The 144,179-nt window shown below is 37.2% G+C and overlaps 8 protein-coding genes and 1 non-coding gene across 12 annotated transcripts; 7 read left to right on the top strand and 2 right to left on the bottom strand.

Annotated features, from left to right (window-relative positions):
• The first annotated feature begins 32,999 nt into the window (after nucleotides 1-32,999).
• Nucleotides 33,000-33,081, top strand: Trnas-gcu (transfer RNA serine (anticodon GCU)). The gene has a single exon. It is a non-coding gene; the product is annotated as a tRNA-Ser (tRNA).
• Nucleotides 33,082-35,622: 2,541 nt separating this feature from the next.
• Nucleotides 35,623-43,141, top strand: LOC140246266 (uncharacterized). Its single transcript, XM_072325731.1, has 6 exons — nucleotides 35,623-35,761; nucleotides 37,660-38,023; nucleotides 38,486-38,535; nucleotides 39,751-39,816; nucleotides 41,403-41,486; nucleotides 42,941-43,141. The coding sequence occupies exons 2-6, from the start codon at nucleotides 37,687-37,689 to the stop codon at nucleotides 42,992-42,994; spliced, it is 591 nt and encodes a 196-aa protein (XP_072181832.1). The 5' UTR covers nucleotides 35,623-35,761; nucleotides 37,660-37,686; the 3' UTR covers nucleotides 42,995-43,141.
• A 5,671-nt stretch (nucleotides 43,142-48,812) lies between these two features.
• On the bottom strand, nucleotides 48,813-56,024 carry LOC140233122 (uncharacterized). Its single transcript, XM_072313241.1, has 6 exons — nucleotides 55,874-56,024; nucleotides 53,556-53,640; nucleotides 51,103-51,260; nucleotides 50,508-50,568; nucleotides 49,950-50,011; nucleotides 48,813-49,465 (listed from the first exon to the last, which is right to left on the bottom strand). Exons 1-6 carry the CDS (start codon nucleotides 55,958-55,960, stop codon nucleotides 49,205-49,207), a joined length of 714 nt encoding a protein of 237 aa, XP_072169342.1. The 5' UTR covers nucleotides 55,961-56,024; the 3' UTR covers nucleotides 48,813-49,204.
• Nucleotides 56,025-56,370: 346 nt separating this feature from the next.
• Nucleotides 56,371-62,855, top strand: LOC140246276 (putative deoxyribonuclease TATDN3). Of its 3 annotated transcripts, none has more exons than XM_072325752.1 (9): nucleotides 56,372-56,640; nucleotides 57,312-57,344; nucleotides 58,077-58,196; nucleotides 59,146-59,247; nucleotides 59,782-59,891; nucleotides 60,176-60,231; nucleotides 61,136-61,248; nucleotides 61,841-61,918; nucleotides 62,291-62,855. In XM_072325752.1, exons 1-9 carry the CDS (start codon nucleotides 56,557-56,559, stop codon nucleotides 62,435-62,437), a joined length of 843 nt encoding a protein of 280 aa, XP_072181853.1. In that variant the 5' UTR covers nucleotides 56,372-56,556; the 3' UTR covers nucleotides 62,438-62,855. The 3 variants fall into 3 exon arrangements, with proteins under 3 accessions (XP_072181860.1, XP_072181853.1, XP_072181845.1); XM_072325744.1 differs by having other exon boundaries at nucleotides 56,373-56,640; nucleotides 61,838-61,918; XM_072325759.1 differs by lacking the exon at nucleotides 58,077-58,196 and having other exon boundaries at nucleotides 56,371-56,640; nucleotides 61,838-61,918.
• A 10,401-nt stretch (nucleotides 62,856-73,256) lies between these two features.
• Nucleotides 73,257-85,910, bottom strand: LOC140246300 (tubulinyl-Tyr carboxypeptidase 2-like). 2 transcript variants are annotated; one of them, XM_072325770.1, is made up of 9 exons: nucleotides 85,389-85,910; nucleotides 78,386-78,474; nucleotides 78,060-78,116; nucleotides 77,603-77,677; nucleotides 76,831-77,002; nucleotides 76,235-76,280; nucleotides 75,450-75,529; nucleotides 74,625-74,708; nucleotides 73,259-73,828 (listed from the first exon to the last, which is right to left on the bottom strand). In XM_072325770.1, exons 1-9 carry the CDS (start codon nucleotides 85,641-85,643, stop codon nucleotides 73,598-73,600), a joined length of 1,089 nt encoding a protein of 362 aa, XP_072181871.1. In that variant the 5' UTR covers nucleotides 85,644-85,910; the 3' UTR covers nucleotides 73,259-73,597. The 2 variants fall into 2 exon arrangements, with proteins under 2 accessions (XP_072181878.1, XP_072181871.1); XM_072325777.1 differs by lacking the exons at nucleotides 77,603-77,677; nucleotides 78,060-78,116 and having other exon boundaries at nucleotides 73,257-73,828.
• On the top strand, nucleotides 79,586-80,317 carry LOC140232323 (uncharacterized). Its single transcript, XM_072312456.1, has one exon. The coding sequence runs from the start codon at nucleotides 79,586-79,588 to the stop codon at nucleotides 80,315-80,317; it is 732 nt and encodes a 243-aa protein (XP_072168557.1).
• A 3,003-nt stretch (nucleotides 85,911-88,913) lies between the features above and the next one.
• On the top strand, nucleotides 88,914-113,591 carry LOC140233153 (CCAAT/enhancer-binding protein zeta-like). Its single transcript, XM_072313273.1, has 24 exons — nucleotides 88,914-89,039; nucleotides 91,361-91,491; nucleotides 91,797-92,205; nucleotides 94,106-94,214; nucleotides 94,502-94,758; nucleotides 96,744-96,869; nucleotides 97,404-97,493; nucleotides 97,902-97,986; nucleotides 98,718-98,802; nucleotides 99,662-99,758; nucleotides 100,366-100,450; nucleotides 100,973-101,084; nucleotides 101,602-101,743; nucleotides 102,708-102,839; nucleotides 103,700-103,853; nucleotides 104,272-104,357; nucleotides 104,922-105,075; nucleotides 107,382-107,514; nucleotides 108,074-108,285; nucleotides 108,880-108,937; nucleotides 109,587-109,783; nucleotides 110,312-110,424; nucleotides 111,564-111,642; nucleotides 112,524-113,591. The coding sequence occupies exons 1-24, from the start codon at nucleotides 88,974-88,976 to the stop codon at nucleotides 112,667-112,669; spliced, it is 3,258 nt and encodes a 1,085-aa protein (XP_072169374.1). The 5' UTR covers nucleotides 88,914-88,973; the 3' UTR covers nucleotides 112,670-113,591.
• An 11,265-nt stretch (nucleotides 113,592-124,856) lies between these two features.
• LOC140246313 (uncharacterized) lies at nucleotides 124,857-128,257 on the top strand. The gene is made up of 2 exons (XM_072325789.1): nucleotides 124,857-125,130; nucleotides 125,858-128,257. The coding sequence occupies exons 1-2, from the start codon at nucleotides 124,890-124,892 to the stop codon at nucleotides 126,025-126,027; spliced, it is 411 nt and encodes a 136-aa protein (XP_072181890.1). The 5' UTR covers nucleotides 124,857-124,889; the 3' UTR covers nucleotides 126,028-128,257.
• Nucleotides 128,258-131,879: 3,622 nt separating this feature from the next.
• Nucleotides 131,880-135,738, top strand: LOC140232758 (uncharacterized). Its single transcript, XM_072312875.1, has 3 exons — nucleotides 131,880-131,942; nucleotides 134,215-134,325; nucleotides 135,505-135,738. Exons 1-3 carry the CDS (start codon nucleotides 131,880-131,882, stop codon nucleotides 135,727-135,729), a joined length of 399 nt encoding a protein of 132 aa, XP_072168976.1. The 3' UTR covers nucleotides 135,730-135,738.
• The last annotated feature ends 8,441 nt before the right edge of the window (nucleotides 135,739-144,179 follow it).

Here is a 144,179-nt window from a genome sequence, read left to right on the forward strand (position 1 = left end):
TAGTTAACAAGCAGCGACTGATTTGCAAGCAAAAAGTTAATGGTATCCACTGATCAAAGATGTCACAAGGTGAAAATTAGCACGTTCTTGGCATACACCAATAAAATCTCGGCAACGTGACCAACCACTGTATATATTCTTTCAACAAGTAGAAGCACAGAAGAAGATATCTAATCCTCCATTTTCATCATTTCCAATATCACATCCTGGCAACATGTGTGTTCCGTGATTCCACCGAGTTTTCACTCCTTCAGCATTTGACAACAGAATCCACAGGGGTGGGACCAATACCACACATTGCTCTCTTCACACATGTGTCTCCAGAACTGTGCCGAATCTGTGCTAATTTGAAGACACTGAGAAGACTGCAGTGCACTCCAAGGTTTGAGTCACAGCTGACAAGGTAAATACACCACAAGTGAGAAACAAAGCTTGTACTACCCTGACCTTCTGTGGTTCCAGTGGGCGAAACAAATAGATTTTCAGCTGTATAGGGCTCTCAACCAATGCTGTCTCTCTCTCGCACTGCACACTGGCTGGCAAGCAACACATGGATCTAAAGAGGAGAGAGATCGTGGGGAGGGGAGCTAGAGCTGGCATTGAGTTGGCATATCACTCCATTCCAGCACCTTGCGAGCCCTTACGCGGCTGTCACCATTGGCTGGCTGCGGAGACAGGGCGTGCATAGCTAATGGCTTGCAAACAAACACAATCAAAACTTTACAAGCAGAAGCATTGTAGCACACTTGTCTCCATGATGAATATTTCTTCTCATTTCTCTTTTGTCTATTTAAGGCCTCTCATGCTGGTATCATTCCTTTTCTACTTTACCTTCACCTCCATTCCTAAAAAACATTCTCCTTCCTCCTTCTCTCCAAGTTTGCTTTTTACAATATTCTCTCCCCCTTCTCCCTCTCCACCACTCCTTCTTTCTCTCTCTTTCTCTCTCTCTCTCTCTTCTATCACTCCTCCTCTCATAATTATACAAGTGTGTAATGCTTTTTCTTCTCTCCTAATTTCATTCAGTAAACAAGAAAACAGTGCATCACAAAATGTGATCTTAATTATCAGAAAGCATTGCTCTGTAGGAGGAATGTCAAAACATGCAGCAAAAATCACTACTCTGTCATCTTTGCAACAATTAAATGCTTTGCTGCACTATATATCCTCTGATCAATAGAACCTACATAGAGGGAAACATATGTATGATGTTGAGATAATTAACCCATTGAGGACGAGTCCAGAGTATACTTGGGCAAGTGTCTATGGGAAATGCGTGCTGTAGCAAAATCAGCCCACCCTCACTGGGTTAATTGCCCATTGTTGCTGAACCAGTGCTTTTTTTTTTTAACTAGCTCACTGCAAATGGATCTTCTCTTCAGGGAAATAACTCCCATCCTTTTTTTCTAAATTCCTCTACATCTTTTAATTCTTGAAATATCTGGGATATTTTCTGGATCCCTATGCTCATCACTTACTTTTCTAATACTAATGTCACAATTGCATTCATGCAATGACTACAAACTGAATGATGTAACATGCTTAAAATTGTCAATTATCATTTCATGATACCAAGGTTCATTTTTGCTTCAAGACCTTTCTACAATGTGTGAATATTTGTTTCAACATGCATTAGGGCATACAAAAGATAAAGTTCTAGAAAAATTGTGTCAATCAAATTATACATTCTAACCAAAGTGTCATGCCATCATCCCCCTCCAAGTTCCTATACATTGCTGACAATCAAAATTTCGTTCAGTTCATCACACAGACTGAATATGCACAATGCTTTAATTACACAATTCAATGATTCCTATATCAACAGGATTACATAATTAGAACAAGAGCATAAACAATGACACGATTTATAAAGTGTCATTTGAGAGCTAAAAATAGATCTCAAAAGAGTAAGTATATTGTATGTGGTTGAGCTATTTACATTTCATTAACAGGGGCCCTGGGTTGGGGACGGCACACTACTCGCTAAGTGAGCCTGATAGCAATTAAAGGCTTCGGCTGCATTAGGGAGTTAACAAAGGCTGATTAGGGAAGTGAGATACCAAGATTACTGGGAATTATAACGGTCAACAGTTACTATCTCATCTTCCCTGTCAGACTACGCAAGTAAGGATTGTACAAACACCTACTCACTTTCCTGAAGAAATGTAACATTAGGCCCATTAACACACAAGGTCCAAATTATCGTTTTTTGCATCAGGAAGCAAAGATTAATCTTTAAAAACATATTTTCATGAACTGGCCTCTGACTGATGAATAGCTTGATCTCTTAGACAAAACTTTATCTGTTTCAGACAAATTATATCAACAAGAATTACTAAGTTTTTGCATCAGGCATGCAGCAAAAAACTCTTTTTAATGTTACTTTCAGGTGTATGTGAACAGCCTTTTGGCTGATGAATAACTTAATTTCTTAGAAAAAAATTTAATTGTTCAAAAGAGCTGTAGTAGCAGAGAAACAAAATGCATATAATAATCAATTTCCCCAAAGGCAAAAGACCTTCATTTCCATGTCAACAATGGTTTTGTATACCTGAGTCTGCCAGTGACTCACTGGACAAACATATCATTTCATTCAATTCAGAGCTAAAATGTGACATTCATGAGAACACAATGCCTTCCAGCATTTTAAAGAAATTTGAAACCATTCAAACCTGGAGTGTGCTCATTCATATTTCGACCTGGCGTCTGTGCATTACTGCATTCCTCTCAAGACATGTTGTCTGACAATACAGTATTTGCATTGTGAGATATATAAAGTGGTTTTTTTTTTTTTTTCTGAAGTGGTCTCAATATCCAGTTTTCTGCATTGCAGTTTCAACTCTCACAAGACAAAAGCATTCATTAAAACCCAAATCAATCTAAAAAAAATCAATCTTTAGAATACAAAAGTCACTGTTATACCTTTGTAGCATTTTAAGGCATTTTTCATTTAAAGCTCATTTACAGTTTGAGACAAATCAATCTATTTGAAAGAATAGTAGCCACATGTTGGCTATAACATTATGACATGAAAATTCACATCACAACAACTAGCACATGTTTACTGTATTTGAACTAAATGATGAAAATAATCAATGGACTGTGTGCCCAAAAGTACCAGCATGGTTTAGAAACATGAAGGGAACTATTAAGAATTAATTAACTAAGACTTAATTTTCATGTCGTAATACTAACAAAAATGTACAAGTCGATAATTTGCTTCATGCAACATCAAAAAGTGCAAATAGCTTTAGTAATGTTTATTTAACTATTCTCACTTAAATAAAAATTCCATACTGTGTCCAATCTGCTTTTATTATTCTGACTACATTATAACAAGAAAAATATGCAGAATTCTACTCCTTTTTACATCATCTGATTAGAATAACTTTTTGCTATTCCTATTGTTTGAATTTGTTCAATGCATTACAGCATATGGTCAACTTAAACACAAGATACTGTAAAACGAGGAATGTTTGCATGCATTTTAATTTCGCAAATTTCGCGAGCCAAGATTCGCGAAATGAGAATACACATGAAAGTTCTTGTCTACACTATACGCATTAAATGTTAGAGGCAACTTGCAAAAACTTCATGCTGCGAAAAAGGTCGTTGGCTCCAATTCACAAAAATTTCATGCCGCGAAAATATTGTGTTTTACAGTAGAGTGTCTCTCACTAGTTATGCAATTTATGATTTTGAGTTTATCTAGAAGAATGAATACACCTTGACAGCTCATACCTACAGAGTAATCTCTGATGCACCTGCCTCTTAAACTTAAATCCTATCCTCCCACACAGTATATGCATCTTGGCTGAATAGATTCAAATGACATTTTAAATCCTAACAAATGTAATGCAATAGGAGAAAGATTCAACATCTCACTTTATTAAGAGACAGATATCAAAACTGACAGAGAAGAGAAATGTCATCTGACAGTGTTTCAAAAGCCAACTTAATCCTAATGCTGTAAATCTGAGAGGTTTTGTAAGCTTGATATAGCTATGGTGGCCTCAAAAGAACCTGACAGGATAAAAATCTTTATAACGATAAGACAGTGTAAAATAGCAACATGTTGGAAGGAATAAAAATTGTCAAACATAAAAACAACATGGAATCATGATTTTGGTACCAGTACTGCATAACAGATTATGGCAATGTGAATAAACATAATCCAAGCAATCAACAATATCTAAAACTTTGTCAAAAAGCAAAATACATAAAATCAGAGGAGAATTAGAACAGAAAATAGCACGATAACACTTTGATCCTCTCCCCCCCCCCCCCCACCCACCCCTTCTCTGTGGAGGTAGTTGGGGTATACAAACACACTTTCAAATACTTGTAAGAACAGTAAGTTTATTTGTTATGAGGAAAAGATTTACTACATGTAGTTTCTCATTTTGGTTTTAATATCCCTCTCCAACCCACTTGACATCAATGGATCTGACTTACAGCATCCATCAATATGATGCTAAGGTTATTAAGTTTAGAGGAAATTCATTTATTATTGCACTGTCACGTTATTTGTGTGGAATGTCTTATCCAAAATACCTTGTTTTACTGTAACAGGATCAAGCTTTTCTATGTAACTTCACATGTATTCAACTAACATTAACGATATTTATCTGCATGTGACTTGTTGTTACCAGGGAGAAAGACAATATCCTGGTGATCTATAAAAATAATTGTCACAACATTGTAGATTATACCTCTATACAGCAGGTTACAAGATGGGATAAATGTACAAAAAATAGTTCCTATTTAATTTGCTGTCAGCTATTCCATCTCTAGTGGAAAAAGTTCTCATCTGAACATCGATTGTGTTTACTAGAGATCGATCTACATAAATGCCTCACAGAAAAACTCAAACAAGCTTCAAGGTTACCCTGCATCTACATCTGCAATGGCTATAAACATGAACTTGTAAAAAAGTATTTTCTTCTCTGATGTATTTTTTTCTGCCAAATGCTGGCATTAACTTAATGGGGGGGGGGGAATTAAGTGCAAGAAGCCAGAGATTTTAAGGTGTAACCAGTGCCTTGATGTTGTTATAGTGGAAAGATGAAGTTTTTAAAAACAGTTTTAATATTTGATCACAAATCATAAAAATCAATGACTATTAGCATTCTGCAACAATCCAATACAATAGTAACAAAATAAATGATGCACTATCAAACTCAGAAAATATTTAGATGACATTTGACCCATCATCACACCACATTCCCAGCATGCAAAGCACATACGGATATCCTTTTTTTCCACCACTGGCATCAATGTGGCAGACAGTTGAAACACAAACTGTGAAAGTAATCAAGTTCCTATTTTGGGTATTTGATGCAAGCCCTCTGATGCAGCTGCAAATTTTAAATGAATTTCCACATTAACATACAGGCTTGAAAAGAAGAACTGCAGGGTAGCTCTGCTTTGCTACATTAACCAGCCAAAGGCTGAGAAATATCCCAGGCTAGGCCAGCTGCTCTGATGTAAGCACAGATCGTTATTTTTACTTGGTTGCAAACATCCAAGGTGTTATCACACAAACATCTGTTACATCACTACATTTTAAACCTTAAACCTGTGAAATATCAATACCACAAACGGCCAAGAGTACAGGTCAGAATTGACCATGTGTGAGATGGTTTAGTAATCATGTTCATTTTTGGTTCCCAGACCAACTTTCAGACCTAAATTCTCTAACAAACAAACAAAATTTAAACAAATAACAATTAAAAAAAATAATAATAATAACACCTCCGAAGGCACATCTCTGTGCAAATATGCATCAAAATAAAATAGCTTTACATAGACTTTGATATCAGTTTTCAGTCCTTTATACTTCAAAGCAACCTATTCGGTAGATTCAGATGTATTTTGAAATGGGTGATTTTGCATAAATAAAGTTACAATGTGGCATTCATACAATCTCTAAGACATCCATCCATCTTTTGGCATTGAAATAACAAATCAAAATGAGGGAAATCACAATTTCAATATTGGTACACAGCAAGAGGCCGGAAACATTTTTAAACTGGTTCTGAATCTTTTTTTTTTTCTTTTTTTTTCAGCTTGTGTGAAGTAACTGCTTCAAAACATATTTTTAAGAACAAAACAATTCTTACCTACACCAAAATGTCAATTTCTGAAGAGGGGGTATTTCATTTCATTTCATTTTATTTCCACATATACAAAACAATACTTATTGAAGTTTAAATTCATTATGTAAGAATATTCATTATGGGGGCCCAATAGGCTTTTGGGGGAAAGACCCGCAGTATACATGTAAACGCACAACTTTCAAAACTTAAAATAGTTGTACAAAATATAAAAAATACAAATGGTACACAAACAACAAGGGGTAGAGAAGGAGAAGTTGCTATTTACAGAAAGTGCATCTGAAGTTATTTCTAAACTGCTGATTCAAGATGAACAAACACAAAGACCTGTCAACCAAACATTCTCTGTAATTTGATTAAGGCAAAAGAATTGTGTATCCCAACATGAGACATGGTAACCTAATAGATGAGGATGAGAGAAGAGAGTCATGGACCTGAGAGAATATTTCAGTAAGAGCAGGACTCAGCACTATGCATGCCTTCAGGCCTGTAAGGAATATCAACTGGGCGGAATTCGTGCTCAAGAAAAACATCTTATTTTTGTGACCGCGTTGCAACTTGCATCTCCATATTTCATTCAGACAAGAAGAGATGCATGCCCGTCTCCCTGACGTCAAAGGATGCAGAGGCAGGGTCAGCATTACTGTGCGTCTCCACGGTTTGAAGCCCACCCAGAAGAGCATGTACTCATTTTACACAAACAAGACTTCCCGTTCTCCACATCAAGTTTGGTGTCATTCACACAACCATTCACAAAAAAATCACATCACCTAGCACTCTACTACTTGTTCACAATTTTCCTGCACACTTTACCACAGGCAGACGGTTCGATATTTTCACACCCCACAGTGAAAGCATGAGAAGTGAGTGATTCCATGCTGTCATTGTTTCAATACTTTCATTCATTCCGACATGCATTCACAAGATAATGTGGCAACATGGGAAACATGCAGTGATAATCTCCTAACACCACGTGAATGACTGTTGTGTTGGATTTCCTTATGGATTATGGAGAGAGAGACAAAGTCCTAACTCTTGAGAAGATATCTCATGAGGCCTAGATGGATAATGACTGCAGCAAAAAGAGCACATTATCTAGTCTTTCATTTCAGACACTTAGGACATGGGGCCCCAGGAAGAACTGTTGCATTTTATCATCAGTACAGCTAAATTTGGGTAATCCTGTCTCATTCATGTTATGTGTATGTATGTGTATGTATCCTCTTTGTACCTTAGTTAATTGTTCTGACATGATTCAGAAATAAAACTGAATAACAACCAACTTTCCTTGTCAATAACAGCCAATTGTGAAGCACAACTTGTGATGCAGAAACATAAGAAATAAGAATATAATTTCACTGAATACATGACTAAACACCAAAGACAAATAGAGAACCTTTTCTAGGGTTGCAAACCCTTGCAGAACAAAAAACATACTGATGCACACTAGATAATGATAATTAATGACATATTTGCAGAAAACATCATATTCTGGTTTTAAAAGGGGAAAAATGTACACACCAAGCGTATGTGCTAAAAATGAAAGCATATTTTTCATAAATAGATTTCTCAATTTTGATGAACAGAAATTACATGTATGTTAATATGTACTACATTGTATAGTAATGTAAAAGAATACAGTTCCCAGCTCTCCTTTTCTCACAGGCAACTGAGGATTTAAACGGTTTCCATACACTACTGCACACAGCACTGACTGGTGCATGGGAGTGAGCCATTCAGGGGAAGAAGCCATATCAGCATCAAGCAAGTACAAATTTCTTAAACCCATTGAGGACGGACTGATTTTGCTACAACACACATTTCCCATAGACACCTGCTCGAGTATACTCGGGACCTGTCCTCAACGGGGTAAACAGCAAATTTTGCAGCAATACCGGTATTCTGAAGAGCATTCCATGATAAATTTCCCTAATTGCATTAGAGTTTAAATGATGAGATTAAAATAATCTCTTTACTTAATTACATCATTGCAGGTCAAACAATTACTGATAATTGCTGATAAATTTAACATGAAGGTAGTTCTGACAAGACCACAACCAACATCACACTTACCAGCACACGCATGAAAAACTATCCCAATGTAAACATCACTCTCGCTGTTTCATTAAAGTTCTCTCGATCCCGGATGAATCATTTTTGTTGTCAATATTATTACTTTGCTGCTACTGTTATCATCATAATTAAATCTTATCATTTTCAATACGCTTCTCACTGCTACCAAAATTAGCTACTTAATATGATTATTTGATAGATTAAATACATTACTTAACAGCAGAGAAAACATGATAATGTTCTTCCCACCATGTTCGTTTGATAATACAATGCACTTTTACTATGGGAGGCAATATTTCCTGTGAGTTGTTAGTTTAAGAATAGCAGTAGACTCAGGAAATAATGTGCCATCATAGTATCAGAACTACACCCCTCTTACAGGCTCTTCCTCTTATCACACACACGCATACACACACGCACACAACCTCCCTCTCTCTTAATTTGCAATTTTTCAAAACAAAATAACTTTTATGAAAATCTGTATTTCAAATCCCTATTCATCATTTGTATCCCTTTATTTCCATTTCCCTATTTCACTCCATCTCTCTTTATCACTATGTTCCTTTGAATCTTTATTCAGTAGCTGTGTATTCTAACATCTGCTGCTAAATTTCTCATCCTTTTTTCTTTTTTATTTCAACCTCCTCATCCCCCCCCTCTCTCTCTCTCTCTCTCTCTTTCTTTTCTATTCCTCATATACTCTTGCTTTTCTCATACTATTCTCTCTCTCATCAAAATTTGCTTTCCAAGTGTCATCAAGAATTGATGTGTAGTGATGATGCAGGTGTCACAGTCCATTAAACTGACCATCACAAAGTGCCCACAGAGGACTCTGGACATCCACACCTGCAAGCAATGGGTCAGTGAAAGACAGCTAATGAGTGAAAAAAGAGCAATTTACTGCAGGATTTGCAGTTGCTTTGTGAATGATTCACGAATCATGCATTATCAATCAGCTTAAAAATCAAGATCTTCTGCAGACAGGAATCTTTTTATTTTGCTAATGCTTCTTCTTCTTCTTGATACCCTTTTATCTGGCCAGTAGCAAAAGAATGTCCAATATGAAGAAGTACAGTGTCCATTGCTGCTATAGTGTGTGGGGAGAATTTTGGTTAGTCAAACCCAATGAGAAAGCCTGTATTTTTATCTTACAAGTTGTACTTTACAAGTCCCTGACTTTGGGCAGTGGCTGTTTATCTGCATCATGACAATTTAGACTGATCTTTCCAGTAAAACAAACAAACTCATTAGCCAAGATTCCTTAAAAATGGGCAGGAAGGGGGGGGGGGGGAAGAGCTTTGGGCAGACTTCAGTCAGACTCTGAGGTCCACATTTCAAACTGATGATTCCTACTGATCAATATACTCCTAATCATATCAACAATGATACATTTAAAATGTTTCAGTATATTTTTCATTCAACACCTTTAATGGTAGAAATAAATAGACATTTAATGAAACAAATTGCTCAACAAGACCCAAAAGGATATGCAGAAAAAAAAAAACACACACACAATATACCTGATATATATATAACTGCGTCAAAGGAAGCTTTCTTCACATTACGCTTTGTCTAAAATGTATATTTTTCCCTTTTCAATCCTACAACTGACATCTGAAAGACAATGTTGATGGTTTCCTCAACTGGAGGATAATTCTATCATCAAGGGACTGATTTTAAAAGCAGCTTTTCTTCCATGCCAGACTACCTTCATGTTTTTCTCATTATAAATATGGTACATCATCTCAAACACTGTATGTCGGGCATCATAAGAACATTTTCACATGCTCATGACTGAACGGATACTGCATTAGCAGTTGTTCGCGCATTAGAATCATCACAAATGTTTGATGTCACACATTTCACGTTGGAGCGCAACCGAAAATTTGATATCAATTTAATGCAGAATCCTTTCAACGTCAACAAAACAGAGAGGATGAGCAAACAGGATCTTCTGTGCCTCATTTCCTCTCATAAAACAGTGATAGTTTGGAGAGAAAAAAAAAATCACGCTCCTCATACAAATTGGGGGAACCTCATCACAATCTAGAATCAATCAGCTCCTACTGTACAAGTCAAGTCTCACATGTTCACAGATGCTCAAAATAGTGAAGACTAGAAACATAAAACAAAAGAAAAATGCTGGAAGGCTGAAATGTTTCCCCCCAAAAAATTACCTTAAAACCTCTTCTTGCAATCATACTTTCCATTATTAAATACTTTTCCTCGGCAATCTCCTTCTAATTGGATCACATAGAATTCCTAACTTACAATCATTTCTATTGACTGTAATTTTTTCACTTGCATCAAGTCATAGAAACTGTTATAAATCAATAGCCACTATATGTTTACTGTAAAATGCATTCTTGATATGCCACATTGACAACATTGATTAGATAGTGTACAATTTGAAGCTATTACTATGATCTGAAGACTGATGGAAACTGTTTTACAATGTTCTTAGTTCTGATAACAAGGGATACAGGACTGATTTGTACCTATGATGCAATGGGCTGTAAACCAAGCTCATGAAAACTGATGGATTTTTTTTTTATATATTCTATGCCATATTAAGGGTACAAATCTATGAATTTTTTTTTTTCCTCTAATCTAATGACACATGTTGAATTTGTGCAATTCTTCTGGTGGAACTTCTATGGGAACCAATAATAACTGGTACACTGTAGTTTGATAAAAGAAATACATCAGTAACTGTCAACGAAAAGGTTTGTAGGGTCACCATCTTGATAATATGTGCACAGTATAACAACATGGCTTCCTAATTTGATATCACACAAGTTGTACAGTGCACAACATGAAGATGCTTTGCATGAAAACTTGCTGACTTAGAAACTCTCCATATTCATCCCCAGGCTAGCAGTCTGACTGACATCATTATAATAATATCTGTGATTACATTAGTGAAACAACGCTATCCAGTACAAAACCATTCTGTCTCAACACAAAATAAAAAATAAAAAACAAAACCCATGGCAAAATAAAGAAAACAAGGTCCCTGCCATTTGTTTTCATGCTGTAAAGTATGATTTTTATTGATGATTGAACACAAGGATTGTCTCTAGACGATGCCATGAGACCTACTTGGCTTACACTTGTTACTCCCCTGTGATAGCTTGCCAAGCACAGCGCCCCTTTGCCAGGTCCTCATAGATACATTAAGGCTACACATAATCCTGCATTCAGCAAATCCTGCACTTCTTGCAAAGAACTTGCCGATCCAGTCCTCCCACACAGACACTGTCACAGGGCCTCCCTCTTATGTGCATTTCCCGATAATTCAAAATTCAACCTCTGTGACATAAAGAGTGTGCCTGAGTCACGCCACATTCTAGTAATGTCTGCATACAGCATCAGAGCATTGCACACACAAAGAGTAGTCCCTACAAACATAGTGAATAACTCATGAGAACATAAGCACACAGCAGCAACAAGTGCACTCATGAGGCGAAGATAATCCTTAGAGGGGTCAAATTCATAGTAGATAAAAAGCAGAAAGGAGAAATAACACATGGGTGTAGGGATGGTGAACAATGTGTAAATAAAGATATTGTTGATGAGTGATTACATTGTGATGTTGACTTGTATGTAGCTTTACTTTGAGCTGTGAAGTAAATAACAATTATATAACCGTGAAACAGATTTTTCTGCACTTATTACTACAATCATCTGATAACTGATTTTTTTTTTTATTACATTCATTATTTACAGCTCCAGGCAACTTGGATAGAATTTCACAAATGTTTTTAAAAAAAGGGGGAAAATGATTTATACTCATCCCAATGTGCGAGATCCAACTTCATTTTATGTTCTATCCATGTGATTCTTTAATACAACATGAATATAAAATTCTAGGTGTTGTGATGGAGTCTCAATACGACACAGACTAGCACTCAATCTAAAGAGGACTTTAGGGGGAAAAGCTCTTAGAGCTTGCTGCTCCGGTTTCAGCTGCATTTCATTTTTCATAACAAGTGCATCAGACAGTGTATTATCACTTCAGGGTTCTACACATGTTACAAGTACAGCATCATTAGATTCACCAGACAAAGCCTTGAGCATCATGGGCCTTTTGTTGAGCCAAAAACAAATGAGATATGGGCCACAATAGAGTCAACATTACCAATTAGTTTAATGACTCCAAATCTACTGAAGATATAGATCTCCTAAACTAGATCAGCCGGTCATCATTACTTTAGTTACCCCGGTACAACAATTATAGATATATCACAGCTGATTGGCTGTTATCTAGCTGTTGCCATAGTAACTGCCATAGAATTATAGGTTGCTGCAGTTTAGCAGTGTTTGATTCAGCCAGGCCTGGGTGGCATCAGCATGCCAACACATCAACTCAGCCTAGTCTTACCCACAGTCACTTAGACTAATACAAAATGATTTAACCAAATTACCAATAATAGCCATTTTGTGGCCCTACTCATATATCTTACAGGGTTATAATTTCACATGAATGCAGGTCTCAAAGTACTGTACACACCATATATTTTGCAAGTATAATATTTTGCAAATTTAGCAACTCTCGATTGTGGAAAAAGTATAAAACACATTTATTTTGTTTTACTGGAGGCAATATTTTTGTGAGTTGTCAATTTCATGAATATTGGTCAATCTGTAAATTTGCAAATTATATGAAAATGCCACAAAACATACCAAGCACACATTATATCAGACTGAATGAAATCAAAACTCAATTTTGCTATTAAAGGGGAAGTCCAAATAATTTTCATAATTTCACATCATGTATTACATAAATTGAAAACTCCATGTATAGAATTGTGGAATTTATTGTGGTCCTTGAGCAGAGGAACCAACTCTGATAAACCCAAAACAAATTAAACTGAACAAGGATGACATAGGAGGCTCACATATCTTAAAAATGTACTAATGTAATTCCATTACAATACCACTTGCTTCAAGTTCACCTATGTAGAATTAATGCATGCTTTCTTTTTTGTTTAGCTACCTTGAGCCCCCACTCATGAATTCTTATGATGAAGCTGTCATGTTATCATCCGTGGTCATTGCGATTTGTTATAAATTTTGAAAACATTTTTTTTTTTCTTCTTCCCAATCACTATAAATTCTGAAACTCTGTACTAAGTATAACCAATTTATGGTTGTTCAAATGTAAAAGTATGAAAATTATCTGGAGGTATTTTTAAGGTGTAAGGGTTTGTAAAGTAGACTATTAACCAGTTGGTGCACTGAAATCTGTTTGACTGTTTCCATTACAAAAAGTTACAATATCTTCACTGAAAGATGATTGCTATAGAGTTCAGTTGAAAACTACATTTGGATCACAAGATGGAGGTAAAATGTAGATAGGTCCACAAACAATGCAAGCTGGATGACAACGACCAAGAAGATGTATTATAATCCTTTCTTGAGCTCCTAGCTCAGGTGAGTTAAAATACACTGAATGAAACTATACATGCCTGTTAAAGACACACTTTTTTCTATCTCAAGTATCCACATCAAAAGTAAAGAATGTTTTGGTTGTATCTACTCATCACTGTCTGCTTGTTTACATGATTATTTTCTTCACATACAAGAATTCATGTTATATGATGTCCACTCATTTTCTTCACAAGCATCATGGACAGATATACGGTAATGTACTATACAGGGATTCCCAACATGATAACACCAAAAGCTGACTGCAATAGACATTATCCTCAACCTGGCTTATACGTTTATAAGCTTGTCCCTGATTAGGCCAGGCAGCTGGGAGATATTTCAGACTAGGGGCTTTATGGACACATAGCCATCACATAACCTGATCTCAAGGCTAAAGTCAGTCTTTTTTCCCTTCCCTGGATACCTGTCAAATTCAATAAAGGAATCCATCCATGGAGAGACTATCTCTCAAGTTCAGCAGCCATGTATGACTAGCCTGTGTAAGGCATTCATCATGTAGTGGGAACAATTGTTTCTCGAGACTGTTTGAATGTAGCCTAAATAGCAACATACTGGCATGTCGGTGCAGAGATCTAAGTCTTGAAGACAGGCTAGCCATCACTGTCACTGAAATGAAGTGAAACCTACATGTGGCTGGTGCATGCAATCATGTCAGGGACTGCCAAGAAAGCTCCCCCTCCTGAACCCGAGATAAACAGGAAAACTAATGAAAAGGGGCATAATATTATGGCACGTGCTGATCAGAACCATTTTCCCAGTGGTGTGTCGTGTCATTTTGAAGGCAAGATGGGACTTAAAGATGTCAAAATCTGTAACTATGACCAGCAGATCTAGTCCTCAGTCAGATTATGTACTCTAAAATAACAGGCTAAAAACTGTCAGTATCATAAAGTGCCCATGTACCATCAAGAAGAGTGAAAAGTTCATGTGTACTTTACAATTCATAACCAGCTCTTCCACTAAAGTCTCTTCTTTTTTTCTCTCTCTTTGCTCTTCCTCCTCTTTGCCTTTTTCTACCTGTCTTTCATTATACCTTCTCCTTTTCTTTCCTTTTCAAGTTGGTTGTTCTCCACATCAGGGGTGATATTCTGAAAATCTTCCTAAGTTTCTTCCTAAGTCAGAAAGTTAGGAAGTGCAGAGGAAAGACAGAATTGGTATTCTGAAATTTCTTCCTAGGAACTTCTTAATGCAAATTAGGCCATCCCTACTCCCACCCGCGTCCTTTCTTAAGCAAATATGAAATGCTGTATCATAAGTAACAAACCAATGACAATCGCATATTATTATGACGTAGGGCTAAAAACACATGTGCGCGGAATGTCCCCTTTCTCATGCCCATTTCGTGCATCAAAGTACACGTTGCGCGCAGTGAATGGCAAGCGCCTATCACAATGTTTTGCAGCTTGCTATACCCATCTTAACAACGTACTTAGGACAGGGGTGGGGCTTTCCTAAATTATATATTCCTAAAATTCTCTCCATTCTAGAATACCAACTTCTTCCTAAGTAAGAAATTTGTATATCTCATCCTCATTTGCATATCTTCCTAAGTTTCTTCCTAGGTTAAGGAAAAAGGTTAGGAAGACGCTTAGAAAGAAACTTTGGAAGATTTTCATAATACCACTTAGGAAAAAAATCCTGACTTCGGAAGAATTTCTTCCTAGGAAGGATTTCAGAATACCACCCCAGAAGAATAATCTTTTCCATTTTTTCCACTCATCTTCTCCCTATACCTTTCCCTCATGTTTTTTTCTCATGATATACACACAATTTGAAATATGCAAAAGTTTCTACTGGTGTCATTCCCTTGAAAATGATTGTGGTATGCATATTTTCACTATGTGACAGCTGGACAGAAATTTGTTCACATGCGACACAAATATTACATGATCAACATATCACTCTATGCATATCCCAGGGAGTACAAACTAAAAATGGAAATGGCTTTGTACAAAATAAAAGTGCACATACTGGCATGGGAAAGAGGTGAACCTAAATATATCACATCAAATATTGATTTCATGAAAAGTAAATATCAGAAATATTCTCACCTATTCATCACATGCCTTCTAGGAAAATGCTTTCCATAGCTGCCTTTCAGGTGTTTGGCTTTCAACAGCTTCCTGTCCTACAAATCTGAAGAGGAGAAAAATGTTGCATTAATAAAAAAAAGTCAATTCTATCTGTAATATTTGTAAATTCAAATGCAATGCCTCAGACAAAAAAAAAACCCAACTAAAAAGCTTTGTTAAATTAAAAATTGCTCTGTTTATTTACTTTCAGCCATATTTTTTTTTTAATCAAAGATTCTACCTCATATCGTGATTGAGCATTTCTCCAAAAATCACCAGAGATGCTCAAATTTTTGCAACTAAATGTAAAAGTGCATTTTTTTTAGGGAGAATGGAGTTTTAAGTTCATTCTTTATCAGTATATTTAGATGATAAATTGTTATGAAAGAACTGTAGAATCCACCTAAACAAGAACACATTAGAATGTCATACTCTAAGAGTCTTCATTTTGATCAAAATAGCAAGAAAGTTGTTCTACTATCACAGAAGAAAATCGCATGGGTCGTAGAGATCTTTGCGAAACAGAATACCTCATACTCTATACCAAAACCCCCAACAACTTGTGATCTTATTCCATGTTGTATAATGTGGGCATCCATTTTCTCCACACGATATACATTCATGTTGTGCACGATGTTCATGCATTCTGGCTGGGTGACAAGGTGAATCAAGCTTACATCAAATGCCATCCATCATCACCATATGAAGGAGGTGACTTGGTCGTCATGCAACGTGATCTCAGGCATCACTTCACTTCCTTTCCCTCCAAAGAGACCAGCAAACACACACACACACACACACACACACACACACACACACACGCACACACACACACACACAAGATTACAATAATGCAAGATTGGTGAGGGCTGTACATTATATAGATAATGACTGGCAGGGGAAGGAACGTACTGAATGTTCCACCCGAAGGGTTTGAAATGCTATTGAGGGACTTATAGCCTCCCGAAATAGCATTTCAAACCCTGAGGGTGGAACGTTTGGTACATGTTCCCGACAACAAAAGTCATCATCTGTTATATCATATGGATTAGTCAAATACTATCATCTGTTATGAGTTATCCTATCAATTGTGTGAAAAATATGATCGTTCAATCGTTTGGTATCGTTTGTCATTTGTTACGTGAAAATGTTTTCCCATGGGAGAACATTACAAAAATGTTCTGCCCATGGGCGAACATAACCAATGTGCCTCTATCATGTGACTGTGTTTAGTCAATCACTAACCAGTATTTGACTAACCCATTTAATATACATTAATGTACCTGTCCATGTCGACATGTGACCATGCACACTCAATGGCCTAAAATCCAAGTGTGACAAAGTAATGTGATATATATAGCATAGTACTGATGGAGGAGTTTGACAAGAATGTTGCCAATTTTCATTTTACTCTGAAAGTCATCCTTCATAAAACGTAAAATTAAATATTTAAAAGATTATCAAAGTGCACACCGTATAAACTGGCAAAAAAGAAGACAGATGCATTCGTAGTATACAAACACACACACACACACACACATCAAACTCAGCTCTATTATTTCTGCACACCTGTAGCATTACTTTCTTCCCCTTCATATCATTATGGTGAAAAATTGCTGGAATTATTTGATTCTATCAGAAAAAGTTAACCACTTGCTCTCCCTTGCAACTGAAACCTTCCTTGAATGGTCATTGGTGATCTATGAAGACCAGAGATGAATGGGCACATCAGTGAATGTGCTTTCAAAAAATCATGGAATCACAGGGGGGAATGGGGGAGGGGGCAGATACTGGAAGAAAATCCTCATTATTGGCTCCAGCATTCTTCTCCACCAATCCCTGGTATCCCAGAAAGTGCAGAGTCCCGGAATTTAAATCAGGGTGTTTCCGGCATTATTTTGTGGAGCTCCTCCCGCGGGGATCGTGTCTGCATTCCCAGGGGATGTGCTTCATAACAAAGCAAGCAGCTCCAATTCGGTGGGTGCAAATGAGGTGATAATTGTGGCCAAGGCGGACACTGCATATCTGTTTAATTTGATTGGGATTGCACGAGACGCCAGTGGCTTATTGCCAGGTGCACAGTGGGTCTTTACTTGAGATGCCTGCTTTCTCTCTGGAGGAATAGGGGGAGATAGAGAGAGAAATAAAAAGACTCTGGGAATAAGATGGATGAGGTTGACAGAGAAGGAAGGGAGAGAAAGGGAGAGAGGTATAGTGCATACTACAAGAATCCAGAGAGTTAAAGGCCATGAAGACATCTTTTCCCCACTTGCATTCACAGACCAGCAAGTCACTTGTTGCACAGGAAATGGAAAATAATGCAACACCTTTCTTCTTTTGACTGCTGATATCAAGTACTTTGTATCTTGTCAAAAAGGTAGCGAACAAAACTGTACATAAAGTACAAGAGTATAAGATTTAATTCAGCTCAGTATAATGTCCAACTTGATTTGGAAACAAAAACAAAAACTGAGCAGATACATTTTGTAGTTTGGCATATCTGTAAATTTGACCCTATCAACAAGGGCCCCAGGGCTGGAAATAAGCTGGAAATAAAGGATTGAGTTTTGTCATTCTGCCACGACTATCTCCTGGAGGAATCAAGTGCAGTGGGAGATTACCTAGATTTCATCCTCCCTGTGTTCCCATTCAATAGCAACTTAATATTGCACAATGAGCATTACCAAAGAACAAGGTGGGACAGAGCCATAACCTAGTTGTCCACTCACATGTTTGTATTCCTCTTCTGATGTTTGCCCCTTTTCCCCTTTGATATTTGATCCAGCTTTACCTCTTCAACTACCCCCGACAAGTGCGCTTGGCAGCAGGAGGCTGTCCAGGATTAATGATTCAATATTTGATCAGGCTTCAGCGGCTAAACAGACAAACAGACACACAAACACACTTGCCGGGGAGTAGAGAGAAAGCATCAATCATTCAGCCTTAAACAGAGTCATGCAAGGTGCGGGTAGAACACACCCAGATATGTTGAAAACTGCACTTAATAGCACGAACAGAAGTGTGACATCTAATTTGGTGATGCAATTGAAAAAAATATGCCTCATAATCTATCTTCATTAGTACTATCAACAATGGACATGGACTCGATCTACAGTAGATGATAAAATACAGAATCATGATCATAATATAGTTACGACATAAAATATGTACTTTGTGTATGTCAGTACAATGAGCATCACGTTATGTGAAATGCCAAATTTCCGTCATTGTGTGTACGACTTGTATGAGTACCATAAATTTTTGTAATAAACTACATTTTTACTAGTGATTATAATCCACGCACAGTTAAAGATATAGGCTAGTTTTGGTCAGGGGTCACATATCCTAAGGGGAAGGGGGGTCAGCCCCCCCCCCCCACAAACACACACTTTTCTGGTGTTAAAAAAGGGGGGGGGGGGAATCACCCCCTCCCCCCCCCCCCCGGAAAAACATTACATTAGTGGGATACCATTGACCCTTGAACGCCACAGCCACTACTCTTCACCCTAAAAAGAAAACAAAAAATGTTCTGCAACCCCGATACTGTTTGTTTTTTTTTATGATTTACCTAAAGAACTTGCACAGGTAAAACCACAGTCTAAGAAATGTGTCAGATTTCAACAAAACAGAGGGATGTTATGTTACATCAAAAGTTTTCATGCTACTGTAATAGAAAGTGAATACAGAATAATTAGCATGAATCAACTTGTAGTTCTTCTGTTCAAATGCATAGCCTTCAAAACGTTCTTTTATCACATGAATCCTGCCAAGTAATAAGTAACAGCCAGTTTTCATTTTTGTGTGAGATAGAAATTCCACTAAGGAGCATATCACAACAGGTCAGCTACTTGTTGCTTCAAATACGATTATCTGTACATTCACAGCCTCACATATGTAGTAAAAAGATTCACAAACAATGTCGAAACACCCTGCTCTGGTTCTATACAATTTTATTTTCATTCTGAAACCTTTTGGACTCTCTGGATCTCACAGAAGACCTGAAATTACCAAGTCATTTAGCATTTCCAAAGTAAACAGAAGCAGAAGGCAGGCCATCTTGAAATATCCATCACTTGCAGGCGGTAATCACACGATACCCCAGCATCTTGCTCCTCAAAGTGAAAGTAAACAGACTGGATAGGGCAATCGCTCATCCTGTGTTAAGGGATGAGTAAAAGTGAGACAAACATTAGGGAAAGACGCAGGCTCGGAGGACAAGAGGTGATCTGCTCCCTGAAGAAAAGGCTGAGTTGATACAGCATCACGACCTGCCAATCCAAGCCATTTTCTCAACTCAGGCAAATATCATCTCTGTATCAATTGGTTGTTATGTGATGTTCATGCTCACCAAATTTGATAAAGCTGCAATTCCATAATTTCAAACATTTGCAATTTTAGCATGTTTATTGAATAGTTATACCTGCTAATCAAAAAATGATCACTTTCTGGCAAAATTGAGACTCCCAGCATCAACTCAACCAATGAATTGCCAGAATGAGCATATCGTCTTCATTGCTGAAAGTCTGATTGTCAGTGACCAGAAAGGAGAAGCCAAGTGAAAGACAGACTGAAGTAGCTGCCTGCCATTCAGTGAGGTGCGACAGGAGACTCATTACCCCTCAGGGACTGGAGAGAGTTTAGTGGCTCCATACTGCAAGTGGATACCCCACTAAGGTGAAAGCATCTTGGAGATGCCTCTTCATCTCTAACTAGAAACAACCTGCTGGGATGCAGTTATCATCTTTCCCATGTTTGAAACACATTTCAATATAACAAATATCAAAATGCATTTGCAAAGGCCTTTCAGATCGCGTTTCTCGAGTTGTTGTGTTAATCATTTATCGCGATCGAGAGGGAGGCCTTGTCACTGCACACGGCTCCATTGACCAGTTTGAATCGAGGAGCGGAGATCGTGTAGTTTGCAGAGGTTGGCATGGGCAGGCATGAGCTAAAAACACATTTCAAAATGACTTCGCATTTATCATCTCTAAAGAAATGCGTTTATGGCTAAAATGCATTTGCCTTCACACTTTTTTAGGCATTGCAGAAATGCATTTCAAACCCCACAATCAAAACAGCTTTGTGTTTATCAACTGCCCAAAATTCCATGAAAGTTGTTTAAAAACATTAATTCATGCCAGAAGTGAGTTGATATACATGTATGCACTCATAGGCCCAATAGGCAAGAAATGCAAAAACCAGAAGAATCCATGGTATGAATATTGCCTTTTGTTTTGATTTATACTTAAGTACAATAAGGTCACATTAAAGGCAGATGACACAACACTTTTCAGTCTCAGGATTCAAAACTATCATATAAATTGCTATAATTTTCACTAAAAAATTGTATGTAACTAGTTTCACACTGAATAAAATTGATTCTAGATGAACATTTTCCTGATAAGAAAGTAGTTCTGCATTAAAAGCACTAAGACAGCAACAGATGCTGAATATGTGAACACAATCAACCGTATGACAAGAATGTCATGATTATGAAATGTCTGTAAATGATCTAACATGGCATGAAATGGGCACCTCAACAAGACATCTTGAAATCATCAAACCAGGATTGCTTTAAAGGAGAACTCTAGACCGGTTAAAAGTTAGTTTAAAAACAAAGAACAAAAGCTTATAAGTACAACATTGAAAATTCAATAAAAATCTGATAAACATTACAAAGTTATGAAATTGTAGTTTCACTCATTTTGCAAAGCAGTTCTCTAACAGTTGATATGAAAATACAAATGAGTGAGCCGATGATGTCATCACCTCACAATTTTCCACTGATCATGTATGAAAAAACTGAAAAAAAAATTGAAATGTTTCTGCTTTTAAATTGTTAAAGGGAAGAGCAATGTGGATTGAGTGAAAGCAGCAACATTGGTAGAACACATCAGTGAAAGTTTGAGAAAAACTGAGGACTGCTAGAGGTTATGACCCTATGCGTGGACATCAATACAAAGAAAATATAAAGGAAATTCAACAAAGAAATCACTTTTCTAGCATTATGAAAGAGCACTTGACTTACCACTTTCAGAAAGCAGCCTGGGGAATAATTGCTACCCTTAACATATGTCAGTATCAAGTTGATGGAATTTGTAATTTTCATGAAAAATGAATTTTTGTGGAATTTTCTTATATTTTCTTTACATTGTTGTCCACTAATACGTCATAACCTCCAGTAGTCTCCACATCCAGCGGTTCCAATACCAAAACTTTAAAAATTCATAACTTTTGCATCGATTGTCCGATTTTTTCAAACTTTCACTGACGTGTTCTACTAATGTTGCTGCTTTCACTCAATCCACATTCCTCTTTGGGTTTGCATTCACTTTAAACACAATGTCATACCTAGATGAATAAATTCATAATAATGATCAGCCATGATTCACGATTTCATCACTTCTTTAAAGTCATTTGAACATCTGTAAATCTGTTATACTGGGTTCAGAGATAAAGAATTTATTGATAATCTGGATAAGGAAAAAGATTTTTTTTTTTTTAATTCGTAACAAATCACAGTGAACAAAAATGATGATATAGCAGCTTCACAGCAGAATGCATGATTGGATGGTCATGGAAGCAAAACAAAAGATAAAAGCATGCATTAATTCTATACCTAGTAGGTAAGTTATGAATTTTTATGAAGTTTTTTAAACTTGTTAAGCAAGTGGCATTGTCACTGATTTACATTGCTTCATTACTGGAAGTGGATACATGTGTGCCTTCTATGTCATCGTCCTTGTTCAGTGTAATTCGTTCTGGGTTTTTCAGAGTATTGGCTTTTCTGCTGTAGGACCACAATAAATCCCACAAATTTATCCATGGCACTATCAATTTATGTACCACACAATGTAAAATTACATTAAACGTCTGGAATACCCCTTTAATCCTCATATGATTTCAATCAAATTTTCACTGTTGTCCTTACAAAACTTCCTCTTTCTTTCCAGGCTAACTTTTAACATTTAACATGAACATATAAAGGGATGAGACATTTCCATCAGACTAATTCTGCTAATGAAGGGGTGGACAAAAGAAAATACACTGAGACAGTTCTGAATTCCCCTACAAGGACGGTTAAAGGACACCACTATGGTTGTTGTTTCTGGTCTCAAACGTCATTCAGTCGCTTCGTTTGTATGACCCACATTCCAAAAGTCATATGGCCCACTAATCCTCCACCCCACCCCTCCTACCCCATCCTAGCAAGATTGATTATTTACTTCATCTGCTGCTCTCTTGCTCTCATAAAAAAGACAAGCTACATCGCAATTAGGTTAATGGGATCTCTAAGCATGACAGGTGCACACATAAAACATGTAAAGGATTGATTTGAAATCAGAGGGGTCATCATCAGGAAATAATAAGTGCTGCTAATGCATTAGATTTGGGATTAGTCTCTCTTTACTTGATGCTCACTTTTTTCGAGAAGCAAATGCAACAAAGATCACTGTAAATAGGAATATTTTCATTAGCAGCATGTCAGTGATGGGAAATTGTTTATCACATCCAGCAGGGAAAAAAAAAATAGGTTAGAAAGAAATGAATAATGAAGCCCTTAGATTTAAGTTCATAATGCATCAGAGATGAAGCTAATTTCATTCTGAATAAACACGAAATAATGACATTTTTCCTTTTTATCACTCACCTCCACATAACCCAGTTTTGTTTTGCTCTTGTTTTTGTTGTGTGTGTATAAAATCTGCACCACACATCCTTTTGTTAAGGCTACAAAGAATCTCTTCATGAAATTCAATCTAGCCCAAAATGTTATTTGCCTTGTTTCATCAAAATGCATATCCCTGGGTCACGAGTCTGACAAGGCTGTGGATATGAAGAATACACTATATACCACCATCATGAGGCCAATTGAAATTTCCCTAAATTTAATGAATTCATCTCATGCTTCAGCTAAATAAGCTCCAACAGAAGAACTAAAGGGTATAAACACACATACAAACAAATCAAATCTAGTGAGCTTGGGGTTGATGTTTGTTACCTTAATTTCGAACATGGGTAACTGCTGGCCAAATATTATCAGGTAATTCCCATTCGATGAACACTGATATCATCAATGTTTCTTGCTTATAGCTTCATATCAACAGATGGCTGATAGAAAAATGTACTGAAAGCCTGCACTTTGTGGGCGACAAGGATAGATATCTCATTAATTCTACAAGATATCACTCCAGAGAAAGCTTAATCTATTTGCATATTCAGACTCTACAAAAGGTGCAGTGAGACTGGCAAAGGATCGCAAAGTCTTTGCAATCTTTTGTCGTGCGGTCACACTGGTAGCCAAACTTGGATCAAGAAGTTTGGGTCATTGGTACGCGTGCGCAAGAAAGAAGAAAGAGCGCGCCGTCCGATGGCTACTGATTGTGACGTAACAATGCACATCTGTACATGACAATGGCCTTGCGCTACGGAGACACTGTCCAGAAACGGATCGAGAAGTTTGTCAGGGGTGAGGGAAGTATCCCTAGTTGGAGTGGGAAGTTTCGCAAGAAGTTTTGTGAGAAGTTTCGCGGGAAGTTTGCGGCCACACTGGCAAAACTTTGAGATCTTAAAGATCGCGAACTTAATCTTCTCCATCTTTTGCCAGTTTGACCGCGCCTAATAAAGATTTTTTTTTATCTCTCTTTGTCTGTCTCTCTCCCCTTATTTTCTCAGATCTGATTACAGATATAGTCTGTGGATGTACTTCTTCTTTATAAAGTCTTTTGGCCTCTCACTTATGCATAAGTTGCACTGAATAGAAATCACCTTGTGAAATTTGTAAACTTTGCATTTCTACTAAGGTCATACTCTGATGATGCGTGAAGAATTTGAAACCAACGTCATAGTTTCATCACAGTACCCAAGTACATTAAAGTTGATTGACAATTACATGCCAAGGTAAGAGAGAATGTACAAATACAATGTATGCAGGGGTAGTGTTAGTCAGTGTGTACAGTATACCAGTCACTTCACTTTGAATGTCACCTGTCAATTGTGCATGAAAGTCTGCACAGAGAGAGCCTTGTGTATGTTTATCCTCAATCCCTTCATGTTCCATTACATACATTGCTCATGATTGTTGCAAAAGTTGGTCCCTGTGGTTTACTCTGTGGTTACCTGAGCCAAGTTGAGGTTTGGGTGAACATAGAGACTTCCGATCTGTTGATCCCCCTGTTAGGATGGGAAAGACACTCACTGCTTATCTTATAACCAACAACTGTTTGTGACAGGTTGAGTCAGTGAACAGTATACGCAAACCAGTGAACTATCTACAGACTGTACATACACAGTTCATTCACAAATCTTCAAATATGACACATTTACCACCCAATGAGAAAGCTATGACAGAAGAGGCAATGTTTACATTTCATTTAAATAGAACAAATGCCACATTGGCTAGGTTAGTCCCAGAAAGTCATTGTTCACAACATCTCTTGACTGTTGTGAAAACAAATATCAGGTGGCTTACCATATTATTATATATACGGTAGTAATAAATATTGTTTTATTACTGACATACTAAGCTGAAATGCTGCAGTACAGGACAAAACCAGTGTGATATGATTTTGCACCTTAATATGCCAAAATCTTCAACTGAAGCACAGTTTATAGAAAGAAAGAATATCTGCTCCAGATATTAAGCCGTAAGTATGGTTAAACATGGCTGACTGGACAGTGAAGAGACTATCAAATTGAAAAGATCTTCTCTACCTAGTGTAATATATACTACATTATAATTTCATTTATTTTCCTTCTTCCTTCCTAATTAGATTTCCCCACTCTGTTCAAAAAGAAGACTTGATTCCCTTCACACACTTTGAAAACTGGTTTCAAAACAAAATGAGGTTAATTTTATAATGCAATAAATCATATGAAATAGACATATGGCATTATTATCATAGAGTAGTTAAACGTCCTTTACGCCTTGTTTTGTAAACATATTTATTCATATTTCTGTTATTTTTACATACATACATGTACATTATCACTTATATTTTTGTATTCATATATTGTAAATATGTTTGTACTCTCATACCCCGAGAGGGGGTCGATAGAGTCAATAAAATCTTACAATCTTACAATCTATCAACTTAACATCACAAATGGCCAACAGCGTGAGCATCATGAGGTGTAAGTTTCTTCAATTTGTCTCCATCTACAAATGAAATTTGTCAAGATTGCAACTGTTGATTTATGATTTCTAACAAACATGTCATGTAATCTTGCCTGTGTCAACAAGAGGAAAGAAGCACATTGTAGTGTGGTTGCAAGGCCAAAATAGATGATGATTTCGAATCAAACATGAAGGACATATATTTACAATAACTCATCAACAGAATGAATTACTGGATTACAAAATATCCTTTTCTCTTTTTCATGTGGTCATTTCAAATAATATTATCAGTTGTGACCATGGGATACAATGAGTCTTTAACTCTGAAAATATATTATTTTCAATATGTGGCCATGGCATATACTGTATGCGCCGAATATTTCGCAAGGTTTTCATTTTTGCGAATTTCGCGAGTTGGGTGCTATTCCTGAAATTAAAGACATGCGAAAATATTGACTCTGATCCTTGATGTGAATGTTACGTACGCGTGTACATTTCTCCGTTCAGTACACAACTCCACGATCGTGAATTCAACCGCTCGCGAAATATATGGCGTATACAGTATATGATCATGAAATATCCATTTACAAAAATCCTTTTTACATTAACTACCAAAGGAAATACAATGTATATTCTTTGTATTAACCCATGTCTATACATGATCTTTTTGTCATACATTCAGAAACATTTTTGCTATCCACACCTTTACAAATTCAATATTTCAGCATATGAGTGACTGTGAAGAGTATTGCTGGAAACTAGCAACACAAACAAGCTGACAATGCAAACAATACAAAGATTTTCACATTTTCATACTTGAAAGATCCATTATAATCCATGGGCTTGCCCCAGTGTTGTTTTGTTTTGTTTTTTTTTTCTCTTTCTGTTCTGCCATTGGTACACACTGTATACCTTGTATGAACCTAACACAATCACAGAGCAACAGCTGCGACATGCCAATAAGGAATGTATTCTAATTCACACTTACTCTATTTTTAGACGTGAAAAGCTGTCAAACAGGAATAAACAAAACTGCCACTGTCAATTATACTACTCACTAGCATCAAGTACTCCGGAAAATATTGATTCCTTAAGAAAATAAGTATAGACCTGTATATCAATGAATCTAATGATAATGATAAAAATAGGATGGTGATAATAGTATACATGTACACGTAATATTGATAAAATACTGGAAATGATAACAATAAGAACAATAGAAATAACACCAATAAGAGAAAGACAGAAAGAAAAAAAAATAATCTAAAAAATCATTACATAGGCAATGGTTATGACAGCAGACAAGAAAAAAATGAGTTGTCAAAAATTGTTATTTGATTAAATTAGATTTAATTGATAATATTCAAACTGGTTTTTCCCTCTACCTCAAACTCACAACAGATGAGCCATGAGCTAATATAAGATGATTCTTAGTCTAGATCCTGGACTCTCTTGATATCTTTACCACAGTTGCCAAACCTGTATGCGTCAAGCCGAGTGATGGCGCTATCATAAGAATCAGAGAAAAAAAAAGAGTCCAGATGGATTGCTCTCAGCTGACAAGGGTCAAAAGTTCACACACTTGAAATCAATGCATATACACTCCCTCAAAATTCTGAGGGAATGTTACAAGCACAGAGCAATCAGCCTGGACTCTTTTTCCTCCGGTTCTCTGGATAGCGCCATCACTTGACTTGACGTGTTCAAGCTTAGCAGCTTGAATAAAGATCTCATAAACAGAGTCCGTAATCTGGACTAGACAATTCTCAGAATGCACGAGCTCTTAAAAAACAAATAAAACATTTTAATCATGCACAGGTTGCCCCCTAGCTGGCTTCAGCTACACACAAAACTGATCTACCCTGCAGAGGTGGCTATGGCTGAAATTACTGGTGAGTGTGCTCCTGTAGCTGTAGAGTAGTCAGTATGAACACATCTGGGCTCTAGGCCAATGAACACTAGGATTCAAGGGAGATAAACTGTACAGCTTAACTCAGTCTGATCTCAGAAACTGCTAATATTGTTTAAATTCATGGGGAGCTAGAGCGTATTATATGTGCTTTCAAATATGATATGAATTTCTTCTCTGCTCTCAACAAATGTTTATGCAATAATGTCTCATCCTCGGAGAAAAAATAATCTTTATCCTATTTTTATCAACTATACAACATTGTGCTTAATCTTTTTGATCAGAGTAACTTTTAACTGGTCCAGAATTCCCTATTAAGCCAGGGGTAGAGACAATGGAACAGTGCTGAATCATGCATTTTCAATTTTCCACACCTTAGCAAGCCAGCCCCACTGATTTAAAAGCATGTTTTATACAATCCAAAGGGGAAAACACTATATCCAAGACAAGAGCCGAGTCCACAACATAGACATGATCTTAAAAAAAAAAAATAAATAATAATAATAATAATAATAATAATTATACAATGTTTGTATGTTTTCAGGTCATATCTCATCATGGATGGACACAGCACAAGCTTCCTATTGATCCCCTCAATACACAGCATGAGGACAGACACATGGCCACACTGTGAACCCAGTCAAGCCAAGGTTTGGGCACTATGGCGATAAGCAATAAAATGATAAGCATTGTAATGCCCTCATTTTGATATGTATCCACTGTTTCGCAAAGTTATTGTGAAATATGCACACTAAAAAAATATATATAAACATGATATTTTGAGAGACATTCACTTCACAAATATTCCAGAAGTATTCATGTTATTCTTTTTAGGCAAGCATAAAAAGCAGCACTACCATGTGTGTACTAAAAGCATACTCACGCCAGTCATGGAATGCTTTAGTATTTCTAGACAGTTCAATTTCTTACGGCTATAATTTCATGGTATATTTTTTAAACATACAATAGTAGCATAAGGGATAACAATGTGATTCTAAAGGATATTCATGAAGGGAAGAGAGGTAACAATGAGGGTAAAATGTCCACACATTCAGTGCAGTTAAAGTCTGTATTAACCAGCAGAATTTTCCCAGATTATCATTATGTTATCAGTAGCATATCAACAGGTTTATTTCTTTCAGCATTTATACCTCTATTCTAATTACACTTGCAAACATATCATTTATATGACCTAAAAGAATACACCAAATCAGTGCTTACATATCATCAATTTTTGTCATACAAATCTTGTCATTCAGCCTTGCAATTTTTGTGTGTGTGTGTGTGTGTTTGTGTGTGCGTGTGTGTGTAATTGCTTGTTCAGAGCAAATGAGCCTGCTGGCTACAAAGTTTTGCATACATTTGTATAAATCTCCCTCTGCCAACAGCTCATACAAATAAGCATCAATAGAGGGCGTGCTTTCTCCTCTGCCGTATGCACACATGGTTTGTACCTGTAGAGCCAGCCATCAATGGGCACCTTGTCTACAAAAGTAGTTGAACTGAATTAATTGAATTGAATTGAATAGAATTGAATTGAATTGAACTGAATTGACTATTACTGAATATAACTGAAAAGGTGTTTGATCAATATCCATCGCAGCCAGCAGGCTGAATTGCAGACATTGTACACAAAGGACCATTATACTAGTACCAAGGGTACTTAAAAAATATGCACAATATACTGTAAAAGTGGAAATTTTCGCGGTGTTGAAATTTTCGCGCATTTCGCACAACCAGAAGCTAGCGCGAACATAAAAGCACGGGAATATTTTTGCGTGCTATATGTTCCAATAGTTCATGTCTTGATTCTGCGGACTTAAAAACACGCAAAACTCTTCTTACCCAGCCAAGCGCAAAAAATTAGTCTTGCGAAAATCCACTTTTACAGTACAACATAGTAAGGGGGAAAAATACATAGAACAACAAAAAATCTTAACTAATATTGCACAATGAGATCAACCTACAATACAAAACAAACGCAAATATTGCAATTACAATTTCTAATATCACTATTCTCAATATTATGAATACTTTGAGTTTGTGTTATTTGTGTATGCTGGTCATTTATACTTATTAATGTAGGTGAAGTTATAAACATTCCTCAAATCAACACATTTCATATAGCATAAAATAATCAGTTTGATTCAGAAAATATTTTCTCACAATCTTCTCTTCTTAAACATTAACTCTCACATCAAAATACATTCAATCTATACACAACACATTACATCAAATCTCTTAATAAATATATACTATATTCATATTCATAAAAAAATAACATTTAAAGAGAATGCAAACCTGTAATGTTTCGGGAATATGTTAACGTTGTTGTATCGCTGTGTGTATATTACTATAGAGTACAGATAATTGGATACTCAGAGGCAATGGATAGAACTTCACTCAGTGGTAGTTGGGAGGATAAGTGAGACTTTATTGTTGAAACTGGGAGTATATACACAGTCTGCAGTAGGGGCTCATTTAACAAGTTTGTTTGGGTTTGTTTGCCAATCAAGTGGAGACAGTTAATCTGTGTGGTCAGCTTGGGAACGGAAAGAGGGGATTGCGTTATCAGTAGAAGTTAGTGAGGGGGGAAAGCTTGGTGGTTAATGTAAACATAGAATATGTTATTAGAAGATGGGGTGTAGGTTGTGGTCTGGTAGTATGAACATTACAAAACCCAAAGAGCAATGTGGATAGAGTGAAAGCAGTAACATTAGTAGAACACATCAGTGAAAGTTTGAGGAAAATCGGGCAATCTATGCAAAAGTTATGAATTCTTAAAGTTTTGGTGTTGGAACTGCTGGGTAAGGAGACTACTAGAGGCTATGACGTATGAGTGGACTGCAATATAAGGCAAATATAAACGGAATTCAATAAAAATTCGTTTTTCATGAAAATTACACATTCCATCAACTTGATACTGACATATGAAGGTAGCAATTATTCCCCCTGCTTTCTGAAAGTGGTTAGTCAAGTACTATTTCATTTTGCTACAAAAGTAAATTTTTGTGGAATTCCTTTTATATTTTCTTTATATTGTTGTCCACTCATACGTCATAACCTCTAGTAGTCTCCTCATCCAGCAGTTCCAACATCAAAACTTTAAAAATTCATAACTTTTGCACCAATTGTCCAATTTTCCTCAAACTTTCACCGATGTGTTCTACTAATGTTATTTTACTCAATCCACATTGCTCTTTGGGTTTGCGTTCCCTTTAAAATTTGCACATCTCTCTCTCTTCTAACTCCCATTCCACTTATACACACACTCTCTCGTATATCTACCAACAAATAACAAAATTATCTAATCAACACTTCTATTATATACCGGTAACTGCACATAAACTGCACAAAATTTTGATCTTAAATAATAAACAACACCAAAACACTGAAACATTACATCATGAAAATACTTTGAACCATTTCCCCTTGACTCCGTGGTCCAAAAACTGTGGTCCAAAAGTAGCTCTTCTGATGCAAATGGAAATCCAGAGTTTGAATCTACTGTAAAAGTGGATATTTTCGCATGACTAATTTTTCGCGCTCAGCCGGGTAAGGAGAGTTTCGCATGCTTTTAATTCTGTGGAATCAAGACATCAACTACCGGTACTGGAACATACGGTAGGCAAAAATATTTGCGTGCTTTTATTTTCGTGCTAGTTTCTGATTGCGCGAAATGTGCAAAAATTTCAACACCATGAAAATTTCCGCTTTTACAGTAATTGAATTCTGCTTGAGGAAAAGACAAATCCTCGAGTGTGTGAAGTAGACTGTCAGTATGCCTTGATATATTCACTACAATCACTCAAAGTTATTAAAATGCCTTGTTCTTTTGAATGAAAGAACTCTTATGAAAGAGATAACACTGTTTTAAGCTTGTTAGCAACAAGACAAAAATGATAAGGAAGGAAGGCTTATTCAAATGTCATGGAATAATTAAGACAGGTCTCTTCCTGCATTTCATAAAATTTGTCTTAAATTGTAATAGGGCCCTATTAGTTAATTAAATTATGTTACACTTCAAACAAAATACACGGTATCACAATTAGATGGTTCCAATCCTTACTACGTATATTTGTCTAGTTTGAAAAGAAAGATGTGTGAATGGAAACTTAGGGAGACACTTAGGAAGATTTTCAGAATACCACTTAGGAAAAAATTCTGACTTTGGAAGAAATTTCACAATACCACGTACCCCTGGCCCTGGACTCATTTTTATTGAAGAACCGGGAACCAAGCCCGTAGTCAGAGCATGCAGAAGGGAACACACTCCCCTAAATTTAAAAGAAGGCCCATGTCCTGCATGCTGATTTGAAATAAAGCCTAAAGGCTAACGCAAAGCTGACAAATCTTAATTGGGCATGTAGCTCTGGAACTTGACCATTTAACGTTAATTAGTTTTCGACTTCGCATCCATGGCTGTAGACAGAAAGATCCGTCTGTCCTGAGGACTCTTTTATATTTTGCCATTGACGCTGTCCTCCTCGAGGGGATCCGTGAAGCCAGACGCAGTCTCCGCGGAACATTCCCCGACGGACAGATACAGACCGATCTTTCGGTCAACCATGGCTGCTGCAGCTGAAGCCGCATGGGTGCGCCGATGCCGCATATAAGGGTGTTCATTGGACAAAGAATCAGACACGAAGCGAAGAAGTTACCAAAACGTTTTGGTAATAATAGAGCAGCTAGTGACAAAGCTAATCAAAGGCCTAGGATTAGGATAATAGGAAGAACCCTGTAAACTCACATTGCATGGCAAGTATGAAGTGAAGTATGCCGCCAGTTCCATGAAGAGTCCAAAGTGAAAACCAAAAGGTACCAGGGCAAGAGTCCTAACATGTATTCTGGCTGTGGTTGGCTCATCTCTACGACTCACGGCGCCGCCGCCGCCGCCGGAGATTTGCACTACCCTGGCCCGATGGCCTTTGGCTCTGCTGTGTATGTTGTGTATACGCGGTGGTGGTGTGGCCTATGCGTTGCGTGTGTATGAATGTAAACGGGTATGATGACGTCCTAACATAGAAATAAATATTTGGGACTATGAATGGGACGTCGTCTGCTGCCAACAAGAGAACTATTCTGACTCTCTTCTTTGTTGATTTTAAAAAACCATGAAATTCAAACAAATTATGTTTTACAACACCTGTCTCTATGATATAACAATCAAATTTAGTAAAAAATGAATGAATGATAGCTTTTGGTAGTTACCCAGAAATCTAGTGTATATAAGCAATAAGTTGACTTCTCGTGTATAGGACGAGGTGGCCGAGTGGTTAAGGCGATGGACTGCTAATCCATTGTGCTCTGCACGCGTGGGTTCGAATCCCATCCTCGTCGCATTTTTTTTTTTTTTTTTTCTCATTTGTCATTTTTAGGGTCATTTGAGCAAACAGTATACATATAAGAAATATGTCGTTGGTCAAACCAGGGAGGTGTTACAGAGATGGAGTGGCACCTCTTCGTAATTCATGCAAACACCGTCATGTTTGGGTTCAAGCAAGGAGGTATGAGAGAACATACAGTTTTACCTCCTTGGTTCAAGGCGTTACAATGGGATGTCTAGCATTCCACATGCACAGCACTGCTCTAGTTGCAAGACGAAGTTCGGAGACGAAGAATGCATTTCACCTTTCGTTGAATTACAAGCTTTATTTCACCATAAAATATTAAACGAAATACTCGACTTGATTTAGAATAGTTTCGGAAACTTCAAATTCAATATCATAAACATGTATTTCTAGTTTCTTCATAATGCGCAAATTGAAATGAAATGAAAATTAGGCCCTCTTAAAAACCTAATATTTTTCTATAATGCGCACATTTCCGCATATTAGTTTTCTATCTTTTAATCTGGGATATTTTGATCTTTCAAATAAAGTACTCCGCTAAAGCGTGTTCCAGCGTGCTGGCCACAATTATAGGATCTCTTTGTTTCACCTTGTTTTTGGATATCTCAGCCACTTCAAAACCGATTTTCATCAAATAAACTTTTGATACCCCTTAGAATTGCATGCTCTTTGACATCTCATAGAATGGTTTCTGAATATCTCGCAAAACGTTAAAAGCTAAATCCTCACCTCGACCAGAACTGTACACGACCTTTAAACTATTTGCTGTTAAAATTGTCAGTTTTACACTGCATTTTGATTCGCTGCTCCAATTCAAGGTACACAAATCCATTGTTGCCATCACATTGAAAGAGAGAGCAAATTGCAGTAGGGATAAGTATTTCTAGATGTGAGAGCGCTAGTCCCGATTATTGATGCTCTCTTTTGTCAAAGCACATGGGTAACACCCGTAGTTGAACGCATAACTTCTCGGCGGTGCCGCGCATGACTTCAAAGGAGAGCAGTAGTTGTCTTTCCTTCTCGAGCACCTCCCTGGTCAAACTCACTCATACAGTATGAAAACACATGATTCTAACAATAGGAGACACAGACTGAGCAGACTCTGTGCCATGATCCAAGACATTCAAGACCCGAAATGGCCTAGACGATTTGCATAGCCCAGATTTCTTCCAGCAATATACCTATTCCAGGACACGGGTCACATACTTCAGCTCAGAAAACTTCACACAAACTCAAAAACTACGACAGACGAACTTCTCTCATCGTGTAGTCAATCTCTGGGACAGCCTACTAGCTGAAGCCAACAGTATTAACTCCTTCAAATCAAATTTAGGGAAGGCATGGAAACATAAATTCAGCTGTTATGATCCAGATACTAAATTCCCATAATGCTCCTGCCCTACGCATGCGAATAGTAGTGTAAATAATACGTGCAGCAAGACTCAAGAGAATGCAGAGGGGAAAATAAGTTCCGTATATTTTATGCCCAACATCAATGTAAATCAAGGTAAAAAAATCAATCTTATATTATTCATGGAAATCTTTATGATACATAATGGTATGGAACCTTTCATTTATCACCATGCAGAGAAGATGGCTGGAAAGCCCATATTCAGCTTAACTGGCTAATATTCTAAAGGATCCAGCTGGATGTGACATTTGTGGAAGTTTGGCAAAGTCAAGTTCCATTACATGTATTAATTATCATTTACATTATTTTAATAATTATTATTAATATGAACTGCAAAAAAAAAATGCACTAGGCCTATAATGATAATCAAATACTAGTACACTGTATATATTTTCTTCATGTTACTCTATAGCTTTGCTTGGATGAAATTTGTATTTTGGTACCGCAGGTGTTACATTCACAGTTCTCCATTCATCTCGTTCATTACTTACAAGAGAGAGGAATTAAGGAGGATCAGAAAGGAGGAATAGAAAATGAAATAGAGATGAATAGACCAAAGAAAGATAGAGAATAATCCTGTAGGCCCTATAGGCCCTAGCGTACAGTATGCAGGCATATATCGTTGTCTTTTCTTTTCTTTTTTTTCCGTCAACTTGCGATTTTAAGTATAAACAAAACATCAAAGCAACCGCAAAATAGTGAGCTTAACTGGTGCTCATGATTATGAATATGATCATGAATCGTCAGCTTATCAAAGGAGGCAGATATTAACCAGAAGAAGGAGGAGGAGAAGAACCTATAGGAAGAAGAAGAAAGAAAGAAAACAAGAAAGAAAAAGGAAAGGATAAAAGAAAGAAAGAAAGGAAGGAAGGAAGGAAGGAAGGAAGGAAGGAAGGAAGAAAAGGAAGGAAGAAAGAAAGAAAGAAAGAAAGGAAAGCACATCGATAATTTTCGTGTATATGGAATGTACACCACCTGGCAGCTGCACTAAACTCACACTCATCATCATCCCGATCGCATCCCGATCATCATCGCATACAGTGGTATGCGAAACCAGGGACACCTCCCTGGCGAAACCGTACCGCGCATTATGTACGTGCTACAACTACCACATACCATGGAGCTACTAACTCCATGCACAAACCAAAGATTCCGTCCTCTCACGTACGCGATACTATGTAGTTGCTTTACACACGTAATCCGCATCAAGCAGAAAGCTACCTACGAAGAAGGGACTAAACAGAGGAAAAAGGTAGAGGTATGTATTGCTTCCTTTTTGTTTTAGTTATCGACTCTCCTTGATACATGTCCACTACAGTTCCATGACCCAACAACACCTGAAAATTGTGGTCAAGGCCAGGGCGAGTTGCAACTGTATCTATGTCAATGGGAATGCGTCGCTAGCGAATTTCGCTGTCTGTAGTCCCATCAAATCTTACTCGTGTTGCTGTGAGCCGGTTTGCGAGCTTGTCTTCTGTGTAGACAGTGAGCTAGGTAGGGTAATTATATCTGCTTCTTTCAGTGTGTGCACTGTTCAGTCTTCTTTGATTATGTGAACACATTTAGGAAAATAAGTCGAAAAGATGTCATGGCAGCAACTGTATTTTACCTGGCCTCACATCAGACATGGCGATCCCACTTTATGCACCACCAACCAAAATTTCTCCTTTCCTTCAATTTGCTTTCCTTCTGAAGTTTTAAGAAAAAAAAAAGATAGCTAAGACACGTTTTTATTTCCTGGGATGATTAACAGGCTGTTTCTTGTTTGCTTATTCAATAGTTTAGCTTGTCAGTCCAATTTATGTCAATTGTCCAGAAGGTCCATGGCACAAACCCAACTGTTCCCTGGCTTTTCACCCTCTTCCCCATGAAAAACAAAATCTTAGTTGATGACTGATCTTGTACTAGCAGTAAATGCCACTATTCATTAAAAACAGACACTCTAAAGGATCAGTTCGTACAAATTACATGTTCGTTATATGTGCAGTGTACAGTCAGGAATTTCTTACTTGCACAAAATGCCCAAAAGTACTATACCCACGAATTCCAATCCAAGCAGTCCCAGTTTGTAGCTTCCCACGAAAAGCTGCAACAGGGATTACTTCCTCAAGATTCAAGGTTCAAGTCTTTAACTCAGTAATTAAGCTTTTTTCACCCGTCAATAGGGGTACCCTGTTGGCCCCTACTAATTCTCAGACAGAATACTAAATAGGGTGCTCATGCTCCTTCTTATAACAAAGTCCTTTGGACTGGCACTTTTTAGCTCGTTGTTTCAAAATCTTATTATTAACTTACAAGTCAGCAAACAAAAACAAAAAAACATACAATGAAAACATTAAACAGTAAGATTTGTGCATGGGGGAAGTGCAAGTGGGAAATGCAATGTTTATAGACACCCTGTTGAAACCTAAAACTTGGTCCAATTCGACAAACATTTTGAGAGTGCAAAGAGAAAAAGTTGTATTCACATCAACATTGTAGAGAGCGCAATATCAAAACATACATTGTACACATGAAATTGAGCATGTTTACAATGTATCAAAAAAGGTTTCATGATCATAAAGATAGCAGTACAACATCAAAAATCATCTGAGTGTTGATTGGAAGGGATGCTTAGTGCTGATGTACTAGGAAATATATTGGGTGAAGGGAGGGAGGTTGAAACACATTTTCTTTAATTCAGATGATGCCCATAATTTACACGAATAGAGTGTGAAGTCACACTTTATGCCAGTGTAGGTGGATTTCAAGTCTGAATAGCTTTGTTGTGAGTATGCTGTGGAGGTTCATTTGCAGGAGACATGGCTATACTATGAAGCTGTTGAACATTTGATCTCGAACCAACTACATTTAAGCTTGCAAATTATTAGTTCTGTAATATGATTTATTAAGCAATCTAACTGAATGCATTTGTGATGTCTTTTTTTTCCCCTCATCCACTGTGCTTCAAAATTGCTTTGATACAACAAGAATTTTGCAACCGCTATGTTCATTGTATTTTGCCATAGACTGAAATGATTTGGGACCCTGTTTACTTTCTCACAGGAAGTAAAATGGGGAAGCATGACTAATATTCTTTCCACAATGGTGGCTAAAGTGCAACAGGGACTAATTCAACTTTCCATAATTTTGTGATTTTTTTTTCTTTGCTTTCAGAGAACCTCTTAAGGACATGAAATTATCATGAGCAGCAAGAAAAAGAAGCATCACAGGTCATCTTCATCTGACCATTCAACTGATAGCAGCAGTGATGATGACCATGATCGGAGAGACAGACACATAGAGAAAAGGAAATCCAGTCACTCACGAGACTCAAGTAGGCATAGGTCAAAGAATCGTAAAAGGCATAGATCCAGAAGCTCCAGTTCATCACCTTCTTCCTCTTCTCGTGAAAGGGAGGATGTAGCCAAGAGGAGACGTAAAAAGAAGAAAAAGACAAAACATTCATCTGACAGCAGCAGTAGTGATTCAACCTCAGGAACAAGTGATTCTGACAGTTCTACAAGTGACTCAAGTATAGGTATGATATGCGCACATAATACATGTGGTAGATTTCCATTTACTGAACATTAATACTTTTCCAACCTGTTACTTTCACTTGTCTCTTTTTTTCTTTCTTTTTTTTTGTTTGTGATCAGCCTTTTGAGGAATGTGACAGTGTGTGCAAGGCAACTATGCTTTTATGATAAGGACATAATTTAGGATGAGCCAAGTGAACAAAGTAAATCAGCAAACACACTGCAGGTCTTCTGTACCGAAGAAACATAATGCACAAGATGTATTTGGGTAATCCACTGTCCAAGGCTTGCACAAATGCTCTGTGTGTGGGTTGTAAGGGCACAGGTAAGATCTAATTACAGATGTAGTCTTAGATTAGAATAGATATTGAATTACACTATGAAAATTTCTGTGTAAGCATTACTCTTCATGTTTATGGTTATGGGAATTTTTAATTATTGCCTTTAATCTGTAACGTTTACAGAGAAGCAGAGGAAAAAGAAGAAACGAAAGCGGGAAAAGAAAAAAGAGAAGGTATGTGTCAAAATATAATTTGAAGCCTTTTTTTTTTCATTTTTGGTATTTGCTGAGCTGAGTTACTCCCTATTGCAAAATTTTCATTTTGGAATGCTTGTGTTGCTTTCCGTTGTTATTTACAGCATGTTTTGTGTGTGCACTTTGTTTTGGATTACAGGAACTGTGAATTTATGAACCAGGCAAAGAAACACACACATTTGCCTGTCACTTTTTTCCCCAATAATATTTATTCACTTTCATCCAAATTATACCCATGCAGCAATTCAATTTGGTATTCCCAGGCAAGGTACATTGTATCTTAAATAATTCCTTTAGTAACATTTCCACACTTGGTAATAGAAATGAACAAAGGTATATATTGAGACTCACATTCCATTTTTCATTGTTACAGATGAAATGGAAATAGTAAAGTAAATGAAATGGAAATAGTAAAATTATCACCACCCTTCCCCCCCCCCCAGAAAAAAAAAAAGTGGAAATATAGTCAACCTTGCCTTAGTTGAATCTATTCGGACTGAAGAAATAGCTTTGACTTAGAGAAGATTTGATTTAGGAGGGATTAAAATCACTAGAATATAAAGAGAAGAGGACTTGAAAAGGCCTTTGACTTATTAAGGCGATTATTCGACTTATGCGAGGTAGACTGTATATCGTATCTGAAATAAAACCCATCTCCAGACCAATTCTCCCTAACTACCTTTCCTAATGCTATTCCTATACAACTATCCAAAACATCAAACACCCGCAATATTCACATCTCCACTCCCCCTTTAAATCCAGTCCAATACCAAACAGACATCCTTCATTCCTCCCATCCCCTTTTATATTTCCCAAGTCCAAATATCCCCACCCTGTGCCCTAGCACATGCATAACCGCTTATCCTTCCCTTCCCTCCACAATTCACATCACAGAAATAACACACACACACACACACAGTATGCAGTTTACTGATTTTTGAAATGGCTTTTGGCAGTTCAGGGGCAAAAATGTGAGAAAAAAAAAATCCTTGTCGTTAGCATCTTCCACATGGGCCTTCTTGAACATTTACTGATAATTTGTGTAATATTTTATCAGCCTTCATATCCTTTCCAGTAAGAACTAGAGGTGTACACCTATTATCAGTGAATTTGTTATCAAGTGCTTTCTGTAGAATACAGGCATTGAATCAAAAGATATGAATGATGAAGGTATTTTGTTTCTCTCTTCACCAGAAACATAAGAAGACAAAGAAGAAGAAGGATAGCAAAAATGACAGTGGACCTGTTCGCTTATCACAGGTGTGTATGTGTAGATTTATGTCATGTTGCGACTAGATCATTTGGACTGAGATTTTCTTGATAATGAAGGATCTCAGCAAAAACCTACAAATATATACACATGCAGGACTTGATGTTTATTGCACTGCAGTAATGGCATTCTGAATGAAAATTCAAACCTCATTTTACCTTGTATTTAGTCATTTGATGGGAGTGCAGATTCTGTGTTACAAAAGTTACCTATATGAATTTAAATCTGGGACATGACAAACTATCAATGAGAGGTCATTACATCACCTTCACAGTGACAAACTATTTTGTCATATACCTGGTACTCTACAGAAACAAAAGTTCTACTGTGTTCCACACTGAATTACTCTAGACAAGTTAATGACAAGTGACAAGACTCATTTCTTGCAATCCTGGTCACTATGAATGAAAGGATCACTTGCTACTAACGAGTAGCATTTCTTTAGTCATGTATGTCGTCATCTCTTATGATAAATGAAAGAAGTAAATCATCATGTTATCATATTTTTAAATACCAGAATTAATGCAACTTGCATTGACAAAATACACAATTACATTAAAGCCCAAAGAAAGTTCTGGTACGCCTGCAAAAGTTGACAAATTTTGCTCCAAAATGTGAACGTGTGCCTAGGAAATGTGCGGAATAACACTGTAATAACAAGATATTCGATGGGTAACGACGAAAATGGGAAATATTAACCAAAAACGTTCAGTCTCAGAACTTACCCGAACGGGGTCAGGCTAGACTCGGACTCGGGGATAACTCGGTCTCGCTGTGCTTGGCGGCGGGATGAGTTGTATTGGTTGTCCCTCTGGATTGTACAGCGTTGTACTATGCATATGGGAGCGGCCTGTATAAACTACATTGTAGCGTTCTGGCTACTCGCAGTAAATGGTCCGAGTTGTTACAACGCGCGCATCAAAAACCTCTTTGGCGCGCATGCAAAATTAGTGTGCGCCTCAAGCACCTCTAAAAGCAATCAAAGACGCTTGATAAACAACAACAAAAACTTCAAAGACCGCGCGTCTCAGCAACTGAGGTGATGTGCGTATTTAGGCTTGAGGACCGCGCGCTGTCCATTTGTTTTGTACAGGATTAGCACGCACTTTCCTGTCTGCTCATCAAGGCCTTGTTTGGTACCCTTAGTATAGAGTACTGATGAACATGGCGATCACGAACTGTGTGTAAATTGTCTGAAATAGGGTCGAGTTTTCCCTGAGACCGAGTTAGTCTGGAGCCTTCTGGAATAAAAGTCGGTCTACCGACTTTTATTAATTTTCTCAAAATACTCCAAAACGACTCATCATTCCGGCATACCGCGTCAGCCAGGTAAGTTTCTTTGTAGACTCTTTCGATATATTGCAGGCAAATATGAAATGGTGTCAGACGGATTCTCAGGCCCTTACCAGAACTTAGTTTTCACTTTAACAGGATAGATGCCAAACTCTTATGATGTCACCAAGTTTCCACTTGCATTCAACCATATATGTGCATTCGAGGTGAATGTCATGTGTCGGTCTGATTTTAATATATTGACAGCGTTTTGCGCACTTACAAACTCTTGTTTTACCAATAGTACATGAAGCCAGAAACAGGCAGAAGTATAGTCTCCGGCCAGAAGATCAAGATGAAGGTGAAGAAGAGCAGTTCAGACAAGGCAGTAAGTTTTCATTTTAAAGGGGAGGTGCAGTTTGGTCAAGATGAGGCTTCAGCTTTCCAACATTTTTTGATGATGATTCTTGGAGGTAATAAGAAACCTCTTCTGAAAGAGCAAATAATTCCAAGAGAAATTCAATGTTTATTTGATGAAAATTGGTTTTGAAATGGCTTAGATATCCAAAACAAAGTGATCCTCAAAAAAGTTGGGACCCACCTTTCATTAGGATCGCTTTATTTTACTTTGTTTTTGGATTTCTCAGCCATTTAAAAATTGATTTTCATCAAATGAACTTTGAATTCCTAATAGAATTGTATGATCAGTGACATTTCATAAAGTGGTTTCTAAGTATCTCACCAAAAGTTAAAAGCTGAATCCTCACCCCAACCAGCACTACACCATCCCTTTAACCCAAAATGTTTACAAGTAACCATCTCAAGGCACAATCTCACAAGAATGAAAAACCTACCAGGTGTGTACAACAAAAACAGAAGCGTAGGAAGATAGGACCTATTGTCATCCCTGTGAAATCAGACTTGCATGGGTATTTCATGTGTGTAACAGAGAGAACATGTTTTCAATGCCAGCTGCACCATGTGTTCCAGTATACCTTACCCACTAAAAGGCCCAAGTATGACCTGTAGATATGTAGTCTTGAGAATTATACATTGTACAACTCCATAGGATCATATCATACCAGCAGTGATTCAGGACAATTCTTGAAAGTTTGGACCGTCAACTGTTCTGCAAGTTAGATGTAAAACTGACTGTGGAAGTGGCAATTGGCATATTCATGTGTTTGCAACATGCTGTACTGTAAATGACTTCTGGTAGCATGCTACATTACTTTCAAAATGATTGGGCAACTGGAGTCTATCATTAAGAATATTTGTACAATAGGACCTACGTATATCTGAATTAAATGCAGTACAATCAAATGAAACATATCTCCTATGGAAATGTTTGATGGCATTCCATTTAGTTTCTGCCTTTCCTTTCTTTGTGCCACATAGGGGCCTGTACTGTGAACCAGTTCAAAGAGCTGCGAGACAAATATATGTACATGTTTATTGTACAAAATAGATTACATGTGATAGATTGTGATGTTATAGTGGCCAATCAAAATCCCAGAATATTTGAGAATATGAAAGCTTTCACATTTTCGTCGTTTGCATCTCTCATCATAACCTTGACCATAAAAAAAAGGTAAAATAAATTAGGTCACAGATTTATGGGTACTGTCTTTTCTTTGTCCATACTGGTATTTTTGTATATATACACACAGTCATTATGATTTGAAACCACTGCCATGGTATCAGCACATAGTTAAAGAGTTGTGTGTCATGATGGATCATTGTGTGACCCATGACAATAAGCTTAATATTCCATGCTTCCTTGCCAGTTTCCCATAACTTTCATCTCAGCAGTCCCTCTTTTGTCTTTGTCTCTCTCTACAGCGGGACAAAAATCGAGAGCAGCTTCTCCACTTCCTCAATTCAACCAGGAATTAAACAGAGTTGTGTGTCTTGCGTTCCTGCCGAGATTATTTCTTTTTTACCCAAGTTTACTGATGACAGTGCCATCAAGACATGATCCGCTGATGATGATCAAAGTTTGTTGTTGGTTTTTGTTTTTGTTTTTTGTTTTTTTTGTTTTTTGTTTTGTTTTGTTTTGTTTTTTTTTGGGGGGGGGGGGGGGCGCGGGTCATTTCTCAGACTTGTGTAGGTCTAGATTTTGCCTGTGGCATGTAACGTTCTATATCATTCATTCGTCCCCAGCCAGCTAAATTTTAGCAGGAGTCGGTTCAGCTTAAAGTAAGTTTGATGGTACACAAGTTATAGTGAGCCATTGCATCTGTATTACAGGTGAATTGCAAATGAATCATAACGTTTGCTGCTGGCAGTTTTCAGTCTGAATTATAACATATCATTCCATATGATAAGACTGACAAAACTTTATATTTCCCCCTCTTATTTTCAAGATTTCTTGTGCAGATTTGTATTAGGATTTCCTTTACATGATAAATTCTGGTAAAAGTGAACAAATCAATTTTGCTCTATTTTAGGAGAGCAGAATCATGAATGCCTTAATGTGTTTATTACCATTGATACCAATAAGAGAGATGTACACTTCACACTCTACTTATTAATGTTAAATTACAGTAAAAGTGGAAGTTTCCGGCATTTCGCGCAAGCGTAAAGTAGCGTAAAAATAAAAGCATGCGAATAATATTTTTGCTTGCCTTATGTTCCGTAGTTGATATCTGGATTTCATGGAATTAAAAACCTGCGAAACTCTTCTTAACCATGCCAAGCGCAAAAAATTAGTCGTGCGAAAATATCCACTTTTACAGTAATCAGTGTGTGTTTATAAAAGAATTGTTTGGTCTTCCATGGTAATTTGCAATGAGCTGTAAATGCACAGATACAATGGAACCTCATTATAAAGAGATTGGATATAACAAAACCCTCTTTCAACAATGTGATTTTGTAGGTTCCAACTCTTGTTTTTGTACCCTTGTATAGTGAGAAACCTGATATAACAAGGTATGTGTAATTGTCATGGTTTTTAGATTCTCATTATAACAAGGTTCCCCTGTACAAAGTAGCTGCCAACTTCTCTCATCCATGCTAATTCAGTTAGCTCCCCCACGTTAAGATCACACAGGAGAAATTTGGTGTACAGAGACCCAATACAGCAGAATATAGTCAACTTTGCCGAAGTGGAATCCAAAGGGAACAGAGAAAATACTTCTGATTTAATGCATGAATTTTGATTTATACTAGAGAATTTACATGTTTATGTCCATCCAGAGTACAATTTTCCTTTGATTCAGCCAATTCTTCTTATACGAGGTTGACTTATGCAAGGTTGACTGTGCATACAGTTGTACCTGATATGAGATACTGTTCATTTGTCCAGATGGGGGGAAAAAAATCATGTTTTTAGTTGTTTTGGCTTCTCATGACTGAAATAACCTGCTCTTATGAAAATATTTGTGCAAAGTTTCCACTGTGGTTACTATACTTTATTACAGGCATACTCCACAGGTGGTAATAGTCACATGGATGAGGTATCTAATCCCCCTTCCTTTTTTTTTTTTTTAAATCATATCAGTACGCATATCTTAAGAATGAAAAGAGATGCGTTCTATACAATGTACAACCACTAGTTGATGCCTAACTTAAGAAATGTATGAGTTTCTGCACAGGTTTATTTCTGGTTTGTTTGTTGTTTTCCAGTGGTGTGTAAGATGTGCACAATTCATATGGTTTAAAGAGTAATGCATGTGATGATAGTTAGCAAATTAGGAGCATCATAGTTTTAGTTGTAGCTTGTGAGAGTTCTCATAGAAGCATTTTGTCCACTTTCAGCCAACATTGAGTAGAAATCCAGTGAGATTAAAGAAATGCATCTACCAGTGCATATAAAAGATAAAACTACACTATACACTGTATATGTATTTGCAAAGCAGTCCTGATGTGAAGTGTTGACTCAAAATTTTGACTTGCACTGAGTTGACTGGCGTGATGTCTATCTTAGTTTCTTTTCTCTTTCTCCACTCTGGTTGTAGATGCCAGGAAACTTATTGATGTTATTTTTAGACTTTGTACATTCAGTTTGACTCATTTTGTACATAAATGTCCAAAGTGTACCACTATATGTATGTACATTGACTTCAAGAATTTCAATAAAATATTCCAACAAATTTTTGTGAGAAACGAATTCATTCACACATGAATTTATTCTTCGATTATGATATGTTCCACAGAATGCAATAAAGGTAAACAATTTGTTACTCTCTGTGTACGCTGTTGTTTTTGCGAATTTGGAGGTCACACACATTTTCACAAGATGTTGTTTTTGCGAATTGACACAAAGGCCTTCATATAAAGCGCACTACTGCCTTAGCATATGGTGACATTTGTGCATGTTGCTAAATTTGTGGTCCAACCACGATTCACGAAATTTGCGAAAATTAAACCCTAGCGAAAATAACAGCTTATACAGTAGTCCACCTAACCACTGATTTAGTACAGAAGTCAATTACATACTCGAGGCTAGCAAAATGCTAAATGAGCTTGAGCATTATACAGTACAGTGTTCGTGCACGCACATTGTCCTATTGCGGAGAATGACATAACATGGACTGGTGTCCTCAAACAATGAGACCAGTCTGGTCAGTTTATCCGAAATTTCTGAGAAAGCAATCTAGTACATTTACATATCTATGGTACAAAGTACCTTAACCACAACATTACAGGCCATTCTCGGTTATCGGGCCATTACTTTTCTTGATCTCTGTACTTTACGAGCATGGAATGGTACTTGAATATCTTTGCAGTGTCAGAGCGAAACTTGGCTATAGTACAAAGCAATGATTCTCTTGCAAATACAGTGTATAGTTTATGAGGAAATGAGAAAGTCAGGACATAATCAATGTTGATCACTATGATACAAATCATGAATGTATATTCATACCAACCAAAATACTGTAGCTAGAGAGCACAAAGACCAAGAGGAAGGCATATTTCCACGCATATTCCATTTCATTTCCACATTATTTGAATTATGACACATGCAAGTACCATGTAAATCATAATGAATAATAAATCAACAGTGTCTTACATAGACCCCCAACACAACTAAGGCTTGAGCATATCTGACCAGGTAGAAGCCCATCTCCCTGGTCTCACTTATCCAGCCACATCACTTGTCCGAAAGAGCATCAGTCCCAACATGGTCAGATAAATGAGGTTGGATGTACAGGAAATTCAGCTATAACAAGCTTGCTTTCAACAAGGTACCACTTTTAACGAGGTGAATTCTGTGGTCATGATTTTCCATTTCTATTGACCGATTCGGGTTCGTTGAGGGCAGCAGACATTTTATGGCACTGGGCGCAGCCATGAGCTCAAATTGCAGTGTCTCAGCCGACCCCCCCCCCCCCTGCTCTCCCCCACCCCACAGGCAACATGTTTATCGCGCACTTGTAACAAAGGTTCGCGCACTAAGTAAGCATTCGCGCACTCAGTACGAGACGCCCATTGGCTAAAGCAACTATGCATCAGTTTTTCATTTTGCGCGCGTGCTAATGTAGGGAGAGGGGTGGGGAGTGGGAAGTGGGGGTCGGCTGAGACACCGCGTAATGGTGCTGCCCATGCCAAAAATACACATAGCGCGTCACAGAATCGGTCAATATATACCTGGTCTGTCTTTAGTACAGCACATTTACAATGAGCTATTGGTGGTTCTGGCAACCTTGTTATAACAGGGTTTCCATACAATTACATTGTTGCTCAAGGACTGTATAATATATTTTGAAGGCTCACACTGGTGACTTTTGTTGGGTACGTAGTGCAATAGCTTGAACTCAAAATTATGTTTTCATGCAACAAAGGTCAAAGTAATTTCTCAGAATAATATATATACATGTACCGGTAATACATGTACAGTGTATGTAGTTATGACTGCAGATTTTTTTTTTTAAAGAATGATTTTCTCCATAAATAGTTGTGTATGCCAATAAATGAACTGCACTATGTTATACACTGGCTACTCAGAATGCAGATGATACATACTGTAAATGTGGACATGTATTTTTTGCCATGTGGAAATTTTCAAACATTTCGTGCAACCAGAAACTATCGGGAAAACAGAAGCACAAAAATATTTTTGCTTGCTATATGTACCACTACTGATGCCTTGACTCGGTAGAATTAGAAACATGCAAAATTTATCCTACCCAGAAGAGCGCAAAATGTTACTCGCATGAAAATATCCACTATTACAGTATACCATGAAAATATACACACATGTACACATAAATGTGAATCACATTAATTTAACTTAGATAAAATGGAAGAATTTACAGGAATACCCAATGATGTTCACTGTCATGCAGTACAGCCAGTTGCTCCCAAATTAAAATCCATTACACAAGCATGACACAATCAGAACAGACATGAAATCACATGAAAGCATTTTATGCACATCATTTACATCATACTCAATGAACTGCACACGGTCTACATTTCATCCTGATGCACTTGATAAAGAAAGAAATGAATTACTTATATTTGTTTGGATATTTTTGTGATGTATATAATCTCACTTCAGGTCTTGCAGAGTGGCATGCAAACCTAGAGAAGTGGTTTGTTTCTCACACACACACATAAGAATATGTGTGAATGGTGCCATCTACTTGTTTGTCAATAGTGGCAATAGCAGTGTGGATCAATTGGGCATCTTGCATCATACAAGATCGAACAGACTTTGTTACTACTTAGAGACTGGTGGATATTTGTTCATGTCACAGTCACACCCTTGTAGCTTACAAGAACTTTGTGTGGAAGTTTCTGATATTTTCATTGACTTGAATGATCCTGAGAGAACTAGGAGCAGAGTTTACACATTTTATCCCAATAATCTTACAGCATACTGCATATGGCATATACTTTAGTATTTCTTACGTATACTGTATTTCATGAGTTGGGGCTAGTAAGACAATTTTGCAAGTGGTTGATTTAGCAATCAAGAACTACAGTTATGCAATGACAAATGAATTCATGCACTATCCCTTTGCAGAAAAAAAAAAGAAGAAGAAAAGTAAGTGATTTCCCACTTAAAGAGATCGTATACAGCATTTGTATAGGACAGAAAACATTTATTGTCAGAAGTTGTTAATTTTGGGAATATTAGTCAACTTGCAAAATTTGTAAAACTTGAAACACTACAATATATACCACATTTACAACATTTGTGTGTTGCAAAAAGGAAATAAAAAAGTTACAGCTGCTCCTTCAAAATGAAAACAGTAAATAACACATGGACACCTGTGGACAGATGAAAATGTCATGCAGCAATCCTCCCCAGTAAGCACATTCTGGTTACAACTGAATGTCTTTGTTGTCAAGTTTATATATTGATAATCATTTCCTTTAAATACTTTGCAATCCATCCAAGACACTTCACACAAAGACACAAATTATACCTGTTGCTGACCTGTACAATTGCATCTGCCCTGCTCTAGCAGTGCAATATTACATTCATGTTTTGATATAGCTATCTGCTACTATACACATTAACACTTGTATGTCATCACAAATGATTGGTATGTAGTACCGTATGTATAAGCCTACAAAGGATACAGTAGCGCATTGTTTTGGCTATTAATCTTAGTACTAAATTCAAAGAAAAATATGTGTGCAATGTAAATCATGTTGAACATCGATATACAACTAGTGCATGTACGATGTGGTCAGTCCATGTAAATAACTTCAAAGAGACGGAGAGAGTGTGTGTGTGTGTGTGTGTGTGTGTGTGTGTGTGTGTATGTATCTCAGTGTATCTTTCAGTCAAGCCTGCTCTCAATTTACCAATACATACCAGTACACGAATATACATGTCCAATGTAGCTCCATATATGCATGTAGCTTGTAGTGTGTACTACAGGGAAGAACAAGGGAGTAACAGCGGTGCCAGACTGGTATAAACACAAGAACTTTGCTCTAAGGTACCGGTTACCTCTGACTAGAGACAAACATTGGTTTGTAGCCATGCCTATCCTGTGTATAGAGATTTCTCCTATAATAAAGGGATGGTGGCTTGGCTAGTACACATATTCTCCACAGATCTAGGCCAAAGACAGGACTATAAAGATTAAGCGATGTAAGATCATGATACATATTTCTGTCAAATCTTCACAGATTCTATAGCAATCATTTTAACTTGTAGTTATTATTAATAGGGTGGTTTTGCACCTTGAGAGCCCGGAAAGCATATCTGGCCGAGGGTTTGATGAGAGGTGATGGTGTCTCATCTGCAAGCCTTCTACGCAGGGGAGTCATAGACACCGCCATCTTGCTTTCCTCCTCCAAGGGATGAGAGAGAACCTTGTAGACCCTGCTTCCATGCATGGAAGACTTCATCTCATGAGCCTCATGGAGACGGGATGCCTTGTCTTCAAGCAGCGGAAGGTCCTGTAACAAAGAGCAAAGAGAGGTTGGAGGAATACAGAATCAAGATTTCAATTCTCCATGATGATGGATTAGTTGATTGTACAATCTCATTTTGGCAGCTTCTCATTTGTAAGCACTCATAAAGTTTATTAAATTTCATCAACAGATGGCAGGTAGTGACCTGAAGCATTCATCAAAGTTTACCTCAGCCTACTTGTTTAGCAGTAACAAACAGAAATATTACTTGAATTTCTTTGATATTTCCGCCACGTTATATTGCATCTGGCATTCACTTAAAATCAAACACTCAATTTCGTTGAATGGACATTAGGACCAGGACTTGAAAGTTGTGCTACCTTTATCCAGCGATTGATCATTTCACTACAGAACTTCTATCTTCTTTTCAAAGATTGACTCATTATGAAGTGAGTGTTGGCAAAAGTTCAAATTAACTGTACACACTAGCCAGCATACATCTACAGAAAGAAGCTAATTATTATCTTACCCTTGATAACCTGGCAACTGCTTCGCCTGACTCTTCCAACAGTCTTGCATCGTTGCTTAGAACTGCACAGAAAACAGAAAGCAATTAGCATTTTGATTGACTCTGAAGTGTAACATAAGTGAACACATGGTGTGTAACATTTTTTGGATACTTTACAAAGTGTAGAAAAACTTGTAGTCACACGATACGGTGGATTACCCTGCATGTAGAACTTTCTTATGCCCTAAAAGTCATATGACAATACTAGTATACATATTCACAGTTTGAGTAAGTATTATGAAACTTTAATGAAAACTATCAAACTTTGCTGACTGGGATGTACATGTATAATGATATTTAAATGTATGGGGGGAGTTAGAGTTAGTTTTAATCCTTTTTAATTATAGAAACATAGTTAAACAATGCCTTTAAGTTTTGCCTGCATTGGCTCATTCTACATCTATAAATGGGTAAAATATATTTGGAGTCATGAGCATTACAGATAGTTCATGTGGGTAATTTGGAAGTGTAAGTATCACTGTGATTTTGAAAAACCTGTCAGTAGGATTATATAATTACCTTGACTTGGAAAACTGCTGGTATCAACTTCAAGCTCATTCATTACTGGTGTGTATTGTTCCTGCAGAAAGATAGATATTACCATATATGATGAGTTTAGCACAAGTCATGGTTACCATGAAAAGAAAAGTCACTAAATGGAAATATCAACTTCAGCAAATGAAATACCCAAATACCATGATTTTGCTTTACCACAAAAATTTAGTGAAGGGCTAGTACACCTTCAAGCAAGGTGCTGTTGAAACTATACAATGTCATTGACAATTTGTTTACCACATTAAGTACTGGTAGTTACAGACATCATCAACATTTGATACAGTATCTTTCAATTGAGACTAATTGCAGCCTAGATCAAGAGTTCTATTTCTTGGCCTCATTATTGCTCTCAAAATACTTTTAACTTAAGGAATATTTTTTCCTAGTACTGAAGAGCAATTCAATGTTCAATTATGTCATGTGCTGTTGCATAAAATGTCTTTTATTGCAACTTTGCTCCATAGAACTGAACAAAATATAATTAATCACTACTTTAGTCAACTGTCTGATTTGTCCATCAAATTTGAGAAGTAATTTTTTTCTTCTGCTTTTGGCTTACAGCTGAATGTCTCAAGTGCTCCATCCTTTTGGTGATTTCTTGAGTGATCTTTGGGGGCATCTCCCTTCTCTTTGCTGTTGTTTCCACTAGGAGCTCATCCAGTCTGAGTGCTTTAGCATCCACATCCTTCCTCAGTTCCACATCAACTGGCTCATAATCTAAAACAATGCAAAACAAACACATTATAAACAAATCATTTCGTGCACTTTTACAACTGTGCACGTGATTATGGATAATGGGATATATGAGGTTCATATGCTAATTTTGTAGAAGATAGCCATAGATTTAAGGTTGTTAACGCAATTTTTTATTGGACAACCTTCATAGAGGAAATAAAGATTGTAGGTTTAGTACACGTCTTGTTGGCAAAGTTGACTCTGGTTTGTCAAAGGAGGTTCAAGAGAATGAAGTCACAACTGTAATATTTCCTTTAAAGTCATGTTCGATGCCGCCACTCAAAAAGCATTTGAAGCATGTGGCAAACTGGATCTGCCGGGCAAACAGGAAGACAATTGACTCCTGTCTCATTGCATAATCATCAGCCACTTTCAAAGGAAGATATGTCTTTGTTATGGTAATTACTTTTCGCCATTCCTACTAATAAAAGATAGATAATATATAATGGTAAAGACACATGGATGCATGAATAAAAATTACGACCCCCCCCCCCAAAAAAAAAAAAAAAAAAGGAAAAGAAAAGAAAATATAAATGAAAATGAAAATTACTCGACTGGCCATGCCCGGACACTAATATATCTATTAATAAAGAATTATACTTGAAGATTATTCCATATCAGTTTTATTTTGCGAAATTAAATGGAGAAGTGATAAAACCGGATTTCCAGGAGGGTACAGTTTTAAACACTTTCACATGATACAGCTCTGAATTACACTTTTGCACATATTTCTGGAAGGGATTGACCTTTGTTTAATGTGCTTTATCATTAAGTGAGATTTCGTTTCATTTGGGATCAATAGATAAACAAGCAATATATAGCCAACATTACGTTAACATTCAAAATGAATCTTCAGATTGCTCAGCGAGACGGCTGCATCAAACTCCGTCATCAAAGGCACAGATGCACCTGTGGAATTCTTTTGTACATCAATAGAAAAGTGACAACTGTTTGAATAATTATAGCCAGTTGGAACTCCATCTCTTAAACCTCCTTGCTTTGTCCCATTCTTTGTATTTCCTTGGGTGGGCAATCAAGTCCTGTTCAAAAGGGGATTAAATACATTTGTAGCTGTTGAAGATGCAGTGTGTACACAATATGCACTAAGAGGGTGCTACTGTCCACTGCTCTTATGCATTTTGGGGCCATGTAGGTTTCACACAGGAAGCTGGGGATTGTAATGTTTTGGACTGAATGGCTACCTTGAATGTAATCAGCTCTAAACATGTAGGGCTTACCAGTACCCTCTGAGAATGAACTGTAGAATCTTCTGTTTATACTAAGTTGTGGAGGGTTGGCTTTCTTTTTGGAAGGGGCATGTTAAATTGAAGTTCGAGAAGAGCAGACATGGGATAGGTAGCTCCCATTCTGTATACTAGTCAGTACAATGTATTGTTAAACAAAAGGAAACAGAGGTTCTTTGAAAAATAACAATTGTTACATAGGTGGAAACTGAACTAAATAAAGCAACAACAACAACAAACATATGTGATATCACTACATTGTAATGACCAAATTCAATTGGCAGGTCCAGCTTACAATTGTTGTAATTGAGGACTTTACAAATTTATGCTATCTTTTCTCAAACAAAACTTACATTTAAATTTTCATCAACCCATCAAATCCTACAGGTATTCTGCAGCAGAAATAATAATTTTGACCCCATTATATTGGCAAATCTGAATTTTAGTGTGAGTCCTACTTTTAGGACTGGTTGAATTCATTAAATCTCTGCACAAAATAAAGAAAAATACAAAATGTCAATTTAAGAGAAAACATGAACCTGACTTCTAAAGTATGTTATTAATTACAAAACTAAGTCAAGATCTTTTGACAAATCTGCAACCCAAACAAAATACATGAATGGAGAAACAAACTTGATGTAGACATTGATGCAAGGCATTCCCCCCTCCCCCTTTGTGTAAGCATATTCATGTATACGGTGGTATAATACATAATATTGACAAAGAAGATTTAAAGTCTTTATAATCACGGGCATGTACTGTATTACTTGGATTTTATGGCACCTGTTCCTTAAGCACAGCACAAGTCAGTGAGGTGTATAAACCTGTGGCCATTACATATGAAATGTGAAAGAAAATTCAGTGGTTAAACTGTCTTCTAATTTAAGCACATAGAAAGGGGCATTCAGTAGACCAACCAGCTTGAAGAATTCCTGGCATTACACTATGATAAGGAAGAAAAGAAGGGGGAGGCAATTACACAGTGAAAGTAACATTTTGAAGGTGAGAAACCAGAGTGCATTGTGGTGAATACCTTTTGTTACGTTTCCTTCCTCCATAGCCTGACTCCAGGTTTGACCTTCAACTGACACATTGTAGTGAAGAGCATTTTCATACACCTGCAGGTACAAAGGCATTTGTCGATACTTGATTACTCAAGCTGCTTGATGTCAATGTGACATATTTATTTTTATACAACTTCAATGGTATAATTGATATAAATCATGAATGCAGGTCACACACTGCAAAATTTACATAACTTTGGAGATGTCAAACTTAAACTAAATCTTCTACTTCCTATACTTGTTTGCAAATTATACTGATATTATACAGTAGATTACTGGATTACATTTAAGACAGAAAAATCTTGTCTGTCCTCCGGAGGTTTTTTTTTTTTTTTTTTCATCATTTTTTGACATTTATGGCTCTCCTATGGAGAGGAGGGGATTCTGTGAAGCCAGATGTAGTCTCTGCAGAACATATTACCAGATATAGTTAGTGTACTGTAACACTTAATATTCTGGTGTCCAAAATCATCATCAGCTAGTCACTCAGGATTACACAAGCTGAGCAGCATTTAGTCAACCTCCAACAAACATTCAGGGCAAATAGGGAGAGGTAGAAGAAGGAGGTCCTCTCTCAGTGAGTTCCTATGGTTGACTGATTCTGTATTTAGAACCCACAGGGTTCTCTCCATTTGCATATATTTAAATCACAGACTATACAAACCAATCAAAATGCTATGGAAAGGAAAAGAGTGTGACCTGAGGTCAAAGAAAGAATGGAAAGTAAAGTTGAAGTGATCATGAGCTGAACTTAAACATGAATGTGAACAGAACAAAAGAATCATGAGGTGTGGAGATGGGTGAGAAGAAAAGAAGGTACGGTACTGGAAAGTGTATAATAGGCACAAGGAAGGAAAAAGGAATTGTGATGTATAGGAGGCCAAGTGTGAGAAGAAATGATAACTTGGGGCATGCATGGAAAATAAAGAGTCTACGGATAAAGCTAAAAGAAAAATTGAATTATTCAAATATATATCTTTGGATCAATTTCACGCTCTTAATAAGTCTTAGTCTCTTACCCCATGTTCTACTACTTACTAGATCTAGAGCTAGTACTTTTCTACCCATCAACCACCTATTTTTAAATCGACCACCCTTGCGCAATGGCTTTCTCGCATACAATGTATAAAATCAAAAGTATGCGTGGAATGGAATACAAATCAAGAGAAATCAGGGGGATACACCATAGACTACAGGAAAATAATCTGAGGAAAAAGGAGGAAAAAAAAGAATTGGAAGAAAATCCTCATCAGTAATACACATATTAAATCATTGTTAACACATAGGAATCTAGGCCTAACGTTACATTCTGAATCTATTTTATTTTATTTGCCATTCAGAGCGTCACTGGCTATGGCTGGATTTCATATGATTTTAAAATCTTACATGCTTTTCAACACTGTTCAAATGGAAAACTGGCGGTCGATGAGTTTGCGCCGGTGCACAGGCAGAAAAAAAAAATGTCACTTGCTTATTATTTGTAAAGAATAATATCAATTGACTTCTTTGTGAAATGGGGCCCAGATCACACCGGTATTTCACACACACACACTAACGACCGTAACGTTAGAACACACTCGATGCTCGATCGACCAGGGGGTGTTTCACAGAGCCGTTCTCACCAAAGTTAAGGACTTAAGACCGACTGGTGATATATCTGATATATAGCACACAAGAAATGATCACCAGTCGGTCTTAAATCCTTCTTAATTTTAAGAACGGCTTTGTGAAACACCCCCCTGGCCCTGGGTCTGACGCCGTGCCAAGCCGCGCCTGGCCTGTCGCAACTTTATACGTGCAAATAGGGCCTACATACAGCGACTGTGTATAAATTTACATAGAAATCAATGGGCACGCCAACGCTATCCAACGTTTGTCTACTAACGTTACATCCCTGTCTTGTGGTAGCCCGACCAGACGCTGTTACGCTATGCGAAAACAGCGTCTGACGAGCGCGGCATGCAGCCTCAAAGTGAGGAACCTCAACACAACTACAAAACTTAGGAAAATGTATACTTTTCTCCTTTAAACAGAATACTTTACTCACGTTAAATGCATGTTTCTATTAGTACAGAAGAATAGTTTGCCACACTGGGTCCATGGAGACCACTTGCGATAAGTCCGTGGAACAAATAAATGACACTTTCTGGCGCAATTCCTGACCGTCGGTACGTCGCGACGTACCATGTACAGCGACTGGGCTGTGTATAGTTAGTCTTGTGGTTGCTTTTCTTGACTGATTAATTGGTGAAGGCGTCACGATTGTATACGACATAATACGACGTACCTCTTTAAATCGTTGTTTGATACGTTCACGGAAGTCATCTTCATACTCATTTTTCTCCAACACAAGCTGAATGGTTGATATAACCATATGACAAGCCGATTCTACAGCTTGTTTACTACAGCAGTTCACGAGAGTCGGCGTTGAATCTGAATTGTCCTCCATATTTTTTGACCATCGCGCTTCTCAGAATTGGGTACATTGAGGAATGAATATGTTTTAAAATCATTTCTGATATTATTTTTATTCATATTTCTATACACGTATTTATAAACTTTAGTTTATTTTACAAAGTTCCTGTTTTGCCGCTAATGATTTTTATTGAAACACTATTTACCCAAACAAATAATCCTTTTAATGAACGAGGTCAATATTATTGAAGGAGGGGAGGCGAGGGATCAGGGCAGGGAGAGCAGTGGTATGGGAGCTAGTACGGTCGGCCAGCCGCCCGGCGGCGCGGCTGGCTGTGCTGCGCCGGGAGGCCGTGTCCCGTGTCTCTGGTGATAACCTTCCTGCTTGATTTCTGCGGCATAGGCATCCAGTGATTTGCGACAGTGGGCTCCACTCGAGTTTCATACAGCCTGCATGTAGTGTCTAACACCTCCCTGCTGACCCTGGCTCCGACTATTGAGAAAAGACAGTGAATCTGCATATATCCCAATCTGGTCTGGTACAACTCAACAGGAATGGAGACGAAATCGAGCCCAGAAGAACATTCTAAATATTATATAGACTGTCACTGCCATCTCGCTGCAGAGGAATTTGTCAATGTAAGCACTGCACTGCCTGTCAGTGTCACGCAGTGATACATGTAAATTTACTCTTACACCACTGCACACTTCCTTCATTGAACTTGGCTTCACAATTCAACAATGTACTTACGCTGTTTTACTTGTAATGTACTCACTAGAACACCACTGCCATGATGTAGATCTAGATATAAATAGATATAGAATCTAGTTGTTTGTAACTGAAGCAGTGAGCAATTATAATTAAATTAATAACTTAATTTTTTTATCTATAAATTTATTATTTTATAAATTTCATCTGTTTGGACTTATAAAAGTTATAATATTGGAATCTGAAATCTGATCCCGAGGGAATTTGTTTTGGTCACTGCTAAGACGGTTAGTCTAACTGCTGCTTTTTGATTCATGAGATCTCTGCAACAATTGGTATTGGTTGTGTCACACTAAAAATTTCACGCGAATTGATTTTTCTTGGACAGAGAAAGAGCAATGAAATATAAAGCTCTGGGCCGGGGCATTGGTTTTAAGTAAAATGAGTCTGATGAGGTCAGTAAAAGGTCAAAATAATGTGCAGTTTTGAAAAATGTTAAAATAAGATTTCATACAATGAAACCCTTTTATAACTTGTCATACCAATTTATAACTTTTCAAATGTCTTAATAAGTATATCGTATTGTCTTGCATTTCAACAGGATGTTGATGAGGTGGTGTCCAGGGCCAGAGAGGTATGTAGATCAGGGAATTATCCAGATATGATCAAAATAAAGTATCACTAATCTTTTTTTCTTTTCTTTTTTTCTCAGTTTGTCAATCTGTACTTTAGGTCTTTGGGTGAATTACTCTGTGGTTATGAACTTGTGTCAGTTTTTGAATATGTAATAGAAATTGTGGACCGCTGTGTTTTTGTGAACTGTTGTAATATCAATATCTAACATAATGCTAACCAGGGTTAGTAAAATGTTTTCTTTTCTGAATACTTTCTTATTTGCCATGGTGAAGTCTTGTGTAAGCAGAGTGAGTGCTCTTCCATTTCATTTTGTTGCTTTTGATTGTTTTCTTAAAAGAAAAACAAAAAGGAAAGTACAGATGCATCTAGTGTGTGGGGAAAAAATTGTCTGTTTTACATGAACTTCAGTGTGTAGTTGTAGACCTGAACACAAAAGGTAATAAGAAAAGTAAACATAAAAGAGGTATCATATAGGATATGCAAGAAGTTTTCACTTTGCTCATTAGAAAATGTAGTTACGAGGTAACTTTATAGTTAGGGTGCATATGCTTGGTGATGGTAATATTAATAGGGAGAATACATCTTGATGTACCAACTCCAACTATTAAAGAATTTCAAGGTACAGAAACTAATGTTGTGTGTGTAGCTTGAGGAAATGGACAGTATATTTAATACAGAGAGAGAGCATAAATTTGCCCTGAAGCTGTTTGTGGTATTTGTTTTATCATAGCATGGTGTGGAGGCAGCACTGGTAGTTGCAGAGAATGGTCAAGAGTTTGAGAGGGTCATGGAACTGTCTAGTCTCTACCCAGGCTTCCTTCTGCCATGCCTTGGTGTTCATCCTGTGCAGGTGTTTGATTTCTTCTCAGAATTTAATGTATTCCTGAAACTTGTCTTTAAAAACAAATTAACTTCTTCCCCCGTGAAAGATGTCAACATGAATTTTAAGTCCCTCATTTATGTGGAGCATTGTCATAAAAGATTGTTTCATTAAAGATAAGTGAAAAGAGAGGACCGCTGCTTACATATCTTGTCATAAAATCATACGAAAGAGCTTTTAATCACATGGTGGATGCCATTTCAGATAATTTAAAGGTTTTCAAACATTCTCTGCCTTTTTTGTATTTCGAGAACATGGGACATCTTTCACATCTGTTATCATTTTGGTAGATTTGTTGAAAAATAGCTTTTTTATCAGAAAGATCAGCACAGTGTTAATAACTATATTGTATATCGGTCAGCAGGTCATGTGATATTTCATCCTTACTTACATAAGCTGAAAAAGACATCCTAGGTACATGACACTACTTTGTGACAAAGGAAAAGGGAAATTATGAATTTTCTCAGCTTTACAAAAGTGAATACAACTTTTTTGTCCCTGAGTAGTGTAATACTGATTTGTCCTCAAGATATGCAACCTCTTTGTGACTGTCATGATGAAACAGTATTTTCACAAAAACATGCAATATTATAACTTTCTCACACAAATGACCAGTACAAATATATTTCACAAGCAAAAAAAAAAAAAAAAAAGTTGTGTTACCAAGACAACTCTTTCGTGTCCCTGGTGAATGCATGTCATATGGTAAGCAATTTATATTTTGTCTGTTGAGAATGAGAAGGGCTTTAAGTTGTCTCGAACACTATGGGTTTTGTGGTCACTTAATGCCCTTATCATTCTCAACAGACGATCATGATAATGACCATTCTGATATTTGCACAACATCACACTGTCTGATTTTTTTTTTTTAATGTAATGATGACATTTTACTCTTTACATCATGGTATCATGCCTGTAGGGAAATCCCCCTGATGAGCAGCGCAGTGTGCAGCATACTGACTTAGGTGACTACATTGGAGTTATTGAGAAGTATGCTGATCAGCTTGTGGCTATTGGAGAGGTAAAGAGGAATTCTTGTCCATGGTTATGAATTTCTTTAGATTTAATTCATTTTCATGCATGCTAATCTTTACCCTTTTGTCTCTTATTTCCTGTGTGTGAATATATCATGAGTTTTTCATTATATGGTAGGCAGAAGGGAAGGACAAAGTCATGCCATTTGTCAAAGGCACACAGTTTTGGTGGTTTTTTTTTTTTTTTTATTATAGGGACAGGGTGCTTATTACAAACTGCTGCATGTTACATCAAGGAGGTACTAGCTCCTTGGTTACATGCTCAAATCTGCTGTCATATCAGTAGCTTTATTCTGAAATATTGTAAAGGTGATACCCTTTCATAGATATGGACGCTCATATTCAAGTTGCCCTTGCAGCAGACCTCACTCCCCACAAAAAATAAATAAATAAATAAAAAGTGGGGATGGATTGCAGTTAGGATTTCTGATAAAAGCAAATCAGTTCCTGTGATTATGAATTTGGGTATCATTTTATCTTATTGTGATCTTATATACTGAAACATGTAATTCTGTTTTCAGGTGGGATTAGACTTCACACCAAGAGTAGCAAGGAATGCAGAGGAAAAAGACACACAAAGAGCTGTTCTCATCCAACAAGTACAACTGGCAAAGAGACTAGGACTCCCTTTGTAAGTCATGTATCCTCATATTCTGTTTTGTGGTGAGGCGATTGCATGCTGTTGCAATTACCAGATACAATGTACATGCATTTCCACTGAACTTACTTTGGCAACATTAAATATTTTGCAGAGACTTTAATCAAATACAAAATAAAACACAATCTCAAGAATATATGCTACATATTTTACATGTGAGTCAATTGTGAAACTGACATATTTTTCTTCTGTTGTGATATACATGTATTTCAAAGAGACCAGACAGTAATTCTTTTCATACTTTGTGTTCCATGTAGAAATGTCCATTCAAGGTCAGCAGGGAGACCTACGATAGCACTTCTTCATGAACAAGGTGAAAGATGGTTTCTTCTTTTACATGTCATTTACTGTTGCAAATTATATTAACTGTTCAATCCTTGTGCTCTGCCTTTTCTGTAGATCTGTTGTTCATATCACTGTAGGCTAATTATCTCAGGTCATTACATGTAGATGTTTAACTCTGCTAAATGTGCATACCCATCATGTTAGAAAATTTCCATCCATGCTGATTTATAGTCTTTCAGTAGACCAAGATGTTGAAGCCTGTATGAATAGTAATTTTCATATCCCAGGATTTTATATTTTTGCAGATAAGATATTATTTTATTCAAGTTTATACATATGTTTGCAGTATCATGACAGTATGTTCTTATACTTTGAAATAATGTAAAGGAAAACGTGATTAGTTAGTCACCTGTGAAGAGATGGTTTGGACCACACCCACCAAAATTTGCTTATAGTCCAAGAAATGCTGCACTTTGATGAAAGAATTTGTCTTCACTGTCTTAACAGCTTATTGAGGAATTGGTCAGGGGATGATTTGCACTGTCAATCTGCCAACCCAGGCAACCCTGTGATACTATGAATGTTAAAATATATGTTCATATTATAGATTTTAGCTCACAGAATACGGTTTCATCAGTCTCATACTTGCCAAAATACTCTATAAATTCCATCATATTCTTGAGACCTCTGTTCTTGGAAAAATGAGGGCAGGGTGGCAAATGTATAATTTGCAGTACCCAAGGTATCTCCCCTTACAGAGGATATATATGATGTATCAACCACCATGTACAGAATTTGTATATGGTGGTTGATACATCTATATATATTTAACATTTAATGTTACTGCGTAACATATCATATTTGCTGAAGTTAATAGCTTGGCATATTCAGATGTTCAGTGTGTAATTGTTGCTTGATTTTCCTTGTCTCAGGAGCGGAAAATGTATTACTCCATGCTTTTGATGGAAAGGCATCAGTTGCTCTTCAGGGAGTACAGTATGGCTACTTCTTCTCTATCCCTCCTTCCATTGTTAGGAGTGGTCAGGTAGGCTTGTTGTGGATTGTCTCAATCATGTGTTCTCTCATCCTTTTTCTTCCCTTTAATTTGGTCTGAAGAATTCTCATCCGATATCACTGTTCGGCATTGATTATTATCCCTACATCATGCTTAATGATGAGACTCTACAAAAAAGAAAAAAAAAATGTAGATTTTGTGACATGCTGGTGACATGCTGGATTATTCCCATACATCTTGCCACATAGATAGCATTTTGCAGATAGAATGAATACTGTATGAGTACTCAGAGTATCACCACACCTAGTGAAAAAAAAACAACAACAACAACAAATAAACACAAACTTTCAAATGAAGTTAATGGATTGGTTATTGTTGAACTTCAGTCATAATTGTCAAACTTATATTTGTTGTTTTTAGTCCAAAAATGTTTTAATATTTGGAAAGAAACAATATTAAGTTGCCAGACAGCTACCAAAACTGTGTTACACATTCTAAAAAATGACACTTATAGACGCAGAATATTAATACAAAATGATACAGCTGTTCTGCCATTTTGCCTCCTCTTTTTTCTATTACAATGTATTTTTCTTATTTCATATTTGTTAATTTCAACAAGAAGCAAAAGCTGGTGAAGCAGCTGCCATTGGAAAACATCTTACTGGAAACAGATTCCCCAGCCCTGGCTGCAGAGAAGCAGGTGAGACGTGGAAAGATGATTTCTCACTCATTAACAGTTCAGACTCTTTATACAACCTTCTGGCGTAAGTGACACAATTCTAGAGGACTTCTTTTCAGTCTTTGGTGAATTTGGTTCAGATATTGGTATAAAACGGCAAATAATAAACACTTGATAAAATGCAAAAGTTGGAAAAGCATTAATTGCAGACTCCTCAGGATTCTAGCATACAGGAAAGGCATAAAATATATTGCTGTGACTGCATGTGACATTGTGTAGAGATTTTGTAGCCTTATGGACATGCCTTAGAATTTACCAAGCATGATTTGTATTTGGAGTCTTAACTTTGATGTAATTTATATTTCTGTTCTCCTAAATCAATTCTCTATGCAGACGAGAAATGAACCAAGCAACATCCGAATATCATGTGACTACATTGCAGAGGTCAAAGGTGTGTCAGCTGAGACGGTGAGAAGGGTCACCCGAGAAAATGCTCTCAAACTCTTCCCCAGGATTCGGCAGTTTCTCCAACCAAGATGACAAGTGCACCTTGAAACATTGTACAGTATAGTGTATGGTTTAGAGACTGGTTGACATAGGATTAAGTTCCAAGTTGGGTGTCTATCACGCAAGGGTTGAATGCAGGTTTTTGACAAAGTGTTTGGTCTGTCAATAAGAGAGTGACCCACATACATAGGCCTATAGGTTTGCCATCCTGCATCCTAACAGTAGCCATACCTCAGGCGTGGCATACAGAAGAATGACAAACTTCTCTATCAGGGTTTTCTTCTTTCATTGAAGAATTTTTGCACCATCACAAGTTACAGTAACTACAGCAATGACATTGATGTTCAAAGTTGAACAACTGTTGCCATAACAAGTGCACTTACATTGGACTCCCGTTATAACGAAGTCTTCAGGGCCGCCAGTTTTCTTTTGTTATATCAAAATTTTGTTGTAACCAAACAAATAAACAATAAAAATACAGAGAGTGGATAATGTTGCCGCCTTAATTTTTACTTCGTTGTACGGTGTACTCCCGTTATAACGAACATGGTTATAATGAAATAAAAATTCTGACTGCGACATTATCCTACCTTTGTTTTTTTATTGTTTATTTCTTCGATTATAACGAAATTTCGATATAACGAAAGAAAACTGATGGTCCCGAGGACTTCATTATAATGGGAGTCCATTGTAACCAGAATTTCGTTATAACCATGTTCGTTATAATGGGAGTACACTGTATTGCCACTTTCAATCTTTGCAAACATTTTCAAGAAGTGGGCCCATATGTTTGAAATGTCAAATGTTCTCCCACTTTTGTTTTCAATGTAAAGTCCTCATTTCTCTTAGCTTTTTGAGTACCAGTTGGTACACTGCCTTGTTTTGAATGCTATGCATTTGATTTTGACATTCACTGAAAATCAATCGTAGATTATGGATAGGTCTGGTGTAGGGCAGAATTTTAGACATTGTTGGCTAGGAATATGATTTGTAGCCTTCTTAGATAAATAGATAAATGAATGGGCCTGTGGGTTCAGTTGGTGCCTCAACATAGCATAACGTGAATTTATTTTGTATTTCTCAAGTAGCAAAAGAAGGGGAAACAAATAATGAAAAAAAAAAAAAAATGGCTTGCCCACAAAGGTCGATTGGCAGCCTAAAACAAAAACTATTGCAACATGTAAACAAAGAAAGAGAGATAAACTTGTAAGTGCAATATATCATAAATGTTACCATGGTCCAGTTACGTCATTTGTCATGTTTGAATGTTTTTATCATTGTATACAGAAGAGAAGTGTTCTTTTTCTTTAACATGTCTAAAGACATTGGTGGTCAATAATGAGAACTTGACAGTGTGTGTGTGCGAGAGTGTGTGTCAAGTGGTATGAAATCAAACGCCTTCCCGTAAGAGAATGCCATAGAGGTCAACTTGGACATTTCAATCTGTTCTGTCACTCACTGTGTGGATTAGTAGATGCATGTGTGTGTGTGTGTGTGTTTTGTGTGTGCATGTGCATTTATGAGTTTTAATGACTAAAACAATGTCTTGTCGGTGTTTCATTCAGATTCTTTCCATCCACTCACTATCATACAAGAATTGCTGCATTCATTTGACCGGAAGTTTCATTCTTGAAATATTTATTTTAAAAGTATACAATATACATCAATATTGCTTATAATGTTCAAACATATTGCATAAAAATCAAGACAAATACCACACAAGTAATCAAACTCTGCATAGATTTCATCAGCACATTGTGGGTTTAGTTAAATGATGCAGTGTTGTTTGGTTCAAGAAATGTCGCAACTGATAACTACATTGTACAACTAACTGTAGAAGCTTTTGAAATGCTACATGTACATAGACAGCAGTCATGCAAATCAGGGAGGTGTTCGTCTAGCCTCCCTGTGCAAATCCAACCCTCTACAAAGAATGCAACAGTAGCTAGAAAAGCACTCGGTGCAGACCTCTGCCAAGCAGCTCATTTCCACCCATGCACACATGCTGAAAATTGCCCAATTTCCCAATATAGAAGCCTTTTGTTTACATCATCGGCTTCCAGCTATGCGGCGCCTCACCCAAGCATGTAGAGCATGCACTTTAGAGCACATGCAAACATCAAATACATGCAGTTTGAACTCTCAAGTCCATTGACCCTATCTGCCAAAAGATCAAAAATCCTTCAAAAAATCCATAAAAATTCCCAGATTACATGTACTACCAAAATTTAATCATCTATTCCTTGTGTCATCAACTTTTCCTGCAAGTTTCATTTGAATCTATTTGCAACTTTTTGAGTTCTTTTGCAAACAGACAAACAAACCAACGCCAATGAAAACCTAACCACCTTCCTCTGTGGAGGTAATGACACATTCTATCAATGCATCTTTTGCAAGATTATTGTGTAGTCCAAGTGAGGCTGGCATCACTTTCCCCTTCGGTATTACTAGTAGTACAACAGATTAAATTGTCCATCCATAATCCGGTACATGTACAGGGTATATGCATCCTTGTGACGAAGAAGCTTATACTGCACATTTGAAGCGTCTCCCTTAACGTCGGGGAATGTAATTTGGACAGGTTTTCCGTTAGACTCTTGTCAAAATGCTTTAATTAAAGACAGGGTCATATCCCTTTTTGAATAGTCAGAGTATTCTATTATCACAGGATTGGCCACACATATCTGATAATAAACAATAATATTAGCAGTTCTGTATGATACAGCCCATGAGTGAGTTTAGATTTTTACTGCAATATTGTCCTCTGCAGCACATTTCAATATACACTGTACAATGACAAGTACAAGCACACATTCAAAAATATGTTGTAGCATTTTGACAAGAAGAAATTACTTTCAACAACCTTCAGCATACAATGTAGCTGCCTCATTCAAATATGAGTGAACCTAACACAAGGCATCTTCATGATGATTTGTCAAAATTGAATGTTGTGTATTACAATGCACCTGTATAAAGAATTCTTATGCACAATGTACTTGGGTAAAGGCAAACAGCTTCTGACATTTAGAATTAAACCAATTTTTTTTTTCTATTTTTTCACCTGATGAGTTGATATGACAGATTAGACGAGGTACCCAAATACAGTAATACTTAAAAGTGTTCCAGTGCAAGCCATACAAAATTCCACTATGCATTATACTGTATAACAATATTCAAGTGAGTAACACACATTCAACCCTCTTGGGACCAGTATCAAAAAACAAAAAAAAAAAAAATCAAATACATGACAGTTCCCCAAGGTACATGTATTGAAAAGTGTACATACTATGTTAGAAAAACATTCTCTTGAAATTTGTGCTTATAAATAATGATGCTGTAGGCAAAAACTAATAACTATTGAAGGATTTTTTTTTTTCATGGTGGAGGAGTTCTTGGTGAATCTTTGCCCATCATTTCCTCTTTTTTTTTTTTTTTTGATACTTTGAAAATTACATGTTAAATACTGCACAGCCAGAGAGCATGAGATTATAGGAGGCACTCCCCCTCCCCCCCCCCCCCCACCTTGTAGCAGAAGCACAGTGGTATACTACTTGAAGGAATGACACAAATCCCTGAACAGTGTGAAGAGGCAAAGTTTGTACATTTAAGTGAAAGCACCACACATGACCAAATTTCCACATCCCTGTATACTGTAGGAAACCTATATCAAAGCATAAGATGAATTTGTAACAAAATGAAAAAGAAAAAAAGAACATCCAAGCTAACTGTTTATCATAACGATGGTGATAGTATTGCCAGCTCATTTCAAGCCAATGTACTACATTATCCACTGCATGTATAGCTGTCATACCTTATGTTAATCATAAATATCAGACATACAATGGGTAGGTCTATTTTGAGAAGTTTGCACACATTATCAAGCACAGATGATTCCTTGGCACCAGTCCCTGATCAGAATGTATACTGAAGCAGGATATTACTAAGGCAGTCCAGCTCCATTTGATCTCAGACTCTGCAGCAAAGCAATCCAGCCATGGATGTCCAGCATCAACAGATCACCTTTTTAAGTTTCCTCTGCAGCACCCATCTTCTTTATGTGTCATTGCTAGGAAGGTATTCTCCAGCAGATTTCCCCTTCCCTGCTTGGCTTTAGATGGCAAGATGACTGTAACCTGAAAAAAAGGAAAATTTTCAAGCAAGTTTTAACAATGTTCTAGAATCAGATTATTAAAAAAAAAAAAAAAAGTTAATAACATCAACATCTACCAGCTAAGACAGTTATGATAATGGGTAGAAATTAGGGGTTACACAATCCAGATATTCAGCAAACCAGAAGAAGTGCATGAATAGTGCAATCTAGTATATACTGTATTTTTTTATTTGACTGAGCCTGGACAATACTGGAGAGTGAGAGATGATACTACATGTACAATCAGGTACAACTACTTTTGTACATGTACAATCAGGTACAACTACTTTTGTACTATACTAGCTCCATCCACTATATCTAAATCTGTAAAAATCTAAGTGTATGGTACATGAAGTTAACTGCTTTATGGCCAAAGAATGTGTTACCATCTCTGAATTTTCAGTGGTTACCAAGCTCAGTCAAACCCAACATTGGGAGGGGGTTCGCGACAGCGGCTGCGTGTAGTTAGGAGGGGGTCCAAAAGATAACCACAAAATATACTGTATGTGCACAGTAGGAAATACAAAGGCAGAAGTATTTGGACTAGGGAATCATACAATCAACCATGTTGTTTCTAGCTTTTTTACGATTTATCTACGGGGCTGTCAAGCAAAATAGCCAAGGCTTTTTGATTGATACACCCTTGTTTCACTTCTCTCAAGAATATGTAAGTTTTTGTTTTAGCTTCACATCCTACATAGGGCTTACATGATCGTGTTTTTGTTTGTTTGTTGTTGTTTTACCTGAAGAATGAAATAGGTCTAAATCAAGCATAAACAAGTTGGTTTTTGCACATTTCAAAAAAAAAAAAAATCCCTATAGCAGGCCTACCCTACAAACAAACAAATACATTGTAGGCAAATGCAAAGCGTTGATAATGATACACAATAGTTTACTTACTGGATTTGTTGGGGAAGTGCCTCCTCTCTCTATGTGTTCTGTCATTGACTTGAAAAGTGCATCTCGCCTCGCTTTCTGGCTGGTTTTGTTTCGGGTTCATAACGGTGCTTTTGAAGTTCTCCGAGTAGTGCTTTCTCTGAGCTTTGCACCAGTCCTGTCGTGCACTGAGTTCTACAGCGCACCAGGATTCGCGCTGGTTGTTCATCTCGTACAGCTTTTGAGGGTCCATATTTCTTTCTTGGATTTTTGCACGATAGTGTTAACCTGAGAGTTTACTGCTGCTTTGCCTTTACTTTAGAATGATGACAGCACTGCAGCTTGAATACACGTGTTTCAGCAGCAAGCGATACGCTTTCATATGGTTACGGTACACACCGGCGGTATGTTGTTGTGGTGGCGTGGCAGCATGGGTCTCCGTCGAAAACAGCTGATGAATGGGTGGGTGTAAACACCAGTTGCTGTGGCAACGCAAAGCGCCCTCTTGGGCGGTGTGTTACACGTCTTTGGCAAGCGGCGTCTGCTTCTGCTACTGGTGTGGCTTTTTTTAGGGGTGGTATTCTGAGGTCGTAATTAAGTCTGTAATTAACTTCGTGATTAAGTCGTGAAGTTAATAGGCCCTTAATCATGGGCAAAATCGGTATTCTGAGGACGTAATTAAGGTATGATTAAGTCCCCTGTAATTATCTTAGGTCCCTCCCATCTAATTGTTATTCCATCCAATCAGACGCGTTGTTAGAGGTCAAAATGATGATTACACGCGCAAATATGCCCTCAATGCGCGCTCCTGCACGCCCCCTGTAATTACAACCCAAGAGCTCCGTGCGCACACTCCGGTATTTGATTACAATCCAACCCCTCACTATTACCTAGGCACGCGAAGATCTCAACCTCTTTGCTCACACAAAATGACAAAATTCCTCGAAGATCGGCTATATTTCTTTTTTTCTCTGAATTCTACGGATACCATGATAACAAGATTCAACCGCTCCTCGGTTACCGAAGACGGTAAGCATCGTTGTGGCAGAGAAAACACGATGTAATGCGTGATATCGGAGTAGTTAATGACACTCTTTGGTATCATTAAGTTTTCCATTAACTTTCATACTTAATTACACCCTCAGAATACCGATTCGTAATTAACTCTGTGATTAAGTCCTCTCAGAGGTGCACGCGCATTGATACGCGCAAACGCGCAGGTCCTTCCCGCCAAAACGCTTGTTGCTATGGTAGTTATTATACCCTCTACTTAATCATGCTCTCAGAATACCAATTCGGTAATTAAGTGCTAATCAGACACTTAATTAGCTCTCAGAATACGGCCCCTAGTTTTTCGTGGTTGGTGTCTTGTTCAGACGACAACGAGGAGTCCATCTCTATACAGTCAGCTACCAAGCAAGCAAAAAAATAAAAATAAAAAATATCTTCAGCTCATCTTTCTCCTCCCACTTCCGTGTTTCTTCAGCTGACAAGCAAAAAAAAAAAAAAAAGTTCTTCAGTACAGAAACATTACCTTACCGCACTCACACTTCAAGATCTCTATCTATTTCTTTTGAGTGCCACTTACTAGTACATACTTCCGGGGTAAAAGAAGTGGGGGGGGGGGCAAAAGTGATGACTATGTATTCCTTTGTTCTGCCGGCCATGTAGTTTGTCTTCTTTTCTTGCAATTATTTTGTTTACTCTCATTCTCAGCAGCAGTGCTTACTCTCCTTGCATCTCTTCACCTGTTCTCTAAATCTATTTTCTTCCATATCATTGTCTACTTTCCTTTTCTCTGCTCTCTCTCTCTGCTCTCTCTCTCTCTCTCCCTCTCTTTCCTTCTCTCACTGAACTGCATTGTAATGCAAGGTTGAATATTGCAACTCAATACAAAAATACATAGGCACCTACTTATGCATTTGTTATACTGCCAGAAACAGCAATGGACGTGATCGGTGCCAATTTGACTGCGTGAGGGCCTTTAAAATGTTTTCAAAGTGTTCTTTTTAATTTCAAATAAATTCATCAATGACTATCTTGCCCATCAACTCCTCCAAACTTTCATCTATGGACTCACTATGGCAATTTTTTACTCTTGAAATTAATTTTGATGAATAATATACTGTACACACCAAATATTTTGCCAGGTTTTTATTTTCGCGAATTTCGCGAGTCAGCTGCTATTCGCGAAATTAAAAACACGCGAAAATATTGACTCTGATCCTGATTTGAATGTGACGTACGCGTACACATTTCTCTGTTCAGTACACGACTCCACGATCACGAATTTAACCACTCGCGAAATTGTCGGGAAGTCTCGATTCGTGAAAATTTAGACTCGCGAAATATATGGCGTATACAGTATTGTAAATCCTTATTAAAACTTGTTATCAAGTCCCTTCTTTAACTCATACATAGATGTCCTCATGATTACATCATTCATTATACACGTATATATATATATATATAGTACCCAGTATCTTCTCCAATTTTTTTTTTTTTTTTCACTTAACAGAGAATTAACTCTTTGTGTGCCACTGTGTAAACCACCTGTATGCCACATTATTCTGAGACGGCAACGTAGTCCTGCTTTGGGAAAATGTTCCGTTTTTCAAATCTGTGTAACTTTTGTGGATTTTTGTTACCCTCAACATGTTATGAGCAAAGTTGTAGTGAAAACGTCTAAGTTTGCTTTGCTGTAAATTGCATGACAAATCATTGATTATATTTTCTTTCAAAAGACCAATAGCTACATTTCTATGCAGAGGCGTAACTTTTGCACACAAAGCAGTGACAGAAACTAGGAATTTACATATTACTTGCAAATCCAGTATAACGAACACCGGTTGATATTCAATCAGCACATAAACTGCAAGCTACGCGTGACAGTAATGGACCCACGAGAAACACTTTCATTTTACTGTGGCATTGGGTGATGTATTGATCGGTTTGGGCAGGTTTTTGCATTTGAGCAGAATAGGCGAAGTTGGCACGCCGTCGACTGAGTCGCGAGTGTGAACGTGGCACATAAAGAGTTAAGTTCCCCTTCCCCTTTTCTAAACTCATCTTCACATAATGCTTCTGCTGTTTCCATTCTAGCTCATAGCTGTTGTTTGGTTCTTGTGTTTATCAAAACAGTGTATACTATGTAAGAGCAAATAGGCACATGCATATAAACACAGGTACAGTGTATAAAATACACAAGAATACAATAGTTGACATATCAAAATTATTCTTTTATTACATGTTAGGTCTATAACTTTGAATTCTCTGTATTTTTTTTTTTCATTTATTTCTAGATATATAATGCATGCAGAAGATGATAATGCATCTAAAAAAAAAAGAAAAAAAACAACCTAAAAGATATATAGTCCGTATTTCATCCAAGCATACAACTAGATAATAGTCCTAAATGAGTGAAATCATCTAGGAACCAAAGCAAGGATTTAACACATCAACACTACTTTTATGACAGACATGTAAACAGCAAAGGACTTTCATACAACATTGAGATGAATTATACAAAAAGTGTTTTTTTTTCTGTAATAATACAGGTTGATTTATGACTCCCACTCAACAACATGTAGGTTGGCACTTATCTACATATATATATATATACTATTTTATAGGAGTAATCTAAATCATGACAGCCATCACGATAATCATAAGTAGAGATTCAATATAATCTCAAATTTGGTATAATCTTCAAAGACAAAATAGATATCCCTGGGTAATTAAACTGTACACCAGCTTACTCTTTAATCAAACATGTGTAGATGTCACAGATTCCCTTGTTTTTGCAATTTCAATCCTATAAATCATTTTCATTACAGACACCTCGACATGTGGTTTATTCCATTCAAAAAGTGATTAACAGGACACTATTTTTACCATGAAAATGCAGCATTTACTACTATAATTCACTGTGAACATGAAACTTCATTGGGAGAGTAATAAAGTAAACAGTGATTGACAAAGTCTTGATCAACTATTTAAACAAACCTCTACCAAGAGACTTTCATTTCATTAATTTCTTAACCCAATGGATTACAAGGACATTATTCTTCTTCAAGGCACTTTCTGCATTGCTCTGTAGGCTTGAGCAAAGTTCTGATGCATGAATTTGGGAACATGATTTAATCCTACATGGTATTTAACATTACATTGAATATATTGCTTTATCTATCTCTCCCTTGCTCTCTACCTCCCTCACACTCTCCCCATCTCTCTCTCTTTCTGTCTTTCTATCTATCTAGCTACAGTAGCTAGCTATTGTTCTCTTCCTTGTTCATATTAACTGATAAGTAGAACATGGACAAATAAATTCAGTCACTTCACTATGATCCACATACACCTTATAATGGTTTGTGTTGTAATACTTATCAGTACAAAATTTTAGGAAAGACATCACAGAAAATTGGAAATAAGGACGGAATGAGACAAGAATTGTATAAGTGGAAAAGTACTGACCTATAACATACAAACATATACAGTATCTCTATTTTTCTTTTCTGTACCTCCTGAAAAAATATAGTATATTATCTGAATCGCATTGACAAAAATCCCCCCCCCCCCCCAGCACAGTTTAACCTGTCTATAGCAGCCGTCCAAGGGAGACGAAAAAAGCGGCTGTTATAGACAGGTGGCCATTACAGACATAGCTCCCGGGGGGAGGGGGTTTTAGTGCCCGTATACAGCATGTGGCCACTACGGCCGCTTTGACTGTGGTGACTATGTATCAACACTAAAAACTGAGTTTTAAAGTTTGGCAGCATGGTTTTATACTGTTTTTGATTTATGATCGGTTTCATTGCAACCATCACATTGATGTTTGTGGGTTTTGTTTTGTTTTGCTTTGTTGTTTTTTTTTTAAATCAAGTGCATTATACAGTGTACCTGCAACACAAAGTTGCCGAGAAAAAATACAGTAACTCTGATCAGAGCTTGAAGTACATGTACTCTGTAATACAAGAATATACTCAGCACTGTGGGCAAGTGAGACAAATGATGCATCACGTGTTACCCCGGGGTAACGTAGTAACCTGGATTACCGCATTGTGTAGCACCACCTCACGTCCACTCGAGGACAGCCGGAGAAAAATGCATGCACTGTGTGTGTGTACATACTGTAGTAGTCATTCCCATGCCACTGCATGTTATACTATGCATGCATGGCACGCTGTGCTACCACTAGCGTGTGCTTCAGTGAAGTGCAGTGCAGTGGCTAGCGCGCGCTAGCTCCAGCACCAATTTTCTCTTTTTGGCACCCAGGGTACGACCTTTTAAAAAAAATAATATTAATTCAACAAAATGGCTGATTTTTATTTGATACCCCGGGATACCATTTATGTCATCAAATGCTATTCTAACTGCTAAAGTTCTAATTGGCAACTCTGAGATTTCATTTCAGAACAAAAATGCATACAGTACTATGTACAGATAAGAAAGCCTCATGTTTTGGATATCATTACATCTCTTCTAAAGTGGAAAATGTCAAAAATAATTCATTTTCTCAGTATATTGTATACCCTGTAGAGTATGAATAGTTTCAATATGACTAACAGAGTCAGATACTAATTTCTTTGATTTTTAAAATCAAATGGAAAATTAAGAGCTGAATAATATCTTGTAAATCTCAAATACGTGTACCTATACTTCTTATATTTCTTTCTTTTAAATCAAGATACTTGCACTGTATATGCTTAAATTCTCCATGGAAATGAAGTAGAACACAAATGAAGATAACATTTATATTTCAGTTTTACATGCTTGTTTGTATTTCTTTTTTTTACAGATGCCAGCATCATTTCCATAAAATCTCTCTCTCTCTCTCTATCTCTTTCTTCTATTCCTCTTTTTCTTACATCTTATATTTCTACATAATTATATTGAAATATAAAAATACTATTTTTATTTGTTGAGCACATTTTTGGGGGTATAGCAATGATATAGCATCAAACACAAGAAGTCTTCTATGAAGAGAACTGATTTATTCAGGAAGGTTTTGAATATTACCTGCTGCACTAGATTATGTGAAAGCACATGGTATACTACATATTATGTACATTTGCATTCCTCTAACCCTTTCTCTGCCAGTGAGTCAAATGTGGATTAATTTCACACACAAACCAATGGATAAGAAATCAATGAGGCACACAAAGGGTTTAAATCCTGATCTCATATCCTCCTGCATGGAGCTTCTTCTCTACAACAGGGCCATCATCATCGCTGTCCTGCTCCGTCCCTGCCTGGGTCATCCTGATGGCCACAGGGGAAGCATGACTCTCTCTGATACGAGGCGTGTTGCTGGGGCCAGGGTTTCTTCGGGGTGAGTTGTACGGGTTGGCCTCTTGGACAAACTGGTAGCTGGCATTACCAGACCTGCTGGATTTGTACTAGGATAGAAAGGTGATGATGGTTAGACAAAGTCTGGCGAAGTCTGGAAATTCAGATGTCTGTATAACTTCACTCTGTGTGATAGAGCTGACTATGTTTCATCACTGATGAAGTAAATGCAATGTGTAGACTGGAAATGTCTTTCAAAGAATATAGGATGAAACTGACAAATCCATTCCATACCTAGAAAAAAAATTTCAGTTTTCCTGTTCCCTTGCCCTCTGTAAAATGAATGCATGCCTACACATCTTTTGCTTTACAGCATAGAGAAAACAGTCAATTATCTTGGATTGATAAGTACACTTGGAGATACAACACTTTATGATATTCACAAGCAAATGCAGTACTGTAAAAGTGGATATTTTCGCGCGACTAATTTTTCGCGCTTGGCCAGGTAATAAGAGTTTTGCATGTTTTTAATTCCGCGGAATCAAGACATCAGCTACTGGAACATATGGCACGCAAAAATCTTCACATGCTTTTATTTTCACGCTATCTTCTGGTTGCGCGAAATGTGTGAAAATTTCAACACTGCGAAAATTTCTACTTTTACAGTAATTTACAGTACTGCAGGTAAATACCTTTTAGGTTATTGAGTATAGGTCATGTTGAAGAGTTATCAGAAAAATCTGATGCTGAGACTTGGGCCACACAGAGCTCTCAAACTATGCTCATCTTGCTTTCCATTTACTCTCTCTGCAAGCTGCAAAATTGACTTACAGTGGACCCAACATCAGCGAACACCATGGCCTTACCTCCTGCTTGTGATACAAAAAGACCAACTAGGGTACTTACACATGCTCTCATGTCCTTGGCATACTTGTCAATCTCTCTTGTGGCCTCTGTCCGACTCATTTTCCATAGATTGAGAGAAAGGTGCTGGAAAACAAACATCACACACATAAAGTGGACCATAGTGTCAGTATATCATGGCACCAATAGAAGAAGACAAAAACATAAACACATTGTTTACTTGTCACACTTTTGTGGGTGAAATAGAACTAAGATTAGGGCGAATGGAATACTTTGGCTAATTTTACTGAACCTTGTTCATTTAATAGTAAGAACTATTAGCATGTAACGCAAATGAACAATACAAGTCACCTCCAGTTGTTTGATAACTGACATTCTGGTTTGAAATGTTACAACTGTGTGATACAGTTGACTCTGTATAATTGGGTTCAAGTTACTCTTGTTAACCCACTGAAGATTAATCCCGAGAATACTCGGGCAGGTGTCTATGGGAAATGCTTGTTCCAGCAAAATTGGTCCATCGTACCTCTTCAACGGGTTAATTGGTGGGACTGAAATAAACACTTCCCCTGAATATAATAGATGTTTTACCTCCTCATTACATACTGTGGTACAGAAGGTAAAAATCTGCTCTTACTGATCCTATGCAAGAAAGGAGAGAGACTCTACTTTGCCTCTGTTATGAAGATACCATAATGTGACTGCAGTATGTACTGACACGATATACAGAAAAATATCAAAAGTACCTGGGTAAACGTAGAAATACATTGTAAGTACAATGTACATGTATTATAATTGATACTCATGTTTTGATCTGTAATCTTTTCCAGAGAGAGACAAGAGATGGCTAACATCAGCCATAATTACCCTCCATTGAATCTGCTCAAAGCTGTGAGGATCATGGGAGATTGGTAGACCAACTTTCACCTTCTTCACTATGTGCCAGTCTGTTTACAAGGGAACAGATATAGAACAGTACACATAACACATCAGCTCCTTTTGAAAGACTGAAACGGGTACCTAGTTTGATGTTTGAAAGTAAAGATGTCATATCTAATTGATTTCTGGGACGCCAAGCATATCCTTATCATGAAATTTTCACTCAACTAGGGTAATGATGCAGACTACAGCATTCACAATTACACATGTGCACTCACACACACACATTCTCTTTTGAAATTTGCGGTTTGTGTACAAGTTACCAAAAAAAAAAAAAAAAAAAACTCAAGCTAACCAAATAACATTTGCAGTCATTGCATACAAGCAAGAAAACAGGAACTTTTAACAATTCAGATCACTGGTACTTGAAAAGAAAAAAATAAATGGAGCCCTCTTCCTCATACCTTCATATTTTCATGAAGAGTTCTTCATTAAAGGGCAATTTAACTCAGAATGCAGCTATTTCAATAAAACTTAACATCACATTACTATACATATATCTAGACTATGCCATATCTATGCCTTAGTTTAAATTCGAAATTTTCATTTCTCTTTCAACTATTATAAGGCCTACATTTCTAAATTTAAATGTATTTTTCATAAAGAATATTAATAGTGGAGGGTTTTTTGAGGGGTAAAAAACACAATGTGACAGAAATATTTGTTTTCTTGAAATTTTAAACAACTTTGATATCATTTGTGGATGTACTTACACTTCTTGTAAGCATCTTGGTAGTTGAAAATGAGTTCTGATAATGACTGCAGAAACAAACAAACATAAACACAATGTAGAAATGATGCATGTTAAAATGACAGAGACTCAGAATTTAAAAAAAAAAGACAAACAGCAGAAGTTCATGTTTCCTAAACTTTCTTAACACAAATGTGGTTCTCCAGGCATATGAACTTACCAAAGGAAAATAAATCATCACTATTAATACACATTTAAGAGTGCATTCACACTACACTTAATGTTCAGTTTCAGAGTAGTCTTTACTTGAATCCCTTGTAAGTGATATGTTTTTTATTTTTCCATGAAATATGACATCATTATTAAGGCCCATTCAAATTTGTACAAAGAACTCCTTTGAATTGATTCCTTGCTCTTGCCACAGCTAATGATTACTACATATCACTTCAATTCAAGACTTTCAATTTTTACTGTATTCAACCTTTTGTTATCTATACAGTAGCTGAGTGAATTAGTTTCCGTCGTCGATCATTCCTTTTAAAGGTTGTTTCATACCCCAAGAAAAAGATAAGGTTTGAATTACACACAAACTATGCCAAACTACAGATATATACCAACCTTGAACTCTATGTGCTTGTCCATCAAGTCTTCCCTCCTGCTCATCCCGAGGGCACCATAGCGAGAATTGTGCGCCAAGCCAAGGACCACATGCCTGTGGATGTTTCCTGAGAACTGCGTCTTAAAGCTGATAGGAAATCGCTCAAGGCCAGGGGTTCCATTTGTCAGATAGCTAAACAGAAGTGTACTTGTCAAGGACTGTGGAACTGACATGAGAAAACATAGCAACACCTTCCCCTTTAACTTATTACTTAATTTGACCACATGGCTATACAGTATTTTTTAGTACACAGAACATTTGTGGGCCCTTGAACTTCTGGGAGTGTTGTATCAATACCCTGCAGCTAAGGAATAAAACAAAGATGAAAGACATATCAAAAACAACGAGCCTTACAGAGATATCTATGGGTTTAAAACTTGTCTTCTTGTACCATAACTGTTTATATGTACAACAGACTTCATAAACTTCAATGTGCTACAAGTGTATTGAACTTTTCCATCTCTTCATGAAAGATAGAATGTCTTCACCAGGTGAGACTGGCATATATACTCACAGGTTTCAGACCCCAGATCATTTATTGCAAAGAATTTTGTGCTGCCTTTAATTTTGAGTATCTAACTGGTATACAAATAAGAAAACAAAAATAAATCAATAAAATCACCTGCAGGTTAAAGCAGGCCGAATGGTGTACAGATGTCAGCTCAGTCACCTACAGTATATACTTCACACCTTTGAGACTGATGGTAGAATCAGCTTTAAATGAAAGGATACATTCCAAGTATGACAGCCTCCAAGCACTTGATTGGCAGGGATTCTCTTATCATTTCCTTTGCAGACTCCATTAACCTAGAAAGAACGAAAACAAATAACACTGATATTTTTAAGCATTCTGCATGAAAAAAAAAAATGTGAGTAGGACAATATATTATAGAGTAAGAGGCATACACAGATGACTACTGAAACAGTGGAGAATTAGAAAGGCCTGTACCTTGTACATTAGCAGCATGATACTGAATTTCAATGAATGTCTCAGTGTGCAGTCTAGGAGCTTTGAGTGGCAGCCATCTTTAAAAAAAAAAATAATAATTAATAAATAAAAATCAATACGTAAAATCTACTTGGAGAAGAGGAAACTAAATACAAGCACAGACAAACAAACAAATACTTTTAATATGCCATAGCAACTTGTCATGGCATATCAGAGGTACTGGTGAGATATTCTACTTACCCTGAGAGTGGTCTGTTCTTTCTGATCTCATAGAATTGCATGCCTGTATGGTTGTATCTGACAAATTACATTGGTCAAGGTACAAATTTTACAATATTCTGATACTGTAACATTTACATACTACACATGAGACATTTTTCTTTGAGAAAAAAAAAAATTTGCATGAAAATCATGACAGCTCATACAACATGTACTTCATATTCAACAATCAAAGACATGAGTGTATACATACCATGACATGTAATAAGACAGTGCCCACACTTTACAATTCATCAACTGGATTCCTTTACCAGAAAGTAAAATTCCTCATTTCAAGGAAAGGATACTGAAGTTCTTTCATGTAGTTCTGTACAGCCTCAACTCTTGTTGATGCAGATGTGTACAGATGAACTGATGGAGCCGTTGGAACAGGAACCTGGGAAATGGAAAAGTTACTTTGATATGATACTTCATGTACATTACATGAAATAAGAACAAAGGTCAGTCACACCTCTTTAGACATCTACTCCGGAAGGTTTAGAAATATGACACTGAGTCATGGTACATAGAATTTTACACGCACTGACTACACTTGATAAAATGCCACCACGTATCATCAAAATGTTGCCTGGCTAATTAATGTTGTTGTGATTTCATCTCTGTGTGAGAAAATGTAACTTTGGTTGCATGTGTCTGAATGTGTGCGATCACTAGATGAAGGACAAAGGGATTGGACAGGGATTACGAAATGTGTACATACAGTGCATCTTTAGCAGTACTAGTACTAGTAGTAGTGTAGTACATTGTACAATGTACTAGCCGAACTGTTCATCACATACTGTTCAGTACGATCAATGTCAAAAATGAAATCAACCTTGCTTAAGTCGACCTCATGTAAGTTGAGTAATTGCCCAAGTTGAAAGTCTTTTCAAGTCCTCTTCTCTTCATATTCTATAGATTTTAATCAATCATAAGTCAAATTTTCTTTAAGTCGAAGTTATTTCTTCAGTTCAAATAGATTCAAATTAGGCAAGGTTGAGAGCATTTCATTTTGAATTACTACTGAGAATGTAATTGTTTGTGCACGTCTAGCAGAGACTTTTTATTCTAATTTTTATTATCATTATCAATATCCATTGTTAGTGTCCATTGTTAGTGTGAAATGGTGCTTGGTGCTTGTGCTTGGTGCTTATTTTCCTGCTTTTAACTCCCAGCCAGACGACCATGATCTGATACAGGTTGAAAACCTTGGAGGAAACAAGTCACTAAGGAAGCAGGAGGACTTTTGTGAAGTATAAGAAGGTACAAGAAGAGATATTTGCATTTGATTTTTTTGCTCCTCAAGCCAAGATTTGAACCACCAGACTCATATAGTCCCAGATATCCACATCGAGTGCGGGTTTCTTCATTTGATTGAAGCATCTCATTCTCCAAGTGCAGACAGGATAATCTAGCTTTTGTGTTCCTCCAGCTGAACAGTGCCTTACTCCAGGACAAAGGTGTCACTCTTTCAAAGGAAAGTGTTCAGTGGAGTTAAGCCTTCCTCAATGGCCCTCAATTCACCACCTTCAACCCGACAGTCATCAGCTCTTGTTTGCAGTGTGATAAAGGAACTTCTGAAGAATGGCGACTACATTGAGATGCTCGATGCTGCCATCAGCAAAGCTGTGGACAAGGCTTTTGTCAAGCTCGATGACCGCATTGAAGCTCTTGAAGGTCAGATGCATGACCTTCAAACAGACTGTGACAACAAAGCCCACCAAATAGCTGTCCTAAAGAAAGAGATGAGTAAGCAGGCTGACCGCATTGACACTTTGGTTCAAGCACAGTGGGACATGGAACAATACTCCCGGAGAAACTGCATCCGCATATTTGGAGTGAGAGAAAGAGAAGGGGAAAGCACTGATGACATTCTTTGTGACATCGCCAAGAAAGACCTGGGGCTTGCCATCAATCCTGAAAAGGACATCGACCGTAGCCATCGCACGGGAAGAAAGAAGGCAGATACAGCTGCACCCAGGCCCATCATAGTCAAGTTGACCTCCTACAGAAAGCGACAAGAGATCTTGAAAAGAAGAAGACATTTGAAAGGAAGCGGAGTTTCAATCCATGAGGACCTCACAAAGCGAAACGTTGACCTGTTACGCAAGGCATCCCAGCACGCGAAAGTGAAGGCTGCATGGTCCTCAGATGGCCGCATCATCGCAGAAATACCAGCGACAAACGGAAGGACAGTAAAGAAACTGATCAGATGTGAAAGTGACTTAAAGAACTTGTGATCTACAGTTAATGTTATTCACTAGTGGCGGCCCCAGAATGTAAAAATTTTGATTGTAAACATGTAAACACTGTTACTGCATTGATATGTATCTTCTTTTGCTTCTATGCATTGTAATATAGTATCATCACTGCTGAATTCCTCCTAAAGGTAATAATACATTGTAATCAGGCAATGACTTGTTTCTAAATCTGTTGTTATCAGAAATTTGATTTGGTTATTTTTTTTCTTTTGCTCATTCTAAATTTCAGTGTATAACTGAGATAAGTTATTGTGATAATTGTATGTGAATATATGTTCTCTTTTATGTTTTATATGTTATATCTTAGGATACATGTCTGTAAATAGTAAGTGTGCATTATGTAACAACCAAATACTGCGAGATGGCATTTGTTATACGTGTAAAACCAGTAAGTTAAATCAGAATATGCAAAACACGTTAGATGAGGAATGTGTGACAACTACACGATATTACCTTCCAAGTGAATTTAAGAATGAAATGAAACAATATAATACTCCTGCTATGATGACTTGTGTTCATTTTAATTGTAGAAGCCTTAAAGGAAATTATGATAATTTCGTTTCTTGTTTAAACTCTTTAGATTTAGATTTGTCTGTTATTGGAGTGTCGGAAACGTGGATGCAGGACAATGATAATGTGTTATTTTCGTTACCTCAGTACAATTTTGTTGGAAAGGGGAGGTCAAATAGGAGAGGTGGAGGTGTTGGCCTTTTTGTACATAGTAAATATAGATTTAAACAACGTTTTGATTTTGATGTTTTTAATGAATGTATTGAGTCTGTGTTTATTGAAATAGCCAACTCTCAAAATAATCTTATTGTAGCTACTGTTTATAGACCCCCTAATCAACCAATTCAGTCTTTTATTGATATGCTACAACCTGTACTCCACAAAATATCTCAAGAAAGGAAACAATGTATTATAGTAGGTGATTTTAATGTTGATCTATTGGTTGATAACAATGTGACACATCAATTTTTAGATTTATTCATTTCATCTTCTTTTTCTCCTATGATATTCAAGCCAACAAGAATAACACACTCGTCAGCTAGCTTACTTGATAATGTTTTAATCAACCGCTCAGAAAATGTTGTCACAGCTGGTATTCTCATTTCAGATGTCAGTGATCACTTATCTCCTTTTATTGTGTATAATGGTAGTCGAGTATATAACGATGATGATAAGCATATATACAGAAGAGTTATTAATGAGGTAAATATAGTGAAATTGCTTGGTTTGTTACAGTCTGTTAAATGGAATAATCTTGTGGAAGTTCCTACGGTTGATGAGAAATATGAATATTTTATGCGCACATTTTTAGATACGTATAATGAATGTTTTGTTGTTAAAAAAGTAAATATTAAGAAAAATAATAATTGTCAAACTTGGTTTACTAAAGAACTGAAAAAGATGTGTCATAAAAAGTATATATTGTATAAAAAATATTTGAAAAACCCCACTCAATATCGTAAACACATTTACAAGCAATATAGAAATACTGTTAACAATATGATCCGTGCAGCTAAACGTGCCTATTATCAAAATGTCTTTGACAAAGTGAAGAGTGATTTAAAAGGTACATGGAGAGTAATCAATAATTTGTTGAATAAGAATTGTAAGAAAGATAGTTGTGATTACATTGAGCATAATGGTGTAGCAATTGATGATAAGAAAAGTATTGCTGATACATTTAATGATTATTTCAGTAGTGTTGGAACTAAGTTAATGAATAATCTGCCGCATTCTTCTTTAGATAAAGATTTCTCACACTATATGAAAGATAATTTTTCTCAATCTATGTTTTTTACACCAATTAGTGAAGGAGATATTGTATCTGTTATTATGAGTTTAAGTGCAAACAAATCTCCTGGCCATGATGGCGTTGATTCTTCTGTTTTAAAACGATGTGCCCATCTTATCTCTTTTCCCTTGTCACATATTTTTAATACTTCAGTTGAACAAGGTATATATCCCACAGATTTAAAATTAGCAAAAGTGATACCCGTATATAAAAAGGGAGATAAATATTCATGTTCAAATTATAGACCTATTTCAATTTTGTCAGTTTTTTCTAAAATATTTGAAAAACTTGTTCATAAGAGATTGACAGCTTTTTTAGATAAAAACAATATTTTGTATAATAAACAATTTGGTTTTAGAGAAGGTTTTAGTACAGATATGGCACTTTTAGAGTTTGTTAATAATGTATCTACAGCATTTGAAGAAAAGAAAATAATTCTGGGTTTGTTTTTAGATTTATCAAAGGCTTTTGATTCTATTAATATTTCGATTCTTTTAAAGAAGATGTATCATTATGGAATTAGGGGAAATGTTTTACAGTGGTTTGAAAGTTATTTAACAGACAGACAACAATATGTATTTATTGATAATCATTACTCGAAATATAATTTTATAAATGTTGGTGTTCCTCAAGGTTCTGTATTAGGACCATTGCTTTTTCTGATATATGTAAATGATCTGTGTTTTGTGAGTGATATTTTAAACCCAATTATGTTTGCAGATGACACTAATTTATTTTTATCTGGCAAAAATATACATGATATGACAGCATTGTTGAATACTGAACTAAAGAAGGTGTGTGATTGGTTTGTAGTCAATAAACTTACAATAAATTATGAAAAAACTGTTTATATGGTATTCAGACCAAACAATGTCAAAATAGATACTAGTTCATTGAATATAATGTTGTATGAAAATAGAATAACAGAGGCTCAGAATGTTACATTTTTAGGTGTCATAGTTGATGAACATTTGAGTTGGAAATATCACATCAATGATATATCTTGTAAAATATCTAAAGTTATTGGTGTTTTGAATAGGATGAAAAGTTTTTTACCACTGCGCATTTTAGTGAATTTATATAATACTATGATATTACCACATATTTCATATTGTATTTGTGCATGGGGGAAATGTGCAATGTATTTATTGAATAGAGTATATATTTTGCAAAAGCGTGCAATCCGTGTTATAACGAATTCAGCTTTTTTAACATCTACTGATTTTCTTTTTAAGAAGTTGAATATGCTCAAAGTAAATGATGTTTATTTGATTCAAGTAGCCAGTTTTATGTATAAACACTCTAAAGGTTATTTACCTCAAATTTTCAGCTCTTACTTTGCATTTAATAGATCTATAAATTTTTATGAAACCCGAAATTCGTGCAATATGTACGTTCCATTTTACCGATATAAGATATCAAGAAGTAGTATAAGATTTTTAGGTCCAAAATTGTGGAACAGTTTAAACATTGATTTAAAACAAAGTCCATCTCTTGCATCATTCAGAAGAAAATATAAGTTACAGCTTATTTCAAATTATTGTATAGATGTGTAGTCCTATCTTGCTTAGTGCTACATAATGTCCCGTTTTGTAGACTGTTTTTGTTTTGTAATTTGTGTCTTAATTTGTCCTCTGTAAGTGCATTTAGTACTTGTAATTGTTTTATGTGCTTGTTGTTAATTATTCTGTAATGCTTTAATTGATAACTGTTAATTATGACATCATTATTTTAAATGACTCTCTTTTTTTTTATTTTTTGTCTATGGGGTTCGGCCTCGAAAGGTCAATGGCCTATTGCTGTTCCCCTCCACACTCGCCACATATCCCGAGTCACAAACTCTGATTTTTATACATGTGCGTTATTTTGTTATTGATTGTTTTTTTCTCTGTGTTCATTTTTGTTATGCTCACATGAAATCACATTGATTTAATTTTTCTTTTTATGAGATGTGGAAAATAAACTTGAAACTTGAACTTGAACTTGAAACTTGAATATCAATTTGATTAATCTAATTACTAGTATGTACCGCTGCACCGGTATTGGCTTGTATATTCGCGGTGGCAGATATATTATCGCCGACCGTATATGTTATATACTCCTGGGGGGCATTTCATGAAGGAACTTGTCGGATAAAATATCTGACAAGTCAATAATATCCGACAAGTTTTGAGAAATTCTTTAGTCTGATTGGCTGATTTCTCTGAACTTGTCGGATATAATTGACTTGTCGCACATTTTATCCGACAAGTTCCTTCATGAAATGCCCCCCTGGTGGCCGATGTATTATCGCCGACCGTACTGTAGTATGTGATATATATTCCTGGTGGCAGATATACTATCGCCAACCATATATATACTTCGGGTGGCGGATATAATCGCCATCCATACAACCAAACCGAGTACCGAGCACGGAGTTCAATCTGTCTTACTACACTGCATCAAAAAGTTAAAAAGCAGAATGCACAACACGCCACTTGAATTGGGCTGTGTTTACATCAATACATATAGGGTTGGACCTACTACTAATCGACCGCCTAATGTTTATTTGCTTGATAAGAATATTTAACACTGAAATTCACGTAAAAAACTTGACCTACGTGATTGAGAAAATCCAGCTCTATCAAATGCCGTTGTTCCCTTTTCGATTCGAAGTTTCAGTGCAAAAATATCGCCGACGAACTTGCGTGGCCTCGTTTCAGCTCCCCGCGGTAAATCGCGTTTTTAGGATCGACCGCTGATTTTGCATTGACAATGCACGTAAACCGAGTTGTTTTGAACACCGTGTTGTACGAAGCTTTTTAGAAGCCTTTTAGAAACTTCCATAGACATTACATTGTGCTGTCATTACGATTCGGTGAAAATATTCATTCGAAATTTTGTCCTTGATTAAAACCATTAATGAAGAGTGAATTATCGCGTTTTCCCACACCATCCTAATCTACATTCAAAGCCAATCCATTTTTATGTGCTTTGCGCGCAGAGAAGTGCGTATTAAGTGTTCAGTGTGCGAATTATACGCGGTCGGTTTCAATAAGGGTGGTCGATATGTAGTAGGGTTACCATACATCTCAACCTGCTAACTAGGACTAGACTCTATCACATTAACCAACCTGACTCAGTGACTGCAGATATACATGATCAATATTATTAGTATTACAACCGAACTGTATAAATTAGATCTAGAGATTCCAGACCTAAATGTTTCAGTACAGTGGTTTAGATTTGGTCATAAGTTAAAGCTCTCACCTTTGGAACAGTTTTATTTCCGCGAATTTTGTTCACCATGTTCTCACCATCGGGATGAATATTTGCACAGTGGTTCCACATTTTCTCCCATGTCTGATGTGACATGGGGAAACCGTCCTTGTTCACATAAAACAAGACACCTCCTCCGCCGCCGCCGCCGCCGCCGCCATTTTCTGTTTCTTCGTCACTCTTGTCGCCTGTGAGTGTTGCAGATGCTGCTTTCGACGAGGGCACTGTCGTCGTAGATTTAGACATCGTCGTTAATTAGACTGTAATGTGTCCATTCTTACGCGTGGCCTATTTATGTAACTAATCCTGTGATTTGTGTCCGGGCTTTCGGCTCCAATTTACTGACTGTTCCGTTCATGTTAACCGCTACATTCTCCGAACAACATGAACAAGCACCCGCAACAAAAATAGGGCACTCAAGCGGTTCCGGCCCGACACACGGCGGTATAGCATCTCGCTGCTTACGGGTCGGGTAGGCCAGTGGTACGGTGCCGTGCTTCTCCTACGGGCCACCATCGGCACAGCTGAGTGGATTGTTGATACGTCGTCACGCAACGCAAGAGTTCATTAGTCTTTGTAAAGATGTTCAATTTATTTGTTCGTACAATTGGATCATATTGATAAATATAAAAATTGTAGCACATTTTAACTAAAAGTAAAGCTTGAAAAATATATTCTAATTTCAAAAAATCTTTCATTATATTTTTAAGGAGGTTACATTTTAAGATATAAGCTTGTAACGATCAAATTAAGACTACGACAACACACCGCCATACACAACATTTCAGTTCATCTTCAAGCTGAAAATATGACAGCTGCGATAAAACTTCTATATAGGCCTACATAATACCAAGGAGGTATAATCTCATACCTCCTTGATAATACAGACGATGATCTTTATTTTTCTGTAGCAGTTTCGACATTTTCAGTGGCGTATACTGTAATTGCTGTGCGTGAAGATCCATTTTCTCAGTGGACATATGCCCTGCAAAGTATGAATAGGACACAAATGATGATAAACATTTCTGTTTTAATTTTACATAGTTGTTTTCTCTCCCTCTCTCTGGCCATCTCTCCCTCCAATCTGTTTGCTCCTCCCCCCCCCCCCCTCCATCTCTCTCTCTCCCTCTTTCTCTCTCTCTCTTCATCTCTGTTTCTCTTGTTTTCTTACATTTTATGTTCCTACATATATTACAATACACAAAAACTGATTCTCTCTCCATTGAAAACATTTCCCCCCAGGCAGCAATGACATAGCATTGAACAACAAAAGTATGATGGCCAGTCAGTTGCAGTGGCGGATCCAGAGGGGGGCGCACCGGGTACACACCTCTTCTTTATTTGTTGTTAAAACAAAAGAAAAAGAATGAGATGAAACCCGGAAGTAGCACCAGAAATATCGTTTCCGCCCCCACCCCCAACCCCCACCCCCTTTACGGAATTTCTGGATCTGCCCCTGAGTTGGAATGCGCATGAAGAACGTGAAATGATTCCAATCAGTTTAGGTAAAACTGCATTTTAACCCCTTCCATACGCAATTCTGAAATGCCCATAGACTTAATATGCTGAACCACGGGGTCCGTTTTATAAAACTTGTCATCAGCGACAACTGCCACGTTTCTATGACAAATATTTGCTCTCAGCCAATCAGATGCAAGGATTTCAGTAGCTTGTCACATCTATGACAATTTGTCACTGATTACAAGTTTTATGAAACGGGCCCTAAACCATCAACTGTGAATTTATTATTGAGATTGGTCAGTGGTGTTCATTTAATTGCCAATAACTCAGTGGCCACCTAAGAATTACCCTGTATCTCTGTTAGAAACTAGAATTCATGTGATTAGTATTGGTGTTTTTTTTTTGGGGGGGGGGAGTGGATGAGAGGCTGCAGAATGTTATAAATTTCACATTCTAATGATAAATTAATTTCTCTTCTCAGTGTGAGTGGATCAATACATTATATGCTCCAAGATAGAGGATATGGATGTTAAAGGACAAGTTTATTGTGATAATAAGTGTGGATTGAGTGATATCAGTGAATGCAGCAATATCAGTAGTATAATAATTTTCCTCAATCTTTCACTACTGTGTTCTATAGGCTACCCTATTGATATTGCTTTATTCAACCTACAAATAAATCATATTTGAGTGAAAGTGTCCTTTCAGATAGATATGAAAATGATGTGTGAAAAGCGGAAGAGAAATTTGCTGTCTAACTTGTTATAAGAATTAAAGATGTAGGAAATATTGGCTAATGGATTTTGCATTATATAGGAACATGTCTTTGACTGAGTAGGAGTGAAAAACTGTACAAGGTATCTTGAATTAGAAGAGTCTTTGAATTAGAAGAATTTTATTACAAAATGAGCTAAGCGTCTATTCTAATCTTTTCAAAGTAAGTCCATCATCAGATAAAGCAAAATTAAACCTTACCAGTAATACCTCACTTGTGACATAACAAGGAATATTCTAAAAGTTATGATTAAAGATAGCCTGTATTTTCCTTATATTTTCTTTGTTTTTAGCAGCTTTAGTCACAAATAGGTCCAATCTCAACTTAACAAGAATGGAGTTAGCTCTAATTGTTCTACAAGAGAAATTCAGTCAAGGTTTCTATTTATAACTAAAGGTTTAAGACAATCTAACTTTTAATGTGACAGTGAAACAACATCAGTTAGGCCTATTAAATGAAAAGACATGAATGTTTAATAGTCATCAACTTTCTATTTTGATCAAACTATGGAGCATTTTCGTTTTTCATTTATTTGATTCCACTTTATTAATTTTCATGAATTTTGTGGTTTTAAAACACAAACACCTGTGTCTTTCCCGCTAGGATCGTTTCCTATAGCGACTGGATTATAGTCATAAGGAGAGGAAAATGAAAAAGAAAGATAAAAGGGAAAAGAATTAAAAAAAAGAGATAATTTATTACTATGTTGAATGAATACATCAGCTGAATACATATCGTGACCCTGTCTAACTTCAACATAGATTGTAAATTCAAACCACACTACTCCAGGGACATGGAACAAAAACTCTGAAAAGACAAGAAGAAAACGAGAAAAACTGAATAATTCATTTTTGCATTCGATTAAAAGTATATTAGGGGAGTTGACTGAAACCACAAACTTGTCGAGCTTGTTATCGTTGTTCTCCCTTGATGGTGTGATTTGCGAAGAAGTTCGAATCATTCATGCAAATAAAATAATCCAAGCTCCAGTGTCGAATGTACCGCAACTCAACCCGGTTCCAATAGTTTTGTGATTCCATGTAGCCCGATCTGTCCAGCGAGTACATCAAAGAGACACAGCGCCATCTTGAGTTGAAATACTACTAGTGTGAGAAGAGTTCTGTGGATCAACCACATGGGCAATCGGCAATCACTGCTACAAGAACCAGCATGCAGCGCATATGGCAGCCAGGGTGCATGCAAGTGATCGGATACACGCTATGTGCTGGCTAGTAGTGCTATACGTGGAGGCGAAAGAGGCAGACTATTTTTTGGCCGATCGATCGTGCGTGCACTGTTGAGACGCGGCGCATATCCATGATAAGTTTGATGATACCAATATGAAGAAGCATAAACAGAAAGCAGGAGGACGGATCAGGTCTTCAAAGGAAGACAGTGATGCCGATGTAAGTAAAACTCGTTGTTTTGCAGAGTATTCATGAATGTAGAGAGTATGTTCTCAGCTCTTTTGACTGTTGTCTACGTGCATAGTCCCACATCTGCATATTTTTGTGTGTCTCATACTGTGACATGTGATGAATTATGAGCTGCTGTCTTTGGTCATGTCGACAACAGCTATCCTACTAAACAGCTTCTGTTTGATAATGATATTAATGCCCTCGGCTCGGCCTCAAAGGCATATGATTCTAGACAGTAGAAACCCTTGTCATCTTCACTGTTTTGTATAATCTTGGCGTGCATATAATAATGTAAGTTTAACATGAATTAGAGTAAAATATCCCGTTTGCGGCAGTTTAAGCATTGTTAAGAGTTTTTCCAACTTGTAAACAAATCAGGCAAATTATTTTCAACCATTTCATATATCATAGACAAGATTATTCATTAACGCAATTGTTTTCATGAAAGAAATTTACCATTGACCAACGCAGTTTTCATGATTTACCATGGCAAAACCCGGCACAATTTTCGCCGATAAAGAGCGATATGCGACAAAGTATTTCTGCTTGCGGCACGATGTACAATCCCTATGCAATACGCGCGTGCTCTGCGATCTTTAGCTGAACACCTTCACATGTCTGGCGAACATTGCGTAAGCGCCAATTCCCATTGCGAAAGCACGTGAAAATAGCGTGCGCACATGCATTGGCCGCAAACAAGATCGCACTTCTGGCGGTGTTGTTGATGTCTTTCTCGTGTTTTTCTCATTTTTTTCGATGGTAACATCCACTTTCTGAAAAAAATGGCGGCCCACATCGGCTCGCGAAAATTCTATTTTACGTGAGGATATGTTTTCAAAATCCATGAACATCGAGAAAACGGAAAAAAAAATCCAGTTTCTTGGACCATTGTTTCTTAACTGTTATGTTAAGAAGTACCGAAAATTTCATTTTGGATGCGATATGTTGTCATTTAGGTGAGAAAATTTCACTTTCGTCAGAGATCGTGCCCATTTTATCGGTTGGTTTTTGTTGATTGCTAGTGTGTTAGTATATGTGTAGTGTGCATGTAACAGTGCAATGCTGTGTTTAGCTGTATATTACCGTGTATGTTGTACTTGCCGCGAACGGCTGCACGGCCGCTTACTGACGCAGTTACTCTAGAGTAAAATATCCCGTTTGCGGCAGTTTAAGCATTGTTAAGGGTTTTTCGAACTTGTAAACAAATCAGGCAAATTATTTTCAACCATTTCATATATCATAGACAAGATTATTCATTAACGCGATTGTTTTCATAAAAGAAATTTACCACTGACCAACGCAGTTTTCATGATTTACCAAGGCAAAACCCGGCACAATTTTCGCCGATAAGGGCGATATGCGACGTAGTATTTCTGCTTGCGGCACGATGTACAATCCCTATGCAATACGCGCGTGCTCCGTGATCTTTAGCTGAACGCCTTCACATGTCTCGCGAACATTGCGTAAGCGCCAATTCCCATTGCGAAAGCACGTGAAAATAGCGGGTGCACATGCATTGGCCGCAAACAAGATCGCAATTCTGGCGGTGTTGTTGATGTCTTTCTCGTGTTTTTCTCATTTTTTTTCGATGGTGACATCCACTTTCCGAAAAAAGTGGCGGCCCACATCGGCTCGCGAAAGTTCTATTTTACGTGAGGATATGTTTTCAAAATCCATGAACATCGAGAAAACGACAAAAAAATCCAGTTTCTTGGACCATTGTTTCTTAACTGTTATGTTAAGAAGTACTGAAAATTTCATTTGGGATGCGATATGTTGTCATTTAGGTGAGAAAATGTCACTTTCGTCAGAGATCATGCCCATTTTATCGGTTGGTTTTTGTTGATTGCTAGTGTGTTAGTATATGGTGTAGTGTGCATGTAACGGTGCTGTGCTGTGTTTAGCGGTATATTACCGTGTATGTTGTACCTGCCGCGAACGGCTGCACGGCCGCATACTGCTGCAGTTACTCTATTCAATTAGCACATTAGCTCCCATGCAGACAAGGTAATGGCAGATGCTCACACACACGTCATGTAACAAGTTGAAGTAGTCAATAACATTGTGTAGACAGCAAGACTACTAATACTAAACATTGCCACCACTACTAACGTTAGGTCTAGTCACCGAGTATCCAAGAATTAAACCGGCTCTGTTGATATTGTTTTTATACACTACACGAATCGGCGAATACACCCATCTGAGCTGTGCACTTGAAATTGTGTTTACAAAGTAGAAATTCCATTCCATTCCATTAAAAGCATTTAAACAATTTTGTACTTCTTCAACTTGATCTTGGTATTCCATAGGAAGATTTGTTGCAGTTGATGAATAGCATTCAGGATGATGGAGGCGAGATGGAGACGAGTCATCAAGTGGAAGGAGAAGATGTCCCAGCATCAGAGATTAATGACATCATCAAGAAGTTGAAACTTGACAGGTAGATTTATTTGGGCTAGAGTTCCATGCCCCCCCATTAGAAATGCTGCAAAGATGTGTTTACATGTCATCACCTTCAGAGTCTACTTCACATAGAACTAAAGCAATGTCTTCAACCAGTGGTTACATGTTTAGCAAAATTGTGGTTTAGGGCACCATTAATCAATTGTATGAAATAATTAGTTATGTAGAAAATAATCTCATAAGTAATATCAGAAAGATAAGCACGTATCTTACCAAGACATTGGTAGGTTGTAAAATAAGTTTTCCATGCATTCAGTAATTTTCTTTGATGTTGCCTTTCAGGTATCAGCATGAACCGTCCAGCATTAAAGAAAAGAAAAAGAAGAAAGTGGGTAAAAAAGCACCCTCGTTGGATGTGCGAAACAAAAACGTTCAACAAAATGAAGACACAATTACTCAGGAAGATGGGTCAAGACATCAAACAGAAGAGAAGCCAGATATCCTTGGACACAGTGTGAAGACTAAAAAGAAAGGCAAAAAGGTTGAAGGAAATACAGATGTCAAGGCAAAAGTGAAAGATACCCAAAATGCAGCTAACGTTAATGCAAGGACAGTACCCAGTGTGGGGAAAGAAAGAAGTCCTGAAAAGAATGTAAAGCAACATTCCAAAGGAAAAGTTCCAGTCAATCTGCAAATGTCACCAACCTCCATTATGTTAGTGCCATCTGGAGTCAAGTGGTTTACAATTCTGGTGAGTATTCTGGAATTTGAATAAAAAGAACAGAGAAGTAACTAAATATGAATACCAGAAAAATATGTTCATGTGTACATTGTATATGTATTAAGATATGTGTGTTTACTTGTATGCATATTTATAATTATTTCAGTCATATATTGTTATTTTTCATCTATTACTTGTTTGTTGCAGAATTTTTTTAAAACCATGATTTCTTTTTCATCTTATATGCCACATGATGTACATGTACCCTGTTTTTGTTTTTCTGTTTTCTGTAAAATATACTTAGGTTGAATGAAGTATTAAGATGTATATGTATATGTATTAAGATATGTGTGTTTGCTTGTATGCATATTTATAATTATTTCAGTCATACAGTTAAACTCGCCTAAGTCGACGTCGCATATGTCGAATAATCGCGCAAGTCGAAGATTTTAAAAAGTCCCGATTTTTCCCCATTGACTTACGTGTATTAATTCACTCACAAGTCAAATTTTTTAAGTCGAATACTCGCCTAAGTCGATGAAATTCCAAGAACACTTTCACAGAAAAACCATTGAATTCACTGTGCCTAAGTCGAATAAGATTTTATTGTGTAATAAATCACTGTCAAAATCATGAGACGCCAGTTTTTGTTTACATACAGTATATACCAAAAGAAACTTTGCGTTAAAAACATTAACATTTCATTTACGCAAGCGGTTTCACCTGAATCGTTATTAACGCAAACTAACGATAGGGAAAATTGACGTTTGTAGTAACGAGGAGTAACGATCCCAAGCGCAAATTAACGATGTTTCGTTGACATTAACGACAGTAACGCAAGAACTCACGCGAGATTTTGGTTTCCGTTACCCAGACCTGGTGAAAGGACAACGTATCGCCTCTGCCGAGTGTAGCAATCTATGCCTTATATACTTAGCGGAGTCTTTTCGCGAATCGTATCACGATTTCGCGAATGGTTAATATGCGACAGGGGTCACCAAAAACGCACGCCGTGCCAACCAAAAAAAAAAAAAAAAAAGAAGAGCCGGATGTTTGCCTTCAGTTTTGGAAATGAACAGCGGTAACAATCGGCTCCATAAGAGCTAGAATAAATGTCAGATGTTTGCTCTTAATTTTGGAAATGAATAACGGTAGTATTCAATGTGGATAAAACGTCTTGCTGAAGGGAAAATATCGGGCACACCGCTCCAGCTCTCAGCTCCAAAGTAGACAACATACATGTACATTATACACGTGTATGCGTGGTGTAACTGTAAGTCGATTTTTTTCGACTTACGCACAAGTCAAAACTCGCCTAAATCGATGTGTTTTGCTCAGTCCCGAGAAGATCGACTTATGCGAGTTTAACTGTATATTGTTATGTTTCATCTATTACTTGTTTGTTGCAGAATTTTTTTTAAACCATGATTTCTTTTTCATCTTATATGCCACATGATATACATGTACCCTGTTTTTGTTTTACTATTTTCTGTAAAATATACTTAGATTGAATGAAGCTTTGGGTCATGTGAAAGCAACTCCTAAGTATTGTTGTTGTGATTGTCGAAGGCAAAACATTAGAGCTGTTGTTTGATTTACTTTATCTTACGAAGAATGATGAATACTCTGGTAAATACACTAAAGTGCACTCCCGTTATGAAAAACATACATGTAGTTATAACGAAATTTGTTGCACAACAAAGTAAAAGTTAGATCTCAAAATTATCATCTATGTATATACATGTACATGTATCTTCACATACTCTACTATTTTGGTTGTAATTAAATTTCAATATCGTGAAAGAAAGCTGCCGGTCCAGAGAACTTTGTTGTAACACGAGTCCCCTGTAGTAATGGGATCAACTGATATTACAATGTATCTCTAATGAGCTCCTTTTGTTTCTCCTTGTAATTCTTATGTTTGACTTAGGAGCCTGCAAAGTCAGTGAGTGTCCAGCCACCAGATGAAGCTGTTGTTTCTGCATACAAGGAGTATGCAACAAAACTTTATGACAATGAAGTGGAACTCTATGCAGCAAGTAAGTCATTTGATTAAGTTTTTTTTTTTATTGTATTGTTTGTTTTGTAATTCAGTATACAAAAACTCTCCAAGTGGTCAGTTGCAGTGTTTTTGTTTTGTTTGTTTTTTGCTCTGCGAGAATTCAGACATTGTTGATATCAGACTTGATTACTTTCTGCATGTATGACATTTTTATGACATACCCTCTTGAAAGTTTGACATGAAAGAGCCATTGTAAGTGTGAGTGAGTAGCTGTAAGAGTTATTAAATAAATGACTGATTGTGAGTTTTCTCGGCGACATCCAGGAAAGAGCAGTGAGAGTGGATCTCAGAGCAGATGGATGCAGACTGTGGCAAAGTCGGGAGCACTGTCAGACAAGGTGGCGGCCCTCACTCTGGAGGTGCAGGCTGCCCCTGTCCACACACCCCTCAGCCTGGACAGCCTGCTGGCTATGGTCAGGAAGAAGGGTCGGAGGGAAGCCCTCCTGGGGCTGGATGCAGTCAAGAGGCTGTTTCTGGAAGAGTTGTTGCCTAGCAACAGAAAGCTGAAGCTGTTCTCACAGGTTAGTATAATAGTCAAAAGATTATTTGTGAACTTCACTCTCTATCCTTAGCCAAGTAAAATACCCTCTTCTGTTACTTCTTTTAAATAGCTATGATAGGTTTTCAAAAAAAGATGGTAAAGTGATGGAAAATTATGAGAAACAATTTCTTCATGTCTCTCCAAGCTCCATTTGTATATTTTACTTTTAAAGTGTCTGTCAGAGGCCAAGTTAACACCTGGGTCATGAAATTATATACTTTGTCAATGTTTTGTAATATCATCTTCTTAACCCTAAAAAGACTGGGGGGGCCTTAAAAGGCCCCCCACACTTTGCGCGATTACTCAGCAACACGCAATGCTCTCGCCGCGATGCTCTATGACTTTTTTCTTTCGAGTTTCCCGCACGTTTTGACACCAAATTTGTGATGCCTGGGGGTACGGTTCTGAAGTTACATAACTTTTTGTACATGCACGTGAGACCGAAAATGGCTCAAAAATGTGATTTTGTGTACAAAGTCAATACAAATTGAGTTTTATCACATGGTTCATATAAATATGCTTATTTTTACTCTCAATGGCTAAAATCAATTTGTTTTAGTAGTATTATGCTTCAAAAAGGGTCTGCCACAAATTTTGCTGAAAAAAATAACAAAAACAAAAGGTCGAAAAAACAACGAAATACATAAGAAATTCATAAAACAATAAAATAAATAAGAAATTAATTTTGATACCAAATTTTTTTTCAAGTACATTTGCTAAGAATGCTACAAAGAATATCTAGACCAAAAATGAGCACATTTGGAGCTTTATTTACTGATTTACATAAAAAAGTCTGATTTCTCGCATAGATTAGCATAATTAATCAAAGTAAAATAAAAGAAGACTATTTTGGAAAATTTAAATATACGATCTTGTAGATTACATCGCACACTACCATTGTTCAAATTTCCGCGGCGATCGCGCAATCCACGGCCGAGATCTTAACCCTAAAAAGACTGGGCTATTTTGGTAGCTCGAAAGACTGGGGGGGGGCCTAAAGGGCCCCCCCTTAAGATCTCGGCCGTGGATCGCGCGATCGCCGTGGAAATTTGCACAATGGTAGTGTGCGATGTAATCTACAAGATCGTATATTCAAATTTTACAAAATAGTCTTCTTTTATTTTATATTGATTAATTATGCTAATTTATGCGAGAAATCAGACTCTTTGATCTAAATCAGTAAATAAAGCTCCAAAAGTGCTCATTTTTGGTTTAATTATTCTTAGTGGCATTCTTAGCAAATGTACTTAAAAAAAAATCGGTATCAAAATTAATTTCTTATTTATTTTATTGTTTTATGAATTTCTTATGTATTTCTTTGTTTTTTCGACCTTTTGTTTTTGTTGTTTTTTTTAACAAAATTTGTGGCGGACACTTTTTAAAGCATAATACTCCTAAAACAAATTAATTTTAGCCATTGAGAGTAAAAATAAGCATATTTATATGAGCCATGTGAAAAAACTCAATTTGCATTGACTTTGTACACAAAATCACATTTTTGAGCCATTTTCGGCCTCACGTGCATGTACAAAAAGTTATGTAACTTCAGAACCGTACCCCCGGGCGTCACAAATTTGGTATCAAAATGTGCGGGAAACTCGAAAGAAAAAAGTCATAGAGCATCGCGGCGAGAGCATTGCGTGTTGCAGAGTAATCGCGCGAAATGTCGAGGGGGGGGCCTTTTAGGCCCCCCCCCCAGTCTTTTTAGGGTTAAGGGGGGGCCCTTTAGGCCCCCCCCCCCCCAGTCTTTCGAGCTACCAAAATAGCCCAGTCTTTTTAGGGTTAATGAAAAAAGTACTAAAGTGAGAAATGTGATTTGTAACTATGAAAGAATCAAGTTTCCAAATTGCATATAAACATATAACTTATTTCTTTACTGTCAGATAAATTCCACACCAAGTGATACTATGCAATTCTGTCATGATGGACTTATTACCGGTTTATATTTTTCTATGTTGTTTCCAGCACTCTTTTGAGGATCTAGAAAGGAAATGTGGCTCAGATCGTGCCAAGCGTGATAAGCACATTCTGATGTACTTCTTTGAAGATCAGTTGAAGCAGAAATACAGCATGTTTCTTGACATCATCGAGGTGAGTTCAGAGTCTAGGGAATTTTATCTTACAGCTGAAACCCTCATCAGACAAAGTGAAAGCATACAACTTCGAATTGTTGAGGATGAACTGTTCTCTTTTAAGGGCTTAAAGAAGCAAATGATTTACGTCGATGTAGGGCAATTTGTCAATCAGTTGAAATGATGAGAAAGTAAGGGAGTTGGAGCTCTTGTGCTTTGTAAAATGATGCAAGGTCTAGTGGTGATTGTTTGGGGTAACAACTGAATGCCAAGTTGAATTCCTGAAACTGCAACCATTTCAATGTCGTGTGATGATATATTTTTGTTTGTGTTCACAGCCATGATCGATTAATCCTATTTGATAGGATTTGATTTGATAGCTGATGATGTGCATTGTTTGCTTGAAAACAAGGACAGAAATATTGTCAGAGTACAGTTGTAGCTGTGAGCAATTGTCTGCCTTCCTGCTGTACTTGTAGGCTGTGTCAAACTTGATGATGTAATGTTTAAGTATGTATATTTTTCTTTCATTGATTTCCTTTGTTGCATCTAGAAAATGCTGCAAGATACACTAAGTGCCGTAAAGGGCAAGGCCTTGTCAGCCTGCTATGAGCTTCTTGTGAACAGACCAGAGGAGGAGAAGGTGAGAAAAAAAAAAATGACACAGTGGTCTTTTGCATTTCATTAACTATTTCTGAGTGGAAACATCATCTGTTTTTACTTTACATGCTGTACAAGAGATACCAAGATGAGAGTGCTCCTCTAAGTATTCATTCTTTTTTTTTTTCTCAAAAATGAGAAAAACTCTCTGGATGTTCTCAAAGATTGTACACATTTGTGTAAGGGGATTACAAAGCCAACTGAAAATGATATGTATCAGTAATATTTAAGTGAAGGAGGGCATAAATAGTCATAAGTACAAGACTAAGTTATATACAAATTCTACACGTTGATGGCATCTTATCTTTTTTTTTTCATCCTATGGAAAATCAAGTGATATGTACATTTATCACTCATTTTGCAATGTTTGTTGATGTTTGTTGGTTTTCAGCGGCTGCTTAGACTTATAGTCAACAAAGTTGGGGATCCAGACTACAAGGTTGCAGCAAAAGCAGTCCACTGGCTTCAAAAGTTGGGTGAGTTTCTTTTTGCCAAACTATCAGCAATCCAAAGACTTTTGACATTGCAAACCTCAGTTTGAAAAATATGACAAATGAAGAGCTAGCAATTAGATTTTTTCAAGACTTACCTCTTTTAACCAGGCCCCTGTTTTATGAAGAGTTATAATTGATTATATAGTTGATTTCTATGGTAAGTCTATGGCAGCCTGTGTGGTAAGGACATTTATGATTAATTATATCTTTTGGTAAAACAGGGCCCAGGCTTGCTTGTATTGTTTCCAGGTTCTGCCTAATGTTTCCTTGGAAAGAAGGATCTATAATGAGATGATTTCTAAAGACAATTGCCATCATGTACAGAGACTCCAACCCCAAACACCTTCTGATCTGGAGATTCTCCCGCCTGAAACCCCTAGCAAACGGGAGACTCCAGTCACGAGCGCAAAGTTCCTTATGGCCGGGGTCCAAGCTCTAGGGTTCTAGATGCTATTTCGTGCTATCTGAGGCTTATTTTCAACATACAATGACACTAAGCAGGAAATCATTTCAAGCAGGAGACACAGAGCCAGGGCGGGAGAAATTAAATCTCAAGCGGGAGAACGGGAGATTTTGCAAAAATGGGCTTTCGGCAGGAGATCTCCCTTCAAAACCGGGAGAGTTGGAGTCTCTGCATGTAATTCATCATATGAATATTTCAGAAATGCATTATTGTTATATTTTGTGTTGAATTTTGTATTTCTCACCAATAGTCGAGGTTCATTCAATGATGAAGTTTGTGGTGGTTCAGGCCGTGGAGGAACTCCTCTTCAGACCAAACATCAACACAAAGGCTCAGTAAGTCGACAAGGGAATCACTTAGATAAATAGATCATTGCCAAGAAGTAGTTCAGATTGAAGCAATGGAGAAACTTTAAATCTGAGCAATATAAAGTGTACACTGAGAAGCAGTGTCTGTATAAATGTTAGAAAACCATCTGGTTCAGCATCCTGTGGACAGCCTAAAACGTTCATGTGACTGATTCCATCTATAATGTACCACTCATTGTTTGTTAATGAAAATGCCAATAGTTTGTAATGTTACTTTGCACAAGATGACGTTAGGGTATAATGTAATGAGGAAAAGTGGTGGAAACAATCCTTCCCAAGCACATTTGAGAAATAATTGACATCATGTTGATTGCCAAACCAGTGTGATGCTGTGAGGATTGAAGGCATTTTTTGTTATTTGTGGAACATCTCTGTTGGATCATGTACAGAAATTATTTTTGTGTATACTATATTGAATTCTTATATGATAGACCTTTCACAGCATTTAAACTTTGAAGTCCATTCAATTTTCACCAGTAGAAGTAGACCCTGGTATGTCATAGTAATGAGAAGATACCCATACTCCATGATCTATGCTTTATAATTGATAGAGCTGCAAGTTGATACATTCTGCTCTCATACCAAACATCATACTGAGAGAGCAGTGTTGAAAATGTTGTCTTCATTTAGCAGTACAGACTGGGTGAAAATTAATCTACTGGCATGCCTGAAGGAGGTCACATGCTGAAATAAGGTGAAGTGAAAGCAAAAAGTTGGACACCAGGTAGAAGACATTATATTGATGCAGATTATACAATTGTGTTCTTCTCATTACCGGCATTGAAAGACTTAATGGTTGTAACTAATGTTTCCCTTGCTGTTATAGGTACTATGCCATATGCTTCCTGAACCAACTGGTGTTGAACCAGGAGGAGGATGGTCTTGCCACTCAGCTCATTGTGGTCTACCTCTCATTCTTCAAGGCAAGTCATATTGGTCTTTGTACTTTCAGCCTGCAGATTTTTTGTATCAGGTATTTTTTGTTATATTCTTTTTTATGTCCTTAGAGTTGTTCTGAAATGCTCTTGAGCCAGGAGCCTCTTTTATGTAAAATGTTGATGTAATCTGGGATAATAAAGAAACCTAAAGAATTTTTTTTTTTTAAACAAATCCCAATATGTGCAACATAGATAACATTATGAGACCAAGCATTTGCCTGTCCAGCCCCAAACTGTGGGATAGATTTCCATTAGAAATCACGAAATCCCCAATTGTAGCATTATTCAAATTAAGAAAAAACAAACCTGTTTTAAAATGGTTCACTTACATTTACCCGTTGAAGACTAGTCCCAAGTATACTCGGGCAGATGTCCATTAGAAATGCGTGTTTGTGCAAAATTGGCTCGTCCTCAATGGGTTAAGCTTATCAGCAGCTCTTGCATTGCAGGAGAACATATGCGCTTTTTATATTTATATGTTGTTATTATCATCATTGTCAAGTAGATGTCTATCTAAGAGGCTAACCTGTACTTTTCAAGCAGTTCACCTTGATTTTCATCTTAAAATATTCTTCTGATTTTGTATTGTCAGGCTTGCACAAAGCAGAAGAAAATTGACAACAAGATGTTATCAGCAGTCATTACGGGAGTCCACAGAGCCTTTCCATACTCCAAAGGTAAGAGAATATGTCAACAGCAAGCATTGATACGGGCAAAATCATATACCGGCATTATATATGTGACCCGCTACAACAAAAGGATCCTAAAGTCGCTGACGGGTGAGCCGAGAAAATCGAGTTTGAAGTCAGATCACTAAAATCTGTCAAAACGTTCGGATTTCTGTTTGTAACATAATTTTGTAGTCTAATGTATCTTCTATCATCTGCCGAAATTGCGAAGCTAAATGATCAAAGGAAAGGCCTGAAAATAGCATTTTTCTGGGCCATGCTTGGCTCGCCTGTCAGCGACTTTAGGATCCTTTTGTTGTAGCGGGTCACATATATTTCTATAGTTGTCTTGAAGATGAGGATAAAGATGATACATAAGATGAGAACACCAAATGTCGCTTTTGTTTTATCTTGTTAAGATATCTAAAGCCACATTTGTTTAGTTTGTCACTGTTTTTTCCCCTCCGTTTGTTCATACTTTATGAACTTTTAATCCAATGGGCTTTTCTTGCCATAAATCTGTTTATCCAGAGGATGAGAAGGTTCATGAACAGCTGGACACTCTCTTCAAGGTCATCCACAAGGTGGCCTTCAACACAAGTATCCAGGCCCTCCTACTGGTCAAGCAAGTCTTGGACAAAAGGTTAGTGACCACTCTGAATAGAGGAAAATGTGTGGACATTGATAGAATGGTACCTGTCGTAAAACAGGAAGCCCATGAGCTTGTACTGTGGTATTTATGTGATGATAGGATGTTGGTGATCATTGTTGTTTTATATCTCTGCTGTGATATGCAATCACTCATGATAAGATGGATGAAATCACACTTCACTGATGCAGCAGCAATTCAAAGATTAAAATTCCTCTTTGGTGTTCATCTTCTTTTATAGAGACTATTCTAGCCATAATCATATGTCTGTGAATGATACTGACATAATGTTGATGGTATATGTAAAGACAGCATGCTGAAATTTGCAACATGTTGCAACAGTGATGAACTTGTTATTGATTTCTACAAAACTCATAGTTTTGTGATAAGAAAGTTGGTTTACAAGTAAATGTGCACACAATTTTACTTGAAGCTTACATATACAGTTGGAAAGTGTTGAGAAGTGACCTTAGTAAAAATGTGGGTGTGTGATGCTTGTCTTGATACCTAGGAAATCCACAATGGACCGTTTCTACTCAGCCCTCTACCGCAAGCTGCTGGACCCCCAGCTCTCTACCTCACCCAGACATGCCATGTTCCTCAATCTTCTCTTCCAAACCCTCAAAGAGGATGATGTGTTCAACAGAGTCAAGGTCAGTCAAGTTTTTGAAAGCTGCACCAGAGATTCAAATTAATGAATTCTTGCGTCAAGGTTTTGTCATTGCAAGTGATTGACAAATCCCCTTCATCAACATGAGTAAGCACCAATATACAGTGTTTTAGTGGCAGACATGACAAAAATAATGGGCATACATATTCTGTTGAAATTAAACCAACAGTCTCCGTATTACTTGACAGCTTGGTAGTCTAGTGGATAACAGTGCCTTTGTAGTAATCAAAAGATTATTCGTTTGAGTCCAACCGGAGTATATATGCCCATGATTTTTTTTTTTTTTTTTTTGATTTTTGATTTTTGATTTTTTTTTTTGGGTCATGGCTACTGCTAATGCACTGAAAAATAATTGCTTATTTACATCAATGAAGGGTAATTTGTTGATCACATGCAACTGTAACAGAGACTTTGGAAATAAAATCAAATGAGGATGGATTTCATACTAGTCAGTGTAAGAATCCTTAATTCTCTGATTGATGAAAAGTCATCTTGTAGCTACCCATGAGTGCTTTTCACACTGATTTTCCTTTCTTTCCTGTCTTCATCATTGTAGATGATTTCATCAGTGGAATCTGTAGACTGTGAATATTCAATATGTTTAGATCTAGAGGATATGAAGTAGAGAAAATTGTTGATAATAAAGACCGTAATTTGAAATATTTACGTAGTTGTCTCTTCCACTAGTGTTATTAATATTCACTCCAAATTGCTTTCATCGGGTGTAAAGAGCTACAGAATCCCAACAAAAACAAATTTGATGTACTTTACTTAAAATATTATGTGATGAGAAATATCTGTAATTTATCTTTTCCTGCAATGATGAGTCTTTTTAATATTCAACTTTGACTGAGTGAGAGAATGAGTGAATGAATTAAGGGAAGATTCAATCGATCAATTAATGCACGAGTCCATAGATTTCCTCTGTTCTTGCTCTCATCTCCCAGGCCTTTGTGAAGCGTCTACTTCAGGTATGTAGCTGGCAGCAGCCTCCCTTTATAGCCGCCGTCTTAGTGCTGGTCTCTGAGGTCATCCGGGTCAAACCCTCGCTGGGTATCTTCAGCTCCTCATGGAATGAGGTAGGTTTGGAAGTTAGCTTTGTCATGAGATACTATCAGAAACATCAAATTTGTGATATCATGTCTTGGGAGCTGGATGGATCATCTTTTAAATATAATGTGAATAAAGCAATGCAATGAAATACTCACTAAACTAGAAAAGCACTCTGAGAGCACAGACCTTCGCCAAGCAGCTACTTTCCACCGATGATCTTGCTCTTCCCAAAGAGATTTTTCTTCTCTCCACCACTGGGGAAAAGTTCTTTGGGGTCTTATAGAAGCCTTTGTTATGTCATAAACCCTCAGCTGCGCGGCGCGCCTCGCCCTAGCAGAAACTAGAAGCACGCACTTTAGTGCGCGTTTGAAAACCTAAAAAATGCGCAGTTTGAACTCCCAAGTTCATTGACCCTACCTGTCAAATTATAAAAAATCCTTCATAAATTCCCCCAAAATTATCAGATCACTACCAAAATTTAATTATTTATCACTTATGTCATTCTCAACCTTTCCTGTAAGTTTCATCCAAATCCGTTGACTACTTTTTGATTTATTTTGCACACGGACAAACAAACAAACAAACAAACCAATGGTAACGAAAACATAACTTCCTCCCTTTGCGGAGGTAAAAATTGTGTTAAATTCATCAGCTCTCTTTCACGTCACAGTGGCTGGTGTTAATATTAGTGAAGGATATGAACTATTCATGAAATATTGATGAACTTGTGCTTGTTCTCAAAGTAAGATATTTTCAGCAGATATAATGAATGGCTTGCGAATTTTCTTTTTCTCTCTCTGCTTGTACATCAACGGTTCATTTGTGAAATTTTGTGTCAACCTAATTGAATCATTGCTTCTTTTTTTCTTTTTTTTTCCCTGTTCAGGACTTTGATGATGAGCATTTTGTGGATATAAATGAGGAAGAGGAAGAAGATGAAACCAGTGATGAGAAGAATGGTGAGATGAAGATGAAGACACATGAGACCAGAGAGGACAAATCATCCTGGGTCCATCGACAGACAACAGAGGGAGACAAAGGTAGCGATCACCTAACTCTGTCTCTTGTGATAACTGAAAACTTAAAGTTCACTGAAACTTGTTGAGTAGGATAGATAATAAACAAAGGGAAGATTTTCAAGAGTTTCACTTGTTTGTACTTTGCGCAAGTACACCTGTGAAAGTGATGTTGGTTGCACCCCTCAAAGGCCAGTGATTCTTTCATGAACAGACAGGACTCCCATTGCTAGCTGTGTACCATTGCACCAGAAAGTAGAGACACAGGCTTTGCAACCTTTACTCATAGAATTCCAACATTGTGCTGATAGTGAATTTTGAGAAATTCATCGACTCTGATAGGAGTATATTTGTCATATTATGGCAATGCATGTAATAGATATCAAGCAAAACTAATGTTGTATCCCTAAGAAAAATTCAAATTCTCTTTCTCTCTCTTCAGACGAGATGTCATCCAGCTATGATGCCCTGGCCAGAAATCCTCTCCATAGTCATGTGGACAATGCCATCATGTGGGAACTCAAAGTGGTAAGAGTTTGAACCTGTTTGTTTGGCTCTCTTGTGTTGGAAGCAGAGAGTGTGGAATACATGTGTGTGTGCTGGGTGGCGTTGTGCAAAATCGAGTTAATGATCTTACAACTTCAAGAAGTATTCTCTCGGAAAGCATAAATGCTCACCAGGAGTGGACTGTGCTGTGAAAGTGGTGTAGTGTAGTACAATTGTGCATGTCTGCCGACATGTGTCATATATATATACACACAGGTGTTAACACTGCAGTCTCCTATATGACTGATGGTTATTATGCTATTGCATAAATTTACACATGCCCCGTCTACTTCTTGCCTTCTCCTCCAGGTTTTTGTATATTTTGTATTCATATTTCAATGATCTTTAGATCACATGATCTGGAAATTGACCATTGCCAGTTATCAGGTGTTGATATAGGACAAGATTGTATGTGTAGTTTTCATTTTCATTTTTCATTTCATTTATTTCCAAGCTTTAAGGTCAATTCATATGAGGTATCCAATTTCTGTTGCAGCTTCATCAGAATTCTATCCTTATAATTTGTATGCTGTCTACCCTTTCCAGCTGTCCAAGCACTTCCACCCATCGGTGGCGCTGTTCGCCTCCCAGCTCCTTTCTGGCACACTGGTCTCATACACAGGGAACCCTCTGCAAGACTTCACAGCAACACGCTTCCTCGACAGATTTGTGTACCGCAACCCCAAGCAGAAACTTATTGGTAAGATTGGAAATTGATTTGTGGCACTCTTTACTCCAGATTTCCAGTCAACCTACCCAGTATACCAAAAGGAATTAGCATACATTACGTTTTCTTGTCTGTTTAGATGCACTATTATATGTTTTTGTGTTTTATTTTGCCGAATGTCACGTGAGTGATTTTTTTTTTTTTCTCTGCTACTCTGACACCGAAAGAACGAAAATTCAAACTGTTTGCATGCAGTTATGTTCGAGTTTAATCTTTCAAATCTTTGTAGCTTTCTCGTTCACAGCATATATCAATACATTGGGCATAAAAGATGGTCGGAAACAAATTACAAATACATAACTGGGGTTATCTTGGGTGACTTGAACCGGTGATCCCCTCAGCTCAGCTCAGTCGTCATCGATGCCCGATGCCCTCGTCGTCGACCTCGGCACAGTCGCTTGGCTTGTCTCTTGGAAGCATCCCTTGACTTGGCCACTCAGCTAGACGCTACCCTATCGGCGGTCCTCTCAGCTCCTCGGCCTTTTCTAGTCCCTGCAACCACGCAGACTCCTGCCTTGACCCGCGATGCCCGAGCTCAAGCGACGACGAGCAGGCAAATGGAGATTGAGCCCCGTACCAAAGTTCAGATCATAACTGTCCAAGTTCAGTTTATATCAGCAGCTGGAGCTTGCATCTCACCGACGTGGAAAACCCCCAGAAAAACGACTGCTGCCTAAGCGGAGATCTATGCTGGATGTCTGATTAAAGTGTTTCTCCCTGATCCCCTACATTCATCAGCTTTTTATTAGCTCCCCTAGCCATAGAGATAACACTAAAGTTCCTTACACTCCCATACACTTGCTTTTTCATGCCTTTCCTACACTAAAGAAATCATCCAATCGTCATGCTTAAATATTGCCCTATTGAAACTGTACACAATATGTCTAGCCATCGTCTAGACTGCTGTTACATAACATCTTTACTCGTGAACGTGTGAACAATAAATTACAACCAGCACCCTAGTGACACTGACATAGCCGAGTCTCGACTGAGCTCGAGAACATTCCTAGCCACCACCTGGATGGGAGCTATTACATAACACCTCTATTCACTCAATTTCTATAGTCTGAGTTAATACATAATACTGCAAACCGGGCATGCTATTGCCATGCTATTTCTTTAACTTTTACTTTGTCTCATTTCATGTGACTGCCCTGTCTGAATTTGACTGATTTAGACATGTTGTTGCTATGGCAGTTTATTCTTTTACTTTTACTTTGTCTCATTTGATGTAAATTTCCAGACAGTCAGTCTCTTGCAGTTTGACCCAGTGGCTTCCTAGGGCAACTTTTAAAACTCTAAATCTTTACAAATTCAAACAGATTCCATTTCACTTCACTGGCAAAATCAAAGATAAATTTCTCTCCTGACACCGAATAAATGGCCTAAATTGGCCTCAATCAATCAATCAATCAATCAATCAATGTGATATCTTCTCAGCAGTGTTTTAGCCTCCGTCATTCACTCAAAGCTTACATCTGTCTTGGATTATGACAGTGCCTTGTATAACATTCTTTTAACTGCACTACAAATTACATGATCCCAAACTAATGCTGTCCAAGTGTATATAATCTCCCTTTCTCAACAATATATCCATTTCCAAAGCACCTGGACTTGTTATTGAAAAAGTGAAAATCATATTTCTAACTCCAAACAATGTTGTACACTCCAGTAGTTCACTGCCCTTGAACGAATGTAGTACCGCTGAGAAACCCACCCAATTCCAAGTATGGCATCACAGTTAATAGAATTTTCATTGAACGTGATGTTTGTATGTGTGTGTTTGCTTGTGTTTTTTAATGTGTTCCGACACCAAGGACCCTTGTGTATTCAAACGTGTTAAGTTAATTCCAGTACTTTGAAGAGCTGTGTGCATTTTTTAGATAGTTTTACTTTCATCATTCATTACTATTGGTATATATGTGAATTATAATGAAATGAATTCATGTAAAAATGTTGTTTAAAATTTTTTTTTTTTTTTTCTTGGCACAATAAAATCGGCTAGAGAGTGGATGCACAAGAAAGAGCTGACTATTATTGTAAATGATTTTTTTTTTTCAACTATGAGCTGTCATGCTACCTACCATTACTGTACAAATACGCGGTAGCTGAAAATTCCGCAGTAAGATAGATGATGCCCTGTCTCTGGTCATATATTCCTTTAGAAATTTACGGGACATCAGGTACGTGCACACACGCACACATCATGTGTGTACATTCCTATAATGGGACAAGTACAGTATGTAAAGTATCTCTGTGCTCTTTACATGTCTGTGTAGGCAGAGAGTCTGTCATGCAGCCCAAGTCAAGGTCCTACAAGCCTCCAGCAGTCAGGAACCTCCCTGTTAACAGCAAGGACTTCACCAGTCTGACTGAGGAGAGTGTTCCCATTGATGAGATGTTCTTCCACAGGTTTGTAGCTTGTGAAGATCTCTGCAGCAGAAAAATATCTCACGACTAGCTTGATCACTATATGTATCTCTGCCTCATACTGTAAAACAAGGAATGTTCGCGTGCATTTTAATTTTGCGAATTTCGCGAGCGCCAACATTCGCGAAATTAAAGTGCGTGCGAAAGTTCTTGCCTACACAATATGCGTTGGATGCCAGTGGCAGTTTACGAAAATTTCATGCTGCAAAAAAGGCTGTCGGCTCCAATTCGCGAAATTTTCATGCCATGAATATATCGTGTTTTACTGTATACTGGTATATGTACCATGTGTGATGTATTTATATTAAAACACAGGCACACACACAGTAGATGGTATGACCATACTAAAATCATCTTGCTCATTGTAACTCATGTAAAATTGTGCATCTGTTATGGTATTTATGTCATTGATCATGGATTATTCTGTGTTCTGTGTATGGTATCTTTACATTATGACTGGAGGATGTTGGTAGATTTGGCTGATTACAATTAGGCAAGTTATTGACTCTTAAAAATACTCTTTCATGGTTATGATTGACAGGTTCTTCTCCAAAAAAGACCAAAAGCAAAAGAAGACCAAGGAAAAGGAAGACAGGAAAGAGAAAACATCGCAAGAAAGAGAGAAGAAGGTGGAAGAGGATGAAGACATAGGTGACAGCGATGATTCTGATGATGAGTTCGTAGACGAGTCACCTGATGAGATTGACAGCGATGCTTCAAGTATTGATGATGAGGAGTTTGACAGAATACTGGGTGGGTACATTTCAAACTTACAGTTTTCATAGAATATCAAGAAGCTTCTGTCGAGTGTGATGATGATACTTGATAAACATTGAACTAATTTCAGAATGAAAATGAAAGCTCATATTGTAGCGGAGGAAAATGATACAAAGTCAAACCTTTTGAATAACCATCTTGTTGCATGAAAATGCTGATAACACCACACACTAATTCTCTGCTGATATTAATGTCTTTCATTTCCCTGTGCAAAAATGGAACTATATCATATGGTCATTCCCAAATCATTAACTTGATTAGAATCACCTTCCATGGTACAGTTTCAGCATGCAGATGTAGGTATCATATATAATGTCTCTGTTCACATTTACAGCTTTCAGCTTTCAAGATATGTTGTATTGTTTGCCTCTCTTCTATATGGTACTGTCTATTTTTATTTGTGTGTGTGTGTGTGACTTTTGCCCCCCCCCCCCCCCCGAATTGAAATCGCAATGGCTATCACAACATCTGCTGTATTTTCAGAAATTCCTTCCCCCAAGTTTCACGCATTTCCATTGTTGAGAAAAGAACACATTGTTATGTTTCCTTCTTCCATGTTTACATGTGTAGATGATATGGAGGGAGATGCAGAAGATCCTGACCTAGGTGATGACTTTGATTTTGCTGGGTGAGTTTTTGAAGCCATTGATTCACTTAGAGAAATCATTCTTGATTGGAAATGATTTATGAAATGTCATCATTTACTCCAGTTGTTTGATAAAGCCTTCACACTCAGTGTTGATCATGTATTATACATATCGTCGCTGTGGTGACAAGACCTTGTATCTGCAAATTTGATGAAAATGACTTTTTTGGATTAATGGTCAAGTAATGGGTTAAGTGATGTCCTGTCCAAATCCCAACTGTCTTACTCCAAAAATGAAGCCACCACGGCATGTCAAAGGAAAGGCTATCCCATTTGCCACAGTGCTTTGGCCACCATGTTTTTTGGCTCTCCTGAACATTTTACATTTTGTAGATACGAGGTCTTGTCGCTCCGGCAACAATATGCTTTGGTTTGTTTGTTTTGTTTCTTCTGTAGACATATCCAGATTGCTATCCTTTTATTTAAAAAAAAAAAAAAAAGCACAGATATTTTAGACACTGGTCTCTTTTTTTTTTCCTTGGGGGGGGGGGGGGGAGTTTGAAATAAGTGGTGATGTGCACACTCAAAAAAAACAACAACTTGCGATTGACTTTGATTGCTTTGACATTAATTTGAGTTTTAGTCTTTAAATGCAAAAATTGAATAAGAATATTCCTTCTTTTTTTTTCAGAGAGTTCCAGAAGAAGTCTAGCAAAAAGCAGTCCAAGAAGAGGAAGGCTGCCGAAGAAGAGGATGAGTCTTCATCTGATGATGATGATGAGGAGGAGGAGGATGAGAGTGATGCAGATCATGATGACATGGATGATCTTCCAGAGACAGAGGACATAGAGGGACTGGATGAGGAAGCATTTGAGATGTCAGATGAAGGTATGCTGAGAATCTCTAAAGTATAATGTTTGAAAAGGATTGTCAATGCAGCAGTAGATTTTCTACTTTCGGTCCCATGGGCATTGATGAATCCCTGGGAGTGATTGCTGGGTGAAAATGTGTAATGAAGCTATTTTATGAAAGAAATACTTAGTGATGTTCTAAAAGTTGTCGCAGAAAATATCACGACACTCTTAGCTCAGTTAGAGATAGAAAAAAAAAAATGTTTTACATTGCGTGGCTTGATGTGTGTACATGTGATCATAACTGTAAAACTTTATGATTCTTGAGGTACATGTGATCATAGCTGTAAGCCTTAATTGTTGAGGTTTGCCATTTCACTCTATGAAAACACTCTTGTACTACTTTCCCCTGTCCTCAGTAGCACATATTTTCTGTACAGTGCAGACATAGGCATGATTATCATATCTGTTAGTACAATTCATATTCCAACATGTTACGTAGAAATTTGTTTTGTATGTTGCAATTATCAATGCATTGATTTTGATTTGTCTGTGTGATCTGTAGAAGAGTTTCCTTTACCAAAGGCTGGCAAAGCCAGCAAGAGAAAGCGAAGACGAGAAGCGAAGAAACCCAAGAGACAGAGAGAGTCGACGGAACTCTCCGATGTCACTGAGAAGGTATGAATAGGTCACCAGGAAGTGAGAGTTGTAGAAACTCATACTTTAAAATGACTTCTTAAAGCTTATCACCCAAGTGTCAAACATGATTGTGGTCTTGAGCAGAAAGGACCTGAGAGCAGTGTTAAGTGTTTGTTTACTTTTCTGGCATATCACAACATTCATGGCTACAATCAACATTTCTTCAATCTTGGGTATGATACAGCCTTGTAGCTGGAAGAAAATTTGTAACATACACATAAATGTGAAAAGGAAGTCAAGATATGGTTTCTTTTTTCCTTACTACCAAATACAAGGTTAGTTTCAAACAAAAATGTGACACACTGTTGGGTGTTGTCCCCCCCCCCCCCCCTCTCTCATTTCCATAAAATGTGATAGAAGTATGGAGAATGAGAGCAGTGTTAAGTGTTTGTTTACTTTTCTGGCATATCACAACATTCATGGCTACAATCAACATTTCTTCAATCTTGGGTATGATACAGCCTTGTAGCTGGAAGAAAATTTGTAACATACACATAAATGTGAAAAGGAAGTCAAGATATGGTTTCTTTTTTCCTTACTACCAAATACAAGGTTAGTTTCAAACAAAAATGTGACACACTGTTGGGTGTTGTCCCCCCCCCCCCCCCCTCTCTCATTTCCATAAAATGTGATAGAAGTATGGAGAATGCATTTGTTATGCTTACTCACTCATATGTATATTGAGGAATTATAGATATTATAGGTTGGTTAACACAATATGTATGTAATTGTATCACATACTGATGTTACAGGTCATAACATTGAGAAATTAATCTTAAAATCCCCATTCATGTGCTACAGTGAATCATACATGTCGTAGAAAAAAATCACAGCATTTGTACTGAAAAAAAAAATTACTGCATTCATGGCATTCTTGGATCAAGGAAATGGCCATGCAAATTCTATCTCCATAAATTTGTATTGCTTATGAAAAGATAAGAATGCATTAGATCTATTTTTATGTGATTGTTATAACTGTCAAAATATCCCAATGTTACATTCTGATAGATTGCGTCAAGTACATAGCGTATTTCAACGCATGCATGTATATCCACATCATTTTACTATATCAAATCCACTACTATGCTTAATTCATTGCCCTTTTTTTTATATTTCAGATTTCCAGCATGATAGATGAGAATGTTGGATCTAAATTTGATGTTGGACTCAATGCTCTCGCCAACAAAGACAAAGCAGGTCAGTATTTCATCTCTAACTTCGGGCAAATGAAAAGAGTATTTGTGTTAGATTCAACATCTTGTTATATTATACATTATTTGGATTCCACTGAGGGAGTAGAAATGCTGATGGCATGATGTTTAAATGTGCTCAACCATATGAATATAGAACTTTATGTTGACAAATTGTGAGAGTAATGTATAACAGATATATGCTAAAGTATTTTGGAAGCTTCCATCATGAGTTTGATAAAATAATACTGCCAATAAAAAAAAAAAAAAAACTCTTCTAGAATTACAGTCAACCTTGCATAAGTCGAATGATCACCTAAGTCGAAGGTCTTTTCAATTCCTCTTCTTTGTATATTTTATTGATGTTAATCCCTCATAAGTAAAATTTTCTGTAATTCGAAGCTATTTCTTAAATCCAAGTACTGTAAAACAAGGAATGTTCGCGTGCATTTTAATTTTGCGAATTTCGCGAGGGCCAAGATTTGCAAAATAAAAATTCACGCGAAAGTTCTTGTGTACACAATATGCGTTGAATGTTCGAGGCAACTTGCAAAAATTTCGTGCTGCAAAAAACGCCGTCAGCTCCAAGTCGCGAAAATTTCATGCCGCGAAAATATCGTGTTTCACAGTAGATTCAACTTTTTTTTTCAAATAGGCAAGGTTGACAGTATATATTTAACATTTACATGTGTGGTTTGTCATGGAATACATGAACATGTGTAAAATTTTAGAGTTATTGCAAAGTTACAGAAAAATTTCAAACATACGGGTATTGCTGTTATGTGTATTTGTATCTTTGTAGATCAGTAATTACTTGATCATTTAGCCACTTAAAATGTGGCAACGTAGGATAATGTGTGTCACTCCTCGTGACTGCTTGACCCACAGATATGAAGCAGCTGCGATGGGAGATGGACCGTGACCGCTGGGTGCGAGGAGTGGACTCTAGGAGTAAGATCCGTGCCAAAAAACTGAGCCGAGGACCGAGAGCCAAGGGTTTCCAGGGCAAAGGGAGAGGGAAGCAAAAGAGATGAAGATAGAGCTTTTCATTGTGACATCACTAGCATTGTGACATCACTAGAAGTGTGACTGTGTCTTCTAGACCTCATTTCTTGAAGCATTCAACTATGGTATCAAATCGCAATCATTGCTGTTACCATGCCAACACTTTGGTGATGACCGATCGGCTCTGAGCATCTCAGCAGTTATGATGGAAACAATCATTCCAGTGGCAAACCAAATGAAATCAGACATAGCTCTGATCAGGTGTGAGACGTCTTTGCCATCATCTCTCAGTCTTGGCTGTCAACTTGCTACTTCATTTCACCTGGCATCGTACATTTCTTCTTGCAGGTCTGACACTCAAAGTAACTGAAGACTCATCCATGGTTTGTGCAGAGCCTTGGGCAGGTTGAAGGAGTTCAATCTCAGTAAATCAGCTGCAATATTTGAAATAAAACATAATTTAATGTCTGTCCGGTGCTTTTGATTCACTAATTTAACTGGAGAAATTCACCATAGGAGAGCAACTTGTGTATGATTTCAGTTATCCTCTGTTTTTATTTATGATTTTAATTGTTAGGTAAATGTAATCATTGGAATCAGTAATCGAGCATTATTCTTAATCAGCTCCATGAAGTATCACTTGAAGCTCTGTCTCATCTAACTGTGTGTGCCACAGTGTAAACCCCGTTTTCCACATTACTCTGAGGAAACCATTCTGTTTTGCATAGCCTTATACCTATTTACAGAAACCTTTATGCCAGGCACACTGTGAGCATAAGTTGGAGACGAATTTCCAAGCTTAATTTGGATGTAAATTTTATGACAAAGCTATGATTATTTTCTTGCAAATGACCAGTAGCTTTGTTATTGTCCAGGTCTGCGAGGTATGACTTTGGCAGAGAGAACTGAGACAGAAAATTAGAAAAACTAAAAAACAAACAAACAAGAAAACCCCTATGGAGCACCGCTATTCAATCACATGGCATTGCAAGCTACATGTGTGAGGAATGGAATAGTGTGTGAACCTCTATTGTACTGTGGCATTTGGTGATTTATCAATTGGTGTGGGTGAGTTTGTGTGTTTGAGCAAAATATGCAAACTTTTGAGCTTTAGTAGAAATTTTATGCTGTGATGACAATAATGTGAACTGCGTAGTGTTATATTTCAGTAGTGTTATATTCATGCCAGCCTAATCTGTTGTGCCTCAGTAAAGTACAGAGGCTGTGGAATGCCCCCCCCCCCCCCCCCCCCCCACGGAAAACATTCCACGGCCCCTGAAGTTGGCTCTTTGAGATTCTTTGTAGGAAAAATGGCTGTGCAGTCAACTCCACGCAAGTCTTGCTTGACAAGACTGAGAAAAACGGCAATAATTTGACACATACGCCATCGACTTACATGGAGTTGACTGTATTTTTATAGAGGTCATCAGAGGTAATGAGAGTTTGCTGTCTTGATCTAAAACTGAAGCACAGCAAGATTTTGTGCATATTTTAATGTTCTTGTATATCTCATGCCAGTATGAAGCTGCAGTATCACCAAGGTGACAAGCTACACTATTAAATTTGGTTGATCTTACCCAGCAAACACATTGTCAGGCAAGTCATCTTTCTTTGTGTGAGGGTGTGTGTGTATCATACTTGCCAACTAGTAAGATTTTATCAGATTCAGTAAGATTTTTTACGTTAAAAATAGCAAAATCAGATTTTCTGTCAGAGAAATCAGATTTTTAAAAAATATTTAGATATACCTTTCATGTGTATTTTCTGAAGATTTGACCAAGAGTATGATTTTTAACTTCAGTTTGCATATGAAATAAGATTTTTGCAATCCACGAGTAAGATATTTCATCTTGAAATGTTGGCAGGTATGGTGTATGTGTGTGCGTGTGTACTTCACCAGCATGCTTAGTTATGTAGTATTCTCACTGCAGTCTTAATACTTACGACTTAAAGACATTAATCTACAAATTGCAGGCTAGAGGAATGAATACGGTGTACAATGTATAATATATGTCTGTGTATGTTTTTTTTTTTTTTTCAGGGGTCCATAAAGAACAGAAGTTATTTACTCCTCAGTCATACATTTTCTCATTTCCACTTACCCCCAACCCTACAAATATTCAAGTACTGTACTTACAGAATATTCTTGTTCAATATTTCAGACTTGCACTGAGAGACTCTGAAGTTTGCGAGACATACAATTCTTAAAAAAAGAAATAAATTCAGCCGCATGACCAAGGAGGCCATATTAGATGATAACTTTAAATATAACTCACAGCTTCTCCTTCCTGTTGAACTATGTCCACCATCTGAGGGGCATTTCATCAAGCATTTTGTCAGATATTTTTTCTGACAAACTGTCATAACCTACAAAATCCTTGCATGTGATTGGCTAAGAGCAAATTTGTCAGAAAAAATATCCGACAAATATGCTTGATGAAATCCCCCCCCCCCCCTCCCGCAATGTATTTTTTATTCATACTGATCTCACCTCTATGCCAAACTACACTGAATAGACAGATATAAAAGGGCCATTTACAGGAAAACTTTGACATTGCACTTTACATGTGTAGACCCAGCAGTTGCACAGTGACAGATACACTGTAGTGCCCAGATGATGATACCCATGGGGTGTCACAGCTACAGTTTATGGGCATCAAATGGGCATCAAATGAACATTCAAAATGAAATGATCTCTCACTTGAAAAGAGACCCAAGATTTTGCACTCTACAAGACTCGTTCATGTGTATGATGTATTCTGCACTGTACAGGAAGTGAATCAATTGTGTGACTGCAAGTGTATAGACTATTGTAGGCATGACTGCCACACTCATCAATTTGAAACTTAGGATTCCCATTAGACATGACAAGGGCACATGAATCCAACAGAACCCAACTTAGGGAATGTTCATTATCAATGTACAGTCAACCTTGCCCAAGTTGAATCTATTTGGACTAAAGAAATAGCTTCCACTTGGGGAAAAAGTTGATGTATGAAGGATTAAAATCACAAGATTAGAAAGAAAAGAGGACTTGAAAAGACCTATGACTCAGGCAATTATGTTACTTATGCAAGGTCAACTTAAGCAAGGCTATTAAACTGTAGTTTTTCTACTCTCTGTATCAACTTGCTTTTCTTCACACGTAGGATTTCCAGAACATTGTACTTGATGTACATTGAGGTTCTACTGGAGATCACTGTATGAGAACTCACTCTCATTCATTTTCCATGGTGAAACAACAGTAGAATCAGACATCTAAACATGAACTGAACAGATTTCATGTCCACATGTCATGTGTCAGGCAGGGTCAGTGTCTGTTTATTTCCATATTTGCATAATTTCTTGCCGTTTTGAATGGACCTTTGTAGAGCTGTGTGAATGGCATAAGAGCAATGCCAGTAGACAAAGAGTGCATATCATTAAAAGTGACTTCATGACATTTATCTGAACATCAAGTTAGTATTCAATTTGTTGTTAAAAACAAACACACAAGTACAAATCACCACTCTGTGTTGTCCACTCACTTGAAAAATTAACAGCACCAGACAAAGTCACACAGTGTGAACATGAATCATTTAATATGGAAGAATCATCTCCCTCGACAAGGGCTGGAATTTTGAGGACCTTATAACAATGTATTAGAGAGAATTCATCTTGTAAAACTCAATAGATTTCCAATATCTCATACAAAAAAAAAACCCAAACAAATAATAAACTAGAGAAGCACTCTGAGAGCGCAGACCTCCGCCAAGCATGCAAATCATTTTCACCACTGATCTTGTTCTTCAATGGAGATATCAGTGATTTCCACCCATACATACTTATAGCATTGTGTGCTGAAAGTCGCCCGATTTCCCAATATAGAAGCCTTTGTTATGTCATAAACCCTCAGCTGCACGGCGCGCCTCATCCCAGCAGAAACTAGAGCATGCACTTTAGTGCACGCAGGCAAACCTCAAATACGCGCAGCCTGAACTCCAAAGTTCATTGACCCTACCTGCCAAAATATCAAAAATCCTTCATAAATTCCCCACAAATTCTTGGATCACTACCAAAAGTTATTCGTTTGTTACTTGTGTCATTCTCAACCTTTCCTGCAAGTTTCATCCCAATCCATTAACTACTTTTTGAGTTATTTTGCACACGGACAAACTAATTAACTAACTACCTAACTAACAAAAGAACGAAAAAAAAAAACCAACGGTAACAAACGCATAACCTCCTCCCTTGGCGGAGGTAATAAATGCATTGTAAAATACGTCCACTCAGTGAAGCTGTCCTTGGTACAAGATGCTCACATACTGGTATATTATAATGCTGCAAATGTATCGCCACATTTGTACATTGTACACTACTTTTCCCATGAATAGCAAAATCTGAAATGAACTGAGCTGTTTGAATAGCTATAAAAGAAAGAAATCACAAAGTTATCAACACTTTGGAGTCAGAGACAGAAAAAAACTAGAAATGTCGCTTTGGCGACTGGTATGCCTCCGCCATAATGCATGATTTTCCCAATAGGTCTAGATAGTACATGTGAACAATGTGTGATTACATTTTCACAAAATTGGCAAAATATTGAAATGACAAGTTTGTCACAAATGTGTTGAATGTTCACCTTATTTGACCTAGGTTTAATTGGATGAATAGGAGAGCATGTATCTAGGGATTTAAGGACTTTAACTCGACTTTGACCCATTCATACATTTAATTTTCAAGGTACAGGTGTGGAGGAAAAAGTGCAATTTCTGAATTGAATAGTAAATTGTTACCATTTTCATCTGGCCCTTGACCCTAAAATTAATAAGATAATCACTTTCAGGTAGAACATGCATAATATGTACTATGTTTCAAGATAACTTGAGCCACTTCCGAGATATGGAGGAAAAAGTTAGTTCAGCACTTTTACTTGATCTTTGACCTTTGAGGCAAAAAAAGAAGAAAAAAAAAAACTTTCCAGAGAATTTCTATTAGGTTACACATGTATGCATACACCAAGTGTAAAAAAAAAATAACCCTGCTGGCATTGCATGATAGGAGGGAAATAGTAAACTTTTGAAGTGTTGCATTTGACCTTTGACCCCTGACCTTTGACCCCATGAACCCTACATTCTCTAGATAATCACTTCCAGTCAGTATATGTATATACTATATTCCATGAAGATACATTGTACCTTGAACAATTTTCCAAGGTATGGAGAAAAAAAAGAAGTTTTAATATTTTTAATTGACCTTTTGACCTTTGACCTCACAACCCAAACTTTCACCAGAGAATCTTAATTGGGTAATACATGTATACACTAAGTTTCAAGAAAATATCTTCAGGCATTCAATGGATATGGTGGAAATAGTGAAATTGTATGTATTTGACCCTGACCTTTTGACCTTTGACCTTTGACCTCATGACCCAAACTTTCCCCAGAGAATCTTAATTGGGTAATACATGTATACACTAAGTTTCAAGAAAATATCTTCAAGCATTCAATAGATATGGTGGAAATAGTGAAATTTTATGTATTTGACCTTCACCTTTTGACCTTTGACCTTGAGCATGTGCACCCAAAAGTTGATAGGCACAACTTCACCCCCTAATACACATACATGCCAAGTTTCATTAGGATACCTCAACAGGTTTTGATAGTTACCTTGTCCACAAAATTCATTACGGACGGACGGAAGGACGGACGGACGGACAACCCGAAAACATAATGCCTCCGGCACCACTTCGTGGTGGAGGCATAAAAAATATGATAATAAAGAAGCTCTGAGCAGAACATTTATTTGGTTTTAGTAAAATCTTTTCTCCTTTTTTTTTTCTTGTGCAAAAATTGACTAATGCTCAACCTGCACTTATTTGCATTGTATTTCAAGTCAGTTGATGTAAATATCACAGTCTAGATGGATCCAATCTCATGCATCAGTAACTAAGTTTATACACAAATTTCTTAATTTTGCTTAATATGTATAATACCTGTTCAAATACACAAACACAAATATGCACATATTCCATCACATTACCACTGTTTCAAAAATAGCATGGTAAATAGCCATGATTCTTCCAGCAGAAAAGTAACTACACAGTCTCTTTATGGAAAGAAGGGAAAATCCCAGAAATGTTGTAATTAGCCTCCTGCTGCTGTTTTTTTTTTCTCCAATTTTTATTACTTTTGATGAAATTGCACTTGATTTGTACAGTACAACCTCATTCCTACAACTGTAGTACTACAAGCATGTACAGTGGACACTCCTGTTATAGCCAAGTCCTCGGGACCTCCCAGTTTTCTTTCATTATATTGAAATTTCGTAATAACCGAATAAATAAACAATAAAAAACATAGAACAGATAACGTTGCAGCCTGAATTTTTACTTCGCTGTAACCAGAATTTTGTTATATTAATGTTCGTTGTAATAGGAGTGCACTGTACGATGTATTAATTTTTCTTTCATCCATCAATCTCTCACAAGTATAAAACATCACTAACACCAAAACCTGAACATCGGTGGAAAAGTGAAACAGTCAAGGTGAGTGATTAGTTAGTCCAGTGGAGACAAGCAGGCTCTCATTTATAGCTTTCTTCCAAAATAATCACATGTCTGCAAAAGAGGTTCATTTCAAATGATACGTACTAATAACAAAAACATTTCATATCAATTTATGTATGATGATACATGCAATGAATATTAATTCTATAACAAGCCCAACTCTACAGGCGAAAATATGCAAACCATAGAACAATTATCTGATCAAACCCCAAGTAGCTGGTAAAATACACATGCACAGACCATAGAACCACACTAAAGGGAACCCAGAGAGTGACTGGGGAAAAAAAAATCAACAATTCAAACAAATGTATACACGTACAGTCAACCATGCCTAAGTTTAATCTATTTGGACTGAAGAAATAGCTTCTTCTCAGAGAAAATTTTACTTACGATGGATTAAAATCAATAGAATATAAAGAGAAGAGTACTTGCAAAGACCTTCAACTTTGGCCATTATTCAACTTAAATCAGTTATGTGAGGTCGACTAAAGCACGGCTGACCGAATTGGCATTTGAACAACTCTTTCTGCTTGCCAACATTCACAAATCAACAGGAGATTCTACAGAGCACCGAGGGAGACTCCTGTGTGTTCCATCCATGTCAAGAGGTGAAAGTACATGTCAAATCAGGGAGGTTAATTTTGTCCTCTGGTTGGGTCATGAAGAGCTTTCCAACTTTAAAGACGCATCCTTCACAATCAAGGAGACGTGGCAGCCCCTGTCTTTGTTGTATGTTCAATCATGTGATAAAACATACATGAGATGTAGACATTCTTTCAAAAAAAGTCTCTGGATTAAATTTACCTTGTACAGACCCTTGACACTAGTACATGTACATTGTTTAGTTTTCTATAAATCTGTATTATAAACTACAATCAACCTTGCACATGTTGACTTATATTCATGTCTGAAACACCTGCAACAGATTGATTCACAAGAAAGTTCCGACATTATTTACAGACAGATAAAAAGTGGCTGGTAAAAGAAAAATAAAGAAATGAATAAGTTATATCAACTTCTTAACAACAACAACAACAACAAAAGAAAAACATTTGCAGAACTAAACCCCCCCCCAAAAAAAAAAATAAATAATAAATTCAAAATGCTTCATGGTGCCCAATGTTGTTGAGGCGATCATTGTCTCTGTTCCAAATATATGTGAGCAGCTGCTGATTGACTTTTTTTTTTAATCCTGTCTTTTCTAAATGCAAGTTCTTGCGACCCAACAGATTTCATGCTACCAATTTTTGCACTTCAAATACTAAGACAAATTCATAGTTTTATAAAATATATGCAATTTCCTTTACAATGAAATATTCAGACTTGATACACATGTCCATTCCATAATTAGTTGTGAAATTTCTTCCTATCACAAATTCACATGGAGGTGTATGCCTGCTAAAAATAAACAGCCCCCCCCCCAAAAAAAAAAAATGACAAAACACACATATAAGTATGCAGTCCGCATCTGTTCAGTCAAGCGAACTGAACTAAAGCGTACCGTACTGAACTAAGCCAAATTTAGAGCATTTGAGCGCTCTGTTAGAGGGGGTCACGCATTTTGTACCAAAAGGGTCATTCACCTGGTGCCCTTAAACTATTTACAGATGTCCCAAAGAAAGAGAATGAACTCTTTATCAGCAAATCATGTGTACATCTTACATTGACATAACTCATAATCTCCTTTCCCTGGAAGCAAAATTTCCTATTCATTGAACTGACTAGCAGTTGATTTTCGCCTTGTTGAATCGAGTACTTTATCTTCCACCTTGTGTGAAATCTTGTACCATTGCACTTATGACCATTCAGTATTTGTATCACACCATAAAATTTGGGGGTCATTCCATATAGGTTTGGGATCATGATAGATTTAGATGTTGGAGTAAGCACAGCAAGGACTTAAATGCTCATGGCTGACTGCTTGTAATGTTGTTGGCATCACACTCACAGTGATTGCAAATTGTAATTAATGTAAAACGCTTCCTGTCCTTGGGACTTGTTTCATAAAGCACATAGAAATACTGGCAACTTATCCTGATGGCATTTTATTATTGGTCAGCATCTGGGAAACAGCTAATAATCTTTGAGGAGTAAAGTCACAGCCATGGCAGACACCATTGTTGTAACTTAATTCCTACACTTGCAAACCTTTCCGGGGCCTCAACAATGGCTGTATTCTATGGTCTAGACAATTATTCTTTTCATGATATCTATTGATATTGGTCCTAGAAATCCATGAGAGAAACAAAACTCTGGCTGACGCTTTAATTTCTGTATTGATATGAGGCCTTAAACCACTTGCTATGAATGATTGATATCTTTATCAGACAAAATATCTGGAGAGCATAAATAATTCCTATTTATTTAAACCATACAGGTGTCATGTGACAGGTGTCATATAATATGATGTGAATGTCATTGATATTGCTAAATGTCAATTATCTAATAATGGACTGAAACATAAAATGTACACTAGTATTTTACCGTTCTAACTTAATCAAAATGCACAAAACATCAAATGAATCTGATGATGAAAGAAGGCTTAGAGTACTAATGACAAAGTTTTGTACTGATTATTACATCTTCTGGCTATAGAAGTTAGGCAGCAAGTAATGTACACGTATCAGAAATGGCTAAAATCACAACCTACACATTCAAGAAATGTACACAGACCAGAGGATATACAAATGTAGGATGAAACTCAACACAAATATTTCTACCCAAAATCAATTTATCTATTTCCTCTCAAATCTATAAATAATGGCAAACATATAGAATCACAGGCTTTGCTCAAAACTCCCATTGACAGGTTAGTGTTTCTACACTATGGGTATTTTAAATCCAACACACCTTAGTAAGGTACAGTCATATGCATGTAAGATTCAATACCAGGGGCGGATCCAGGGAGGACCACAAACGGCGCACGCCCCCCTTTATTTTTTGTTGAAACAAAAGAAATAAAAAGAAAAAAATGGGGGGAGGGGTGCGTGCGCCCCCCCCCCTTTATTTTTGTAAACACGCCCCCTCATTACGAAATTCCTGGATCCGCCTCTGAATACAGTGCAATTATGGTTTTCATCATGGATCTGCTCTGCCATATTAATCCTAAAGGGCAGTAATGGACATTTCGACTTGCTGGCCAAATGAAATTTGAGTTATGATGTGTTTGATGTGATAACCAAAAATATTATATGAAATATATGCTGGTGTGCAAATAGCACTCTGCTAGAAAATGTTCATCTCCTCTACAGTCACTGACGAGAGTTCTATCTTTCAGTACAACTTTCATTACTTGCAAAAGTTCTCATAAAGAAAGACTATCAAGTAGTCCTGGCGCTCGTTGTCATGTCTTGAAATGTGGGAGGTCTTCATCGACTGTTTGTTGAGACCTGTTGCCCATGCTGAGGACTTTCATACAGAGGAACACAGGAACAACCATCACGGTTGCATTCATGGGGTCACTCCTTGTGCATGCTATGATTATACAGAAGACTTGCAAGTAAGGCAGAATGAAGACCATTGCCCAAAACCAGAATGGAAGCGCCATCACTCTTCTCATAATGGACATGTACCACGTCAGCTGATGAGGGTTGAGACGAAGGGTGTCTGTGTATGTTTGGACATGTTCTAGGGCAAGAATGTTGTACTGGTCACTGATTTCAAAAATGAAATATGCCATCAGCACACTGATGCCCAGATAGAAAACAAGGAAGATCCATGCCATCCTCTGCCGAAAATTCATTGTCTTGAAGTCCCTTCCACAGTTCAGCTTCAGTTATTACAAAGATGTGCCAATTTTGCACTCGGGAACTCTATGACAAAACAAGACAAAAATATACATGTTCATTATATGGAAAATCCCCATCATTAGATTATCACTCACATTTAACATAGATAGCTGCAAAATTTAAATAAACCAACAAGTGAATTATGAGGACAAGTCAACATTACACAGATATTGCCTTTTTAAAGGTGTAATACAATAATTGACATCCTCACAGGACTTCTATTTTTCCAGACAGAAAATATTGTCTCAAGGGGAGATATATACATTAAGATACCTTCAATGGGACTGCCAAGTGTTACATTACCATGACAGACAAGGCAATATTATTCTATATGGTTTACATAAACACACATCATTTTACTCTAGCCCTGTTGGCAGCCAGTCAATTGTTGAATTACATTACAGCTGTACTTCACGTAATGTCACTGCTCACAATGAAACCTGTAGTCAAGTGATTGAATTATGACCAATCACCGACAAAAGTTTTACAAAATTTATATGTAGACCATTTGATACTTCACAGGTAATTTACATTCAGTATGTGTGCAGAAATGTGGCAAGAAGTCAGTCAGACGCACTTATTCTTGAAACACGGAAGCAATGCTCAAATCACAACTTAAGATGATGTTATGTCATGAAATTGTGTTTGGCAATATGCCCTTCAGAAGTAGAATAACTTATCATAAAGGAATATACTGATGCACTGGTATCAGCATTTTCCGATCTACCAAGTATCACACATTAGAGGCTTGAGACTTGCGCTACAGGAGCCTTTCTCATGATCACTTTATTATGACACACTTCACACAGGCATGCTTCTCTCCTCACACGACAGGGGAAAAACAAACAAACAAACATACGTGTACGTACAAAACCCAAACACAAAACATGGGTTTCTTAAACCATCAAATGTCACACAGTTTATCACTTTGAGTTTGAGTTTGTTTGTTTTTTTCTACAAAATAAGGCAAAGCATTAAATTCGGTATGCACCATATCACACGATTTAAAGGTACAGCTTAAAAATGCTAAAGTTCCTTAAATATTTTAAAATAAATCCTCTCCCATCCCATCCAGTCCCCTTCGCTCCCTCACAAGTACTAATACAAGTGGCTCTCTGACTCTAGTCTGAGGCTGTGCTGCAAAATCTCAGCATCACAGTCAGTAGTCAGTAAATTTAACTCACTAGACTAGATGTCTAAACTACTGTCTTTCGGGTCACTGCCACTCTGCACTGCACTGCGAGCACAGCAAATCAAAGGGGGTGGGGAAACACAAATGTAAATGGATGGGACCATTCGGGATAAACAAAACATTTTACTCCTCCACCACCACACTCAGCACAGGAACTACGTATAGATTCTACGAGTCTATCTAAAATTCTATAAAACCATCCAATTAAGGCATGAACCAAAACATACCGTTGTGCCGACTAATACCTCTAGCAACCGCAACCTGTGCTCTGCAAGTCCTTGGGCTAAAAGTGTGTTCGGTATCAAAATGTAACGTGGAGTAGGCCTAGCCTCTACTAGGTCGAGTCTACAATACAATGCTCCGTGGCTGGCCCGGCGGCGGCACCGTGAGATATATGCGCCTGCAATCCCCGAAGCTAGCTAGCTATCGCGCTACCTCAAGATGCAACAGGCTTGGGAACTTCTCGCCAGCTCACGTGTATATTCAGTATGCATTGCTCCCACTGACCTTACTCTACAGTAATTGCTCCGTAGTCCGAGAATATCGATAAATAGTAGAAAATGTTCTACTGTATTTAACATCACATTTTAAATTCCGGCAATGAATAAATACAATAATATTTTTGGTATTTTTATAAAGTTTTCTAGGTATACTATGCGTTTTAGCACTTTTACAGTAAATAATTTTTTCATAAATTATGAAAGAGGCTTCGCAGATTCAATATGGCAGCCCCCTGTGTCTCTTGTTCTGTGACATCGAGGTGCGGTGATATCACGACTTTCAAGCATGCGCTTTCATCCAACGATAAAGAACTGACTCATAAGTCACTTCGCAATGCCATTTCAAAAATCCAAGCTGATGTGAATGCATTTCTGACTAAAGAAGTGGAAAACGAGAAGCTGCAAGCAAAGTCAAGAGGAAAGAGCGAAAGGACACACAGCCAGCAGCAGGAAGAAACCGCAGGTAGAGTGTCTAACTTTGAAGGCCTAACGACTGTAACGTTAATTTTGTAAATTTTCGCAGTACTCCCTGTCTGAAGTGCGAGTTGCTTGCTACAACTCGCAAGAGGTGTACAGACTGTAAGTGCGAAGGTGATTTAGGTATATAGTACTGAAGTACAGGTACGGTTAAACACATGTCCTTCAATCAACATCACTAACACTGTAGACAGGTTTCTAACTTCTGATATTTCTAGGTCTAGTAGTAGTAGCACAAAAGTTAGAGTTGTCAGTACAGCCCTGTATAAAGTTACACTTACAGACCTGTACTGAGATGGGAAATGTGATGATGATGTGACGGTTGTGTACCCAGTAGAACAATATCCATGGTGGAAAGAGGCTGTTCCTTTTGAGACTTTTTGTTCTACAGTGTAGACCTGTGTAGTGTGAGTCATGACCATTGATGACAGTTCTAGTCTAGTAAATAGTAGAAAATTCTACATATAGGTAGAAAGACTACTTTGTCAAGTACATGTATTCTATCTATGGAAGTATGGTGTACTCATCAATAGCAAGTGTAAAGATTAAATTTTGTTTTGTTCATAAAACCAGGGTTGTTGATTGAAATGGTTCACTGTTAAAATGAGATCAACATTGAAATTTAGAGATTGATTGAAATGATTCAATGACAATGTTAAAATGAGATATGGCCCATTTTATGTAAGCACTATCTTTTATGCGATTTTCCACAGGTGGCAGTGATGGAGATGACTTTGGCTTAGAGGATGAGGAGGATGGTGAGGATGAAGACAATAGTGGAGACTGCCCAAAAACAGGACAAGATTCTACCAAGAGAAATGCAGAAGAAAGTTGTGTTCTAAGTGCTAATAAAAAGTCCAAGACATCAGAAACATGTACATGACTGAATGCAGAGGACTGGTGATTTTAGTGCATCGTTTCTAGTCCAGGAAATGTATTGGCTCCTCTTCTCCAGATAAAATGTACTGTGTAGACATTATTCATGTGAATGAACATACAACGTAGGTGCTCTGTACATGTTGGTTGAGTAGCTTTGCTACAAGTATTTATACGTCACTGTATGAACTTAATCAGTGGTAGATTTTTAGTTCTGATTACATTTGCATTTCTACATGTGTAGTACATTTATGTTGATTTGTAGGCAATGCCTCATTTTTGTTGACTGACAACTTAGGTTATAAAAATCAGAGCCAGCATCCATGCTTTATCCTCACCCTTTTTCCCTGTCTTCCAGAAGTTTGTGTAAAATATTTATGCAAGAACTTTGTTGTCCTCTGCCTGTTCACCTTCCAAATTTCTTTTTCTCATGTTAATTGGAACATGAGATTATCATTCTTTTTATATTTTCTTTGTTGAGGCAGGGGCAGCACAACAGATTTCATTGTATGTACATGAGTACAAAGTACATGCAATGTACTACAGTAGTAATGTGTGGTGTAAGCAAATTCTATCAATACAGATTGTTCTTATTTTTACTGCAAATGAAAATGCACAAATACATTCATACAGGTATACTGTATATTCGTGTTCAAGATACATTGTACAATGTAATAACCACCTTGTTATACAAGTCAATGTGGAAGGCACAAACTGAATGGGATTTCCATGGCTTGCAGTGACAGCTCATGTCATGTTTAGTTGAGGGCTGTTATGTTCCTTTTCTCTATAACTACACTTTCTCAAGACAGCTGTAAAATTTATCTATGTATTTGTCTATACCGTTTTATTTTCACAGGGTAGCCCTTTCAGTTTAAAAAAAAAAACATTTACCAAGGGACCCTGCATAAAAAAGAAAAAATATGAAATACATACAAAGTTACATACAAAAGTAGAGTAAATCCAAAAGGATATCCCAAGGAAAAAAAAAAACCTCAAGGAAATGAAATATAGAGCTGACATTTGAAACTGATGTTATCACATTGCAAACCTCAAAGAAGGTGTGTTGGAGGCAATGATGGTTTACTAAAAGGGCACTATCCTTAATGAGGGCGTTTCATGTATTGCCATTCTTTGCATTTGTGTGTGTGTGTGTGTGTGTAGGTGTAAGTATTTTATTTGGCATTACAAACATTTGAGGTAGGCTATAGGTTTTGTTTGACGTTCTGTGGTTGAGAGTTCTGTGTCACTTATTCCATAAAACTAAAATTATGTACACTGTACAGTGTACAAAGTATAATTTGTACTTGTTATTAATGAAAATTAAATGCAACTGTACATGGAAAACTTGCTGTTCAACAGGTTTGTGAATTGCATCTCTAAAAGAATTACAGGCATGATATCTGGCTTTTTGTAAAATGCAGTACACATGTATTTGTATTATTGATATTCTGCATTTCCCTTTGAAATTTGCAGGTCCCCCCCCCCCCCAAAAAAAAAAAATGCACACGTGTATCTTTATTCTGTGAATAGTGATACATGTACTAGTTTCCTGCTTGTCTATGACTGAATAAATCTTCAGAAGTTATTACATGTATACATGTACATTGTGATTTATCTATGGTATACAGTCTGAATGTATCACGTTTTTGTTTTTGTTTTTTGTCTTTGTTTTTTTTTACATTTTAAATGCTAAAGAACTTTCTGATATACATGTACATGTACTGTTATAACAAGGAAGCGTTGGTGGTGTAAATTACAGGCAAAAGACATGTACACTGTAGTTTACAGGGCGCAACCACTTTTTTGCAGGTCAAACAGAAATATGTTAAGAACCCCCCCCCCTTTGTTTTTGTTTTGTCTTGTTTTATTTTGTAGTTTGATTAGCTGATTGTGGTGGAGAAGTGGCAGCAACACGTTCCCCTCCATCCTGAAAACGAATCCACATCCCTCCCTGCTCCCATAAAGTCGGCCCCTCAATTTGAACAACGTAGCGCCGGCCCTGGTCTCGAAGCATGAAACATACGGGATACGGAAACGACCGGTCAACACCCTAGCCCCCCCCCCCCCCCTCCCTGTAATGTGCAGTCTTTATTCATGTTTTGTATCATTATGTGGCGAATACTGTGATCTGAGTCATGTTAAAAGAGATGTACTGAATATAAAGCTGTATGGTCGTTCGTCTTTTACATGCATCTTTATCGTGAGTTGTTGCTTGTACTGTACCTTTAACAGTTTTTCACAATAAATTTTGTGAAAATTTGCATTACATTCTCGCATGGTTTGATTCATAGGGTCTCCAAATTCTACCATTCGTAAATCCTGTTGTACTGTAGTTTAGCATAAGGATCTAATGTCGGATAATGTGGCAAGGTTGCATCTCTTACTAGAGATGCATTGTATCAGCCCATCAAAAAAAAAGAAAAAAAAAGTCCACATTGTGGATAATAGGACGTCTTTGATGTTTGTTGAGTGAAGGCACTGAAGGTCGATCCAGCAATCAAGTTGTTTTCTCTTGTTGGGACACACGCATCAAATATTTTGTATGAACTGTAGGCCCTAGTCCTTTGATATTTTTAGGTGTGATTTGTCACACATTACATTTAGACCTCGTTGCTCGGCTTTGATTTGAAGCGCAGGCTATTCTACATGTACGCTGTACATCTACCACAATACAAGTGCAGGTGTTTTGGTCTGAAGGACAAATAACCTTACCACCGGGAGTCCTGCAGCCCTTTTACATTATTATGGAGGACACTGTATATGGGGATGGCATTAGTAAACGTATTCACTGTAGTTTGCCTCCTTTGTACCAATGTCTGCTTGATCAGATCTAGAGTAGATGTGGTCGTATAATATAATTTGTTTATACAATACATGGTAATGAGCATTTTCGTAGCAATCAGTAGCAGGTTCATGTGTACTGTATTAAAACACTTGCATATATATATATATATATATATATATATATACATATATAGTACTGTATACTTGTATATATATTTGTCAATGATCTTAGTTTGATTTACATGGATGTTATACCGAATGACTGAAGTGACTACATTGGTCAACGGTGTATATCCATAGGCAGACATTTTCCAGACGACAGCTGGGTGTTGTTTCAACTTCAGTTTTGACCTTCGTATATTTATGTGGAAAATAGACACACACTTGAAGAATACTAAATACATGTAGGCCTGTATGATGTCCTTGACAAATCATGTGAATCATTACGCATAGAAGATCATAGAAAACATTTACTTTTTGACTGTTGGAGGTATGTCACAATGTGCTACACCGCAATCATCTAGTCTTTATCTTCTCTTGTCACTGTACCCCCTTTGATTTTTCTTTTTTGACAAAAGAGATAAAAAGAAAAAAAGTGAAAGGGGGCGCTTTAATTTCTGAAAGAAAAACCCGGAAGTGGCACGAGAAACAAGGAGAAAATTTGCACTTATTTTGTTTTTCTTTTCTTTTCCTGTCAGCCGATTAACCCCGGAAGTGGTACGAAATATTAAAAGTACCTGTTAGGGCCTTTTCTCTCTCTCTCTCCCTCCCTCTCCCTCTCTCTCTCTCTCTCTCTCTCTTTCTCTTGTCAGCTGATTAAACCCGGAAGTGGCACCAGAAATATTTTGTGCGCATACAAAAATACATGTAACATGTAACAGTATATATGTGTGTGTTATGTTTGGCTTTCTGGGAATTTAAGAAGAACAATCCGCTTACAGCTCATCACTGCCCACAAGACAAATCAGTCAGATGTTTTATGACATCTTATTTGATTGTAACCAGAAGCGAGGTTTAAATGGGTCATCTCCGTAGTGGTATCGATGCTTATTCTACAATTTTTCTTTTCATTCATTTAATTTTATCTAAAAACAGGGTGGTCCGTTTACATTCGTGGACTTCCGCGGGTCCCTGTGAAATGAAGTACACGAACAGAATATTTCAAACATAAAAATCGACGATACAAATTATGCAAAAATAAAACATCACCCGCATTATAAGGCAAATTGCATTCAGCTGATAGCATACAACAGCGGAAAGGAAAGAAATCTACACTACAGCTGTACGAATACTGAAAATACTGTAACTTGTGTATGGGGTAGTAAATAAAGCGTTCTTTGTTAAAAGTATGCAAATAAACGTTTGTACATTAGTTTGTGTGTATAGTCCTTGATTGTTTGGAATGACTTAGTGCAGTCTTTTAGCATGTTTCATTTGAGACTGTGTAAGCTTGTGTAGTATTAATGATAATACATAAATGAGTGATTTAATCTGATCAGGGATCTTTTATCGAAAGATACAATCGATTATAAATTTCCTTACCACACAGGCTGCCAAAGACTTAAAACGGAAATCAACTATATAATCAATTATAACTCTTCATAACAGGGCCCTGGAAATTCGCATTTTAGAGTGGTTATATTCTCTAGGATTTAGCATGGTCACATTAGATTTTAAGCCTTTGAAAGTTGTCAGACACACTCCTAAACACGTCATCTTCAGGTTCCTCATAAGGTTGGGTCTCGGCTCACCTAATTTGACTAATTAAAATCACATCATCTCAGAGTCTCAGTCGACGAGATCATTATCGCTCTACGACTCCAATAATAGCTACAAAAAGGTCTCTAGATATCATTTATTACTGAAACTATAAATGCAATTAGCTCATGCATCTTTCGTTGATGAGAATTAATGATAATAATGATAATAATCAACATTTTATCGCGCTTAATACAAAGTTTATAAGCGCCTTACAGATAATTATACCCAAACGCATACAGTGTATAATCTTACATTATTGAAACATAACTACAAACTCTACAATAATTTACGTTACTCAATATACTTTAACAATAATCAAATGTTAAAGTTAGCATACTTACAAGTGTGAACACAAGTCATAAAGAAGAAGAAAACAAAAACGTGGAAAGCCGTTGCAGTGCTGTGCAATTTGTTGTTACTCTCCCTCTCCCCTCTCTTCCTCTGAAAAGAAAACAAAAAAGTAAGCACCCACATACACACTTCCTGGCTTTTCTCTCTCTCTCTCTCTGTATTTTACTGTCTCTGTCTATATTTCCCACCCTATCTGTTATTTTTTTTTCTGTCTCTCGCTCTCTTCTATATGAAGAGAGCGTTTTCCAATGTTTGCGCTTCGCACCCAGTCGGTAGTAACGCCTGACTGCCCCATAAAATAGTGCATGAATCAAGTGGAATTTATATTTGCTGTGTTACTGCCAATTTCGAATAAAATAGCTGGATCAAAGTATGCGATGAAGGTGTCATATCATCGACGCACCTACATTATTCCGCCAGCTCTGACTCTGCAACGACTGGTGTTGTTTCCCGCTGGTATAGCGCAGATCTGGAAAATTCGTGGATATGTAGCAAACGGAAGCAGGAAAACATTGACCGTCTGCTCAGGAGTTTTCAAATTACTACAAGTCCAAAATTTTCGGGTCTTTTATGACTTTTAGATAGAGATTAACAGATTCTGCCACCAGTGTGACCAGGTTTCATTTTCTCTGCCGTTGGAGCGCGTCTATAACTTCCCTGGTCGTCATTCATATCGAGTGCCAATTTGGTTTTCGATTTCCTGACGTTGATCTCGGTATTGTACCTGGATATCTTTCAAAAACAGGTTCATATTTTCAGTATTATTGGTTATAAGCCAAGTTTTCGGTATCAACTTCCGTGTTTCCATCGCACGTTCTACATAACTCCTATCTTGCTGGTATCACAGACGCTTTACGCCGTGCCATGGATGGAGCTAGATTATACTGTAAAGAGAAATGAACAGGAGTTGCACAGTTTGAATGCCAGCAATCGACTTTGTACCGGCGGATCCAACGAGAGATGTTTCACACATGTGGCAACGTGTCGCCTCCGGGCTCAGTTCGGGAAGATAAGGTCACTGGGGTGAGACGTAGTATAAAATTCTTTCTTCTCTCTTTTATATCCCTAATACAATCCGTTTACTCTCCAATTCATAGCTTAGTGTGCAGAATATTTCATTTACCTTTTTCTTGCGCTATCATAATCGCGATCATGTTCCTGTCGTAGCCTACATAGTTTACATATTGATACTGTGACCAGGGAGGTCCATGGTTCTGTTAAGTTTATGACATTTTGAGTACCAGGTTCCAGTTGGATTCGTACCGTAGTACCTCCACGTCGTAAAACCGCGTGCATGTTTCCTAAATAGTATTATCTACCTTCAGTAAGAGAATAGTATATAATGCCCTATGTTCATCTTCCTTGTTTCACTCAATCGCTCGTGCTTATTAGTGCGTTTAAGCAAACACACACTTTTACACACATTGATATGTATTGTGTATGTACCTGTATATTTACATAAAGTGTGTGTGTGTGTGTGTGTGTGTGCATGTGTGCGTGTGTGTGTGTGTGTTGCAAAAACCCATGGGCTGACGTGTTCTGAACGACTGAACTCCGGATCGGGTTTATGGAGATTATATCTTTAGGTCTATAAAATGTAGAAAATGAGCTTGACATAATTCTACTCATGCATTGTACAAAAACGGTACACGCACCTTTATAGCAGTCATGTTGCATGTTATTTCACTTTCTATTCAAATCTACTTACATTCGAAGTCTATAATCACAGTAATTATTTCTCTCGCACAGAATGTAATCAATTTACCATTTAGGTTTACATTTAAGTTTGGACCGCATGTTATTATGTTTCATGCCATAAGATGGTAATTTCTCGTCGCCATGTTATACCCGTCTTTCTAGGCATGACAACTTTTGTCATTAACCTGAATCAACATCTGATTGTTAACATGAAGTCTATGCTATACTATGATGCACAGTTTCAAGGCAATGGAATTCGATCCCAAGTCGTTTCATGATGGGGTTATATTCTGCATTTACGAGAGCCTTTTGTGGTGTTGAGCGGTCTGTACGTTTGTGCTCAAGTTGTCATAGCGACAGCATCCCCTTTTAGGAATCACCTGCCGTCTTCGCACTGAGATGGCATCAACAGAAACATGGGGTATAATGGGGAGCCGCCACGGAGTGTCGTATAATTTTACATGTATTATTGGTAAGAGAGGTGAAAAGGCAGGACGATTTTTTTTTTCCTTGAGCTGGTAGATTTCGACAATGCTACATGATTATGGCACATGCCAGTGGTGTTCAGTTAATTGCTCCAGTATAGGTCTGATCATTTACAGCGGTTTCTCATTAAGTGTTATACTATTTTGTTCAGCAGCATAAGATGAATTCACATTAACGCCTTTCTTTTACTATGCAGTTATATAAGTACAACAACAACAACAACAAATGCTAATAATGAATATATAATCATTATTATTACAATTATTGTTATCATCATTATCATTGTTATTTTTATCATTATCATTATTATCTTTAATCATCATCATCATCATCATATCATCATCATTATCAATTAACCGACACTTTGGGACAATGCTTACCCTGACCGAATACTAAATAATATATAGTCTTTCACTGCTTGATTTTTTTTATTCCCTCAGGCAGACAGTTATCTTCAAAGTCGTTCTGAGTCTAAAATGTCTTTACACGATTAAGATTTGCTTCGCTTTGCAGTTACAGCTGTGTGATAGCTCAGAAACTGGAACTACATGTATATTGCTTGACGTAGCGCTGACTGTCACGGACAAACCATTTAAGAATGCGAATTCTTAGTTTCTGCGCAATGGTTACTGATATTTCTTTGAAACCTAAACAGAATCGGTAAAAATGATACAATCATAATTATAGTGCTTATGTGTATAGTTGTGCCTTTCGGTTACTTAGCCCAGCCTTGCTGTATAATAAGAACGTTGCACCGAAATAAAGAAATGCGATTACGATGTAATCTTATCATCAGCGATAAGATCTTAAATCTTTCGTCACGATGTGCCTGTGTTTAAAAGCAAAATACGCAAAGTGCAACTCCAAACAATGCCTTTTGACACTGCCTGCGAATTAAACGTGGGCGACACAAAAGGTCTCCAAGGACACCATGCAGTGGGTGAAGATGTGTTGTCGATTTTTGTCGCCACGCATTTTGAGTTTTGAGTGATGGCAGTGTTGGGGATAGCCCTGAGTTAATAAAACTGGAGATTTTAGGCATGAACACAATTCAAAACCATATGAGCCTGGTGCCATTTTAATCATGTTAATAGTGATTTCTGCCCCGTAGGATGTGAAGTCACCGTCTAAGAGATGCGCTGAGTGTCAGAAAGTGTCGGCCAAGATCATGGCGGAGAAAGAAGTGCAGGAAACAATCGGAGTTCTGCGGGACAGACTGCGGGTGAGACATCCACTATTATATAACCATTATGATTATGACAACTTATCGTCTTATTGGCAGCTCTTCGAGATTTTAAAGGGATGGTAGAGTATTGGTTGAGGTGAGGATTCAGCTTTTAACTTTTTGTGAGATACTACAAACCACTTTGTAAAATATAAAAGAGCATACAATTCTAAGAGGAATATTCAACGTTTATTTGATGAAAATCGGTTTTGAAATGGCTGATATATATATATATATATATATATATATATATATTGTATTATATATATATATATATAAAGTAAAACAAAGCGATACCTAATGAAAGGTGGGTCCCACCTTTTATCATGATCGCTTTGTTTTGGATATCTCAGCCATTTCAAAACTAATTTTCATCAAATCAACTTTTGAATTACTTTTATAATTCATATGCTCTTTCATTTTATTTTATAAGAGGTTTCTCATTTTCTCAAAAAATCATCATCAAAAAAACGATGGAAACCTGAAGCCCCATGTCAACAAAAACTGTCCCATCTGTTTAACTGCGTATATGATTACATCTTGTCTTAGCGAATTATGCCAATGTGTATACACGGTGTACCAAAATTATCATTCTGCGGATGGCAACACAATCTGAACACATTCAAGTTATCTCATAGGCTTCTGAAGTGTCGAGTACTAATTGTGCAATGCATTGTCTATAGGCCTACAGTTAGGTAAGGAATGACGATGGTATGGTACAACATTTGAAAACAACATAATTGACAGCTGTAACATAAAGATGAATAAGCAACTCCCATGTGTTGTGTTACTTAAATTTCTTCCTACACATGGTAATATTCACTATGTTTTTCCACTGACCACAAGAAATAGTCGGGGAGGAATGCACAATTAAATATGCGATCGCCGTTATTTAGTGTGTCAAATTTCGTATTGCAAGATATTGCTTTTGGTCTGACGTATTCATGAATACAAATCTTCATGCGCAATATTTTCCGGGGGGGGGGGGAACTATTAGCCTTTTCTGCGTGAAGATTGTCATATGAATAATTACAAGTGTTTGACTGTACGATTGATAACAATGCGTACAGATAAAGTAATTGTACTGAAGGCATCTAGATAGGAACCACACCTGTTTGTCAGTTGTATCACAGAACTCGGACTGTGGTCAAATTTGCTCACGTTCTCTGTACACAGATTATGCAGATAATGGTTGACGACTGCGCTGCAATGTTTGAGCAGAAGAAGATAAAGAAATGGAAAGCGGCTCGAAGGAAGTCTGGAGAAACAGACTACCAGTTGAAATGGACCGTGGTTGCATCCATAGTTGTCATGTCGATGTGTTACTTGCTACGTCTTCTCCGGAGTATACAGCCTGAACCCTGCTTACCCAAGGAGGACATTGATGTTGTGCAAACGTGACCACTCGAACTTTCAAATTTGACTGTAAAACGTGCTGTTGGTAAAAAACAAGCGAGATACAGAATGCAATGCAGGCCTTTTAAATATTAGATAGGTAGCTTTGGTGTAATGTCATATTTTATACTCTATATATAAACGACACAGTCAGCGGCCAAAGTAAGATGATTATAGGGAAACAAGACTCCGGACAACACTGAAATAAACAATATTTAAAAAACAGTATTTCGATACGGTCAAACTACTACGCAACATCTTGTCTAAATAATTCAAATTAAAAAAAAAAATATAGATATTGTATATATAGCTTGAGAGCAAATTTAATGTCAGTGATGCACGCAAACCACTTAAAACGTGCAAAGAATTTGTAGCTTCGGTATACTTTGTTATGTTGAACAAAAATATTCAAATTATTTTATGCGTTTTTGTAGGCCTATATGTTTGTTTGTGTGTTTGTGCATGTATGTTCATGTTGCGTGATAACTTCTGCCGCTGTCCACAATACGAATGTGTGTTTGGCCGACACGTTCATTTAATTTGATTTGTCATTATAGATCGTGTACGGATAATTTTTTCTTTTAAATTTATTGCATATTTACTCAAGGTATCAATTTCTTGCTGAACACGGCGTTATACAAACCATGCTGAAAACTCATTTTCATATTTAGTTCTTGGTTATACTGAAATCTCAGTTTCCTCATCATGTTTGGATACTGAATGTCAAAGATATAGAGAAAGAGAGAAAGAGGGAAGAGAGGGCGATTCTGGGTACACGTCACGATTCCGACACCCACGAGTCATACAGCCTATTGCAGTCATACAACCTACGAATCAAAAAGCACATATTGAGAATAGATACTTAGTGAGCAAGGCCCACGAGCTCGACATCAAGTAAAAGTGGCCCACGAGCTATACGAACAGAACTACACGAGCTCGACACTCTGCACATAATGCATACTAGTCCGACACTATACATGCCAGTATTCGCAAACAAGGCCCACGACTCAGACACTAGGAAAAAAGGCCCATGAGATGGACATTGCATCACGGGGCATAAATCACGCAGTGCTTGTCTCGTGGACCTTGTTTGCCTAGTGTCGGATTCGTGGGATTTATCTACTAGCGGGTCTACAAGTGTCGAGCTCATGGGCCTTATTTGCCCAGTGTCGAGCTGGTGGACCTTATTGCGTGTCGAGCTCATAGACCGTATGACTTTATGACTCGTGAGCCATTTTATCAATGTCAAGTTCGTATGCAATATGACCCGTGGGTTTCAGGCTCATGGGATAGTCCCGAGATTCTCGCATGGGTGAAGAATGATGTTTGTGTGTTGGTGTATTTTACTGCTTACAGATCGTTATCCGAAGGTTGTAGCTATTCCGAAGCTTCGTTATTCCCAAGGTCTGTTATATTCCCAGGGTACATTAGTCTAAAAATAAAATACAATTCATTAGTCTGAAGATGAAAAAGGATTCGTTTTTCCGAAAATTAAATAGAATCCGTTATTACGAAGGTCTGTTAGTCTCAAAATGGGAAAGGGGTTCATTATTCCATAGGTTTGTCAGTGTTTGTTAACCTGAAAATGAAATCAGGTTCGTTCGTCCAAAATTATTGAATTAAATTCAGATTTTCGAAAATCAAATAAAATTCTTCTAGTGACAGAATATGGTGTTGTAATTACAAAAAGAAAGAAAGAAAGGATAATTGGGCAACGAAAATTGGGTATGTTGTCAGCGGATGATAATATACTTGTATACTTTTGGGCAAAGCATGTGCTATACGTCAGGAATATTGACTTTGATTTTATCTCAACAATTGCTATACCTGAGCTAATGGATTTAGATGTAGTTATAGTTATAACAGTGATGATAAATGTATAGATGTTGAGATAATCGCTGGTGGTAATGATGCTAATGATTGATGACAACAACAATTAGAATAATGATGACAATTCCGATTATCACTGAAGTCCTAATGCTAATTACAATTAAAGTTAGATAGATTTACATGGTGATATTTAGATATTACATTTCAATTCAACACTGTATTTAATGCAAGAGTTATTATCAGATGTATGTCATAATAAATGCAGTATGACAGATGAAAATAAAATCACAATGGGCAGGTGATAGTATTAGATTTCATGCATTGTTATATTCTTAATTGATCATTTTGTTTGAATATTTTCGGAGAATATAACGTGAATATGCAAATTGAAATCTGAGTGTGTGTGTGCATGTTTATGATTATATATATATATATATAATATATATATATATATATATATATATATATATATATATATAGCAATAATAAAGTCACAACAGAGGAATGCAGGAAATGCATTAATGGCCAATCTTGATTTAATGAATAATCCGAATTTTCGAGGATCCTTCCTCTTCATCAGGGATGACTTTATTATTGCTATTTCTAGTACTGCCAATACGCGGAACAACTACAATATATATATATATATATATATATATATATATATATATATATATATATATATATATAGCAATAATAAAGTCACAACAGAGGAATGCAGGAAATGCATTAATGGCCAATCTTGATTTAATGAATAATCCGAATTTTCGAGGATCCTTCCTCTTCATCAGGGATGACTTTATTATTGCTATTTCTAGTACTGCCAATACGCGGAACAACTACAATATGTATATATATATATATATATATATATATATATATATATATATATATATATATATATATATATATATATATATATATATATATATATAGTGTATAATAAATCATATATATAGGCCTACGAAGTATGTGCGATACATGTATGCGTAGGTATATGAGTGTGTGTGTGTGTTGAAGTGAAGTGGAATATAGGTTACAGATATAGAACTCCTGCAATTACTGTTTGAATACCCATCTCATTACCGCCCCATCCCATTCTATTCTCCTTCAGAGCCGGACGTTTAATCTGAACTGCAACATCATATTACTTTTTAAGGGAATCAAATTTAGGGACTGTAGGTTGAGGTGGGGATTCATGTTTTGAACATTCCTAAGTGAGATAATGAAAAGCCTCTTATGAAATATGAAAGAGCATGTAATTTTAAAAATAATTCAACGTTTATTTGATGAAAATTGGTTTTCAAATGGCTGAGATATCCAAAAAAGTACTAATAATAAAAGGCGACATGCCACAACTTTATTAGGATCTCTTTGTTTCACCTTGTTTTTTGGATATCTCGGCCATTTCAAAACCGATTTTCATCGAATAAACTTTTGATACCCCTTAGAACTGCATGCTCTTTGACATCTCATAGAGTGGTTTCTGAATATCTCGCAAAACGTCAAAAGCTAAATCCTCACCTCGACCAGAACTGTACACACCCTTTTAGGACTCTGAATTTCTATAATCCAGATGCATACCGAGTAGGGATGAGGGTTCCCTTTTCTAGCGACCATGAAGATGTTGAAAACTTGATACTTTAATGGTCTCTATACTTGTCACAAAATTTTGCGCCCTTGCATGGCAACTGAATAATGTGCAACGGTTCAGAGATCTGCTGGCCAGTGTGATAGTCAGTTTAATTGACTACCCACCGCCCTGTCAACAGATCTACTGACGTAGGTACCCTAAGCAGAGCCAGAGCAGAGCGGTAGAATCGCGCCATCTATTGACGGGCAGCCAAAGAATGGCATCCTGCTTGAATCTCTGCATGATAAGCTGTTATTTTCGCGTATGAGGAGGTCTAGGACATTTTCGCGAAATGTTGTTTTCGCGAATGGAATCTTTGGCTATTGTAACTGAACTATTAGCCTCGCACATTGCGACATTTTCGCGTGTTGTTAAATTCGCGAAATTCGCGAAAATTAAACCCTCGTGAAAATGACAGCTTATACTGAGAGTCCGTCGCATGCTGGATAGTCGCAGGGAGGGTGACGGTGCGTGTTTCTCACGCATGCTTGGCTTTCGATCACTTCACTATCATAAACATGTGGTATGATCGACTTTGGGCTATTATACAATGAAGTTACGTTACCACAGCTCAATGAAATGAAAATAAAGACATTTTAATCAGAGAGATAATCTCTCTTCCTCAATTCTAGTCTGGTTTGTTTGACACACCATTGTTTCTAACTTAACAGACCCATCAATCAATTTTCCCTTTTTCATCAAATAGAAAATGAAATTATCAAGAAATAGACCTATTCAAATTCATGAAATTCTTCCGTCGAGATGTTTTCATTGCAACTGATTGACAAATTGCCCCACATCGACGTAAATAAGCACTGAATTGATCAGTGTTTTAGTAGTAGCCATGATAAAAAATCATGGGCGTACATACTCGAGCAGGATTCGAACCTACGACCTCCTGATCACCGGACAGGCGTCATCTCCACTAGACCACCGAGCTTTTGCCCAACAGCAAGTGTTGGTTCTAATCCTTATAGCATGCAGCGGGTACTGCTTTGTTATTCAAATTCATGAAATTCTTCCGTCGAGATGTTTTCATTGCAACTGATTGACAAATTGCCCCACATCGACGTAAATAAGCACTGAATTGATCAGTGTTTTAGTAGTAGCCATGATAAAAAATCATGGGCGTACATACTCGAGCAGGATTCGAACCTACGACCTCCTGATCACCGGACAGGCGTCATCTCCACTAGACCACCGAGCTTTTGCCCAACAGCAAGTGTTGGTTCTAATCCTTATAGCATGCAGCGGGTACTGCTTTGTTATTCAAATTCATGAAATTCTTCCGTCGAGATGTTTTCATTGCAACTGATTGACAAATTGCCCCACATCGACGTAAATAAGCACTGAATTGATCAGTGTTTTAGTAGTAGCCATGGGCTACTACTAAAACACTGATCAATTTAGTGCTTATTTACGTCGATGTGGGGCAATTTGTCAATCAGTTGCAACAAAATAGACCTATGCCTTCATTGAAGTTGACCTTAGTGATCATTATAAAGTTTATCATCTACTACTACTACTATACTATGTTTCTTTATTTTTTCAAAATCAAAATTTCATTTTTCGACAGAGCATAACATACTGTTAATTCCTTTTTGTGCCAAAGGAATAATATAAACGGTGCATTGTGAAAGGAACAGAGTGTACTAAAGATAGCGAAACAATAAATCGTTGTAACAAGGAAACATTGTAATAAATCAACAAGAAGAACAATAATTATGTAGGGCCTACTGTGTGAATGGTTCGTAAGGACTGTTATTGGGTCAATGGTCATTTAGCCCACCATATTCTTTGTGTGTGTGTGTGTGTGTGTGTGTGTGTGTGTGAAATTATTTGTTATTATCTGTATGGATTGTGTTACATGATATATTTATATATTTTGTATTAATATTTATCACTCATATTGAGTCATAGGCCTCTTTAGGCCGGCCGTCCGTGTGGCGGGTGTGATTTTTTAATAAAGAGCTAAACTAAACTAAACTATGTTGCGTATCATCCTAAGCCCCGTGATGATGTGGAGCTTTGTTTACTTTCGTCTGATTGGTTCTTTATGTTCAACTCTGTCTTGAGCCAGCGCCCTCGCGTGCATGCTATCAATAATATGCCTCCAGTAACAACGCAACGGCCTCAAGATGATGGAATATATATTCTATAAATAGATATAAATATCGAGACATCGCACACTATGTACATAGAGGTTATTCAATTCAACCACTTATACAAGGTCATATGCCACTTCAGTTCGCAATCAGAACGAAATAATATCGTATTATCGAATGTTGATGCTCTGTCAAGCTTTCAACGAGGAAAAGATGACATTGCTAATTCTTATCAAAGTATGATAATGAAAGCAATAACGTCATCAATAGTATAAGGTTGAAATGTGTAGCGACACACATTGCATAGGAATGTCTATTCTTGATCTCTAGCCATCATGCTATAAACTTTTTTTCGGTTGAAGTTGCAATGGACTTTCACAGCACACCAATGGATCAGATCTTCATGAATTGAGAAAGAATAATGTTGTAGCTCGAATGCATCTTGTAATTTATTGACGCTTTTTTATTCATCTGCAATTAAATCAAATCAATAATGTCAGAAATTCATGTTTAACACACAGTATAGTCTTCAGAAATGTCTTGTTTCATTTGCATAGGGCCATCATAATATCACAGCCTTACATCGCTAAACTGTTTACTAATTCCCCTGAAGAGAGACGAGATAAAGACAGACAGACGGACAGGCAGGCAGGCAGACAGACAGAAGGGGAGGGGGAGGGACTCATCAAAAGTTCAGTGCCAAAGTGAATTCGGAGTGTGGCCAAAAACCTTCTTCGCAAAGAATTTGTGGTTTCTGATTTATAAAGGCAGCCAAGAAAACGAAATTTAAAAAAGAAACCAATTTCAATGTACTCTAAGCGTACAATGGTCCAGGACCTTTTCGCTTTTCCTTTATTATGAATGTTATTTCGGTTATCTAGTTACTCCCGTCTTGACCTGGCTATGCTTTAAAGAGTTAATGTAAACTGAACACTCCAAGGAGAGCATGTAGAGACCAGTATATATTTTGCAAGGAGATAAGGAACTCCGGAAGTGTTTAACGCTGATGATTAGAAACGGATCATTAAAATGATCTCAAACCATGTCTTATGTGATCAATAGTTGACTGAGCGAAGTGTCAAAACCAAGTTGAAACTAATGTAGTTAAACCTCTTCAAAATCAGTAATTTCACTCCATTGGTCAGCCTGTCGTTGTGGTTGATGTGACCGGTCTGGTCCCCATGTGTCCTCCAACAAGGAGGTGCACTGTATGGAATTACATGGACAGGGTGTGACAAAAACGACAAGTATCGAGAAATGAAAAGGTAAATGTAAACTGAACACTCCAGGGAGCGCATGTAGAGACCAGTATTATTTTGCATGGAGATAAGGAACTCCGGAAGTGTTTAACGTTGATGATTAGAAACGGATCATTAAAATGATCCCAAACCATGTCAGCCAATAAACAGACGCTTGATAATTATGATCAATAGTTGGCTGAGCGAAGTGTCAAAACTAAGTTGGAATTAATGTAGTTAAACCTCTTCAAAATCAGTAATTTAACTCCAGTGGTCAGCCTGTCGTTGTGGTTGATGTGACCGGTCTGGTCCCCTTGTACCCTGTACTGTAATGAATTATACATGGTGCAGGATGTGGCATAGCAAAGCAACGAAAAGTATCACCGAGAAATCAAAAGGTAAATGCCTTTAAGACCCTTAGATTACCATGCACAACTGGGTACCTTTCATTCACAGCAATACCAGAATCCTGATATATACTTATGCATTATTCAGCCGAAAATGAATATGCTATATTATCATTATAGAAGCGGGAAGTAGTACACGTTTCAACCGGCATTTCCTGATGGCTACAACCTACATTGTACTTTATTCAATATTCATCACGACAATCTCACTCGATCAGAGACAAGGACAACATTGAGTTATAAGATGTAGGATTGATTTCATGCTCGGTGACTTAAGGTGACATGGCGCATGTCCCCTGCAGACGGAGAGGGATTGTGAACTGAAATACACGGATTACGCTGAAAGGATTCCAGAAAGAAAATGATGCATATTTCCATTATCATTTTAGACCAGAGTTAACAATCTTTTCATTTGGCTTGATATTTTCACTTTTTCATTCCCTATTCTCATCTCCTGACCAGCACATTGTGTATAAACTAGTGCACTTTTTATGATAATAAAACTTTGTGTAATGCACCTTATATATTTTATATCGTTGTACATAGTACGTGCTGATATCACAACATGTTACGGTCTTCGGTGGTGGCATTGTAACTTTAAAAATTCATATCACTTTTCAGCGGATTGTCCGATTTTACTCAAACTTTCACTTTGTTGTAGTTGTTTCATTCACTCAGTCCAGATGTACAGGGCGTCCAACAAAGAAAGAAACTAAAACAAAGGCTTATTATGCAGAAGCAGTGGTGTGTATGCATGATTGAGGCAAAAAAAAATGTTCAAAAAATTTGAACTCTTTCAATCTATGCATTCGGAAAACCTATTTAGTCACGTATCTTTGAGTGTCATGACTTTGACATTTTAATGTTAAAAACCTCTTGCTACACTACACTCCAGAAAAAAATAAAGAGATGCATGGATACCTCTTATTTCCAGAAAAAAAAAAATCATACAACAAAGGATTATTGGCTTTTGACTTAGACTTTGAGCTCATCAGAAAAAGAAAGAGATAGACACTCCCTAGCTTATCTATTCTTCAAAGTATTGTGAAAAGATTTGTTACATAGTGGATTATGAGCTGCTCCCTATTAACAACATGACCACCTGCATGCCCTGTCATGGCAAAGTCCACATGTCAGCGACGGCACGCCTCACAATAGCAGGGTTGTCACGCAAGATCTTGCAAGATTCTGAATGTTGATTTTTAGTAACACACCCTAGAGATTGGGTGAAATAGGGCTTTGC

The sequence above is a fragment of the Diadema setosum genome, chromosome 1, assembly GCF_964275005.1.
Source record: "Diadema setosum chromosome 1, eeDiaSeto1, whole genome shotgun sequence".
Classification (NCBI taxonomy): Eukaryota; Metazoa; Echinodermata; class Echinoidea; order Diadematoida; family Diadematidae; genus Diadema; species Diadema setosum.

Excerpts from the sequence above, each read along its gene's own strand:
- LOC140233122 (XM_072313241.1), bottom strand. The coding sequence starts at position 55,960 with ATGGTTATATCAACCATTCAGCTTGTGTTGGAGAAAAATGAGTATGAA. Across the intron at positions 53,641-55,873 it reads TCAAACAACGATTTAAAGAG|GTGTATGAAAATGCTCTTCA; the intron begins GTACGTCGTATT and ends TTGTACCTGCAG. Across the intron at positions 51,261-53,555 it reads GGAAGGAAACGTAACAAAAG|ATTATGAGCCAGTTGATGTG; the intron begins GTATTCACCACA and ends GCATTGTTTTAG.
- LOC140246276 (XM_072325744.1), top strand. The coding sequence starts at position 56,557 with ATGGAGACGAAATCGAGCCCAGAAGAACATTCTAAATATTATATAGAC. Across the intron at positions 61,249-61,837 it reads CCATTGTTAGGAGTGGTCAG|AAGCAAAAGCTGGTGAAGCA; the intron begins GTAGGCTTGTTG and ends AATTTCAACAAG. Across the intron at positions 61,919-62,290 it reads CCCTGGCTGCAGAGAAGCAG|ACGAGAAATGAACCAAGCAA; the intron begins GTGAGACGTGGA and ends TTCTCTATGCAG.
- LOC140246300 (XM_072325770.1), bottom strand. The coding sequence starts at position 85,643 with ATGTCTAAATCTACGACGACAGTGCCCTCGTCGAAAGCAGCATCTGCA. Across the intron at positions 78,475-85,388 it reads GAAATAAAACTGTTCCAAAG|GTTCCTGTTCCAACGGCTCC; the intron begins GTGAGAGCTTTA and ends TCCATTTCCCAG. Across the intron at positions 77,003-77,602 it reads GAGGCTGTCATACTTGGAAT|CTATCTGACAAATGGAACCC; the intron begins GTATCCTTTCAT and ends ACTTCTGTTTAG.
- LOC140232323 (XM_072312456.1), top strand. The coding sequence starts at position 79,586 with ATGGCCCTCAATTCACCACCTTCAACCCGACAGTCATCAGCTCTTGTT.
- LOC140246313 (XM_072325789.1), top strand. The coding sequence starts at position 124,890 with ATGGCAGCCCCCTGTGTCTCTTGTTCTGTGACATCGAGGTGCGGTGAT. Across the intron at positions 125,131-125,857 it reads GCAGCAGGAAGAAACCGCAG|GTGGCAGTGATGGAGATGAC; the intron begins GTAGAGTGTCTA and ends GATTTTCCACAG.
- LOC140246266 (XM_072325731.1), top strand. The coding sequence starts at position 37,687 with ATGAGCAGCAAGAAAAAGAAGCATCACAGGTCATCTTCATCTGACCAT. Across the intron at positions 39,817-41,402 it reads GACCTGTTCGCTTATCACAG|TACATGAAGCCAGAAACAGG; the intron begins GTGTGTATGTGT and ends TTTTACCAATAG. Across the intron at positions 41,487-42,940 it reads AGAGCAGTTCAGACAAGGCA|CGGGACAAAAATCGAGAGCA; the intron begins GTAAGTTTTCAT and ends CTCTCTCTACAG.
- LOC140232758 (XM_072312875.1), top strand. The coding sequence starts at position 131,880 with ATGTTTCACACATGTGGCAACGTGTCGCCTCCGGGCTCAGTTCGGGAA. Across the intron at positions 131,943-134,214 it reads GGGAAGATAAGGTCACTGGG|GATGTGAAGTCACCGTCTAA; the intron begins GTGAGACGTAGT and ends TCTGCCCCGTAG. Across the intron at positions 134,326-135,504 it reads TTCTGCGGGACAGACTGCGG|ATTATGCAGATAATGGTTGA; the intron begins GTGAGACATCCA and ends CTCTGTACACAG.
- LOC140233153 (XM_072313273.1), top strand. The coding sequence starts at position 88,974 with ATGAAGAAGCATAAACAGAAAGCAGGAGGACGGATCAGGTCTTCAAAG. Across the intron at positions 92,206-94,105 it reads TCAAGTGGTTTACAATTCTG|GAGCCTGCAAAGTCAGTGAG; the intron begins GTGAGTATTCTG and ends TGTTTGACTTAG. Across the intron at positions 100,451-100,972 it reads AGCCTTTCCATACTCCAAAG|AGGATGAGAAGGTTCATGAA; the intron begins GTAAGAGAATAT and ends CTGTTTATCCAG.